This window comes from Artemia sp. Qi Xiang Cuo, chromosome 11 (assembly GCF_049724085.1).
Source record: "Artemia sp. Qi Xiang Cuo chromosome 11, ASM4972408v1, whole genome shotgun sequence".
Lineage (NCBI taxonomy): Eukaryota > Metazoa > Arthropoda > Branchiopoda > Anostraca > Artemiidae > Artemia > Artemia sp. Qi Xiang Cuo.
This window is the reverse complement of record NC_142804.1, coordinates 12,763,510-12,907,688: the sequence shown is the minus strand read 5'-3', so window position 1 is coordinate 12,907,688 and position 144,179 is coordinate 12,763,510. Positions and strand designations below refer to the sequence as shown.

The 144,179-nt window shown below is 35.3% G+C and overlaps 4 protein-coding genes across 4 annotated transcripts in view; 1 reads left to right on the top strand and 3 right to left on the bottom strand.

The window, feature by feature from the left end:
• LOC148946649 (zinc finger CCCH domain-containing protein 15 homolog) overlaps nucleotides 1–20,733 on the bottom strand; it is a 47,654-nt gene extending 26,921 nt beyond the window's left edge. The window contains exons 1-2 of the mRNA XM_089096297.1: nucleotides 20,582–20,733; nucleotides 2,075–2,282 (exon numbers count right to left, since the gene is read on the bottom strand). Coding sequence (XP_088952423.1) covers nucleotides 2,075–2,282; nucleotides 20,582–20,650 — 277 coding nt within the window. The 5' untranslated portion in view covers nucleotides 20,651–20,733. The remainder of the gene's footprint in view (nucleotides 1–2,074; nucleotides 2,283–20,581) is intronic.
• A 10,335-nt stretch (nucleotides 20,734–31,068) lies between these two features.
• Nucleotides 31,069–33,592, bottom strand: LOC148946648 (uncharacterized). Its single transcript, XM_089096377.1, has 2 exons — nucleotides 32,762–33,592; nucleotides 31,069–32,325 (listed from the first exon to the last, which is right to left on the bottom strand). Exons 1-2 carry the CDS (start codon nucleotides 33,590–33,592, stop codon nucleotides 31,069–31,071), a joined length of 2,088 nt encoding a protein of 695 aa, XP_088952503.1.
• Nucleotides 33,593–57,826: 24,234 nt separating this feature from the next.
• On the top strand, nucleotides 57,827–89,545 carry LOC148946647 (uncharacterized). Its single transcript, XM_089097073.1, has 4 exons — nucleotides 57,827–57,908; nucleotides 78,468–78,648; nucleotides 79,909–80,435; nucleotides 89,027–89,545. The coding sequence occupies exons 2-4, from the start codon at nucleotides 78,481–78,483 to the stop codon at nucleotides 89,292–89,294; spliced, it is 963 nt and encodes a 320-aa protein (XP_088953199.1). The 5' UTR covers nucleotides 57,827–57,908; nucleotides 78,468–78,480; the 3' UTR covers nucleotides 89,295–89,545.
• A 6,459-nt stretch (nucleotides 89,546–96,004) lies between these two features.
• Nucleotides 96,005–137,024, bottom strand: LOC148946646 (type I phosphatidylinositol 4,5-bisphosphate 4-phosphatase-A). The gene is made up of 7 exons (XM_089097072.1): nucleotides 136,928–137,024; nucleotides 125,662–125,831; nucleotides 118,737–118,958; nucleotides 116,010–116,059; nucleotides 113,314–113,404; nucleotides 100,705–100,759; nucleotides 96,005–96,444 (listed from the first exon to the last, which is right to left on the bottom strand). Exons 1-7 carry the CDS (start codon nucleotides 136,974–136,976, stop codon nucleotides 96,359–96,361), a joined length of 723 nt encoding a protein of 240 aa, XP_088953198.1. The 5' UTR covers nucleotides 136,977–137,024; the 3' UTR covers nucleotides 96,005–96,358.
• Between the last annotated feature and the right edge of the window lie 7,155 nt (nucleotides 137,025–144,179).

Sequence of the window (144,179 nt, the reverse complement as noted above, 5' to 3'; positions counted from 1 at the left end):
GAGAGGCGACTTGTTTCTCTCTGAGTCCACATGTACGTTAGCAAGAACGTGAGGAGCCTCTAGACAACCAAAACCTTTCTGAAAGTCAAGTTGATTATCACCAAAATTTCCAGTATCTAGCTCAGACAAGATCATATGCTCAAACACTTTGCTCAGGATGCAAGAGACTGTTATGGGTCTGTAAGATTTACAGTCATTGGGATCTTTTCCTTTCTTGGCGATAGATGTGATGACTCCTTTCAGGAAACTGTTTGGTACAAAACCCCTGGTGATACACATCTGGAAGATAAGCTGAAGGTGGGAATAGAAACTTTCAGGTAAGTGCTTGAGATGTTTTGTTGTGCCTTTTCAAGGATTGCCTTTCAAAGGATTTATTGAACATGCTATTGTTCTTGTAGCACTGAGAAATAAAAATCGAGAAATAAATAAATAAAATTTGCGTAAAAGGGGAGGGATGGCTGAAGAATATGACAGCCTCCCTCATTTAGGCCAATAAGATCATATCTGTATACTTTCAGTTTTATCATTTCAACTCAACTCAATCGGGTTTTACTAAAACAAATAGAAATAAATAAACATAAATAAACTTCTCTATGCAAAAAACGCACGTTGAGTCCCTTAAAAAAATAATAATTCCTCCTAATACGCTTTACGACTCTCGCTTTACTCTTAAACACAACCACATCCCTCATCCATACAATTCATTATCTAAGAGATTCGCCCTTCCTCCCCGAAAGCATAGCTACCTTAACCTTACAAAATAATAATAAATGAATAAAAAACAAAAATAAACCGATGTAATAATGACAATAATTTTTAAAACCAAAAAAAAAAAAATCTCAATTATTAATTAACTCTATTTTTTGAAATTCAATAAGATATTTTTTCAAATTATTTTTAAAATTATCTTCTTACTTTGCTCCTTACTTTGAGAATAAGGACTCATTTAGGTGTTTACTTTGCTGAACAAAATTTGACTTTTCAAAATATTAAGAAAGCTGCCCTCTCCCTAAAACCTCTACCATTTTCTCTAATATTACGTCTACCTCTACCTCTCTAAAACCTCTACCTAAAACCTCTGCCAAAGTTAAATGTTCAAACAACGTTTTTCAATAATTAAAAATTACCATTTTCCATCAAAATAGCATCTCTGTAATAGAAAAAGTTGTGTTTGGTCTAGAAATACACTTTTCAATTTTTAATCTATAGTTGTTTAAATTTATATATAGTTTTAAGTGCTTAACTTCTTGTAAGTTAATGTCTTTCAATGACTAATGATATATTTCTTTACAAGAAAGATAACAATTATTGTATGAAATGAGAAACTGATTTACTTTATTATTATGCATTCAATTTTCTACTGGAACAAAAATTAGCAAGCAAAAGAAGTAAAGAAGATGGCAATAGATTTCATAGTAAAGTGGTGCTGATCTCCATTTCATGGCCCTTAAGCCAGGAAGTGCAATGGAGGGGCAGCCATCTTATGCTTTTACACACTCTTCCTGTTGACTTTCCTGGACTTCTCCAGATACCCAGAGTAACATCAGTGGCGTGGGCTTACAGAGTCACAGCACTGACCCCCGTTCAAACCAAATACCCAGTGACACAAAAACCAATGTCCTCATGGACAAAAAGTCTCAGCTCTAGCAAGTTAACCATTCGGCTAGTGATAAATCGGGCAGTAATAAATAGGCGTAAGTATCAGCAGAAAAATGTGATCAGATGTGAAATTGCCTATTTTGCAACTTTTAAAAATTAGTGCTAATGCTTCAGTGGTGGTTCTCAGAACCATTTTGCTAATGTTTTTATGTTGTCACATGACGTCACACAAAGATATTTCACTAAATAAAATGACTTTTCTAGGAGTAATGTGCAAATATAGCAATAACGATCAGGCGGTGGTTCTCAGAGCCATTTTGCTAATGTTGTCATTAAAAGCAATGAAAGGGCAGCCATCTTATGCTTTGGCACACCCGTCCAGTTAACTTCCCTGGATTTTTCCAGATACTCATAAAGAGGTGGATCATCTTTAAAACAAAAATTAGCCAGGAAGAAGGGATAACCATTGACCAACCTTTTTCTAATTTCTGGACAGGTTTAAACAGTTCATTCATTTCCTTTTTCCTTTTCTCATCTTCTTCTTTTTTCAGCTTTTCCAGCCTTCTCTTCTCTTCAAGCTTCTTTGCTTCTGCACTTCCACCATGTTGAACTTGAGTTTGAACTTGTTGGATATATCTCTGATTCTTTGCACCTTTCTTATTTTTTAATCCAAACGTTTTGTCCTAGAATACATGCATTTTATGAATATATTTATATTACTTTAAGATCAAACTTGCTTGAGAGGAAAAACTGGAAAGCAAAAAACAACCTAGCTTAGCATATCAGTTAGACTAGCCTAGACTAGCAATTTTTTACAACGATTTTTATATACATTCAAAAAAAGCTTATTAACAAATTTATTGAGATTTACAATCCCTCCTCCCTAGTATACTCCCCTCCTCAGCACCTTAGTAAGCAAAAACTAAAGAATGTATTTTTTTTTAAAAAAGCATGACCAACAATTAAATTTTAAAAAAGTTTTTTTTAAAGCACTAAACTACAACATTACAAAACTACAACAATGAAATTCTTACTTTATGATATACAGCATATTTCTATTAATCAAAAATCATGTTTTCTCATTGTTACCCATATTTTTAGATCATATTTTATCTGATAATTGTATGAGGTCACTTAGGCAGACTAGAGTTCACCAAGTCAAGAACTACTTGACAAGACTATTGACAATAAAAGTAGTACTATTACATTTCTTTTCAGTATACCATGACAACACACCCCACCTCCTCCTAATGGTCCCATATATAGCCCTAAATAATATATTTCTTCACTATTTATTATTACATGATGTGTCGTGTCTTCTTTTCTTAAAACACGTTTGCTGAATTCTAGACACGTGAAAACCACTCAGTCTAAATAACCAACAGAACTGTTGGAATTAGGTTTCATCTTAGGATTCATTTAAAGGCTTTAAATTGGATTTGTATTTGAAACAATTATTATATTTGGAAGGAGCATAAAAAGTATCAAGTATTGTGTTCACCTTGTCTATGTAAATAAAGGAACTGTCTCCAAATTTGCCTAAATTTTCACAGTAAGTATTTAATCAGCTTTTAATATTTAAATGTAATATTCAATTTTTTAGTAAGCATGAGATTCACACTTTTAACCTAAGCCTAAACTTGGAAAACACAGCTGAATCTTGGACATTGGACCTTAAAGTTATAACAAAGTATCTAAATCATAGATAAACTCCACCATGGATACAATCAATCTAAGACAAGTATTATGAAGCAGAATAATAGTGTTTAAATAGGCTAGTATGTCAGGATAACTTTTGTTTAGGTTTAACTGTTAAAAGAAAAATATCCCATATGGTAGTTAGCTAATCCTCTGGCCAATTCCAAATTTATGATGGATACATCCTAATCGAAGTATTTGTCCAAGATTCGACATTGCAGAGGTATTACACTACTTTTATTTCATTTGCAAGTTCCCTGTGGATGTGGTCAATTTATACAAAAATTACCAGCTCTTTCCTATTGTTAAAACAATTTTTATTTTGTCTCTTAATTAATATTGGGAAACAGCATCAACTGGAAAATCGAATGGTACCACTTTTTCATAGAGTTTCCTTCAGAAGAGCTGCTATACTGTAACCTTGGTATTTTTCAGAAGTGTTAACAGGTCTCCTAGGATCTCCTCAAGAACTAATCATAAAAATTCTAGCTGACTTGGCCTCAAGACCAAAATCAAAATACATCCAGTAAAAGAAAGAGACTTTGATCTAGATCCACCAAAAACGGCCATCTCCCCTGATATATTGATTGGCAAAGTCTGTGAAATTACCAGATATCTTCTTTCCCGGTGATTTTGGTTTGATGCACAGTGCTTAGCCATTATGGTCCATGTAACATAGCAACACCAAATTGATTCAAACTTCCATGTAAATCACAGAGAAGGCAAAGAGCATAACGACAACTGATTATCCGAACTGCATAAAGTGCGGATATTCAACTTTTGAGCAGACTGTAGGGTTCATGTGCTTCAAAACCACAGTGGAAAACTTAGGATCAAGTGAGTAGGAAGTGTAGATGAGTAAAGGGCAAGCCAGTGAGGCTTTTAATTGACAAAAGCCAGTATACTAATCAAGCAAGTACACACAAGTACACAAACAAGTACATAGTTAAAATCGAGGCTATTTACAGCAACAAGAGAGGTATATGCTTGCCTTTGAAAATTAGCGTCTTTTGAGGATTCTGAACACTGACTGGCGGGATCACATCACAAACCAAATAGTTTGCTCTATCTTAGGGCAGCCCATAATTACATGCATCATTTGGCAACAAAGCTGGAAATACCTTGGGCATGCAATCTGTATGGAGGATGACAGGGTACCAAGACAGATCTTGGAATGGCAGCCTCATAGAATCTATAGAAGAGGTTGACCAAAGAACACCTTCCATCACACCTATTAACAGGACCTGTTCAACATTCAAACAACAATCCAACCCCAACAGGAACCAAGTCACAATCACAACTATCCATGGGGCACTATCCATGAAAATGCTAGCTGGCTAGGCCACAAGATTAACACAGAGAAGACAAAGAGTAAGAAAACAACTAATTTTCCCCATACACAAAGTTTGAAGATTCAACTATTGTGCAGGTTGTAGAGTTCAAATACTTCAACATTACAGCAGAAAACTCAGAATCAAGCAAGCTGGAAGTGCAGATAAGGATAGGGCTAGCCCCTGAAGCTTTTAGTTGACTAAAGCCAGTATGGCAATCTAAAAGTATTCTACAAAGTTGAAATTGAGGTTATTTAACAGCAACTTCCTTTCTGCACTTCTCAATGGCAGAGAGTGCTGGGAATTAAATCAGCTACAACAGAGAAAGATGCTTGCCTTTGAAAACAACTGCCTTTGGAAGATCCTGAATATTGACAGGAAAGATAACATCATAAACCAGATAGTCTGCTCTATCTAAGGCCAGCCCATGGTTACATGCACCATTTGTCAACGCCTTACGCATGCAATATGTGTGAAGGTTGATGGGGTTCTGAGACAAATCTTGGAATGGCAACCCCTGGGAGCATGCAGGTGATGTTGACCAAAGAACAACTTGCATCACACCTATTAACAGGACCTGTCCAACATTCACACAACAATACAGGCCTAATGGGAAGATGTTTGGGTGGTGGTACACATGCAGGGTAAGTAGCAGTTCTCTGTGGTTGCCATGGGTGACTGGAAGGACAGGAGGATAAGGTAAGATTGAAAGATAAATCAAATAAATGTTTATCCTTTAGCTATCAAGTGACATTAATATTTGCAAAATTAGACAACAAATAAGGTAATTAATAATAATAATAATAAAATTATTTTATTTTCAAACACCTTACACAGTCATGCTAATCGGCATGCGTGTAACTGAACCCCAAGCAACTGAACCCCCATGTAACTGAACCACCGTGTAACTGAACCCCTGTATAACCGAACCCCCGCGCAACTGAACCCCCGTGCAACTGAACCCTCGTGCTACTGAACTCTCATGCAACTGAACTCTCATGCAACTGAACCCTCGCGCAACTGAACCCCCGTGCAACTGAACCCCCGTGCAACTCAACCCCATTTAACTAAACCCCCGTGTAACTGAACCCCCATGTAACTGAACCCCCGTAGAACCGAACCCCCGTGCAACTCAACCCCAGTGCAACTGAACCCTCGTGCTACTGAACCCTTGTGCAACTCAACCACCATACTTACATTGGGTAGAACACAATAGGGTTATGAACCATACTTATTTAACTATGGTATAGTTATTTAACCTTTAAACTGTTTTAAATAAAATGACTGTCCCAAAATTTAGATCGGATGTATTTGGGGGAAAAATAGGGTGGGGTGGAAGCCCTCCGATCACTTAACTCTGAAAGAGTGCACTGGAAATTTTGATTTCCAATTGAATGAGCCCCCCCCCCCCCAAAGTTCATAAAAAAAATTTTCTACAAAAACTTTATGTGTTCGCAATGAGCAACAAGCTTAACTTACAGCCCTTGCCCCAGATGCTGCTAGTGGGGTTGCTAACCCCAAAGGCATGTTTATTTGATCTTCAGACTATTTTGAACAAAATGTTTATTTTTATTTTGATCGGATGTATTTGGAGGGGGGGGAGTCGGTTAAGAGGGAAAGGCTGATTGTCCTGTGATTACCTTTGATTCTTCGAAATTGAACTTGAACTTTCAATTTCCAATCAAATGAGCCTCCTTCAGAGTTTTTATGATCATCCCTTCTATAAAAAACCTTACATTTTAACAATTGGTAACTTGCAATAACATACAGATTGCTGATACAGGTGTATGAGCAATTTTTTTTTTGGAACAGCTTAGCGTATCAAGATGAAACTTCTGGGGCATCTACCTGCTACTACTGCTATTAATACTGCTACTACTACTACTAATTCAGCAGTATTATTACTTCTACTGCTCCTACTACGACCTCTGCTACTATTAAACTAGCACTATTAAGGCTACGCATTCAAGTTGAAAATTTGACAGAATGAGGTATTTGAGGTGGAACTGGAACTAAATCAAAAGACACTATGTGCATGCAGATTTTCAAAATGGCATATCTCAAAAACGGATTTGTGTATTAAGTTGGAACTTTCAGAGAGTGCTTAATGGGAAAGTCAATTCACCAAAAGGAAATGTGTGCACGCTCAGGCCTGGATTTACCCCCAGGTCCCTAGGCCTGGACCTAGAAGCGCATAATGCTAGCAGGAGCAATAAATTATCACTGAGTATTTTTTTTCCTGACAAAAACTGGACTGATGTGATTTATCGTCGCCAGGTGCACTCTGCCGCCACGTTGCCTATTCACAGAAAAGTGAATTTAAAACAACACAGGAATTTCATGGTCACTTATAAACTGTCAGATGTCTCCCAAGAATGGTAGTTGAGAGTTCGGTATTACCCCTCTCTTTCATTACTTTTTGCTCATCAGTTGTGTTCTGTTAACACACAGTTACATGGTTACACACAGTTACAGTTACATGAGGGTTTAGTTAAATGGGGTTGAGTTGCATGGGGGTTGAGTTGCACGAAGGTTCAGTTAAAGGGGGTTCAGTTGCATTAGGGTTCAGTAGCACGAGGGTTCAGTTGCACAGGGGTTCGGTTACACGGGAGTTCAGTTGCACGGGGGTTCAGTTGCATGGGGATTCAGTTATATGGGGGTTTAGTTAAATGGGGTTGAGTTGCACAGGGGTTGAGTTGCACGAGGGTTCAGTTAAAGGGGGTTCAGTTGCATGAGGGTTCAGAAGCACGAGGGTTCAGCTGCACGGGGGCTCGGTTATATGGGAGTTCAGTTGCATGGGGGTTCGGTTATACGGGGGTTCAGTTACAATGTTCCGTTGCTTGGGGTTCAGTTACACAGGGGTTCAGTTACAATAGAAGCATGCTAATCAGCAGAAGTTCTTGTCATAATAAGGCACTAAAAATATGAAACATGAAAATCACAGCCATAGCCATCGTCATACAAAATTATACATTGATTCGAAATATCACAGATTCAAACTAAACAGAGTCAAATAGAGTCAAATGAATACAAAGAATAAAAGAATAATGAACTAAAGAAAATAAAAATATACAACTATTGACAAGTGGGTGCAGAATTAAAAATCTTTACAACCAAGAGAACAAAACTACTTGCATACCACATACGCTATGCTGGTACTGGCTGGACTTTTGGTACCAGTTGAGCTACATGTTACAGAAACCTTTGATGCAAAGGGAGATAGTCAGGGGGGGGAGGATTTCTTGAAGCCACGGATTTTCCAAAATACCAACACCAAATTCAAAACACAATTCATCACGGCATGTCAAAAGAGTTGTAAGTGAAAATTGTTTTAAAAGGGAGTAATTAGGGACTTTGGGAGATTTAGACACTACCAGATGAGCTTGATCTTAGATCCTTTCCTGGTGGTCCTTCTGGTCCAAAGTCAGGCCATAATGCCAAATGGGACAAGCATATTCTACCAGCGGTCTGACGAATGTAAGTAAAATAAGCAATATGTTGGGGGTTGGAACACCATGACGACCAAGGAGTTTTAAAGAAACAAAACCCAGGTTTGACCGTTTGGTCATCTTCTGTGTCTGTTTTTCCCACTTCAGGTCATATGTTAGATATATTCCAAGAGTTTGATATCCATGATGCCTGAAACATTCTGTAAAGCAAGGGATGAACTGTCCCTCAGAAAAGAAAAAATTAATACAAGCAATTTTTCACAATTGACAATCCTTTTGCCCTCCTTAGCTTGGCGTGATAAACTCAACATTATTCTGTCTGCCTCACTTGAAAGACTCTTTTCACCTAGCTTCAGTACAGATAGATCATCAAAAAACTTAAAGCAATCGAACTCGTCATTTCCCAACTCATTTACTATAACCAAAAATAGTAGAGGGTCTAAAATTGTTCCCTGGGAAACTCCACAGTAAATTGGCAGGATATCCAAATAGGCTGATTTATACTTAATTTTTTTTTATTTCTACCTGAAAGAAAATTTGCAAATATTCCTACCAAAAATACATCAACATTAAAATTTGTTAATAGTCTACAGATAAGGGTTCTATGGCAGATCAGATCAAATGCTTTCTTTAGGGCAATCACAATGAGGTTGACCCAGCATTCCAGTTCATCTAGATGCTTTAAAATCTTATAAAGCAAACTAACTAAGTAATGGCTTGTTAAACTCTTGGGAACGTTACTGAATTGTTGAGGGTCAATTTTATGCAGAATAGAAGTTTTCAGCCACCCAGCGATGAAACTTTCATAGATCTTGCTAAAAATCAGCGTCAGCATAATAGGCTGTACACCAATAAAATCACAAGGGGCTCCTTTTTTGGGGATAGGGGTTATGAATCCCTTTTTCCAATTTTGTGGATATTGGCCTGACATTATAATCTTGTTGAGCATTAAAGTTAACAGAGCACTCAAAAATTCAGGAAAAGCCTTAATGAGGTCAATAGGAATATTGAGTGGTGTAACACTAGTCCTCTTCAATTTCATCAATTTGGGGCAAACTTGGGATCCTGTGATGATTGGAAAATCCATAAGATTTGGAGATAGATGCAGAAAATCCTCCAAGTTTAGTGGTGGAAGTGACTGAACAATGGCTGCCAGGTGAGTGTTTAGGCAATCTGCAGTTTCTTTGTCCAGCTCATCATAGCCAAAATCTAGTCCCGTCTGTATTTTACCTGTCATTTGCTTTATCCTTTTGTGCCACTGTCCCGGCTTAGAGTCTAATAAATGAGATTCTTCCTATTGGTAGTACAACACTGCTGCCTGGCAGGTCATTCGTCTGATTTTATTCTTCAGGGTAGTAGCTTCTTTATGTTTTTTTTTCTGAAAAGTTTTCTCATTTTCCTGCTTAGTTCTTTGATTTCTCTTGCAGTGTATGGACAATCTGCTGAAAAACGTTTGTAAACTTTTTCAGGAAAATCAAAATGGTACTTGCCAAAAAGTTTTTCTTGAGAAGTAGTGGCTTCTCAAGAAAATATCATCAGCATTAGTTGTAGAAATTATGCTATCCTATTTTTCAGTCATGAGCCAATTGCTGAAACCAAACAATCTGCTGTTTGTGAATTAGAAGGCATATGTAAGTCTTAGCTTGCTGGAAACCAGTCCTCATAGTAAATTTGGAGCAGTTTATATTACTGGACTATGAATAAAGTGAACATACCACTGTAGCATCCTGCTATGATTTGCTTGCCTTAGTGAATTAGTTATTGCTTTGCTTATTATTGCTTAAATTTGTTTGTTTGCTTTGCTTGCTTACTTGTTGATTATATTATGTTTACAGGTGCTTGGGTCATATTAAACAATTAAACATACCAGACTTCTACATGGTCTCAGATGTGGGATCTGCAATCAAAAAATCTAGATGAAGAGTCGTCAAAGTTTGAAGAGCATGCCAAACTATTAGTTCTTGGTCCTCTATCTGCTAAAACAGAGAAGGTACATTGTGCATACCTACTTATCTGGATTGGTGAAAAAGGGAGAGACATTTTAAAAATTTTAGAAATCGAAGAGGAAAAGAAGAATGAAATTGATCCACACCTTTTGAAGCTCTGACAATATGCTGCTCCAAAGAAGAACATAGTATTTGCTCAATATATTTTTCAAAGACGTGACCAGCATGAAGGAGAAACACTTGAGAAATATATTACTGAGTTGAAGTTGCTAGTTAAGCCTTGTGAATACCATGATCTTAAGGAGATGACTAGAGATAAAAATGTTTGTGGTATTAGAAATCCCAGAATACATGAAAAATCACTTGCAGAAGGAAACAGCCTAACACTAGAAAGAGCAGTAGAACTTTGTAGAGTGTGCAAGACGACCCAGGCGCAGCTCAGATCATTTGAAAATGAATATAATCTCTCCCCCATCAAACAAGAAGTAGACACAATCCACAGAAGACAGCAAAAACCAGGAGATTCAAGATTAACACAAAAAGGGACTGAATGTTATCTACATCCTCTTTGAGGGTCTGTAAAAGACATAAAATTTAATTTGCAGCAGAAACAAATGTCACATTTGGATTCAGGATGAAATTCTGATTACTGAGGTGAGTTTGTTTCTTCTAACTCAATACTCTGTTAATATAAATATTTACTCTTAACTTAACCTATCCTTTCTAACCTTACCTATACAGGAGCATAGATCCAGAATTTTTATTGGGGAGATAAGAGGGATCCACATCTGGAGAGTCAAAGGGTCCACATCTGGAGAGTCAAGGGACATGGGCTATATAAAATTTTTTTTGGTAAATATTTTGCTGTTCATATTATTGATTTACAAATAAAGTGAACATATCATTAGATGCTATTTTTCATGTTCTTTCTGAATATAATAATCATTTCTCTTACCAATTCTAATTTTAAGCCTTTTTAGGACCCTTATAAAAATATCATTTTATGTCTTTTGGATATAAGCCTAAAAATAGTTTATAAGATTTGTTTCAAACTTACTATTTCATTATAAATCCATTTTGTTAAAGTTGTATAACTCATAAACATTGATTTGTCACGATTAAGTTGAATAACAAAATTAAAAACAAATCTACCATATTTGTTTCTTATTCTATTAGGCAGCTTAAAAACTGTCATTTCACCTAAATCAGAGGCAACACTATAGCGTTGCCTATAGAAAAGGCCATATGGCTCAAATGTTTTTTTGTTTTTTTCCAGAGGCACTTCATATGCAAGGGGTCGTCGTAGAAACTTCAAAGGGGGCTCATTCGATTGGAAATTAGCAGTTCTAGTGCCCTTTTTTTATAGTCGAAAGTGATTGGAGGGAAACTAGCCCCCCCACGCCCATCATTCCCCCAAACACATCCAATCATAATTTCGAGATAGCCATTTTGTTCAGCATAGTTGATTTCCAGATAGAAAATATGTTTTTGGGGAGACACTCCCCCACAACCCTCAGGGTAAGGGTTTTAAGTTATACCTGGGGGCCATATAAGAATAATGTTGGCACAATGTATTATTTATAAAAAAAATTTCTTTAGAGCAGGGGATCAAAGAAGTTGTTGTAGAAACTTCGAAAAGGGCTCATTCAATTGGAAATTGGAGTGGCTTGTGCCCTTTTTAATAGTCAAAAGTGATTAGAAGGCAACTAACACCTCTTCCATGCCCACCATTTCCCAAAACACATCCAATCAAGATTTTGAGATATCCATTTTGTTCAGCATAGTTGATTTCCAGATAGAAATTATGTTTTTGAGGAGGACACTCCCCCACAGCCTTCAGGGCAAGGGTTGTAAGTTATGCCCTGGGGGGTATATAAGGTTTTTATAGAAGGCGTTGCCATAGAAATTTCAAAAAAGACTCGTTCAATTGGAAATTCAAAGGGCTAGTCCCCTTTTCAATAGTCAAAAGTGATTGGAGGGCAACCAACCCCCTCTCAAGCCTACCATTTACCCAAACACATCCAGTCAAAATTTTGAGATAGCCATTTTCTTCAACGTAGTTTTAAGTTCTGGAAATTAGGTCTTTGAGGATGACATCCCACAGCCCTTAGGGCAAGGGTTGTAAGTTATGCTTTGGGGGCATATAAGGTTTTTATAGAAGGCGTTGTCATAGAAACTTCAAAAAAGGCTTGTTCAATTGGAAGTTTAAATGGCTAGTTCTTTTTTAATAGTCAAAATTGATTCTAAGGCAACTGACACTCCTTCCACGCCCACCATTTCCTCAAACACATCCAATCAAAATTTTGATATAGCCATTTTGTTCAACATAGCTGAAAGTTCTGGAAATTATATGTTCGAACAGGACACTCTCCCCACGGTCTTCAGGGGAAAGGGTTATAGATTATGCACTGGGGGCATATATGGTTCTTATGGAAGGAATGCTCACATAAACTTCAGAGAGGGCTCATTTGATTGGAAATTGAAAGCTCTAGTTCACTTTTTAAGCGTCGAAAGATATTGGAGGGTAACCAGCTCCCCCCTCTATGCCCTTTTTTCCTCAAACCAATCCAATAAGAACTTTGAGATAGCTTTTTTTTTTTATTATATGTTTGAGCAGGACACTCTCCCCACAGTCTTCAGGGGAAAGGGTTATAGATTATGCCCTGGGGGCATATATGGTTCTCATGGAAGGAATGCTCACATAAACTTCAGAGAGGGCTCATTTGATTGGAAATTGAAAGTTCTAGTTCATTTTTTAAGCGTTGAAAGATATTGGAGGGTAACCAGCTCCCCCCCTCCATGCCCTTTTTTCCTCAAACCAATCCAATAAGAACTTTGAGATAGCTATATTTTAAATAGTTCAAAGACCATATAGCAGAAAGTCCAGGGTCAACACAGCCCCCCAGGGCCCATGGGCAGGTGTTGTAAGTTATGTCCTGGGGGGATATATGGTTCTTATCGAAGGGATACTTGTAGAAACTTCAGAGATGGCTCATTTGATTGGAAGTTGAAAGTTCTAGTTCAGTTTTTAGAGACAAAAGAGATTGGAGGGCAACTAGCCCCCCCCCACGCCCCTTCTTCCCCAAATGAATCTAATAAAAATTTTGAGATAGCCATTGAGTTAAAAATTGTTCAAAAGTCAGATAACAAAAACTCAGGTGTTGTCACAACCCCCCAGGGCCTGGGGGCAGGCGTTGGGGCATATATTATTTGTATGAACGTATACATTTCAGAGAGGGCTCATTTGATTGGAAATTGAAAGTTTGAGCTCACTTTTTAATAGTCAAAAGAGATCCGCGGGCAGCTAGCCCCTCCCCCCCACACACATTTTTTTTCCAAACCCATCTGATGAATATTTTTAGATAAACATTTTGTTAAAAATAGTTCAAAGGTCAGACAAGAAGAAATCTGGTGCAAATACAACCCCCCAGGGGAAGGCATTCTAAGTTATGTCCTATGGGCATGTATGGTTCTTATGAAAGGGATGCTTGTATAAACTTCATAGAGAGCTCATTTGATTGGAAATTGGAAGTTCTAATTCACTTTTTAAGAGTCAAGAGAGTTAAGGGCAACTAGCCCCCCCTATGCTCTTTTTTCTCCAAACCCATTAGCTACAAATTTTAAGATAGCCAGTTTTTTTGGAAATTTTTCTTAAATTAGATAACAAAAATGTCCCCCAGGGCCTGGGGGATAGGCGTTGTAAGTGTTGTCCTGAGAGCTAATGTGGTTCTTATGAAAGGGATGCTTGTATAAACTGCAGAGGGGGCTCATTTGATTGGAAATTGAAGGTTCTAGTTCAATTTTTAAGAGTCAAAAGATATCCAAGGGCAACTAGACCCACCCCCAAACACACCCTTTTCCCCCCAAGCCCAACCAATAAAATTTTATAAAAGTCATTTCATTAAAAATAGTTCAAAGGTCAGATAAAAAAAATTCCTGTGTTGACAGCACCCACCAGGGCCCGGAGGCAGGTGTTATGAGTAATGCTCTAGTGGCATATATAGTTCTTATGGAAGGGATGCTCATATAAACTTTGGAGAGGGCTCATTTGATTGGAAATTGAAAGTTCTTGTTCACTTTTTAAGAGTCAAAAGAGATCAGACTAGCCCCCCCCCCTCCTCCACGCCCTAAATCCATGAGATAAAAATTTTGAGATAGACATTTTGTTAAAAATAGTTCAAAGTTCCGATAACAAAAAACTCCGGTGTCAACAAATCCCCCCAGGGCCCGAGAATAGGCGTTTTAAGTTATACCCTGGGGGCATATTTTGTTATTATGGAAGGGCTACTCGTATAAACTTCCTAGAGAGCTCATTTGATTGGAAATTGAAAGTTGTAATTCACTTTTTAAGAGTCAAAAGTGATCGGAAAGCAGCTAGCCTCGCCCCACGCTCCATTTATTTTTTTCCCAGAGGCACTTTATATAGAAGGGTCGTCATATAAAATTCAAAAGGGGCTCATTCGATTAGAAATCGAGAGTTCTAGTGCCCTTTATAAGAGTCAGAAGTGATTGGAGGGCAACTGGCCAACTGGCCCAAACCCTTTTTCCCCAAATAAATCTGATAAAAAATTTGAGGTAGCCATTTTGTTAAAAATAGTTCAAAGAGCATATAACAAAAACCCCTTTATGTATGGCCATTTCGTTAAAAATCATTCAAAGGTCAGATAAGAAAAATTCCTGTGTCAACACAACCCCCCCCCCATAGGGCACTCAATGGAGTCACTCACTATCCCCTTGATTATCTTGGCCAACACAGAAGTAAGGCTAATAGGATGGTAGTTTTCAGGCCTGGATTTATCTTCTTTTTTGAAATTGGGTATAACATTTGCCATACACAAATCATCAGGTATTACTTTTAATTTCAGTGACATATTAAAAATATCAGGTAAAGGCACAGCAATTAAAGGGGTTATTTCTTTGAGAAGCCTAGGGTGAATAACATGAGGTCCTCTTGATTTGTTAGGATTTTGTTTAATCAGCTTATTTAGCACTAGTTGCTGATCTATTTCAACTTCAGGCATTTCTTTAGTAATAGATCTGGTCAGTAGGTAAGGGTGGCTTGAGGAAGTTGCACTTGAGAAGTTATTTGCAAAAGTAGAATTGAACAATTAGCAATGTCAAGAGGGTTATTCAATGTTAATCTGTTATCAGAAACAAGTTGATGAATTTCGTGCCTTCCAGGGTTTGACAACACATACCTCCAGACACTCAGGATTTTTTTTACTCCCAAAGCCAGTTTCTTTTCATGATCAGCTAGTAGCTTTTTGAGTAACAGTTGTAAGCTTGTTACAAAATTTGCTGAATGCTGTTAGATGACTCTCTTCCTGTGTCCTTTTATAAAGGTCCCAAAATTTATTTTTTGTCTAATGATTTTCATTGCATTAACCCTTTCAGCACTGAATATTTTTCCTGCACAGGAAAATTCTGATTTTCTAGTATAGGGCTCATTTTGACCTTAGAAAACTTATGGCTGTGTTAGAAACCGGTCGGGGCACATATTCTTAGAAATCTCAATCCCTATCAAATGACATTATTGGGAATAGAAGGGTATACCAGCAAGACAATTTTGTTTATATAAAAAAGGTGCAAAACATGTGCAAAAAGTCAAGTTTCAAACTCAGTGAACATGGTACATCTTGAAGCAATTCCTGTCTTTTTTCAAACACAGCACAACCTCACATTTCTCACAACAAATCTGTGAAACCCCCTTTTTTCCTTTTGGGCACTTTTCATAGAGGTACTAGGCTTCCTGATATTCTAAATGCACAGGGAAGTGATTTAATTGGTCATACCAGACACTTTTGATTGTATAAGTTGATTGTGCAGCAGGTCAGGATGGTGAAGGAGCTGGAGAATTCTTGGCATCTTGTTGCTGGTGAGGACAACCAGCTCTTTGTTTAGAGATCTGTTCCTCATATTCACACTTCAGCAGTGCTTCTGTAATTTTGTTCCAGAGCTCGAAAAGTGACACTGGTCCACTTTTTCATCTTTGTTTCAATTTGATACAAGGCAACAAGATGATCCAGCTTGTCTACTCCTCCCATGTTGTGGTTATAGTGACCAATAACGTCAGGTCTTTTCACATCAACCTTTTCCTTCTTTTCACTATTCCACCTGCACCTGCATGGTAATAATTCAATGCCATGTTTACTGCACTGTTGTCAAACCAACACACAAGGACAAGTCCCTTTTCAATGTTGCCAACTTTGTCCCATGACCATTGTCCTTTCTTTCTAAGATCCTTCTCATCTACAAGCTTTGCTTTAGCTATCCTACCCTTTCTGATAGTTTCTGCTGCCAAGAAGCCATCTACTTTCAAATTTTCAAGCAGTGACATTGTAAAGTAGTTGTTGAAATACACTTTGTGATAGACATGCTTGTCAATTTTCTCCAGCAGACTAAGAACAATGGCTCCTCCCAAACCTCTAGCTGTTTCTCTGTGCTCCTCCTCAATTGGGGTAATCTTTTCCTGATCAACTTCAAAGTCATACATGGTACCAGAAGAACCACAGAGAACTAAGTTTTTTAGCCCCTACGGTCTTGGCTTTGACTTTATGTATTGCTTCATCCTCGTCTGGCCTTTGAAGGGGATCACCTGCTCATCTACACATAGGTTTTCCTCCCTTTCAAGATCCAAAAACTGTGCTCTAACAAGGGATAACACAGGCCTGACTTTCCATAACGCATCATTTTTGTTCCTGTCCTCTTTGGAGGCAAAGTGGAGATGATTCTGTAATTTATTGTATTGATCTGTTGGAAGTGTTCTTGTAAATATGAGAAGAAAGTACTTTTTGTTCCATTAAATTTGTAGGCCAGATTATCTCTTGGGCAAGACTTTTGCCTATGACTGCTACAGTTTTACTGTGTTCCTTCATATGGTATAAGTCCATCTTTTCAGCCATAGTCTCAAAAAACTTAAGCAGAATATACTAGTAGAAGTATTTGACAGGAGTAATCCCCTCAGTCTGAGAGTCCCAGTCTTGTCATTTGACATACACTGACTTGTGAAAATTCTGACAGCCCATTAGATGGCACTAGTCACTAAATAGTACTCTCATTGATTAGTTTTGGCTATCTAGTTTTAATGATATTACAAAAGTGGAAAAATAAATGATATGCCTACTTGAATATCTAACTAGAAATTACCCACCTCTAACAGACTTTTCCCACTTTTTTCAAATTAAATTTTCATCCATTGTAATGTTCTGAACAACATGTGTGATACATCAATAGATTGGTAGATCTCTCAAGAATACAAAGAGCATGGTTTTAGTGACTACTTTTTGCACTAGATAGCATCTGGTGAGCAAAAATTAGCCACCCATCATTTGATGGGCTCCAGGGCAAAAGGGTTAATGTGTATTGATTTTCATTGCATTAATTGTGTTTTTAGATGAAACTTCCTAGAAGCCAAAAGGATTCTATTATTGATTCCATGTGGTGTTTTTCAAAAGAAGAAGAGGGTCTGCAAAGGGCTTAAAATTGAATTTCAAACTAAAGCAATTATTATATTTGGAAAGAGCATAAAAAAAGGCATTACCTTAAATTGCAGCTAGGAGCAATCTAAGGATTTCTACTTCTAGAGCTCCAGAATGATGACTTGAGTCATCATTCCAACGTTCTTTAGTGACCAGGTGCTGTTCCATCATCAGTAGCATCCCAATTAAGTTTATTGGGTGGGAACAGACATTGAGTGGTATGTTCTCTTATTCATAGGCTAGTAATATAAATTGCCACAAATTTACCATGCTCATATCCTATTAGCTAGGCATAGCCTACAAATAACCTTAAATTTAACTACAGTTGAAATAGTAGGCTATTCTGGTAATTACTACTATTTTTAAAGTGATGGCTGGAAAATTGAATGGTATGGGTTAATTTCTAATGGGCCTTATAATTTAGCTAAGATGAAAATGAAAACATTATTTGATACCTTTTTTATGCTCTTTCATAATTAAAGAATTGCTTCTGGGGCTAATTGCATCTTGAGCCCTTAAAGGGGCCCAGAAAGTATTCCATTTTTGTGACCACATAAAGAAATTTTCAATACTAGTTAAGTTATTAAAGTGGTTAAAAAATATCACTAGTTTATAAATAGGTTGATCAAGAGTAGTATATTCCAAAAATACTTATTTAAAACTATACAAACCTCATTTATTAGGCAACTCAAATATAAACCATTTTCTAACCATTTCAAGTTTTTTGAATGCTGTTGACAAAAATAGCACCTCAAAACTTTGCTGTCAACAATTCAGGATATATATTTGCACATTGGAGGGAGGGGGTAGGGGGGGGGTAAATCACATGGTAAATTTGCAGTGAACCATATACTTTAGCTAGGATGAAAGTGAAAACATCATTTGATGCTTTTTTATGCTCTTTCATTATTCATATAATACACCTTTGGGACCCCTTAAAGGGCTCAAGATGTAATTAGCCCCCAAAAAATTTCTTAAATTACAAAAAGGCATCAAATGACATTTTAACTTTTGTCTTAGATAAATTAAAAGGTCCACTAGAAACTTTCCATGGTATGTTTGTGTTCCTAATCATGGGCATAGGCAGCATTAGGCAGCATATTGTCTAGGGTGGGGGGCAGTTGATAGTGTGATGGAGTTTTATCAACTGCTTTTTCCAAACCATCTGCTTTTTCAGCCATATCTAATTTAAATTTGAAAGTCTAGGGGGGGCCGCTGCCCGCTCTGCCCCCCTCCCTACACCCATGTTCCTAATAGTAAACTAGCTGAATTTTCCAAAAATGTACCTATACTTTTAATCAGCCCTAGTTGGTAAATTTGCAGGTGGCACTATAATTTAGCTAGGATGAAAGTGAAAACATCATTTGATGCCTATTTTAGGGTAGCCTAACTAGGGGGTAAATTTGCAGGTGACACTGTAATTTAGTTTGGATTAAAGTGAAAACATAATTTGATGTCTTTTTTATACTCTTTCATAATTCAATAATTGCACCTGTTGCAAATTGCATCTAAAGCCCTTAAAGGGGCCCCAAAGGTATTTCATTTTTGTAACCAAAGAAGTTATGAACACTAGTCAAGTTATTAAATTTTTTTTAAAACATATCACTAGTTTATAAATAAGTTGTTCAAGAGTAATATATTCCAAAAATACTTTTACAACAATTCAAACCTCATTTATTAGGAAACTCAAATATAAACTGTTTCCTAATGTTTCAAGTTTTTCAAGTGCTGTAAAAAAAAAAAAAATAGTATTGAATTTTACAATTTGAAACTTTGCTGTTGACAATTCAGGGTATATATTTGCACATCAGGGGGATGGGTAAATTTCATGGCAACTTTGCAGTGGGCTATATAATTTAACTAGGATGAAAGTGTAAACATCATGTAATGCTTTTTTATGCTCTTTTATAGTTCATATAAAACACCTTGGTAAATATTTACCAAATCATATTATTGACTTATGCATAAAGTGAATATACTACTTGATGCCTTTTTTTATGTTGATTATGAATATAATAATCATTTCTATTGGAAATGAATTTCAGCCCCCCCTATATATGCCAATTCAGGGTATATATTTTGGTAAAGTTCTATGAAATCATATTTTTGAGTTAGGACAAAAGTGAATACACCATTTAATGCATTTTTATGCTGATTACAAATATAATAATCATTTCTATTGGAAATGAATTTCAGCCCCCCCCTATAAGCTGGAATTCAGGTTTAGGTTAGGTATAGCCTATATAGGGGTAAAGTTATACAAAATCATATTATTGAGTTTCAAATAGGCCTTAATTGAATACACCATTTGATCCCTTTTTTTTTGCTGATTATAAATATAATAAGCATTTCTATCGGAAATTAATTTCAGCCCCCCCCCCCTATATATGCCAATTCAGGGTTAGGTTGGGTTAGGTATAGCCTATACAGGGAGGGGGCTGAAATTCATTTCTGATAGAAATGCTTATTATATTTGTAATCAGCATACAAAAAGACATCAAATGGTGTATTCACTTTGGTCCTAACTCAATAATATGATTTTGTAGAACTTTACCTATATAGGGGGGGGGGCTGAAATTCATTTCCAATAGAAATGCTTATTATATTTGTAATCAGCATAAAAAAGGCATCAAATGGTGTATTCACTTTATTCCTAACTCAATAATATGATTTCGTAGAACTTTACCTATATTTCTACATTAGGGGGGGGGGCAAATTTTTTTCTGATGTAAATGGGAGGTAAGTTTCAACTTTACCCCCACCCCCACCCCCTAATGTAGAAATATACACCCTGAATTGGCATATATAGGGGGGGGGCTGAAATTCATTTCCAATAGAAATGATTAGGCTATTATATTTGTAATCAGCATAAAAAAGGCATCAAGTGGTATATTCACTTTATGCGTAAGTCAATAATATGATTTGGTAGATATTTACCAACACCTTTGGGGCCCCTTTAAGGGCTCAAGATACAATTTGCAACAGAAGTGATTATTGGAATATGAAGTAGGCCTACCCTAATAATTCATTTAATTAGCCTAGGCCTATTGTTAGACTTGCCTAGTCTGCAATGTACATACCTCAATAATCTTCTCCTTTTTCTTCTGTTCAACTTTTTTACTGGCTCCAGATGACCCTTTTGGAGGCATCTTGATCAAGAATTGGGTAACTGTTGGAAGGTAGGCCTATTCGTATTTTCTTCTTCTTCTTTTTTTTTTAGGAAAATTCAAGAATAAAACGTTACTTCTTCTAAGAAAATGATGTAAGGGAATAAATTAGAGGGCGTCTGCATTTGACGTTTTCTGAGTCACGTTTTCAGCCAACGTGTTTGAAATAGATTCCATGAAAATTGTTTCCGGGCTCTTCTTCTTTGACCTAGCAAAACCTTAAGGGGCTTTAATCATACGAACTTCAAAAGTGTTGGAAACATGTTCTTCAAATTTATAACGCGCCAGAATAGCATGTTTGAGCACCAAAACAAGTAGACCGCAACGGCGCGCAAATTTATCAGCTCCGGGCCGCTGATGAAAGACGCGCCGACGTGGAGAAGCATATCGACGGCGTGCCGCCGGTCTATTTGTATTAAACCTTATTATTTTGAATACATTTAGTGATTTCGGCATGCTAAGTAAACTAACGTGTAATACGTAAACTAACATTTCGGCATGCTAAGTAAACTAACGTGTAAAGTAACGTTGTAAAAGTCCGTCAATATTGAGTTTTAACTATAAAATGGAGCTAAAAGACAAAGTTAGCCTGGGCCCCAGAAATTTCTCACGTTTTTTTTTTTGAAGAGTTTATTCTCTCACTGATAGCAGTCTTTTTGATTGACTAAAATTGTAAAAAATTGAAGTTTGATGACAATAGATATATAAAAAATTTGGCTTCTTATCTTGACTCAAAATATACATAAAATTTTCACTTTCACGTTACTCATCAAAAGCTACGAGCCTGAGATAATTTCAGTGATTTTTGAAAAGCGTGGTAAACATCCTACTAAAATCAAAATATCTAATGAAAGTCGCACAATCAGAAACAACATATCAGAGAACCCTACTGTAGAGGTTTCAAGCTCCCATCGAAAAAAATCTGGATTTTTTTTTATTTTTTTTTTACAGAACGAAGATCACGAATGCGTGTTCATTCGTTTTTTTTTCAAGAGGTGGAAAAATCAATGTTTTTAATCAAATCAATGGTCTTAGAAGATTGGGAGAGAGCTTCAAATACATATTTAAAGCTATGTTGCCTTTTTTAAGTGACCAAAATAAAGCCCAATAAAGAATCGTGTAACTGCTGAATCATATTTTTATTTTTTTAAGGAAAATTCAAGTGCCAAACTTTACTTTTCCTAAGAAAACAACGTAAATAGATAAATAAAAGGACATCTGCATTTGGTGTTTTCGGAGTTGCGTTTTCAGCCAACGGGTTTGAATTGCGTTGCAGGTGGGTTCGACAAAATTGTTTCAGGCCCTCCTTCTTTGACTCAGCAAAACTTTACAGCCTTTTAATCATGCGGATTCCCAAAATGTTATAAACGGGCTCTTCTAAATTATTTTGAGCCAGAAAAATATGTTTGAGCACCCTAACAGGTAAACCCCAACGCCGTGCCGATTTATCTGTGGTGCGCAACTGATGAAAGATGGACCAGTGTGGAGAAAAATATTGGTGGCGTGCCGCTGGTCTGTCTATATTTAACCTTATTGTTTGCAACGATTTATTGATTTTGGAATGCTGAATAAGCTAACAAGCAAAGTAACCTTGTAAAAGCCCATTGATATAGAGTTCTAACCAGAAAATATAGCTAACTGAGTTAGCCTATGCCCCCTGAAATGTCTCACAATTTTTTTTTTTTTTTTTTTTTTTTTTTTTTTTTTTTTTTTTTAAGGAGCTTATTCTCTCACTGGCAGCAGTCCTCTTAATTTATTGCGGTATAGTTTGATAATTTATTTGAAGAGCCTCACAGCAAAAAAACTTCCCTTTACTGATCTTATTTTGCTTTTATACATCTATCAAGATTATCAATCAGTTTTCGGTACCGAAAACTGATTGATAAGAAAGAAGCAACTCTGCGTCACAGTAACCAAATTTTAACAAGTGGAAATCGGACAACAATAAATACATCAATAGACTTGAAGTTTTATCCTGACTCGAAATATATAAAATTTATTACGTTCAAGGTCACCCATCAAAAGCTACGAGCCTGAGAAAATTTCCGTAATTATTGAAAAAGGGGGTAAACACCTCGAAAAAGCCAAGATAACACAACGAAAATTTCACCATCGAGTTCAGCGTATCACTGAACCCTTTTGTAGAGGTTTTAAGCTCCAACCCAAAAATTTTTTGAAATTTTGTATTTTTTTTGTCAGAACTAAAGATCACAAGTGTGTGCTTATTATTTTTTTTTCCAAGAGGTGATCGTATCAAATCAATAGCCCTAAAGATTTCGAGAGGACTCATTTCAACGGATATTAAAAGTTCTAGTGCCATTTTAAGTGAACAAAAAAGAAAAGACGACAACTACTTCCCTCGCAAGCACTTTTCAGTCATCCGATTAAAATTTTGAGATAGCCACTATGTTCACCATAGTTGAGAGATCCAATATCTATGCCTCTGGGGATGACATGATCTCCTCAGGTTGTGGGAAATGAACAGTAGGCTATGGAATTTACCCATAGTTTACATGAAGTATTTTTTGTTAGGATGTATATGGACGTTTTACATGGGTGGGGTATTTCTGCAAGAGAAAATTTTCCACGGGGAGTATTATTTATTGGGGAGGGCAGTTTCTAGGCCTGGACTTTCAAGGGGAAATTTTACATGGGGGAATTTGCCAGAATTCCGATAGGAAATTCCTATTATTTGTCTTAATTTATTTTTGGCGACTCAATTTTAAATGCACAGATGTTGCCGGGGCTTCAACTTGGGAAAAGTTTCAGTGAAGTTAGAATTGTCTTGGCTGTTGTCTGTGATGGGAAAGGATTTTCCACGGGGTTAATTCTCTATGAGAGATCCTCCGCGGCAGAAATTCTCCATGGGGAAATTTTCCGCAGGCGAAAGTTTCTTTCAAAGAAAGAGCGGAGGGGCAATTTCTAGAAAAAATTTCCACGGAGGGTGGATTTTCGGTATGATTTCATAAATGATTAGAAAATTAATAAAAAAAGAAGTCTTTTTTTAGATGAAAGTAGGCTAAGGAGAATTTTCCAGGCGGAACTGTCCGAGGAAATTTCCCGTGGGTAATCTTTAGCGAGGATGGAATTATCCGGATGATTTTCCCAGGGGATTTTACACGGGAGAAGCTATCCATGGAGAAATTTTTCGCAGAGGGAAATATTCCATGCAGGGGGGAGGCGGAGTTCCCGGTCTTATTTGAAAAACACTTCGAAACTAAATTAGAATTTCTTTTCAACTGAAAGTAATAAGCAGCATTAAAACTTCAAACACACAAGTTATTCCGTAAATGAGGGGGCTGCCTCCTCCTCGATACCTTGCACTTTACTCTAAAGTTTGACTCCCCCCCCCCCAATTCCTTAAGAACAACTCCTGAAACACAAGAGTAATTTAATTTAATTAAGATGATTTTCCAAAGTACCACAAAACTTTAACTTGAAGAGCGAGTAAATGAGGAGGGCCCCCTTCATATATGGAATACCTTCTGTTTTTTAAGTTATAATGCTGCTCCTTTCTTTTGGTAAAAAAAAAATATATATATATATATATTCATTCACTTTTAAGATCTATCTCACATCATCAGCCGTAATTTGTCATTCCCTTGGTCATTGCATCCCTGTGCTCTAGTTTCCACCGTATTTCATTGTAAAATTTTCAACTCTTTATTTTATTATAATCTTGGATTAAAGATTATCCACTCCCGTCTTTCATGGTATTCAGTATGTTGCGAATCGGCAAGACACTGGGAATTTAGAAGTTTACAAAGTATTATTTTCCGTAAAATTTTTGCTCCTTTATAAAACGACCTCGCAATGTTACGACTGTATTAACAAAAGGTTTGAACTGCTTGAATCTGTGATAGTATTAAATAGAAAAAACAAGCTTTTTCAATTGAAAGTAAAGAGTAACATTTTAACTTAAAACGAACAGAAATTATTACGCATATGAGTGGAGGTTTCCCCCTCCTCAACACCTCGCTCTTTACACTAAAGTTTGAATTTTTTACCAATTCTTTGAGAACAACTCCTGAAACACAAGCTTCGTTTAATTAGAACAATCAGAAGTTTTTTTAAAAGTGCTAAAAAACTTGAGCATAAAGAGCAAGATGTTGAGGAGGGGGCAACCCCCCTGATATATGTAATAATTTCTGTTCGTTTTAGGTTTTAATGTTGTTCCTTACTTTCAGTTGAAAAAAAACCGTTTTTTATTTAATTGCTGATTGTTTTTTTTAATAATGCTGAGAAATCTGCCTTCCCCTCTGTGGAAAATTCCCTTCGCCTATGAAAAGTTCCTCCATAGAAAGGCCCTCTCACGTAACCTCCCGGGGGGGAAACAACAATAAAAAAGCTAACATATAAACAGGCATTCGTGATCTTCCTTCTGACAAAAAATGCAAAATTCCACATTTTTTAAGAGAAGAGCTTGAAACCTCTACAGGAGGATTCGCTGGTATCCTAAAGCTTAAGGTTTCAATTTTAATCCGATCATTTGATGTTGTGGGGGTGTTTTTTCCCTTTTTCAAAAATTTGGCAAATTTTATAAAGCTTGTGCCTTATGATAATTACCATTAAATTTGATGAAGTTTATACAATTGGAATAAACATCAAAATTTGATTCTTTTGATGCATCTATTGTCATTAAGACTCTTTTTCTTATAGTTTCGGTTACTACTGAACCGCATCGCTCCTTACTTACAGTTTGTTACCTCAAACTGTTTGATTGGAAAAGCATTAACAGGTTTAATTTTCTTGAGAATTGCATGCTAAAAACTTGGTTGAAAATAACTTCAATCATATTTTCTTTTTTTTTAACGTAGATGAAAACCTTAGCTTCGATCAACGATCCTAAGTTAAGAACCTTTCTAAGAAGCCATGAGTTGAAACTATTCTCTTAAACTTTGGCCACCAAGGCCATATTTTGCTTATTCTTTTTTATTACTCACTGTTGAACTTTGACGAAAAAAAAGATGAAAAATAAAATAAGTCAAACTGATACAAGCGCAGTAAATTACTATATCCGTTCAAGGAAATTCACTTTGACTTCGAAAAGAAGAGAGGAATAAGATTAAAATTTCGTGCAAAATTTACACAAATTTTCAACTTTTTTCAAATTTGCGGTGCGATTTTAGATTTCGATTTGGCTGTAATTAAATTTAGTAGCTAGAAATATGACTACGAGACATCCTTTGCAGAATTTATAAATTCTACTGCTGAATTTTGGACCCACACTACCGGATCATGGAATTGGTATCAAAATTGGGTAGAAATTTGGACTCCCTGAGATTTCGCTTTAGCTGTTACTTTTTTTTTCTTGGATTCAGTGTATTTTTGGACTGTTGGTCTGAATTTTCTGGAATTTTAAAAAGTTTTCGTTGCAAAAGCTGCTTCGCTATGGTTACGCACACTGGGTTTAAAGGCTATGGTACATTGGTTACTGGGTTTTACCAGAGGCAACGCTATAGAGTCGCCTACAGTTGGAAATTGGATATTGGAAGTTCTAGCGCTCATTCTAAGAGTCAAAAGTGACCAGAGGGTAACTAGTCTCACCCACCCACCCCCATTCAGTACAAGAAGCCCTTATACTCCGGGGGGGGGGAATCCATATATGGGGATTGACCTAATTTCAGGGGTGACGCAACACACTCAGTGAATACAACTGGTACAAGATGAAAGCCAATCGGATAAGGAAATTATAACATTGGAAAATTCTTATCAGAAAGTTAAAAATACTGACGGGACAAGATATCTGATTGACACATTTTCTCCATGAGACATGTTTATAAATTTGGAAGGTTTCACGGGAATTTAAAATGTATCGGTGCACAGTTACCAGAACACACAAAACGTCAGAGATTAGTTGACATTTTAGGGATTTGAAAGGAGAAACGAAAAAGGTAAGGCATCTCAGGGAATACTAACTCTATTAAGAGATACATATTATTTTTTATTTGGGTGGTTCTCAACTGTGTTGTGTATAATGCACAAGTACCATTTGAACAGTAATGTCATTATAAAATATGCTTTAACATTATAGTATACTAAAAAGTTGATAGTAATAGAGATGCAGATGCCAAAAAAGGAATTTTAATAAAGAAATTCAGAACAATCAATAGAAATCCCTAGAAATCAACTAGTGAGATGATTATGAGTATGAACCATCAAGAAGTTCAACCACCAAGGACCTCAACCTCCAGAAGTCCTCTAACCCAGCCTCCAAGGCCCTCACTCCCCCCAAATTTTTGGGTCCCTCCCTCCATTTTTTAATACTTTTTTTGCGGGCTTGAGACACAGAAATAAATTAACAAACAGAAAAAGTTTTTCAGCTAAAGCAGGGAACAAGTTTAAAACTTAAAATAAATAGAATTACTCTATATTTTTAAGAACTTCTGGCTGTTTTCCAACTAATACCAGACCTATCCAAGATATAATTTGAGGCTTTTACTAAGGACATTAAATCTCGTCCAGACTTTTATCCAGGACATTAAATCTTGTCCAGGCTTTTACCAAGGACATGAAATCTCGTCCAGGCTTTTACCAAGAACATTAAATCACATCCAGGCTTTTACCGAGGACATTAAATCTCGTCCAGGCTTTTACCAAGGATATTGAATCTCGTCCAGGCTTTTACCAAGGACATTAAAGCTTGTCCAGACTTTTAGTAAGGATATTAAATCTCGTCCAGGCTTAAAGCAAGGACATTAAACTTCGTCATTCCTTCTAAACTAGCTACAATAGCAAAATTTACCCTATATTATTAGTATTTTCAAGGGTTTTTTGGTAGCCTTGATGGAGCATTTTCCTTCTAAACTAGCTACAATAGCAACATTTTAGCCTATACCATTAGTATTTTCAAGGGTTTTGATAGCCTTGATGGAGCATTCTCCTTCTAAACTAGCTACAATAGCAACATTTTACCCTATATTATTAGTATTTTCAATGGTTTTGGTAAACTTGATGGAGCATTTTCCTTCTACACTAGGCAAAATAACAACATTTTATCCTATATTATTAGTATTTTCAAAGGTTTTGATAATCTTTTTTCACTCCCAACATTACTATACGACTTTTTGCATACCCCAACACAAAGAAATAACTTTCAAAAGGCTTTATTATATTATTTCAGAACAAGTTCTTTTCGTAATATTCCTCCTAAACCTGTTTTACAAGTTGAAGTAGTCATCTTTTTCACTCCCAACATTACTTTACGGCTGTTTGCATACCCCAATACCAAGCAATACTTTTCAAAAAGCTTTACTATATTTTTCAGAACAAGTTCTTTTCTTAATATTGCTCCTAAACCTGTTTTACAAGTTAAAGTACTCATCTTTTTTCACTCCCAACATTACTTTACGACTTATTTTTTCATAAAGTTGGGTTTTAGTTTTCGGAAATATGAACAACCATGTTTAAAATAAATCAGATTTTATTAATAATATTTGATTCTTTTTAAGAAAGTTGGGTTTTAATTTCCAGAAATAAGACCGTCCCCATTAAAAATACATCTGATTTTACTAATAATATTGGATTTATTTTAATAAAGTTGGGTTTTAGTTTTCAGAAATATGGACACGTTTAAAACACATGGGATTTTATTGATCTCTTCTGAGTTTTCACAATGAAAAGAAGAAAGTTACAGATCAATTCTTAATTTTCTCAAAGACATAAAAAATTTTAAGTTCTGTTCTAAATTTTTCCATAAAAGATGGAAAAAAGTTATTCTTTGATTTTGAATTGTTTTCGCCATGAAGATAAAAAGTTCCACTTTAATTCTAAGTTTTCTCAACGAAGTGAAGAAAAGTTCAAGTTCTATTCGGAATTTTGTCAACGCAAAGAAATAAGTTACAGATCAATTCTATTTTTTCCAGAGAAAACAAAAAGATTCCAATTCAGTTTTGATTTTTCTCAAAGAGATGAAAAAAATTAAAGTTCCGTTCTCAAATTCTTTATTAAAGATAGAAAAAAGTTATACTATGATTGAGAATATTCGCCATGAAGATAAAGAGTTCCACTTTAATTCTGAGTTTTCACAAAGAAGTGAAGAAAAGTTCAAGTTCTCTTCCGAAGATAAAAAGTTCCATTTAAATTCCGAGTTTCCTCAATAAAGTGAAGAAAATTTCAAGGTCTCTTCTGTTTTTTCTCAAAGAAAAAAGGAAAAAAGTTATGCTATGATTGTGAATATTCATCATGAAGATAAAGAGTTCCACTTTAATTCAATATTTCCTCAAAGAAGTTAAGGACACTTCATTATCTATTCTTCCCAAAGAAGAGGAGGAATTCAATGTTATCTACGGTTTTTCTCAATAAAGTGAAAAAAGTTCAAGTTCTGTTCTGAGGTTTCACAAAGAAAAAATCAGTTACAGGTCAATTCTAATTTCTTCTAGAGAAAATAAAAAGGTTCCACTTCAGTTCTGATTGTTCTCAAAGAGGTTAAAAAAATTTAAAATCCTGTTCTAAATTTCTCGTAAAAGATAGAAAAAAGTTATACTTTAATTAAGAATCTTCACCATGAAGATGAAGAGCTCCACTTTAATTCAGTTTTCTCAAAGAAGGGAAGAAAATTTCAAGTTCTCTTCTGAAAATTTGTCAATGAAAATAAAAAAGTTACAGTTCAATTTTAATTTTCTCCAAAGAAAATAAAAAGGGTTCCACTCAGTTCTTATTTTTCACAAAGACATAAAAAAATTGAAAGTTCCGTTCTAAATTTTTCTGTTGAAGATAGAAAAAAGTCATACTTTGATTGTGAATATTCTCCATCAATATAAAAAATTCCGCTTTAAATCTGATTTTTCTCAATGAAGGACAGAAAAGTTCAAGTTCTCTTCTGAAAAAATTCACAATGGAAAAAGTTACGGATCAATTCAATTTTTTCAAAAATAAAAGGATTCTTCTTTTCATTTCTAGATTTTCTCAAAAAAAAGTTACGGATCAATTTTATTTTTTCCAAAGAAAATAAAAAGATTCCACTTCAGTTCTGTTTTTTCTCAAAGAGGTGAAAACAATTAAAGTTCTGTTCTTAATTTCTTATTAAAGATAGAAAAAGTTATACTTGGATTGTGAATTTTCACCAGGAAGATAAAGGGTTTCACTTTAATTCTGAGCTTTCTCAAAGAAGTGAAGAAATGTTCAAGTTCTCTTCTGAAGATAAAAAGTTTTCTTTAATTCAGAGTTTTTTCGATAAAGGGAAGAAAAGTTCAAGTTCTCTTCTGAATTTTCTCAAAGAAAAAAAAAATAAGTTACAGATCAATTCCAATTTTTCTACGGAAAATAAAAAGGTTCAACTTCAGTTCTGATTTTTCTCAAAGAGGTGAAAAAATTTAAAGTTTTGTTCTAAATTTCTTATTAAAGATTGAAAAAGTTATACTATGATTTTGAATATTCTCCATTAAGATAAAGAGTTCCACTTTAATTCTGAGTTTTCTCAAAGAAGTGGAGAAAAGTTCGACTTCTCTTTTGAAGATAAAAAGTTCCACTTTAATTCTGATTTTTCTCAATACAGTGAAGAAAAGTTCAAGTTCTCTTCTGTTTTTTCTCGAAGAAAAAAAAGAAAAAAGTTATACTATGATTGTGAATATTCACCATGAAGATGACGAGTTCCACTTTAAGTCTAAATCCATTTCGGTTCTGATTTTTCTCAGTTCAGTTAATTTCGTTCAGGTTAAATTTCTTCAGTTCACGTTAATTTAGACTAGGTTGCTTGCGTGCACGCAACCTAGTCTAAATTAACCTTAGAAATAAAATAAAGCTATGTTGACTTTGCATGTCTCTCTCACTTTGTATTCTTGTGGCTGTACCAAACGTACTCTATGCTTGCTTTTACATCGGAACCGGCTTTCTCAGTGGTAGCCCATGGTAGGTTATGGAGGCTACTAAGTTTATTGCATGTATTAAATCAGTAATTTTCACCCATGGGAGGGATAAACGCGGGCATAATATTTAAAAAAATGAAGTGAAAATGAATTATTCTAGGAAATTGTGTAGACATGATAAAGTCACCGTTGCCTTGAATGCTGACAAAGAGATATATTTGAGCCATGAAACAAGTAGTAGGGGAAATCTTGCTGGGAATATATGCCTACGTTGCCGTGACAGAAAGGAGTTATAATTCCTTTGGAATACCCAAGAACTTCCATTATGCCAATGGTAGATATGTGAAAGTATCATTTCCATAAAAGTTAGTACTCAAAGAGAATGCAAACATAAAAATAATAGTTGATGAAGAGGGGCAACTTCTAGCTAATGGTTCTGGTAACATGTTGCCCGTTGATATTTCTTATCATCATATTTCCGGTGTTCGCATTCGAATGAAAGCAAAGGAAAATAGAAGACTTCTATACTGCAGCACCAAAATCAAAAATCATATCTTGTCTACGTACCAGAACTGTTGACTTACTTGACTTGACTTATTGCTCCTGCTGGGGGTCCAGCGTAGAGAGACACGTGACTCTGCGCCTCCATTCGAAACGGTCATGTGCAAGCGTGACTGCTTCTTGTATATCAGTACCGATCATTGACAGGTACTGGGTGAGGCTGTCCCTCCATCTGAACCGGGGCCTTCCGCGGGGGCGCTTCCAGCCATGCACAGGGGGATCAAAATTGAAGAGAGTGCTGGCGGGTGTTTCTGCTGGCATGCGGACCAAATGGCCGAACCACCGTAGGGTTTGTGCAGCGACCTGAAGAGAGTTGGGGTTCTGATCTGTTAGTGCCAGCAATTGGGTGTCCGAGACGAAGTCGTCCCATCTGATCCCTTCAATACGTCTCAAGAACTTTGTTTGAGCCACGTCTATGGCATCACGAGCAGAAGCAGCAGCCGGCCAGGTCTCAGCACCGTAGAGAAGGACTTGGGTTACGGTGGTGTTGTAGATCCGCATTTTTGTTTTTCGGCTGATGTTGGGCTTTGACCACACTGAACGGCATAGTCGTGCCATAATTGATGCGGCTTTTCCGATGCTCGACTGAATTTCAGTTTCGACTGAGCCGTTTTCCGTGATGACAGGTCCAAGGTAGGTGAAAGCCTTGACAACCTCGAGAGCGTGCCCTGATAAGTTGAATGCTGGTGAGTTGGCGGTGTTACCTGCGGAGTCAACGATCATTATTTTCGTTTTCTGCCAGCTAATATGTAGTCCCACTTTCAGGGATTCTTCCGACAGTGTGTTGAAGGCTTCTTCGAGTTCAGCTGCAGAAGTGCATATAAGGGCAATATCATCCGCGAAGTCGCAATCGGCTAAAACTCTGTCACCATACCTTAGTCCGATGGGGAGCCGAATCATGGTTCGATCCATGACATAATCAATCACCGCGTTGAACAGTTCAGGAGCAGCAGCACAACCTTGCCGTACACCGGTATTTATTTCGAACAGTGAGCTTCGACGGCCATTAACTTGGACAGAGCTTTTTGTACCAGTGTAGAGCACCTTGAACAGGCGACAGTATTTTTCCGGGAGACCTGTTCGTTCTAGTATCAGCCAAAGAGACTCACGGTTGACCGAGTCGAAGGCTGCTTGAAAGTCAACAAAGGCGAGGTATGCTGTACGCTTGAACTCACGAGCTTTTCTCGATGACCTGGCGTAAGGTGAAGATATGCTCGGTCGTGGATCTGTTCGGCATGAAACCTGCTTGCTGAATCCGGCGGCACTTACGGATGAACTGGGTACTTCTGTCTATCAAAGTCATAACAAATAATTTGCCGTGAACCGACAGGAGGGTGATTCCTCTGTAGTTGGAGCCATCACTTCGACTACCCTTACGCTTCCATAGAGGGAGGATTATCCCTTCCTTCCATTCTTGTGGAATCAGTTCTGTTGTCCAAACGAGGGAAAACAGCATGTGCAGCCATAGCAGCATCGTCGGTCCTGCGATTTTTAGCAGCTCTAAGGTGATCCCGCAGGTTCCTGGTGCTTTGTTGTTTTTCATCCTCCTCAGAGCATTCTGTATCTCTTCTACAGAAGGAGGCTCAGGCTCTGGGAGATTTTCACTTGTTGTTTGCTCAGCGGATGCGACTAGGTCGGGATCGACGTCGACTCTGTCGGCGTTCAGCAGCTTTGTGAAATGCTCCTTCCATCGATCAAGCTACGCGGTTTCATCTTCGAGCATTACGCCGGAGGTGGATTTAACTGCTCCTATCTTTGGAGGTTTCTCCTCGCTGAGGTCTCTGACATGCTTGAAAAGCAGCATGGTGTCACCTTTTCGTGCTGCATCTTCAGCTTTTTTGTCAACAAATTGTTGCTTGTCTCGGTGGATAAGTTTGTTCCTGACCCCGTTTAACCGTCTGTAGGAGAGCATATCTCCGGCCAGCCGCGCTTTTCTGTGTTGCTCAATGATTCGCAAAGCTTTCTGCGACAGCCAGGGCTTTTTTGAGTACATCTTTCGACCGACGGTCTCGATGGCGACCTCTAATATATTGTTTTTGTACGTCTGCCAAAACGTGTCCGGGTCAACAAGGGTATTCAGGCATTCAAATCTGTTCTGGACTTCAACTAAATACTTTTGGTGGAATTCCTCGGTTTTTAATTTCTGAGTGTCCGACTTTGGTTGGCGGCCTTCTGTAGGCTGGGCTTTGAGTCGTAGACGGAAGTTCGCAGCAACTAATCTATGGTCAGTTTTCCCGATCTCGGCGCAGCGATAGGTTCGGCAGTTTGTGACTGATGACCGCCATCTTTGGTTGACTATAATATAGTCGATCATCTTTCGCGTGCGCCCGTCATTGCTATACCATGTTGGCTTATGAATGTCTTTCCTGTGAAACAGGGTGTTTGTAATGACCAGTTCGTGCATGGCGCACAGCTGGAGGAGTCGGGTCCCATTTTCGTTCAAAGAATCAGGGGTAACTGGGCCAATTACAGATTTAAAAGCTCCACTGGGGTCAGATACAGTTGCATTGAAGTCGCCTACCACGGCCAAAACATCATGAAGGGAACAAGTGAACATTATTATTACCAATGACTATATGGTCAGTGAATCAAATAATACCAAGGATGAAACGTGTATTGAACCTGTATGTGACATCCCAGTAAAAATTGTATATGACTCAAAATGGAATAATGATTATTCTAGTGGTTATGAACTAAGAGAAGCGAGTAACTCTAGTATCAAGAGAGAACATGATGATTTATTGTATGGAACAGATTCAGTATGTCCAAAGTTGCTCAATAGTATTAACAATGTATAATAATGTATGTACCATATTTTCATGTTAATATTCAACTTGTTGTTGTTTCAATAAAAATAGTTTATGCAGTATATTGTTTTATTTCTATTATTTTAGGATGCATTAGCATGTCAAACACTTAGAATGTTTATTAAAAAGTCGGATAGTTTTTATTTACTTTGGAAAAAATTAGAATTGGACTAAAACTTTTTTTTTTTTTTGAGAACATTCAGAAGAGAACTTGAACTTTTCTTCACTTCGTTGTGAAAACTTAGAACTAAAGTGAAACCTTTTCTCTTCTCTGGAAAAACATTTAGAAGAGAACTTGAAATTTTCTTCACTTCTTTGAGAAAATATAGAATTAAAGCAGAACTTTTTCTCTTCTGGGGAGAAAAATTACGAATCGAAGTGTATCTTTTTTCTAACTTCTATGAAAAAATTTAGAATTGAACTGTAATTTTTTTTTATTTGAAAAAATTCAGAAGAGAACTTGAACTTTTCTTCACTTCTTCGAGAAAACTCAGAATTAAAAGTGGAACTATTTATCTTCAGAAGAGAGAACTTGTACTTTTCTTCACCTCTCTGATTAAATTCAGAATCAAAGTGGAACTATTTCTATCTTCATGGAGAATATACAGAATTCAGCTGTAACTTCTTTTCTATCTTCTACAGAGAAATTTAGAACAGAAATTTTAAATTTCTTAAATATCTGAGAAAATTCAGAACTGACGTGGAACTTTTTTTCTCTTTTTTGGTAAGATTCGGAATTGAGCTAACTTTTTTCTCTTCTTTAAGAAAATTCAGAAGAGAACTTGAATATTTTTTCACTTCTTTGAGAAAACTCAGAATTAAAGCGGAGCTCTTTATCTTCATGGTGAATATTCACAATCAAAGTAAAAGTTTTTTCTATCTTTTATAAGGAATTTAGAATAGAACTTTAAATTTTTTTCACCTCTTTCATAAAAACCAGAACTGAAGTGAAACCTTTTTATTTTCTCAAGAAATTAGAATTGATCTGTAACTTTTTTTTCTTTGAGAAAAATCAGAAGAGAACTTGAAACTTTCTTCACTTCTTTGAGAAAACTCAGAATTAAAGTGGAACTCTTTATATTCTTGGTGAATATTCACAATCATAGTATAACTTTTTTTTATCATTAATAAGAAATTAAGAAGAGAACTTTAAATTTTTTTTTACTTCTTTGAGAAAAATCAGAACTGAAGTGGAATCTTTTTATTTTCTTTGGAAAAAATAGAATTGATCAATAACTTTTTTTGAGAAAATTCAGAAATTAAAAGAGGAACCCTTTTATTTTTGAAAAAACTAGAATTGATCCGTAACTTTTTTCATTGAGAAAATTTTTCAGAGGAGAACTTGAACTTTTCTTTCTTTTATTGAGAAAACTCAGATTTAAACTGGAACTTTTTATCTTGATGGAGAATATTCACAATCAAAGTATGACTTTTCTATCTTCAACAGAAAAATTTAGAACGGAACTTTAAATTTTTTGTCTTTGAGAAAAATCAGAACCGACGTGGAACCTTTTTTATTTTCTTTGGAGAAAATTAGAATTGAACTGTAACTTTTTTCTTTTCATTGAGAAATTTTCAGAAGAGAACTTGAACTTTTCTTCACTTCTTTGAGAAAACTCTGAATTATAGAGGAACTCTTTATCTTCTTGGTGAATATTCGCAATCAAAGTATAACTTTTCTCTATCTTTTGTGAGAAATTTAGAACAGAACATTAAATTTTTTTAACCCCTTTGAAAAAGAAGAACTGAAGTGGAACCTTTTTATTTTCTCTAGAAAAAATTAGAATTGATCTGTAACTTATTTTTTCTTTGTGAAAATTCAGAAGAGAACTTGAATTTTTCTTCATTTTATTGAGAAAACTCAGAATTAAAATGGAATTTTTTATCTTCTGAAAAGAACTTGAACATTTCTTCATTTCTTTGAGAAAACTCAGAATTATAGTGGAACTCGTCATCTTCATGGTGAATATTCACAATCATAGTATAACTTTTTCTTTTTTTTCTTCGAGAAAATACAGAAGAGAACTTGAACTTTTCTTCACTTTATTGAGAAAAATCAGAATTAAAGTGGAACTTTTTATCTTCGGAAGAGAACTTGAACTTTTCTTCGCTTCTTTGAGAAAACTCTGAATTCAGGTGGAAATCTTTAACTACATGGAGAATATTCTCAATCATAGTGTAACTTTTTCTATCTGTAATAAGAAATTTAGAACAGAACTTAAAAAAATTCATATCTTTGAGAAAAATCAGAACTGAAGTGGAATCTTTTTATTTTCTCTGGAGAAAAATAGAATTGATCAGTAACTTATTTTTTTTCATTGAGAACATTCAGAAGAGAACTTGAACTTTTCTTCACTTCGTCTAGAAAAATTAGAATTAAAGTGGAAATTTTTATTTTTCTGGAAAAAATAGAATTGATCTGTAACTTACTTCTTTTCATTGAGGAAATTCAGAAGAGAACTTGAACTTTTCTTCACTTCGTTGAGAAAACTTAGAATTAAAGTGGAACTTTTATCTTCATGGCGAATATTCACAATCAAAGTATAACTTTTTTCTATCTTCTATGGAAAAATTTAGAACAGAACTATAAATTTCTTATGTCTTTGAAAAAATTGAGAATTGATCTGTAACTTATTTCTTTTCATTGAGAAAATGCAGAAGAGATTAATAAAATCAAATGTATTTTAAACGTGGTTGTTCATATTTCTGAAAACTAAAACCAGACTTTATTTAAAAAATCCAATATTATTAATAAAATCAGATGTATTTTAAACGGGGATGTTCGTATTTCTGGAAATTAAAATCCAACTTTATTAAAAAGAATCAAATATTGTTAATAAAAGCTGATGCCTTTTAAACATGGTTGTTTATAATTTCTGAAAAATAAAACCCAACTTTATCAGAAAATCAAATATTATCAAAAAAACAGATGTATTTTAAACGTGGACGTTCTCATTTCTGAAAACTAAAACCCAACTTTATTTAAAGAAAAAAGTCGTAAAGTAATGTTGGGAGCGAAAAAAGATGAGTCCTTTAACTTGTAAAACAGATTTAGGAGGAATATAAGAAATGAACTTGATCTGAATTAATATAATAAAGCCTTTTGGAAAGAATTTCTTGGTGTTGGGGTATGAAAAAAAGTCGTAAAGTAATGTTGGGGGTGAAAAAGGATGAGTACTTCAATTTGTAAAACAGATTTCGGAGGAATATTAAGAAAAGAGCTTGTTCTGAAATAATATAATAAAGCCTTATGAAAAGTATTGCTTGGTGTTGCGGTATGCAAAAAGTCGTAAAGTAATGTTGGGAGTGAAAAAGATGAGTACTTCAACTTGTAAAACACGTTTAGAACGAATATTACGAAAAGAACTTGTTCTAAAATAATATAATGAAGTCTTTTGAAAAGTGTTTCTTGGTGTTGGGGTATGCAAAAAGTCGTAAAGTGATGTTGGGAGTGAAAAAAGATTACTAAAACCCTTGAAAATACTAATAATATAGGGTATAATGTTGTTATTGTGCTTAGTGTAGAAGGAAAATGCTCCATCAAGGCTACCAAAAAACCCTTAAAAATACTAATAAGCAAAGTAGAACGTTCCAGCAACTATGTCTCATTCTGCTCTTACAATATGAATAAATCAATAGAGTTTAAGTGTATCCAGGTCGTCAAAGAGCATATATAGAACCTTTGGGGAAGGATATTAAGTTTTACATATAGGACAATACCAAGTTGATCCTAAGCGACGACTCATTTTTGTAAACAGTTCGTATTCGGGGTCTGACATATTCAAACATTCAGTATAGGGTAAATGTTGCTATTGTAGCTAGTTTAGAAGGAGAATGCTTCATCAAGGCTACCTAAAACCCTTGAAAATACTAATAATATAGGGTAAAATGTTGTTATTGTAGCTAGTTTAGAAGGAAAATGCTCCATCAATGCTACCAAAAACCTTTGAAAATACTATTAACATAGGGTAAAATGTTGGTATTGTAGCTACCTTAGAAGGAGAATGCTCCATCAAGGCTACCAAAACCCTTGAAAGTTCTAATAAAATAGGGTAAAATGTTGCTATTTTAGCTAGTTTAGAAGGGAAAATGTTCCATCAAGGCTACCAAAAAACCCTTGAAAATACTAATAATATTGGGTAAATGTTGCAATTGTAGCTAGTTCAGAAGGAAGGACGAGATTTAATGGCCTCGGTAAAAGCCTGGACGCGATTTAATGTCCTTGTTAAAAGCCTGGACGAGATTTAATGTCCATGATAAAAGCCTGGACGAGATTTAATGTCCTTGATAAAAGCCTGGACGAGATTTAATGTCCTTGGTAAAAGCCTGGACAAAATTTAATGTCCTCGGGAAAAACCTCGACGCGATTTGTCTTTGATAAAAGTTTCGACGAGATTTAATGTCCTTGGTAAAATCCTGGACGAGATTCGATGTCCTTGGTAAAAGCCTGGACGAGATTTAATGTCCCTGGTAAAAGTCTGGACGAGATTTAATGTCCTTGGTAAAAGCCTGGAAGAGATTTAATGTCCTTGGTAGAAGCCTGGGAAGGAGATTTAATTTTCTTGGTAAAAGCCTGGACGAGATTTAATGTCCTTGGTAAAAGTCTGGACGAGATTTAATGTACTTGGTAAAATCCTGGACGAGATTTAATGTCCTTGGTAAAAGTCTGGACAAGATTTAATGTCCTTGGTAAAAGTCTGGACGAGATTTAATGTACTTGGTAAAAGTCTGGACGAGATTTAATGTCCTTGGTAAAAGCTTCAAATTAAATCTTGGGTAGATCCGGGTATGATTTGTAAAACAGCCAGAAGTTTTTAAAAATAGAGAGTAATTATATTTGTTTTAAGTTTTAAACTTGTTCCCTGCTTTAGCTGAAAAACCTTTTCTGTTTGTTTATTTCTCTGTCTCAAGCGCGGAAAAAAAAAGTATTAAAAAATAGGGGGAGGGGCCCAAAAAGTTGAAGGGAGGGTATGTCTTGGAGGTTGGGGTAAGGGATTTTTGGAGGTTGAGGTCCTTGGTGGTTGCAGTCCTTGATGGTTCATAATCATAATGAAAATACTATTAACATAGGGTAAAATGTTGGTATTGTAGCTACCTTAGAAGGAGAATGCTCCATCAAGGCTACCAAAACCCTTGAAAGTTCTAATAAAATAGGGTAAAATGTTGCTATTTTAGCTAGTTTAGAAGGGAAAATTTTCCATCAAGGCTACCAAAAAACCCTTGAAAATACTAATAATATTGGGTAAATGTTGCAATTGTAGCTAGTTCAGAAGGAAGGACGAGAATTAAGGGCCTTGGTAAAAGCCTGGACGAGATTTAATGTCCATGGTAAAAGTCTGGACGAGATTTAATGTCCATGATAAAAGCCTGGACGAGATTTAATGTCCTTGATAAAAGCCTGGACGAGATATAATGTCCTTGGTAAAAGCCTGGACAAAATTTAATGTCCTCGGTAAAAACCTCGACGCGATTTGTCTTTGATAAAAGTTTCGACGAGATTTAATGTCCTTGGTAAAAGCCTGGACGAGATTTAATGTCCCTGGTAAAAGCCTGGACGAGATTTAATGTCCTTGGTAAAAGCCTGGATGAGATTTAATGTCCTTGGTAAAAGCCTGGGAAGGAGATTTAATATTCTTGGTTAAAGCCTGGACGAGATTTAATGTCCTTGGTAAAAGTCTGGACGAGATTTAATTTATTTGGTAAAAGACTGGACGAGATTTAATGTCCTTGGTAAAAGTCTGGACGATATTTAATGTCCTTGGTAAAAGCCTGGACGAGATTTGGAAGCCTGGAAGGGATTTAATGACCTTGGTAAAAGCCTGGACGAGATTTAATGTCCTTGTTAAAAGCCTGGACGAGATTTAATTTCCTTGGTAAAAGCCTGGACGAGATTTAACGTCCTTGGTAAAAGTCTGGACGAGATTTAATGTACTTGGTAAAAGTCTGGACGAGATTTAATGTCCTTGGTAAAAGCTTCAAATTAAATCTTGGGTAGATCCGGGTATGATTTGTAAAACAGCCAGAAGTTTTTAAAAATAGAGAGTAATTATATTTGTTTTAAGTTTTAAACTTGTTCCCTGCTTTAGCTGAAAAACCTTTTCTGTTTGTTTATTTCTCTGTCTCAAGCGGGAAAAAAAGTATTAAAAAATAGGGGGAGGGGCCCAAAAAGTTGAAGGGAGGGTAGGTCTTGGAGGTTGGGGTAAGGGATTTTTGGAGGTTGAGGTCCTTGGTGGTTGCAGTCCTTGATGGTTCATAATCATAATCGTCTCATTAGTTGATTTCTAAGGATTTCTATGCATTGTTCTGAATTTCTTTATTGAAATTCCTTTCTTATTATCTGCATCTCTATTAGTATCAACTTTTCAGAATACTTTAATGTTAGAGCATATTTTATATTGACAAAACTGTTAAAATGGTACTTGTGTATTATACAGAACACAGTCGAGAACCAACCAAATAAAAAATAATATGTGTCTCTTAATAGAGTTTGCATTACCAGAAATGTCTTACATTTTTCATTTCTATTTTGAAATCCCCTAAAATGTCAATTAATTTCTAACGTTTCCAATGTTCTGGCAACTTTGCACAGATACATTTGAAAATCCCATGAAACCTTCCAAATTCATAGAAATGTCTCATGGAGAAAATATGTCAATCAGATATCTTGTCCCGTCAGTAATTCTAACTCTCTGATAAGAATTTTCACGACGTGAAATTTCCTTATCCGATTGGCTGTCATCTTGCACTTGTTGTATTCACTGAGTGTGTTGCGTCACCCCTGAAATTGAGTCAATCCCCATATATGGACTCCCCCCCGGAGTATAAGGGCTTTTTCTACTCCCTTTTCCTCACATGCATCGAATAGAAATTATATAATAGTAACTTTGTTCAAAATATTCCAAAGAAAAAAAAACCATGCCACCGGAAATTTTAAGGAAACGTTGAGAGCGATGCCCAACACAATCAAAACAAACTATCGGCTTGCTAGTTGTGGAAAGGGATTATCAGCAACATCTAAGGAACGGCTGAAGGTATCAAGTTGAAACTTTTAAGGTATGTTGAGGGGATGTTGAAGAGAGACTGGAGAGCAGCCAGCTCCCCTCTCCCTTGACCTTTTTAGATGGTCCCTCTCCCTTCCAATGATCAGAATTTTGAAATTGTCAGTTTGTTCAAACTAGTCAAAAGGTCTAATAGCTACGCTTCCAGGGATGCCATGCCTCCCAAAGCCTCGAGGAAAGAATTGCTAATTATGCAATTTGCCCATTGTTTACATGCAATATTCATCAATAGGAAAAAGGAAAATGTTTGTTTCTGGGTGTATCCAAAAAGATTAAGAGTATTACGAAGAAACTTTGGAGAATGTTGAAGGATATGTTATAAGACATTAAATGGTGCTATGTGCATCCAGTTTATCAATACGAGGATCTGTAATTTTTAAGAACAGCTGAGGGTATTCAGCTGAATCTTTCAGGACATGTTCAGGGGGATGCTGAAAATTTGTTGACGGGCCCCCAGCCAACTTTCATGCCCCTTTAGTTGCCCTCTCTCCAAAAACAATCGATCAAAATTTTGGGATAGCTGATTTTTAAAATATTCCAAAAGTCAAATAACTATAACTCAGGGTTTGACAAAACCGGAAGAGCCCTCAGGCAAGGGTTGTAAGTTTTGTAAGTTGTAGGTAAGTTTTTTAATGTTGCTCTACGTATTTAGGTCATGATGTCTCAGATCAGCAATTTTAATTGAATTAAGATATTCTAGCGTAAATTCAATTCCTTCTTGTTGTTAATGCATCAAACAGTATCCCATCATAGGATTTGTTTTATCCTAGGGCTCGTTGGGATTCTGACTGTTGCTTCTCTTGCTAACCGAATTTTGTTTCCGATTCGATGTGATCATCCCTATTGTTTATCTTCTAACCTATTTAACCTTTATTTCTCACCTATTTTATTTTATTTTTCATTTATTATGTCTTTTCTTTTTTTGGTTTCATACGTCATGTAGAGCCAGTGTGGTCATGGAATGTATTTATATTTTCTAACCATAGATCTCTTTGTCCATTATTTTCATTTGGGATTCATTGTGATGCTCTTTTCGCATGCCTTCTAGCCAAAGATCTTGTTGCGGTTCATTTTTGTGTATAAGTATTTCAGGCATTTTTTCATGTCTTTTGCTTTAGCTGCTAAGATTCATTCAAAATCATGTGTACTTTCACATGACGTAACAAATACCAAAAACACTTCTTTCCAAGTTTTCTCCCAGTTGTTATATTTTTGCTTTAATTGTGTTGTTGTATAATTTAGCACCGATCAGGCATGTTCCAAATCCTATGTCCTCTGAAATATATAAATTATGCATTGTCTTAATTGTCTTTTTTTTAGTTTTAAGTCAAGTCAAATCAGCTAAAGCAGTTGAATTAAGAAATTCTGTCATGAATTCAATTCTTCTTTCCCATTTATCTTTACAGATGCTAGAATAGCACATTCCTTATTCGGTTGTAGTTTCTGAAGTATCTAAATAACGCAACCGCATGGTTATAATGTTATTCTTTAGTTTTAAATCACATATTCGTTTGCTATTCAATATGATTTTTGGCGTTTCTTGTTCCAAGCCTCTTTATTTAGCTGTACAGAGTTCATCTTATGAACATTTTGCACGTGTCATAGAAACTAAAAACCGATTCTTGCTTACTGTTTATCCTTCACAGACTCACACACTCTACACTAACACGTTCGATTGGAGTTTTACTTTGCAACTATTTCGTTTCCAGTTCAATGTGATTTTTGTTGTTTCTTGTTCTGTTCCAATTTCCTTAGTTCTTTGGAGTCATTTGTGTTCATTTGTAATTTTACATAGTCCATAGATACTAATAGCGATACAACCACCCATGGGGAAAAATGATGTAATTTTTGCTCTTTTAATGTATATAATTGTGACATCACTCACATGATCTTTTTTCTAGCATAAATTCAACTCCTTTTTCCTGTTTATCCTTCAAAGGCGCCACAATAACTTCATTGGATTCCAGTTTGGTTAAGAAAACTGTTGCGAATTAATGAAAGTGTGAGCAAAATGAATGAGCTTTTGGAGGCTTTGTGAGTTCAAGGTGCTAAAATAGGTTTGAAAAATAATTTTTAAGATGATTAAGTCGCTAAGGCTAGGAATAAGTGAAGATGAAAAGGTGATGTTGGGTAACGAAAAGATCGATCAAGTGGACAATTTCACTTAACTTAGTAGTATTGTTAGTAAAGACGGTGAGGGTCTTGAAGATGTTAAAAGTAGAATAGCCCAGGCTCAGCGTGTTTTTTCACAGTTGAAAAAGGTTTGGAAGAAAAGGAAGATAAGTCTGCAAACCAAGATTAGAATACCGGAAGCTACAGGGATGACAGTGATCAAATTTGGTTCTGAAGTATGGGCACTCCAAAAACGGAGGGAGATTTGCAGCCAACTGTCTAGGGCTAAAAAGAAAGCAGGTCGTCTGCGGTTGGGCTGGGAGGATGTCGTAAAGAAAGATTTAAGGGAAATAGGAACTTCCTGGTAGGGTGTAAAGAAGGGGGTTTTGAATAGACTGGGATGGAGGAAAAGCGTGCGTAGCTGTGTTGGCTTCAGGCAGCTTGGTGCTGCGGCGAGTCGTTAGTGGTAGTATTAGTCACAAGTTTAGGGAAGCAAAAACAAACTGATTGCTCTGACTGTCCATAGGACAGGGCTAGGTTCACGTAGGCAGAACTGTAAGCGGAAGGATTGGATCAGAAATTTATTTCTAGAGAAAGGGATTTCTGAAACAGGAAGGGTATTTTCAGACTGAATGCTCCTCATTCATTACGCCTATATTAGACGTATTTATGCTGATATACAATAATTTAAAGAGTGACGAAACGTAACTTTTTCCGGAAAGATCTCAAAAGCTAAAGAAAAAGAAACATTCCTTTTCAAGTTTGGCAAGGTTCAAAACTTGCATGCATACCATCATATTTGACTCCATGAACTCATTTAAAGAGCTCTGCTCAGAAGCGAAATTGATTATCTATTCTATGAACAGTGGAACAAAATTGGAAAATAAGATAGGTAACTTGTCTTTACAGAATTTTTCCATATATGGTTGTTTGACTAAGCAAGAAGAACGTGATAACTTTTGAAGGAAGCTAGTTAAACAGCCTCACAAGGAAATGGCACTAAGATGTAAATGTGTCTTATTATTTTGGGGCCCTAAACCTCATTTTAGGAAGTGTCCCTATGACCAGACAAAGTTAAGACGTAATCAAAACTGTGGAACTACACCAAAACTTGTAAAATTAGAGTTCATCAAAATGGCTTCTGGGCAGTCACAAATACCTTTACACAGGGGCATCCCAAAGGGGGGAGGCAGGAAGGGGTACCCCCCCCCAACTTTTTTGGAATTCGGTAAAAATTTTCCCAGGGGGAAAATTTCGGCATAAATTTTGCAAAATCGGCCGACATATAGAAAAATTCTTGATTTCTGCAGAAAATTCGGCATAAATCAGGTAGCAATTCGGTAAAATTTACGAAAATCACCCCCCCCCCCCCTCAATAAAATGAGCCTCGGGACGCCCTTGCCACTACAATATATCATTTTGAAATTGAAAGATAAAAAAATAACTATATCAGGCTCGGACTAAAGCAACAATATTGCAAGAGAAGATTAGTTGACTTCGCATCAAAATTCCGTGTGAGTAATCACAAGGGCTAGCTAAATTTTGGGTGATTCTTAATTTACAGACAGTCACTTTTGTGAGGGTCGAAGGTTAGTCTCTGGAGCAAAGCAGGTCCGAAGCACCTGAAGGTCAATTTGGAAAATGCACAGCTGTCTTCTGCCACTTTTTATGTGAAAGAAAGATTGCCTGTATAAAATTGGGCAATGCAAAATTTATAAAAACCAATTAGTTAAAGCAAGTCTTTTTTTTGTAAGCAAGCTTTTCCCAAAATAACGGAATGTGCTGACTGTTATTTCTATGATATCATATTAATAACCAGCACTATGATGTCATATCTTCCCCCCGAAATTCCAGAATTCCTGCGGTATTCCTGATTTTATCCTTCATAATGATGACTTGAGCTTTAAATCTGACAAAAATATTCATGAGATGCTGCTGAAACAGTGAAAAGTAAAATGATATGACGTTATAAAAGTTTCAGCTGTTAAGAGGCAACTCTCAAACCAGTAAAAAGTAAGAACAACAGTAATTTGGGGGAAAGTGAAAAAACATCTTCCTGTCGATGATCCTGAATTAAAATTATAGCGATCAGTCTACTAAAACAAAACAAAAAATAATGAAAGATAAACTGTCGTCTTTGTAGTCATTTTCGAATCGCTTAACGTCTTGATTGCACACCATCTTCATAGAGTTAATTGTTGAAGTTTTAAAAACATGAAGTCAAGCGTAATTAATCCTATTCCATGTGATTTAAGCAAAGCGATTCAGGCGAATCAAGTGTCTATAACGGCTGAAATACACAAAGAGCCTGTCTGTGATGAAATATCTACACAGTGGAGGGAAGCTCGGGATAAGGAAAATATAAGCCTAATTGAAGCACCCGTCCCCTTTCAATATGACGAAGAAACTGATACATGGAAATGCGTTCCCAGCCAAACGAAAATATCCGATATTTTTCACAAACATTCCGGGTTAAACAGAAATCAATGTGAAAAAAAACGAGACAGAGAATGGACTCAAATTCAGTTTCCATATGTTATCATGAGTGCGAATTCCATTGCAGCAAAAGGAGTTAAGTTTTCAGACATAGAAGCAATTGAAGTTGTCCAAGAACAAAACGTCAAAGATAAAGAAGAAAAAACAGAGAAGAAGAAAAGTTCTGTTTTTAGACGGATACAAGATAAATTCACAATGAAAAGCAAGGAAAAATCATCGGATATATCTCGTATTCTTGGATATATCATCGGATATATCTCGTATATCTCGTATTCGTATTCTAAATTTTGGAAAAACGAAATAAAAACCTTCGCACCGAAGTTGAAGAAACATTTGGCAACGAATCCATTTCAAAAAGTAAACTTAAAGGGAAGGAAACGCAAGTGTGATTTTTAGACTTCAGAGTCAATCTTACTTATTTGTAAGATTATAAGATTTGTAAGTATTAACATGACTTTTTACTTTTCTTTGAAAAACTTCTTTGTTGGAAAGTTTTTTTTTTAATTGAGCTAAACGACAGTAATAACGGAAACACAAACACAGAGGGAAGCGAACACTACCTTTTATTGGAAAGAAAAAGATTAAAAAGTCAGAAAAAAACTTTTTATCCTTCAAATTTTGAGAGTTTGAGTGTTGCGTGTGTCGTGTTTTCTTCGTATTTACGTGTGTCATTATGTAGTATGTGCCCTTGCAGTTCTAAAAGGCTTTAACAGACTTGTCTGTTTATTCGGATATAAACGATATATCGCTCAGTGTGTTTTGAACAGATTTGAAAACTATTGGTTTTGATGCACATGAAAATAAGGCTCCTCTTTTATAAAGTTAGATTGCATTGATGAAATTTGCCCTACTCTTTAGGCTACCAACTAGGCAGTCAATTAGTCAGTCCATTGCATCTTTGAATCCAATAAAGCTCCAAGATAACAAAACTTCTATGCCTCTCTGATGCTCTTGGCTGCCAATGACACAGTGAGAGGTTGAACATTTTTTCTATATGTCTTTGAAAATAGGATACTTACTGGTTTCTCTATTGAGAATGACCTAAAGTGTTCCATTGTCAAATTTTGCGAGTAATCCAAGGCTTTTCAATTATTGCCTTAATGCATCTTCTATGAATAAAGGAAACCGCAACTGCAATGTCTCCAGCATATAGGTATAACAGGACGGATACAAGTACAATCTCCAGATTTATATCTTGGCAATATACTAAGAACAATAAAGGACTTAGAAATCTTTTCGATGGAGGCCTGTATTTGTTGGACAACTAAAGAAAAAACCTTGGTAGTATTATTAGTAAAGACGGTGGGAGCAGTGAAGATATTAAAAGTAGAATAGCCAGGGCTCGGGGTGTTTTTTCACAATTCAAAAAGTTTGGAAGAATAGGAAGATAAGTTTGCAAACTATAATTAGAACATTGGAAGCTACAGTCAGGACAGTGGTCAAATATGGCTCTGAAGCATGGGCACTCCGAAAGCGGATGAAGATTTGCTCGATTTTTTCCAGAGAAATTGCCTACGGATTATTCTGAATACCCGGCTGACTGACCGTATTTCAAACAGTAGGCTGTGCAAAAAAATTTGGTTCAATCCCACTTTCTAGGGCTATAATGAAAGAAAGGTTGAGATGGCTAGGGTACGTTCTACGGAGAGGATGACCGATTTCCGAAGATAGTCCTTTTTGGCCAACCGTCTAGGGCTAAATGGAAAGTAGGTCGTCCGCGCCTGGGGTGGGAGGATGTCATAAAGAAACATTTATAGGAATGGGAACTTCCTGGGCGGGTGTAAAGACGGAGGCTTTGAATAGATTGGGATGGAGGAAGAGCTTGCGTAGCTGTGTGGTCCTCAGGTGGCTTGGTGCCGCGGTGAGTTGTTAGTAGTAGCAGTAGTAGTGGTAGTAAAGACGTATTTTCGACGTAACACCTTTAAATTAGGTGTTGTTTTCTTAGACCACACTGCCGTTAGAAGATGAACAAATAAACTTTCAAATGGGGATAAATCAATTTATTTAGACACTGAAAAAAACAGGTAAAAATATATAGACTCTTGTTCCTGTTTTTTTTCACTGTCTAAATAAATGGATTTATCCCCATTTGAAAGCTTATTTGTTCGTAGTAGTAAAGACAAAACAGATATATATTCCTAAAGTTATTTCTAATTCTCTTTCGCTCAGAATATTTTCAATCCATTCCACTACTTAACGGTTAGTATTTAAGCTCCTTAGTTTCAGAATCAGAAAAGGAATATTTACTCTATAAAATACTTCTACTACTACCACTAACAGGTCAATGCACCACCAAGCCGCCTGAGGTCAACAGAGCCACACACGCTCCTTTTCCATCCTAATCTATTTACAACCTTCTGTGGTAAAGCTTTCTAATTTAGTTAATTATTAATTTAGTAAAAATATATAAGACGTAAAAATGAAGTTTGAAATACCACTTTTTATTAAGATAAGGAACATATCTTGCTAAGTTCTGTTTAACGGAAAATTGAGAAATTACCACTTCCTAGCGATTACGTGGGAAGGTGTGGTTGATAAAAATGTATAAAAGATACATTTTATCGGAAGGGGGTATCGGATACTAACTTTATGCCGGACTGGCCTCTGGTCCGTTGTTTTTAGAAATACCTTGGAACTTTGTCTTGTCATTTTAAGTGTTTAAGTATCTATTTATACATTATTGTTGTTTTTGAGACTTGTGGTCTACTTGGGACAGCCAGTACCAGTAGACAGAATATATCTGATTTTATTATATGTTAAATGAATAGAAGTATTGTATTTTAGACAACCTTTCTACGATCTACTTTTAGTTTCTCGAACATACCCAGTCGGTACGCCTCATTAGTTCGGTCATAGCCTAAGGCACGCTACCAAAGTTAAATTACCTAAGGGCCAGAGTTTATCTCCCCTATAAAGGGAGAATAAAGGCATCTACGACCAAAACACCCAAATACAATAAATAACACCTTACAACAACTGGTGGCCGTTGGAAAAACTGGGTCGAGGAGAATAAATAAGGTTGCAAAATACAAAAAGAAAAACCAAATGACCGTATTAGAGGGGGAAAGTAAATGTACTTCGCTTTTAACGGCGCTCGAATTAGCAAAACTTCCAGCAGCTTTGCTCGAAATTTGGCTATTAGAAATAGATTTGTATCCCCTCAAAGAGTTGATTACAATAAAAAATGGAGAAAAGGCTCAATCAAGAATTGTAAAATGAAAAAAAATAGTATTCAGTATTTAGCAAGTAGAAATATGTGTATTGTTAGTAGTTTTATTAGTGTTAGTAATAACTGCAGCGTAGTAGTGCCGTATATCCCTAAATAATAAAATATTTGTACCGCGAATTAAAAGAATAAAATAAAAAAAAATAAATAAAAAAAAATATCTAGCTGGACTGATGAGACGCTGGTAGAAATAGAAGAATTTTAGACATAATAGTAGCAAATAGGGTCCTAATTCAGCCTAACTACAGGTACAGGCTATGGACTTATTGTTAAAGGATAACACTGCTACAATTTAGCAAAGGAAGCGCATAAATTGTGGTCCGAACAATTATAGGTTAGAAGCTGCCATTTCCGAGGTCTTTAGGAGTAGAGAGACTTCGAAAATATGGTATATTACGACTTAATAAGCAATAGATATACTTTTGTTAAAGCTAACAAATACTAGGTTAGTTATGTAGTTTCACAAGCAAAGGGAAGGAAAATATATATAAATATATATAATTAAAGTACTTGTGGAAAGGGATGGAAAAAAATGAGAAAAGTAATGTTATAAGTAAGAAAGCAAATGTGGAAGCTTAGCAAAATTTGCCGAAGGAAGCAAAAAAAAGAGTTGTTACCCAGCTCTGATGGGAACTCTGCATAAGGCGAGAAGTTCGGTGAAAGAAACCGTTAATCATAGAAAATAGAGGCATGGTGATAGGTCTTAAAAGGGTCTTCTTTACCTACACAGAGGACCTTCATCTGAATAATGGTGTTAGACAAAATTCAAATCGTGAATAGACAGCACAAAATGCGTCCAAAAAAAGTTCAAACTTGAATTTTAAACCATGGCTGCTTTTGAGCCATGTAGATGTAAAGCTACCAGTGTATGAAAACTGTTATGCTTGTTTACATAGAATATAAGCCACATTAGGACAAACAGAGAAGGCAATGCATCCTTTTGGGATAGCTAATATTGATAATTCTGGTCCGCTCTTACGGTTACTCAATGACGAACCATCCTCAAGTCTAGTCTAATTATAAATCAGTACAGTTTAGTCGAACAGACAAAATTGAAAAAAAAAGTGGAAAAAAAGCTATGAAATAACTTACAAAAAAGGATGAAAAGTCATTATTTCCTTAAAGATATAAAAATATCCAAAAAAAACTTCACTAATCCTCAGACAGAAGTTGACACAAAACGTATAATTTCACTAACAGCTCAAGACAGCTGCAATAAGGGCCAAGATTAAAGTATAATCTACCGCAAGTTTACACAGTAATCTTCGAAATTCATGAATTTAGTGTGAAAAAAATTCACTCATTTAATCAAAAAGTTATTAACTATTACATTACCATGGAAAGAAACGATTCAAAATGAGCAGACTGCTTCTCTTTTTTTACAAGTATTTATTATCAGAAGAGTAATTCCGCTTTAAATAGATAATTTACGTAGTGAAATATGGCTAGTCTATTATAATTTCATAGACGCAATAATTAAGATAGAAATAGAGTTAAAAATATTATACCTTGAAAAAAAATTTACAAACTGATCATTACCAGAATCCCATTTCAATATGACAAATTACTGTTTGAAATAAAATCTATTATACCAGAAAGACATTAAATTAAAAAAAAAGCTGCTAATTTAATACATTATTCTCAAATAAGGGTGTGATCTAATGGTAACATGTGTGCAAACTGTTCGTGACATGTATTGATTTTATATGTGATTATCAAAAAAAATGTAGCTTTCATTTGACTATTTCTAATGCTGATGAATTGAAGTAAATCCTGTCACGATTAAGGCAATTATGTCGCGCAAAGACCTAACTAAAAATGCTCTAAAAATCAACTGGAAAATACAGTGCGTTTAGAACACTAAATAAATACTTTTTGACGGAGAACCAAAAAAAAAACAACACAGGTTGTGATAATAGACAACTCTCCACCCCTTAAAACATGGGGGAAAGTTGGGAAAAGAAAGCAAACATAAGGAGCATATTTGCTTGAAAAATTTAATGAATATAACAGGAAACATATAAATATAGGTTTAGAAAAGGATTGTAGTACTGGAAAAGCTAAAAAAGACTTGAAAAAACCCTTAGGCTTCATTGAAGTAAATAATTAAAAAAGAAAAAAGAAAAAAAAGGTTCAATTTGAAAATATAGCCAGACGGAAGTGAAGTAAAAGAAATTGGGTGACAAAAGGACACAAGTTGAAGTTGAAATTTAAGGCAGGACGACTAAAAGATTTCGGAAGTTTAAGAGAAAACAGTTATGTTCGCTTATATGTCTTAAAAAAAAATACCGTACGTAAGAAAAAGAAATATGGAGATAAGGATATATTCCTTGGAAAAGAACCACCTTTTTACTAAAGGGAAGAGCCTATGGGAAGATTGTAGCTACAAATAAAGAGTCTAGATATACATAATATATTGTTGTGTTTCGTGTTCTTAATAAACCTATTAGATTGAACAGAATCACAAGGAAAACTGCTGTTGAACCTACCAGACGCTTTTTATGGTGATCAAGCACCAAATAGATATTACTGAGATAAGGGCAAAACAAAAGGTTAAAAAGTGAGAAAATTTCATCTCAATCTTTTTCAAACTGATTCTCATGCAACAAATTTAGCGATTTTTGCATATATTCTTGAAAAAAAAAGATATATATTATTTTATAAAAGTATAAATATTGAATATTTGAATTACTACAGTTAAACCTGGTATTATGCAAAAAAAACTTGTTTCAGGTTTTTGACAACCCTTTAGCACACGTAGCGCGTAGCGCATAGACGTAGTGTGAGTTTTTTTTGCGCATCATAGCGCATAAAACTGTAATTATATTTGCAGACTCGTGTTACTAAGAAATGAAGAATAAATCGCTCCCCGGAAAAAAAGACTTACCTAGATGGAAATAGGAAGAACCACTTATTATAAAGGCTTATTAGCCTCAACTTGGGGATATTTCATAACTGCTATCGTGATCATGGGATGCTATCGTGATATCGTGATTCTGTCTGCAAAACCCATAATCTATCGCAAAGAAACTAATTATTATTAAAAAAAAACAAGAAAAAAAAAACAAACTTATCTACAACCGCAGACAATTCGATTGGCACTATGATTTCATGAATATGAAAGTAAAAGAGAAATCTATGATTGATATTGAAGAGATTTTATTACTGTGTCAGCAATAATACTTGTTACTAATGTAAATAGATTCGCAATTCGAGTGTTTACGGATGAAAAAAAAAGAGTTATACCACTTTTTAAGTAGCTTTGCGAAAAATTGACGTTTAAAAAAATGCTTGATGCTTTAAAGTATATTTGTTACTTATCATAATTGTGTAAGTTATTAAACAATGCTTATTTAAATATGCACTTTTTGAATTTACTTTAAATTTTAACTAGTCACGTAATGTTATATGTAAATGTTTGACCTCGAGTCAAAGTATTAATATTTTTATTTTGAAAAGAATGATCCAGCAAGAAACATAACGTTTCAATTTAAGCGAGATATTATTTTTGGAGTAATTAAAAGGGAGAAAAGTAATGAAAAGAATTAAACTTTACATAATTGAGTTTTTCTTTCTACTATATATGTAAAATATTATGCTTTATATGTATACTAATGTGAATATTTATTTTAGATACAGCCTTAGCTAGTTTTTTTTTGGAAATCAAATTTTTCATAACATCTTTTTGGATCCATTTCTCAATCATTTCTTTGACGCATTTTTGGAAAGTAGCAAATTTCAAAGCCAGTTCAAATATATTCTGATACTATCATCGCACACTCAATCAACTAAAATTTTGGAAACTATAGCAGTAATACAGACTTTACTACAAGTTCGTCAGAAAAATGTGCTACATAGCCAAATGGCTTATGTTATTGAAATATCCGAAAAAAATATATGTGAAAATTTAAAAGTCAATAATGTTATATGTAATTTAACCAAGGCATTTCTAAAACAAAAAAAATAAACGGTATATCAACCACATCACACAGATAAATTAAATTATAACTGGAAATTAAATTTAAACTCAAAAATTCATAAAACTTTTCGAATATAAATCTAATTTAAGCAAAACCACTAATATTATGTTTAACCCGCTTGGGGTCAAGTACAACAGAAGATACATATGAAGAGGGTAAAAAAAAGTGTAATTGTCAGTCCTAGAGACAGAGAAAAAGAGAAACAAAGATGAATTTCAAATTGAAATCCTTCGACAAAAAAAAAAATGGTCTATATTTGACCAGAAACATGACCCTAGAGAAACCCATTGAGGGTATATGCACATAATGACCCAAAGATGGCAGCAAAATAGCTATAAACAAAATTAAGTTGTTTTAAAAATAAAATATTGAGAATTGGGAAAATTCTTCTTTAAATGGGGAGTATTGTGGTAAAGCTATCTAATTTAGTTAATTATTAATTTAGTAAAAATATATAAGACGTAAATATGAAGTTTGAAATACCACTTTTTATTAAGATAAGGAACACATCCTGCTAAGTTCTGTTTAACGGGAAATTGAGAAATTACCACTTCCTAGCGATTACGTGGGAAGGTGGGGTTGATAAAAATGTATAAAAGATACATTTTATCGGAAGGGGGAATCGGATACTAACTCTATGCCGGACTGGCCTCTGGTCCGTTGTTTTTAGAAATACCTTGGAACTTTTTCTTATCATTTTAAGTGTTTAAGTATCTGTTTATATATTATTGTTGTTTTTGAGACTTGTGGTCTACTTGGGACAGCCAGTCCCAGTAGACAGAATATATCCGATTTTATTGTATGTTAAATGAATAAAATTATTGTATTTTAGACAACCTTTCTACGATCTACTTTTAGCTTCTCGAACATATCCAGTCGGAAGGCCTCATTAGTTCGGTCATAGCCTAAGGCACGCTACCAAAGTTAAATTACCTTAGGGCCAGAGTTTATCTCCCCTATAAAGGGAGAATAAAGGCATCTACAACTACAACCCCCAAATACTATAGAATAACACTTCACAACACTTCCTTTTTAAGCTCTCCCAAGAGTTTCACGTTTTCTTTAAATATTTCATTATGACATTCTACCTCCATTCGAGGACGTCCTGCTTTTGTTTTGCCTTAGACAGCTGGCCAATAAGGACTATTTTTCGTAATATGTCATCCTTCATCTAAGGACGTGCCCTAGCTATCTCACCCTTTCTCTCTTTATAACCCTAGAAATTGGGATTGAACCACGTTTATCTATTAGCCTACTGTTTGAGATACGGTCATTCTATTCGGTGCTCAAAATAATTCGTGAACAATTTCTCTAGAAAATATCTATCAAATTCTCCTCCGTCTTTCGGTGAAACCATGGTTAGGAACCATACTTGACAAATGTCACAAGCAAAGTTTCACTTATTCTGATCTTAGTTCACAAACTTATATTCCTATAATTCCAAATATTTTCAACTGTGAAAAAAAACTCTGGGCCTTGACTATTCTACAACTAACATCATCACTGCATCTACCGTCTTCACTAACAATACTACGTAAGTAAGTTAAGCTGTCCGCTTCATCAATCTTCTTGTTACCCAACATAGCCTCTTTACCTTCACTCATTCCTAGTCTTAGTGGCTTAGTCTTCTTAATATTAATTTTCAGACCTATTATTGCACCCTTAACTCTCAAAACCTCTAAAAATTCATTCAGTTTGCGAATATTTTCATCTAGGACGCTTTAACCATCAGTATAATCTAATCTAGGAGAATTTTACTTCCCCAATTGATTCCGTGTTTTCCCATTGCCATTGCTGTGCTCTTTTAGACAACGTCCACAAGAATTATCCATACAAACGAGGGTAGAACACAACCCTGCTTAACTCACAATACGAAAGCAGCTACTAATGTCATTTCCTACTTTAACTGAAGCAACTTTATTCTCGTACATAGCAATAATCAGTTTAATGTATTTAGCAGGTGGTATACCTAACAAGGATATAACCTTCGCTAAAGATGTTCTATGTACTGAATCCAAAGCTTGTTCATAATTTATAAGACTGCGGACTAAATTGGGTTGATGATTCAGACACCTCAAGTATTAATCTCAGAGTAAAAATTTGGTCAATCCATCTCCTCCTATTCCTGAAACCACACTGTTATTTATTTATTTGTTTATTAATACCAAAATACGGTAAGCCTTAACAAGCTTGTTGCACTAAACAGTTATAAAAAAGTCTATAACAATGTTGGAGACATAACAAAAACATACAGTAACTGAAAACATTGAAAACATAATAACTGAAACATACAGTAGCATACCAAACTAACTGAAACATATCTATTAATAATTGAAACATACCAAAAAGTAAGCCTACAAAATAGCTGAAAACACACTGTCACAAATCAGCTAATACAAAAGTAAAAATATTCTCAAAATGGATTGTGATAGGACCTAGTATAGAAATTTGTAGAGGCTAAACTACTTTTGAAAGACTGGACCGTAGTTCTTGCAACTATTTCGATGGAAGTGAACTCCAAGTCTTCCACACTCGGCTAGACAAAAAGTTTTGGCCTATTCTTTTCTGTGAACATGGTGGGTAAATTTTGTGTTGGTGTTGACAGGTACTACTGTATTCTGTAAAAGTGAAAAATAGAGTTGTGATTGTATTATCAATATTCCTAACAATGTGGAATGTATTTATTAGGTCGGCTCTATCACGTCTGAACTGGAGAATAGGCAACTATAGTCTTTGCATTCTCTGGTGGTAAGGTAGATGACTAAGGTATGGTATAAGTTTGGTGACCCTATGTTGCACTCTTTCAACCCTCTCTCAATCTCTCTTATTAAGGGGATACCATACTGATGAGCAATTCTCTTAAAACTTAATCTAGAGCATCTATAAGTCTAAATAGTGTAACATCACACTATGTAATTTTCTTCCTACAGAAACCAAGATAATACCTCTATAATTAACACAGCCGATCTTATTTTCTTTCTTATGAGACCTTAGACCGTAGATCCTACAGAGCCAAGAATGGCGCAAAGGGTGTCTACGAAGCCTCGCCAGACATCTTGGAACTTAGCTGCAGCCGTGACATCCTCCCACTGTGGTTGAAGAGACAGCTCCGCACTTCTCAGGTTCGAGTCGTACTACCGTCGTACGGTGTATTTCCTTCATATAGAGGGGTTTAATTAGAGTTTCCTAAAGTTGCTAGATACGTCCTCTTTTCAAAAATCTTATTCATAATCTTCAGTAATGTATCTTAAACTTCATAACCAACGTATTTGAAGGTCCCATTTACTACACCATGGGATTTAAAAGCCAGGGGCTATTATTTTTTAATCATTTTTGCAGAGTCACTAGTTCTCCTTCATAAAATAGATCTTCCTTCATATCCAAACCGTCACAAACTTTTTCATTCTTTTATACATCTTTTCTTGTAGCTTTATCACGGTTTAGCATAATCTCAAATGTTCTGCCCATCTCTCTGGGATTTTTTCTTTATCACTAACTGTGGCCCCGCTCCTACCTTTAACTGGACATGTCCAGATCAACTATCCCCTCTCAATTTATTAGCATGATCGTAAAGCATTTTATTATTATGCTGTCTGGCTGCATCTTCCAGATCACCAAGCCCCTCCTTCCCTCTATTAAATCTAAGGCATTTTCACTAATATTTCTAGCTGTATTTCTAACTTTCTTCCCTTGGACATCATCTGCCACTTCATAAACTATTTTCCTAAATTAATTCCATCCATCTTCTACATTGTTAGATTTTTGACTTTCTAGTTTAGTTTTCAACTGCTCCTGAAAAGCTCCTCTCAAATTCTCATCCTCGATACCCAACGTCATAGCGTCCCAGAAGGTAGTTACTCCTCCTCAACTTCAACATTTGATCAACCCTAGAAGGTACTAGATGCTGCCCTTTACTTTTATCATCAATTACAGCATTTCTATATACCCAAGCATCTTGTATCGATCCTGCAAGTCGTCTATTTACGAAAATATAATCAGTAAGGTTAGCTGTCTTACCATCACGTAAATACTATGTTAACTTATGGGTAATTTTATGTAATGTCAAGAAAAAGGGACCAGGGAAGGGCTACCGGGTGGATGCCCCAAACACCTTGGCTGGGGCGTGGCTGAGGAGTTGACACCTTTAATAAAATTGTTCACTTTAATTTGGATTTTTTGTTTAGCCGGGAGGGGAGCGGTGTAATTAATTGATTCTGGGCACCACCAACCCTAAGAATGGCTCTACATAGACATGTGTTTTTTGTCTATGGAGATGAAGCTGTCTTAAGATTAGTTTTGTATACGCCTTTGAATGTAAGTGTACCTCAGGGGCGGATCCAGGATTTTTATAGGGGGGGTGGGGTGCAAAATAGGTTGATCCGAAAAAAAAAAATTAGGGGAGCGCAAAATAGATTGATCCGATAAACTTGCGTTAGCAGCAAGTTTATTTAACGCAAAATTGACTTAATTAAGTAAATTATACAACTTTAGACTACGCTAGGGGGCGTGCGCCCCCCGTACCCCCTGGATCCGCCTCTGGCGTACCTTATGTAAACGTGCCTTACATGTTTCAAGCTCAGCAAAAAAAAAAATTAATTTAAGTTCAAGAATAGGTAAAACCCAATTTTTTTCTAAATTTTTTAGCTGACTGAGGCTTTGAGCCAAAACCAAGGTAAAAAACAAATTGAAAAATCTGAAGCCAAAAAGCAAATCTTTAAGAGATCCAAAGTGCTGCTTCTGGAAAGGAAGAGGGCTTGGTCCAGTCAACATACTTATAATAAAAACAGTGGAAAAACTTACTTTATTTTCTTTCAAGATCATATGCAAGATAGTACTTTATTTAGATTCCCCTTTCTTACATAAAAAATATGAATAAATTTATTTACACAATTTTGTCGGAGTACTTAATGCTTATACCTAAATGTAGAACTTACACTTTAATGTTATTCAGAGTAGTTAGCCGAAAAATTTATCATTGGCTAAGAATCACAACTTTATCTTCTTGTTTCACTGCTAGGTTATTTCTTCAAAGGAAAGCAATTTGTAGTTTGGCTCATTCTTTACTTGCAAATTTCTACTAGGACCTCAGAAAGATGCTTATTAACACCGACGGGGCTGTGTACGTTTGACATTCTTACTTCTATAGAAAAATACCATCAAATAGTCCCGCTTCAGACAAAAATCAATTGTTCATGTAAGAATTGTGACTAAATAGTTTTATTTCCTAATAAGTCTTAACCTTTACTACATTTTTTAGAATTGTATATCTTATCTTAGAAATATCCTCAACTCAAAAATTTTATAGGCCATCCAAGCAAAAGGCACCTGCTACATTAGGCTAGCTTAGTTGAATCTAATTAGGTCTAGGATAAGCCAACTACTTTATAATAATGATAAAATTCTAGTTTAGGGACTTATAGCTATCTTAGAAAGTAGTTGGGTAAAATTCTACTTTTGGCTATCTTGGAAAGGGGTTAGGTTATGAAAATGAAACTTTCAGGGATAGGTCTACAGGCTGAAGTATGTTTTTGAAAGTGTTTTGAAGGGCCCATCTCCATTCCCATCTCTAGAAGGTCCTGACCTTTGATGACCTATAAAAATCTGTGTGTTTTAAAAGTGAAACCTTGCCAAACAGATATTCTGCTTAAATGAAGTACAATAAAATTGTTTTCAGCTTCACAACTTTGCTCAATTTCAATTTATAATGTTTTAAAGATATGCAATTATATTTCCTAAATAAAAAAAAAAAAAAATATTGATTTGCTTAAAATTCTACTCATATGACAGCAATTGCATTTTCAGAACTAAAGTTAGAGAAAAAGAAACTGATAATTAAAAATAAAGGTAAAATGTTGTTTTGTCAAAATTCCAATAGATATGGACCTGTCATGTAGCCTCTGCAAATTTCAGGACCCTCTAGAGAGAGAAGGAGTGGAGGCAGGTATTTCAAAATACTACCTTCCCAGGACATACTTTAGCCTATAGATCCACCCCTGAAATTTTCAGTTTCCTCACTTAACCCCTTTCCAATATAGCTAAAGTAGAATTTTACTGAGTTAGGTGAATAGGTATCTCAAGAAGGATATCCACTGTTTGACTATTGGAAAAAAATTAGTTTATAAGCTTAGCCTATATAGAATGGTACTATCCAATATATAGAATGGTATATATATATGTATATACATAAATATATATATATATATATATATATATATATATATATATATATATATATATATATATATATATATATATATATATATATATATATATATATATATATATATATATATATATATATATATATATTTATATGTATATATATATATATATATATATATATATATATATATATATATATATATATATATATATATATATATATATATATATATATATATATATATATATACATATATATATATATATATATATATATATATATATATATATATATATATATATATATATATATATATATATATATATATATATATATATATATATATATATATATATATATATATATATATGTATATATATATATATATATATATATATATATATATATATATATATATATATATATATATATATATATATATATATATATATATATATATATATATATATATATTTATATATATATTTATATATATATTTATATATATAAAGATATATTTTTTATATACCATATATATAAATATATATAATTCTAGTTTAGGGACTTATAGCTATCTTAGAAAGTAGTTGGGTAAAATTCTACTTTTGGCTATCTTGGAAAGGGGTTAGGTTATGAAAATGAAACTTTCAGGGATAGGTCTACAGGCTGAAGTATGTTTTTGAAAGTGTTTTGAAGGGCCCATCTCCATTCCTATCTCTAGAAGGTCCTGACCTTTGATGACCTATAAAAATCTGTGTGTTTTAAAAGTGAAACCTTGCAAAACAGATATTCTGCTTAAATGAAGTACAATAAAATTGTTTTCAGCTTCACAACTTTGCTCAATTTCAATTTATAAGGTTTTAAAGATATGCAATTATATTTCCTAAATTAAAAAAAAAAAATATTGATTTGCTTAAAATTCTACTCATATGACAGCAATTGCATTTTCAGAACTAAAGTTAGAGAAAAAGAAACTGATAATTAAAAATAAAGGTAAAATGTTGTTTTGTCAAAATTCCAATAGATATGGACCTGTCATGTAGCCTCTGCAAATTTCAGGACCCTCTAGAGAGAGAAGGAGTGGAGGCAGGTATTTCAAAATACTACCTTCCCAGGACATACTTTAGCCTATAGATCCACCCCTGAAATTTTCAGTTTCCTCACCAGTGAAATTTTCAGTTTCATTTCAGTTTCCTAGAATTTTACTGAGTTAGGTGAATAGGTATCTCAAGAAGGACATCCAATCTTTGACTATTGGAAAAAATTAGTTTATAAGCTTATATAGAATGGTACTATCCAATCTCCTTATAATTAAAAACATTTTAGTCATCTAGTTGGAAAATTTGGCCCATCTGTATAGGAAAAATCTAAATTTGCCAACTAGGTGACAATAAATGTTGCCCAAGCTAAACTTTCATTTTCCAACTAGTTTACTAATACCTTCTCCCCAGCAAAACTTAATTTTTACAACTAGTTGACTAATAACTTCTCCCCAGCAAACATAATTTTGCCAACTAGCTGAATCAAACATTGCCCCAGAAAACAATATTTTCCAACTAGTTGACTAATAATAGTTAGAATTTATTCTGAATAGCATAAAATATGTTAATAATATAGTTTTTTTTCAAATTTAATTATCCCTATTGTTACTGTTGTTTTACAACTTCCATCTCTCTCATTGTCTCCCTCTTAATGGGAGATATATTTTGAGTTATATATTGGTCTTTGAAGCCAGGGATTTTTTGTTTTAAATCCCAGGATAATTAGTCTTATACCTGGTCCTAAAAGTGAGATTGAATTTGTCTAAGCTTGGAGGGTTATTCCTCATGTCTGTTTAAGGAAAACAGATGCATATTTGAAGTTTTGTTCATTTCTATCTTATGCATGTTCCTTCATTTATCTGTCTTTGTTTCTTTTCTGGAGGAATATTTTTGTCTCATTTTTAGAATTTGTAATTAATTTTTCCAACTAGTTGACTACTAACTTTTCCCCAGCAAAACTTAATTTTTCCAACTAGTTGACTAATAACTTCTCCCCAGCAACACTTAAATTTGCCAATTAGTTGACTAATAACATCTCCCCAGCAAAACTTAATTTTGCCAACTAGCTGGAAAGAAACATTGCCCCAGAAAACAATTCATTTTCCAACTAGTTGACTAGTAAATTCTCCCCAACAACACTTAATTTTGCCAACTAGCTGGAAACAAACATTGCCCCAGAAAACAATTTATTTTCCAACTAGTTGACTAGCAACTTTTCCCCAGCAATACTTTCTTTATCCAACTAGCTAGAAACAAACTTACCCATTATAATCACTTTTGTTAGCCATCTATTTGGCTAGTAACTTTTCCTCAGAATAATTTCTTAGCTAATGATGTGACATAAAGAGAAAACAAAAAACTTATTATTCCAGGTCCAACAAAAATTGGCAGTATGTGCTTTTAACAAATGTACTACAGCTATGGTAAATCAAACAAACTGAATTCAGGAGTAAAAAGTCTTGAAGCCACAGAACTAAGTCTTCTCCTTCTATAAGTGAATATATATATATATATATATATATATATATATATATATATATATATATATATATATATATATATATATATATATATATATATATATATATATATATATATATATATATATATATATATATATATATATATATATATATATATATATATATATATATATATATATATATATATATATATATATATATATATATATATATATATATATATATATATATATATATATATATATATATATATATATATATATATATATATATATATATATATATATATATATATATATATATATATATATATATATATATATATATATATATATATATATATATATACATAAATATATATATGTATACATATATATATGTATATATATATATATATATGTGTATGTGATGTATATATGTATATATATTTATATTGATTGATATATATATATATAATATATATATATTGATTTACCTTAGCTTTAGTGCATTTGTTAAAAGCACATACTGCCAATTTTTGTTGGACTGGGAATAGTATGTTTTTTTATTTCTCTTTACATCATGTTGTTAGCTAAGAAATTATTCTGAGGAAAAGTTACTTGCCAACTAGATGGCTAACAAAAGTATTTATAAGGTAAGTTTGGTTCTAGCTAGTTGGATAAAGAAAGTATTGTTGGGGAAAAGTTGCTAGTCAACTAGTTGGAAAATAAATTGTTTTCTGGGGCAATGATTGTTTCCAGCTAGTTGGCAAAATTAAGTGTTGCTGGGGAGAAGTTATCAGTCAATTAGTTGGAAAAATAAAGTTTTGCCAGGGGAGAAGTGACTAGTCTACTAGTTGGAAAATAAATTTTTTTCTGGGGCAATGTTTGTTTCCAGCTAGTTGGCAAAAATAAGTGTTGCTGGGGAGAAGTTATTAGTCAACTAGCTGGAAAATGAAAGTTTTGCTGGAGCAACATTTATTGTCAACTAGTTGGCAAATTTAAGTGTTGCTGTGGAGAAGTTATTAGTCAACTAGTTGGACAAATTATGTTTTGCTGGGGAGAAGTTATTAGTCAACTAGTTGGAAAAATTAATTAAAAATTCGAAAAATGAGACAAAAATATTCCTCCAGAAAAGAAACAGACAGATAAATGAAGGAACATATACAATTCATGCCCATTAAAGGCAAGATAGAAATGAACAAAACTTCAAATATGCATCCGTTTTCTTTAAACAGACAGGAGGAATAACCCTCTAAGCTTTGACAAATTCAATCTCACTTTTGGGACCAGGTATAAGACTAATTGTCCTAGAAATTAAAACAAAAAATCCCTGGCTTCAAAGCCCAATATATAACTCAAAATATATCTCCCATTAAATGGGAGACAAGGAGAGAGACAGAAGTTGTAACACAACAGTAACAATAGGGACATCCACCACATGGCTAATATGGGAGTAAATGTCATTTGTGATTCAAATGAATGTTATATTTAGATTGAGGATGCAATTCTAGGTATATATTTGCACATTAGGGGGGTGGGATATACTGTGAATATATAGGTTCTAGAAAATCCATGAATTTCTTAGAAAAACTTGAAAAACAAGGAAAGAAGTGAAGATAAAGGCTCTCCCCCTGCAAAATGTGTCAACTAGGATTTTTCTGCATATTATGGAGTAGGAATTGTTTTTTTAATATGTTTCCTTATGTCCAGCTTGACTTCTAGGCTTAAGATACTGGTTGGTTGGTTGGCTAATTCAAAGATTTGTATATATATACACTGTCAAATTAGCCATCTGGTGGTATCCCATAACAATAGTGATAATTAAATTTAAAAAACTCTATATTATTAACATATTTTATGCTATTCAGAATAAATTCTAACTATTATTAGTCAACTAGTTGGAAAAGGAAAGTTGGTAAATATCTACCAAATCATATTATTGACTTACATATAAAGTGAATATACCACTCAATGCCTTTTTTTATGCTGATTACAAATATAATAATCATTTCTATCGGAAATTAATATCAGCCCCCCCCCCCTATATATGCTGATTCAGGGTATGTATTTGTACATTAGGGGGGGGGGGCAAATTTTGTTTCTGATGTAAATGGGAGGTAAGTTTAAACTTCACCCCCACCCCCCTAATGCGGAAATATATACCCTGAATTGGCATATATGGGGGGCTGAAATTCATTTCCAATAGAAATGGTTATTATATTTGTAATCAGCATAAAAAAAGGCATCAAGTGGTATATTCACTTTATATGTAAGTCAATAATATGATTTGGTAGACATTTACCAGAAAATGAATTGTTTTCTGGGGCAATGTTTCTTTCCAGCTAGTTGGCAAAATTAAGTTTTGCTGGGGAGAAGTTAGGCCTATTTGTCAACTAGTTGGAAAAATTAAGTTTTGCTGGGGAGAAGTTATTAGTCAACTAGTTGGAAAAGCAAAGTTTTGCTGGGGCAACATTTAATGTCAACTAGTTGGCAAATTTAAGTGTTGCTGGGGAGAAGTTATTAGTCAACTAGTTGGGAAAATTAATTAAAAATGAGATAAAAATATTCCTCCAGAAAAGAAACAAAGACAGATAAATGAAGGAACATACACAATTTATGTCCAATAAGTGCAAGATAGAAATGAACAATAACTTCAAATATGCATCTGTTTTCTTTAAACAGACAGGAGGAATAACCCTCCAAGCTTTGACAAATTCAATCTCACTTTTGGGACCAGGTATAAGACTAATTATCCTGGGAATTAAAACAAAAAATCCCTGGCTTCAAAGCTGAGTCTATAACTCAAAATAAATCTCCCATTAAGAGGGAGACAGGGAGAGAGATGGAAGTTGTAACACAATACTAATAATTAAATTTGAAAGAACCCTATAATATTAACATATTTTATGCTATTCATAATAAATTCTAACTATTTTTAGTCAACCAATTTGGACAATTAATTATTTTCTGGGACAATGTTTCTTTCTAGCTAGTTGGCAAAATTAATTTTTGCTGGGGAGAAGTTATTTGTCAAATAGTTGGAAAAATTAAGTTTTGCTGGGGAAAAGTTATTAGTCAACTTGTTGGAAAAATTAATTTTTGCTGGGGAGAAGGCCTATTAGTCAACTAGTTGACAACTTTAGATTTTACCTATATATATATGCCAAATTTTCCAACTAGATGACTACAATGTTTTTAATTATAAGTATATTAGATAGTACCATTCCATATAAGCTTATAAACTATTATTTTCAAATTGTCAAAGGCTGGAGTCCCTCTCAAGAATACATCCACAGCCTTAGTGTTCTCTTGGAAGGTAGCCTAGCTTACCATATTTTGAACTAGCTACCTTCCCTCCTTCCTCCAGAGGGCACTAACCATTAAAAATATTTGTTTTATAAAAGATAAACCTTGCAAAACAGATCCTCTGCATAAATGAATTAGAATAAAAGAATTTGGTAAATTTCTAGGTGGCACTACAATTTAGCTAGGATGAAAAATGAAAAATCATTTCATCCCTTTTTTATGATCTTTCATAGTACAATAATCACTTCTGTCAAAAATTGCATCTTGAGCCCTTAAAGGGCCCCAAAGGTGTTTCATTTTTTCTAACCACACAAAGAAGTTATAACATAACCTACAAAATACAGTAAATTTTATATTTAGAAAGAGCTTAAAAAAAGGCATAGAGTAGTATGTTTACTTTATTTGTAAGTTAATAATATGACCTGCAAAAAATTTACTCAAAATACTTGATTTTCAATTCAACCATTTTCCACTTTCCATGACTTAGGTAGGTATAAATTGAATGCACCAGTTGATGTGTCTTTTTGTGCTCCTTCCAAATATGCTAAATGTATCCTTTACTGACTGGGTAAATTTCTAGAGGCTTTTATCTATCTTGGCAAATAGTTGAGTTATGTGAATGAAACTTAGGAATTAATCTAGAGCCATTGATGACTCTCCAAAAGGCCATTTTGAAGTACTTTACTCTGCCCCTTCTTCCTTCAAAGGACACTGAACTTTAACAATCTTTGTCTTGTAAAATTCAAACCTTTAGAAATAGATCTACAGCTTAAACAAGGCAAAAGGAAAGTGTTTCAAGCCTCATACACTTGCTCAACCCTTATTTATAAGGTTTTAAAGGTTTGTAAAACCATTGTTTAATTTATTAATAAACTCTTGATAGCGATTAGTATCCTGCTTAGTTTTTAGTTCTTTTATACCTCAAACCAATGGAAAAGATGAGACTAATAACTCAAAATTTAAGGCAAAGCATTTTTTGTTAAAATTTTAATATGTAATCTAGGCAAACTTTTAAGCCCTAAAATAAGGAAAGGGTTGAGACTAGCTTGATAATTTCTAACCAGGATATATTTTAGGCCATGAATTCATTTCTGAAACTTTTACTAACTTAACTTCACCACTTTCCAAAATAGCAAAAAGCCCCTCAAAAAGAACTTGGCCACAATTTTTATTTTCAGCCCTTGAAGTGAAACCTTGTCCCCTCTTATTTGCCAGTAGAAAATGGTTACAAAAGTTCTGATAACTGCTCTAAAATAATCCTAAATATTTAGTTGCCTCATTCCTAAAATTTACTGCTTCACTTATCCCCTCCCCCCTTTTTGATAAATATACAGCCCACATTAAATTAAAGACCATTTTCTAATAAGGAGAAAGGTGTTACTTCAAGGGCTTGAAATAAAATTGTAAAAGAAGCAATCAGTATATTTAGAAGGAACAGAAAAAGACAAATTGTTCACCTCTTACCTAGCTAAGAAACAAAACTCCATCTTTAGCCCATAAAAATTTTCTGATACTCATTTTCAAGTATTCTTTGAAACTACTGTCAATAGGCACAAATGTCAGTATAAGCTATTCAGTTCAAGTGAAAACAACAATATTTTTTACCTCATTGAATATGGTAAATTTTCTACAGAATAATGAGTTTTTACAGGGGGATTTACTTCATCAATTCAGTATAAAGAAAAATGCATGCAAAAGCATTTGTATCTTAGTGAAAGAATATATGACCATATATGCTTTAGCTGAACAAATATTTTGGAAGTTGTTTGCACTGTTTAAAAGAGGCAATTTTGACCTGGAAGACAAGGAGCATGCAGGAGAACCAACATAGTTTGAAGATGAATAATTGGAGTCATTGCTTGGTGAAGACACATCAAAACGCAAGGAGACGCCATAAAAACACTTAAAGTCATTCATCAAGAAATTTTCTATGATTTAAAAGCAATGGGAATAATCCAAAAGGTAGAAAGTTTGGTGCCATATATATTGAAGCCAAGATAGATCAAACATCATTTTTCACATTCAAACAACTGCACCAATGGCAAAAAAAGAATTTTTTTTTGCATTAAATTGTGACAGCCAATAAAAGTCAGGCAATGTATTGATACCCCAGCCAAGTCAAATATACATGTCAAGAAAGTCATGCTCTGTATTTGGTGGGGCCAACTTTGTATAGTTTATTATGGACCTGATGAATCCAAATAAAGTAATCATGTGAGAGGTCTACTGATAATAATTGATGTGTTTGAACCACAGCAAAGTTATTTTGTAACATAGCAATGCTTGGCGACATGTTGGAACACCCATCCCTTGAATCAAAATAAGTGCAGTGCTTATTAAAACATACTTAGAAATGTTCAAATGAGAAGTCCTACCCTACCCACCATATAGCCCAGACAAGGTATGCAAAAAGTTCCAAAGCTACCAGTAATAGAACTCAACAAAATTTCAAATCTGTTGACATATTTGGGGATAGTGAAAGCACTGGTATTTTCTGACAAAATCAGTCAACAAATTTCACTAGGCCATGAAAACTGCCAAGTAGCAAGGCTATTATGCTACCCCACTGTTTGCACTCTAGGCCTATACATTGTTCCTTCTGATTACAATCTCATCTTATCAATGCAGCATGTTCTGGCTGACCAGCACTTCTCTAATTATGATGAAGTCAAAAATTAGATTACTTCATAGATAGTGACCAAACCAGTAAAATTTTTTAGAGGCATTATCCACAAATTGCTTAAAAGATGGGAAACAGTTTTGGCTTGTAATGGTGGATATTTGAACATTGATTTTGTAACCAACATTACACAATAAAGTTTTAATTAAAACAAAAAAATCTCAAACTTATTTGCACACCTTGAATTTTAAGTGGGTTTGTATGTAGTTAATAATGCAGCCTAATCAAAATATAAATTCTAGAGCCTAATCTTTGAAAAGACTGGCCAATTTTGGACATAGGAAATAAAACGACAGTCTTTCATTAGATCTTGACCTGTCAAGACATCTAGTTTTGAAATAAATGATGCTTGTGATTTTTAAGTGAAGACACAAGATTAGCCTTGTGTACTTTTCTCTAGCAAGTACCAGTGCTAATCCTGGCTTAGGCAACTAGGTTTTAGTTGGAGATATAGCTCCCAATTCATGGTCTGTCTCGTTTTTATTCTTGAGCCTAGAATGTCTCATCCTTGTAATGAATGCTACAGAAAATATGGAACTGGGTCTTTCTAGTGTTCTAAGTGCAATGCTTGGTTGCACCCTGCTTGTGCTGGCATAACAAAAAGAAATCGCCTCAAAAATCCTAATTGGTTATGCATTCAATGCCAAGTGTTGATGGTTGAAAATGATGTGATTAATACCATTGATAATCAACCAGAAGTGGTCCAAGCAATTGAGGCTGTAAATTCCCTGTTATTTCTGATGAAGAAAATTCAACTCTCTCCAATGTAAATCAGCTTGAAGTGGTATTACAAATTCCCCTAGTATACTTTGTGTTTCGAGTAATGTCAACAATAGTTCTGATGGATCGATTGATTCTGCAAAAATAACCACAACCCATCAATCCCAAATTACTCCCAAAATCTATTGTTCCAGTAAAGGTGAAATGACAAGCATTGCATAAACGGCTAGTGTCTTCAAGCCCCATACCTGTGAAGATTGTCTAAAAAAGACACAGCAATTGTCAATCTCGGGAAACAGATTATTAATCTTGAATTTCTTTATGATAGTTTATCTGATCTTTACAAACATCAGAAAAGTGATCTTTTCAAGGACAATGAAATCAAAATGTTAAAAGTTGGTTTTCAGCTAGCAATTTTTGATCCTATACATGCATTAAAATCCCCTACACTGCCCAGCGTTTCTCCTTTAGCTGATACTTCTACTCCAAATTTGAATTATCCAAATTCTTCAAGTTGCATAAAAACTGTAAGACCCTTTGAACCTGAAAACGTCACTATATGCAATCAAGCAAGTGCTAGTGAACTTCCTTTGTCAGAATTTTCTTAGGGGATTAAAAAGGTTACGCAAACTAATCCTACTGACCTTTTTTTAACTGAAGATAATTTATTCTTGAAATCCAGTGGTAATGACACATCTTTAAAAATTGACAATGATGTTGAACTTAAAAGCAGAAATTCTCACCCAATGCAATCATATATTCATAAAAATGAGTTCAGTGATCTTAAGTGTAATCAACCTAAGGTTTGCTTTAGATTTTTAGACAGTAGATGTATGTCTAGTAATCGTAAATATCTACACATTTGTAAGTTTCATGTTTTTAGCCATTGTATAAATAATCTGTGTAAATACCCCCATGTTGATATCTGTAATAATTTTTAGTTGGTTCAGCATAAAAATTTGCTGAATTTAATACAATTACATATAAAAACCATTTCCAAATTTTTGTTGATGGGTCAAAATTGAATGAGAAGGTAGCAAGGGGTGCTTTCCTTCCTCACCTGAATATTGCAATGGGTGAGAGAATATATAATAATAATGTATCTATAATGTCTGCAGAGCTAAATGCCATAATCATGGCATTGGAGCACCTTATGAATAACCAACCTTTGATTGCTAATTCACATAATATTATAGTTTATTCTGACTCTTTGTCAAGCCTTTAGTTGCTGTCTTCAGCTCCTCAGTATAAGTTGGATATTGACACTTATCATTTTCTTAGTATTATTGATAATATTGCTTCAAGAGGCATAAGAACTTATCTTCAGTATGTTCCTAGCCACTCTGGTATAAGTGGTAATCATAAGGCAGATGAAATAGCAAAAAATGCTATAAATATTGACCAGCCAAGTGGGAGACCAATACCCCTTAGATATATTTACCGATGGAGACTATCAGATATTATGTTTAATAAGAATAATCCCATTATATCTCCCTTTCCCAACAAGGATTTTTCTAAAATTTATCATAGAATTCACTCTGGATCAAATGGGCTAAATATTCTGGCTTTCCCACATCAGTTCCCTAATTCAAGTGGTTCAGTTCCCTTGTCCCCTCTTTACAGGTATTGTAATATGAATAATGAAACAATTCACCTCTGCCTATTTGAATGTAATATGCTGACGTCTGCACAGTATACCTTGCATTGTAAACTGTTAAATTGCTTCAAACACCACAAAATCTCACTATCAGCTAAGAGCCTAGCCGACTATACCTGTACACAGAGCACAGAAATCGATATCTATCATCTTATATTTGAACTCCTTGAGTCAAAAGATTTACTGAAAGATATCTGAGGATATCTAACAAATAACAGGCAACCAAGCCAGTAGCTCTGTTTAGCCCACAGAGAAGCAAAAGAAAAAGGGCTGAATAGCCCACCTGCAGAAGAAGAAGAAGAATTGGAAGATGCTTTGGCTGTGCAAAACCTCATATCAAATTGCCCATTAAGAGTTGTAGTAGATTACACAAAACTGGGCTACCCAGAGGCCACCTAAATTCTGCTAATCCTACTAAATATTTTTTAGACCATTGTTCACATGCAAGAAAACCCACAAACCATCCAGTCTTGTCCAATTGAGTACCTATCAAAGGGATATCCCCGGCTCCATATCCACTTCCATACCCCCTTCCTTCTTTTTCAAAGATATACCCACCCACCCCTCCAGCTGCTTTCCAACATTTTCCTAAACTTCCATCTAACATTCCTCACCTTGTGTACCCATTCAAAGTGGACTCTTTGTACCATTCCCCTGCAAAATAACCTCATCTCTCTTGATTCCTCTAGTTCACCCCAAACTCAGCCACTACTTAGTTACTGCTGTTTAGAGTCTCTGCTAGTACCTGCTCAATTAAATGCCCTTGCATTTGAAAAAGATGGATTTGATCCCCTTGTCCCTTGTTCTGACTACCCGAGCTTAGCCCTCGTCAAGAATTCCCCTAGAACCCCCGACCCCATCTGTGAAATAAAAAAAGTTAAGTGTAAAAACGGTACCTTCACAAGTCGCTTCCAATTCCCCACACTTTTGTTGAGCCATGCTGAAAATCTTAACTTTGAAAAAATTAATGAATTAGACACCCTCTCTAATATATATATAATATAGATGTAATCGCTATTACTGAAGTTCAAGCTCAAAATTTGCACATGTTAAAGATTAACAATTTTTCTCAATTTATTAAACTCAGACCAGAAAACCACCCTCTGGGTAAGAAAGGTGGTGGAATTCTGTTCTTTGTCTGTAATGACTTGTACCCAAGTGAAATCTCAATTCTGTGTCTTGCTCACTTTGATGAGATTATGTGGGTGTGTGATTGACCTAAAGTCTTGCCGCGTTCTTTCAATTTAATTGTCCTGTGTTGTTTTTATTGCTCCCCTAATCAGTAATCTGCTGAAAAAATAAATTTTATCGAAAAATTACATGCAAGTGCTGACTTTGTACTATCAAAGTACCCAAATGCAGGAATTTTCCTGCATTTGGACTTGATTAATATAAGACTTGATTCTACATGTAATGTTTTTAATTTAAAACAGGTCATTAAGGTCCCAACTACAAAAGGCAATACTACTCTTGATTTAATTTGCACTAATCTTTTGAAGTTTTACAAACCTGTCTCCACTCTGCCCCCTCTAAGGGGTAGTTACCACTTCAGCCTTCTCCTATTTCCGCTGGCTAAAGTTAAAGAGTTGTTTTCTATAACTGAAACCGCTTATAGACCTCTTATTGACCCAGGACTTATCAATTTTGGCTCCTGGATTACTTCTGAAAATTGGTCCACTGGGTATCAAACAAATGACGTTGACTACATTGCTTTGTCCCTCCATAATTTATTGAGGAGTAATTATGAATCCCACTTCCCTGAGAAAAAATTTAAAATGTGTTCTACAGATAAGCCTTATGTTACTGAGTCTTTTGAAAAACTTATAAGAAAAAAAAATCAATTTTTTCCAGGCAGGTCGTATTACTGAGGCTAATAGTCTAAGGAAGTTCCTAAAGAAAAAATTAAGAAAAGCAGTTTCTAATTATTATAATAGTAAAATCAAAGATCTATATTCTAACGAGCCCAAGCAATGGTACAGAAAAATTAAAGAAATATGCAGAAAAAGTCTTTCCAAAGTTAATTTTCATCTCCCTGAACCCCCAATACGACTGCCAACGATTTGAACTTGTATCTTGCTTCCACCATCCAAAGTCTCCCCCCTTTCATTGGCTCAAGTCCAATAATTCCTCCTAATACTTCCTTCCCCCTTATTTCTCCCTCTGATGTTATAAATAAAATCCTAAAGCTTAGAAAATCAAGTATTTGTCCCTTGGACATCCCAGTTGACTCAATTAAAGCTTTTTCAAAGAGAATTGCTGAGCCTTTATCAATTATTTTCAACCACATCACAAAATTTGGTAAATTCCCAAGTTGCTGGAAACAAGATTTTATTACAACTGTCCCAAAAAAATGCACCAGTCTGACTGTGTCTTCAGTCTTTTCCAAACTTTATGAAGGTTTCCTCTGTGACTGGCTTAAGGATAAAATTTGTCTGCGTATTGACACCTGGCAGTTTGATAACTTAAGGAAAACTTTCACCACCCATTACCTTGTGCACTTAATGCATACCATTGTAAGTAACCTTGATAAGCCAAATGTTTGGCTGAACCTTGTCTTAGTTGATTTCCAAAAAGCTTTCGACCTGGTTGACCACACCACCCTAATTTGTTCACTACTGGTTAAGTTTGAACTTGATCCTCTGCTAGTAAATATTGTTATATTGTTTCTTTCAAATAGATCTCAAGTTGTTAAATACAAAAATATTTTCTCTAACCCCCTCCCATATATTGCAGAATTCATCAAGGAACCTTATTGGGACCACTTTTATTTCTAGTCATGATTAATGATATTGGTAAGGATTTCCCCCAAACAAACAACAAAAGTATGAAGAACAATAGGGAAATCTTTTTGCAAGACAGTGGAGATAATTTGAATGAATATTTCGGCCCTATCTCCAAGGGCCGTACTCAGCAAGACAAAAATATATGAAAGAAAAAGACTCACAACAAAATGCGACCAATAAAACCAAAAAGTAAAAGTTTTTCAAAGCAGTCTTAGCATCCTTACTTAAGCGAAGTTCAACCAGGACTGATAAAAAGTAAGTTAAAACAAGACGATTCAATGAGATGAAAGAAAAATATTTTAAAAACACTTTCTTATTGCTAATTCAGCCTTTTTGGCAGCTAACCTCAAAGGTCTTTTTGCGAGCGGTTCTGTGTGAATATCTTTCGGTTTTTTAAAATAATTTGTAAGATCATTTTTAATTAAATTTGTGTATAGAGCATTTAGTGTATATTCCCCCAAGTCCCTATTTAAGGAAATATTATTATTAATGTTAATTCTGATTTCAATTGATTCTCGGACTACCTGCTTTATGCCTAGGTCATTGCTAATAAGGGCAGATTCATCAAAAAGTATATTGTGGCTAGGTTTTTCAAAAATATGGCTGCCTAATGCAGAATAAGATGAAACAACGGAAATATTAGAATTTAGAGCTTTGACTATATCATCTTTATGCTGTTGTATGCGCTTTTCTAAATTCTGGTGTGTTCTATCTACATAATATTTGCCACAATCACATGGTATTTGATAGACCCCTCTTTGGCGAGTAACTGAGGTTTTATCTATACCAGAATTTAGAAAATTTATGATTCTAAAATTATTTCTGAATACTACATACAGATTATTTTTTGTACAAACTTTTTTAAGATTTGTAGTGATTTTTGGGATGTAGGGGAGGTAAATTATATTTAAGGGCTTTTCAGAAATATCACATGATAAACTATCATTAATTTTACGGGAATGTCTCTTTAGTATACAATTCATTACAATATTTATAAACAAAATAGGATACCCATTCGTGAAAGGTATGTCCTTGATAAATTTTATTCTGTTGTTTAGCGGGAATTGGAATAAATTTTCCGGGCTTGATCGATGAGGGGAAATACGTGGACGACTTGTCGATCCTTGAAGTGTGTCCCAGGAATATTAAAAGTGACCCCCTTGAAATTCTAACCCATATTTCGGATGAAGCTAAGAACCTAAATATGAAAGTAAATTCCACTAAATCAAACAAAATGACAATAAATTTCTTGAAATCTACTCCTGCTTTCCTTGACCCTATCCCCCTAGATATTTCTTTGTCTTCCTTTAAATTACTTGGGGTTTCAATTTCCTCTAATTTAAAGTTCGATATCCACGGGAAAGACATTGCCCATAGAGCTAATGCGTCCGTGTCTCTTCTTAAGCTCTTGAATAAATTTAACGTCCCCCTTTTGCATTCTTTAAGGATCTACTCTTCCTTTGTCCGCCCACATCTTGAATACATTTAACGTCCCCCCATTGCATTCTTTAAGGATCTACACTTCCTTTGTCCGCCCACATCTTGAATATGCTTGTCCAGTTTTGCATCCTGGCATATCCTGTGATGAATCAGAAAAAATTTAATCTATTCAAAAAAGAGCCCTAAGAATAATTTTTAAAGAAGCATTGGTGCCATATTCACTCCTTCTAAAAAAGGCCAAGCTGGAAACTCTTGAGCACAGGAGAGGAACGATGTGCCTCCGTTTTGCAAAAATAAACCCTCGCACGGAGAACATTTCCCCCAAAAGACACTCCCTATCGACACCACCTGCCACGTACCGTTTCTGAACCCGTTCCTATCTTGTCTCCCATGTGTTGCTTAACCTCCAGGTACGAAAAAACCTTTGTCCCCTTCATTACTGACCAAATAAACCACTAGTTTTTTTTTTCGTTTTTTTTTTTGGTACTTGTGATACCCATGCTTGTGTCCATTTTGTTCTTCCGTTCCCTCCCCCTTGTTTATATGCTCTCTTTTAAACCTTTTTAACACTACTTTTATCTCAATCTTTTTTTTTGTTTTGTTTTAGTTTTTGCCTTTTTAACTTTCTTACATTTGACACTTTTTTCTCTTTTTTTAGACTAATGAATGGCTTTGCCTTTCTGATATTATTGTTTTTTGCATTAATTAGCCAGTTTTTTAGTTGTTGTGCTATTTTTATGTTTTTTTGTATTATATGACCCCGAAATGTGAATTCGGCCCTTCAGGGCTTGTGATAGTCATCTTTTTAAAATAAATATCTTATCTTATCTAAAAGTTGAAAAAAAAACATCTCAATCACAGACATAATCTCTTACAGACAAATCCAACCCAAACAAGTGTCATAAGGAAGAATAATCACTTTAAATAGACTAGGCTATAAGGGTAAATTTTGCTCAAACTCAAATGTAAAAAAAAGAAGTTTTATTAGGTTCTAGTCAGCCAATCCCCACTAGTCTTATCCTAGGCCTACTGTACTGTTACATCTGTCTCCCAGACAACCCCACCCTTGAATGTCTAGATATAGATAGCCCTAGGATATATACCAAAATTTGCTCATGTTCTTAGTTTAGATACTCTGCTTTCAACACTTGAAGACCTAGCACTGTATCTCATTTTAGTCAGTCTGAGTTACTGACTGTGCCTCTGACTGTAGATGTAATTCTGTTAGCTGCTCTATCAGATATAATTTGTCTTTGGCTTGTCCGTTTTAACAAGTGCAGAATAACTATTGGCTAGTGTTAATTCCAAAAGCTTTGCACAAGTATTGTGAGAACACTTGCTTTATTTACCATATGTTTGAAATAAGCAAAGCTATTATTCCTGTGCTATTATGCCTGAGAGGATGCAAAGACGGAGACTTTGAATAGATTGGGACGGAGGAGAAGCGTGCGTAGCTGTTTTGGCGTCAGGTGGTTTGGTGTTACAGTGAATTGTTGGCAATAGGAGTAGTATTTGTGAAATGATGCCTCTTAAAAAAGAGCCTCAGAAACATTACCCAAGTTTGCTTTATTTTACATCAGTTTTTGCTATTGAAAGACCAGTACTTTGGGTTCAGGCTTTACTCTTTTACATCCATTTATTAAACCATAAATATAATGGTAATATTTTTGTATGAAATTTACTGGAAAGTATCATCTGACTTTAATTTTGTCAGCATTGAATATTTAGTTTGCATAAGGTATGTGTAGGTGGACGCAGATCTAATCGTTAGAGGGGACAGGGGTGTTATATAACAAAAATGTGGGGGTGGAGAGCAAGATTTATTTATCAAACTCAGGGGGGAGGGGCAAATTTCTTTTTTTTTTCAATGAAAGAACATAAGGGTATTTTTCAATTTAAATACACAAAGTTACATCAGCCTTCCTTTTAAGGACTTGCTTAAATTTTTCAGGCTCTAGTCTCACCTTCCTGCTGCTGCAACTATTGTTTAGGTCACATTTCAGGCCAGAGTTTACTTTTAATGTTTGCAAATAAGTTATTGAACTCAGATCTATTTGCATGTCAGTCTTAATCTCTCTTTAGAATACTGAAAAGACACCTTGCTATATCATTCAAGAATGGCAGTGAAGAAAACTATTGGATTATCTCCAAAATGTTTGGAAACATGACTCCTCCCACAGAGACTTCAACAAAAGAAGAGTGTGCCAATTGACCATTATATCCATCTTTTCTAAACTTTTAAGAGCGACACCTCCAGGCAAAGTTACACATGACATCAACCACCTCTCCTGTCTTAGCTTTGGCTTATTCTAAGTATCAAAGTCTTTGTACCTAAAAAGTTAATGATGATTAGGAAGTTTTTACTTGTAACTAGAGGTTTGAGTCAAGAAATAAACAAACTTGTTCATCTTTTAAGAGAAAGAAAAACAGTCAAGAATTCGATTAATCACCTTCCCTTGTTTCCAGCCCCATAAGGATCTCATACCCTTATATTCAATGTAGACACTTGCCAGGAAAGTAGTTCATGTTATCACGTGGGTTCATGATAAAAAAAAATTAGTTATTTGAATGTACAAAGGCATCATGGGACTCATTCTATTCTCCCTGCAAGCTGTGCAACATATGCTGAGATTGCATGACCATCTCCTCTACGATGCAGATTCCATTCTCTCTGCAAGTTGTGTAACGCATGCTGAGATGGCACAACTTGGCAACCCCCTTTCACACTGCCTAGGATTTCAACCCCATGGCTGCCAGGTGAAAACGACCACTTGGTCATCCTAGAACAATATGGTCTGATAGTCCGCATCAGCTCCTAAGCAAGGCAGGAATAAGACCTGAAGGTGCACCTGCGTTTGCTCCAGACTGGGTGTGCTGGAGGAGGATGATGGGTGCTAGTCCGCATCAGCTCCTAAGCAAGGTAGGAATAAGACCTGAAGGTGCACCTGCATTTGCTCCAGACTGGGTGTCCTGGAGGAGGATGATGGGTGCTCTCTTGACACTAGTGCCAAGTTGGTGGGAAAGTTAAGTCAAGTAAGTAAGTGTTTGTACATAGTCATTCACGTGTGGGGGATTTTCAATCAAAAGAGTCCCAGTATAAAGCAAGAATATCTTACTGCTTGTGAGTATGTTTTGCACAGTTTTTGACTGAAAGCCAATGCAAGAAATCTGGCAATGATAAAGCCCCCCAGCCCCATAGCAATTTATCCCCTTTTGCACTTATAGACTTTTATCACTTGACACTGGCAAGACCCCAATAGCCCCTGGGGAAAGGGCTGTATTTTTCCGCTGTAGGGAAAGGTAGAATTTTCTGTTGGAGAAGAGTGTCTGGGGGGGGGGGCTGTCCAAGGAAATGTTACCCAAGGGAGAGCAAGAGGATTTCCTGATATGACTTGAGAAATAGTCAGAAATTAAAAAAGAAAAGCAAGTTTTTTTCAACTAAAAATAAGGAGCAATGATAAAATTGTAATTTTTGTTACAATCCTTTAAGAAACACTACTCTTTATGCTGAAGTTTGACTTTTTGCCACAATCCTTTAAGAAAGATTGCTCTTTACAATAAGGTTACAATTTTTGTCAAAATTCTTTAAGAATAGCTGTTTAAACACAAGTGCTGTTGATGCAACAAGAAGATTTTTTTTTAAGCACTAAAATTTTTTTGCATAATGAACGAAGATTGAGGAAGGGGTAACCCCCCTCATATACGGAATAATTTCTGTTCGTTTTAAGGTTTATTGTTGCTCTTTACTTGCAGTTATTATTTTTAATGATACCTTAAGCTCAATTCGATTTTATTATTCTTCTTTATTATTTTTCTCTTGTACATTATTAGATGTGTTGCACTTTGTTTTTTATCAGTGATTTTGTGTATGGAAAGCTTCTGCCACGTGGGTATGCAAGAACTGGTTTTGAGGGAGGGATCTACACATTGAAATGTCACTAAAACTAGGCGAATTGTTTGAACAAATTATGAAAATGTTGAAATTTGAAAAAAAAAACACAGATTGAAAGAGTGTTTGCTGTGTACATATCCAATTCTTGCTGTGAAACCGTCAGTATAAATGATAACCTGTTCAGACGCATGGGGTAACGCTAAAAAATCGGTTGGTGCCAAACGGTTTTGGGGCTAGGAATTTTTTCTAGTTTTCCTGTGGTACCTGTCGTTTTTTTTGTATTGTTGAGCAAAAATGAGCAAGCATTTTTGAAAGTGGAAAGCATGTCAACTGTTAAACACGTGAAAGGTAGACATCTGGGGGTTCTTATCCAGAACCATCAATTTTTATCCAACACAATTAATGCTTTGCATTAAAATAGCAAGAATGATGGAAATACTTGGCAAGGTATGAACTTGGCTTAGAGACTTGCTGCGTGTAAGTGTATGTTATCTGTGCTTTTTAGGAAAAATTTTGCACCTATCGTTTGAACACTTTTCCCCTCATACCAATCGGTTTTCTCATGCGTCTGAACAAACCATAAATAAAGAAGAATTGCCTCTTTCAGAACGTATGAAGATATGAAAGAAGAAAAACCAAGCCCCAAGTCAGATTCCGACACAAAAGAAACCGAAAAGGGATCAGCAACAAATACAGATGAAGAAGAGGACAAATCTTTGCTTCTTTCATTGCTTACTGATATTTGTTTAGAATTAGCATACTCGACCTCGGGTGATGATAAACATGTCGTAAGTACTCAATTTGATTGTGATTTTTTCCAAAATTGAACTGACAAATGTATTTTTTTTATCTTGCTAATGTTGCCTTTAACTTCTTTTTTTTTTTTGCACTATGGAAAGTTGTCAAGCTTAATCTGACACTTTTTCATTTCTATTTTCTGCTATGCACTTTTTTCTGCCTTCAATCATTAAATTAAAGAAAAAACAACAAGTAAAAAGGATTAAAATGGGGAAATTTGTGTCAAGACACTAAGGGGAAAAAGAATGGTTTATGTAGTACACACAATGTACACAATATGTACCCTAAGGAGATGGCATAACTTAAAAGAGCAAAAAAGAAGTAAACCACGAACTATTATGGGATTGTCACAGTTAATCTGGAATAAACCATCAAGGAAATCTAACCAGGCAATACACAGGATTTTTATTCGGGGGGGGGAGGGGGAAAAACAGAAAAAATTTGTTTATGTGCACTTTTGTCACTTTTTTTATGATTTCGACAAAAACTTCGGGGGGAGGGTCAAAAACCTTAAACCCCCTGGATATGAACTTGCAATCTAATTTTTTCCTGTCCGCTGTGGCAGCTTGAGGTCTTTTGGGAATTTTGTTTTTCTGTTTTTCTGGAACTTTGTGACTACAAAAAGTTTTTATTTCTGTAAAAAATGTAGGTTTAACTGCTTAAGTGGCTAGTCCTCATTTATGAAAATTAGCATTACCATATATTAACAACAAATATTTTTAAATTAGATTTTACGGGGGGGGGGGTGCATTTGATTAATTTACTCCAAGAAACATGGGCTAAAATTGCAACATGGCCATCCTTAAACAAAACACATCATTTAGCCTACGTGTTAAAAAAATCAGATTACCAATACGGTTTTTATGAACAGATTCCTATTTCATTGAAATTTCATTCTGTATAATTATAAAGCCCAAAGCAGACCTCAAAATTCCCATATTTCCATGCCCCCCACTCCATGTTACATTCGAATTCCTTTCAAATATTTATCCTATTGTTTCCAAATAATAATGTTATGAATGGTGGTTTTGGATTCAAATATATTTAGACTCGAATAAAATAAAATTAAAAAATGGCAAACTAGTCTGCTCCAGGAAGCTTAATGTGATTTCGAAATCAATTTTTTTTACTGTTCTGATGTTTCATGTTCACTAGTTATCTTTTAGGTTCTCTCTCATTACATTTTTCTTTAATCCTTTCGTTTATTTTTTCTTCCTTTCAATGTTTTTATTTCGTTTGTTTTCTTTTAGTCAGAGAAGGAAGTTTTTAGTGCTGTAGTATATTCAGAACTAAGACGTGGTATGCAAGCCCTAGATTTAGACAGAATCAATGTGGCTGACTTGAAACCAGAATCATTGGCTGCACATGGTGGAAACATTCTCACCCCTCGAGTGCAAGAAATGGTGATTAATCTAGCTAAAAAGCTAATGGATTGCAAAGCGACAGATGTTAAAAAAACAGTGTTGTCAAGCCCTGCTTCAGAGCCTATGCAAGAAATAAGTGGGAAAATTCAAAATAAAACAATTGCAGAAATGGAAAATGTATTTAAAGAAATAAGTACAATTTCTGAGTGGAATAAAGATTTGGATAAAAGAATAAGAGAGACAATAGTAGAATCAACACGACTTTACTGGCACTTTTTATCTGTAGAATTGAAAAGTTTAGAAATCTTACTAGAGTTAGTTGAAGATCTAGTGTTAATGGCTGATCCCTCACATATTCAAGTGAAGACAGAATTTTTGCTGAATAAGTGTGAAGCATTGTTCCTCAAATTAAAGTAAGCCATCTAGTTTCATTTCTTTTGATCTTACCCAAAATGTATAAAGAATGTTATCATTGAAATTAATTGAATCAACACAATAACTAAAATACAAACTTATAACAAAGGTAAAGATTACTATTTTTAATTTGAAAATAAATATGTATAAAACAAAAAAGACAGAGCAGAGGGGAAAAAAAGTAAAACGTACATGGTAATCAACAATACACACTAATGAAAGCAATGACAACAGTGGAGATAAATAAATCCCTTCAAGGAAAGAAGAAAAAAAACTTACTCAACGGGTAGGGGGATATTTCCACCCATGGATTGACCATTAGAACCTCGTAAGGAAATTTTTTGGTCAAAATTTTATTTTTTGGAAATTTGAAGTTTTGAACAACTAGTGATTTTCGAGTTCCCTGCCCTTTCGTGTGATCTAGGATGTCTGTGAGCTGTAAGTGATGATAATAGATTTGCCATCTTTTTAGTTTTTAATAAAAAAAAAGGCTGCATTAAATTTGATCAAGGTTCTTTGGGTTGAAGAAAAAGTGAAATGGAGTCACGTTTATTTTATTTGTTTAGTCTTACGTTACTTGTTGTTAGTTTCAACTTTTTCTAATTAACCACCTAATTTACTTAGCAAATAATACCAAGCAGAAAATAAATAATAATAATAAAAAAAAGATCTTAAAAGATAATTCTTAAAAGTGTGTGCCAAAAATTATACCTGAACACACGACAGGGCAGGAATCCCTCCCTCTAGATGGGTCTGAAGCACCCCTGCCCATATAAAAATCACAACTGTGTTCCACCACGTCGAAGCCCACAGTTCCAACTATATTGACACAGGTCCAACAATGGCAAAAAAAATATTTATCCTGGGGGGAAGGGTTGCAAACTTTTATCACCTGAATTTATACTAAGTAGCGTCACCGTACGGGAAAAGGGACAAATATTTGCTCTCTACTTCCAATGACATATTGCTGTATAGGTTATTGCGGAACTTGTGAAAATTCAAACTAGTAATTAACGTGCTTCCAAGGGCAAATATTTTACATATCAGTCAGGTGCCTGAATGAAAGTAATTTTCAGCAATGAATATAATATAGGTGTACAGACACTGCAAAGCAGAGCGAATACTTTACTAGAATTGAGTATATAAGTAGTCTTGGGCTATCCTATCTTGCTTCTTTTGGTCATTACCTTTCCACTTTTACAGCCCAATAGACTGAATACAGTAGAAGAAGCTCTTTTAAATATACGTGTAATTCGGAAGGCAGAACGTTGGTTAAGAAATAAAAATTTTTTTTCGTTTAAAGCATAATACTTTATTCGAATATAGAATAACACTCACTCCCTGTCGAACATATACTCCAGAGGTTCGAAAATTATCCATTTTTTAATTTTTACTTTATTCTTATTGCATATCAATCATTGAAAATAAATGTGAATGCAAAGTTACAGAGTTGCTGTCCAGAGAAAGTAGGTTACAAACCACTTATTCCTTCTTGTAGCCTAGGCTGTTTCATTGGTTCCATTGGGCAGCCCATCTGTAACCTTTTATTGTCAGTGGTTAATGAAAATACATGGATTGCTTCGTCTTCTCAGACTCTGCCAGTTGTTCGTCACTTTTTTTCAGGCGAAAAGGAGACCACTATTGAAGCAAGGCTTGTTTCATTTTTCGCTAAATAGGATACATCATATTCGGTCAACGAAAACGTGCTAAAGTCCTTAAATCGAATTCCCCGGCCAGTTTTGCAAAGTTATAGTAGTCTTATTAGAAAAAAAGCAGCGAGCATTTCTCAACAGGTTATTGCTTTTGATTTTCATGAAAAGCTTCTTGTCAACTTAAAAACTAACCTTTTCTCAGTGGATATTGACTAGACAATAGATCAGTCTGTAGCCAAACAACTCTGTTTGTGTCCCTTCAAGGAAAGAAAAAAAGCCTTACTCAAGGGGGAGGGGGATATTTCCACCCATAGATTGACCATTGGAACCTTATAAGGAAATTTGTTGGTCAAAATTTTATTTTTTGGGAATTTGAAGTTTTGATTAACTAGTGATTTTACGAGTTCCCTGCCCTTTTGTGTGGTTTAGCATGCCTGTGAGCTGTAAAAGGTGAAGATTACTATGATTAATTTGAAAATAAATATGTTTAAAACAAAAAAGACAGAGCAGAGGGAAAAAAAAAGTAAAACGTACATGGCAATCAACAAAAGATACTAATGAAAGCAAAGACAACAGTGGAGATAAATAAATCCCTTCAAGGAAAGAAGAAAAAAAAACCTTACTCAAGGGGGAGGGGGATATTTCCACCCATAGATTGACCATTAGAACCTTGTAAGGAAATTTTTTGGTCAACATTTTATTCTTTGGGAATTTGAAGTTTTGATTAACTAGTGATTTTCGAGTTCCCTGCCCTTTTGTGTGGTTTAGCATGCCTGTGAGCTGTAAAAGGTAAAGATTACCATGATTAATTTGAAAATCAATATGTTTAAAACAAAAAAGACAGAGCAGAGGGGAAAAAAAGTAAAACGTACATGGCAATCAACAAAAAATACTAATGAAAGCAAAGACAACAGTGGAGATAAATAAATCCCTTCAAGGAAAGAAGAAGAAAAAACTTACTCAAGGGGTAGGGGGATATTTCCACCCATGGATTGACCATTAGAACCTCATAAGGAAATTTTTATCTAAAAATTTTATTTTTTTGGAAATTTGAAGTTTTGAATAACTAGTGATTTTCGGGTTCCCTGCCCTTTCGAGTGATTTAGAATCCCTTTGAGCTGTAAATAATGCTAAAAGATTTGCTATCTTTTTAGTTTTTAATAAAATAAAGGCTGCATTAAGTTTGATCACGGTTCTTTGGGTTGAAGAAAAAGTGAAACGGAGTCACGTTTATTTTATTTGTTTAGTCTTAAGTTACTTGTTGTTGGTTTCAACTGTTTCTAATTAACCACCTAATTTACTTAGCAAATAGTACCAAGCAGAAAATAAATAATAATGATGAAAAATAGATCTTAAAAGACAATTCTTAAAAGTGTGTGCCAAAAATCATACCTGGACACACGACAGGGCAGGAATCTCTCCCTCTAGATTGGTCTGAAGTACCCCCTGCCCATATAAAAATCACAACTGTGTTCAACCACGTCGAAGCCCACAGGTCCAACTATATTGACGCAGGTCCAACTATGGCAACAAAAATATTTATTCTGGGGGAAAGGGTTGCAAAATCTATAAAACAAGATGGTACTTCACTCCCAATCAGCCTACACGCCACTACTGCTACTAACAACTCACTGCAGCATCAAGCAGCCTGAGGCCAATACAGCTACGCACGCTCATCCTTCATCCCAGTCAATTCAAAGCCTCACTATTTACATCCCTCCAAGAAGCTCCCGATTCTCTTAAATCTTCCCTTACGACATTCTCTCAACCCATTTGGGGACGACCTGCTTTTCGTTTGGCCCTAGCCGGTTGGCCGACAAGGACGATCTTTTGCAATCCGTCATTCTTCATCTGCTGGACGTACCCTAGCCATCTCAACCTTTCTTTGATTATACCACAAGAAAGCATGATTGAACCATTTTTTCGTACAACCTACTGTTTGATTTATGGTCAGTCAGTTGGGTATCCAAAACAATCCGTAGGCAATTTCTCTTGAAACGTCTAGCGAATCCTCCTCTGTTTTTTGGAGCATTTACGCTTCAGAACCATAGTTAACCGCTGCCAACACTGTAGCTTCCAGTATTCCAATCTTGGTTTGCAGACTTATCTTCCTATTCTTCCAAACTTTTTTCAACTGTGAAAAAACACCTTTGGTCTTGGCTATTCTGCTTTTAACATCTTCACTGTACTTTACTACCACTGTCTTTACTAATAATACTACCTAGGTTAGTGAAAATCTGTCCACTTGATTAATCTTCCTGTTACCCAACATCGCCTTTTCATCTTCAGTTATTCCTATTCTTAGCGATTTAATCTTCTAACCTATTCTTGTACACTGAACTCGCAAAACCTCTAAAAATCGATGTATTTTGCTAAAATATTGATTTAAAATGTTTAAATCATCAGTGTAATCTAAGTATAGGAGAGTTTTACTTCTCCAATTGATTGCGTGGTTTCCCTTTGCCTTTGCTGTACTCTTAAGGACAAAATCAATCGAAATGATTGATGTAAATGGGGATAGGGCGCAACCCTGCTCAACTCCTGGTTTAATACGAAACTAGTTGCTAACCTCATTTCCTACCTTAACTGCAGCAATGTTATTATCATATATAGCACTAATCACTTTTATGTATTTATTTGGTATACTATATAAAGATAGGACCATCTCTAAAGTTCTTGTATCAGCTGAATCAAACGCTTGCTCATAATCTGTAAAACTGAGGAATAAAGGGGTTAGGTGACTCAGGCATTTTTCTAGTATTGTTCTAAGTGTCGGTATTGTTCTAAGAAAATTTGGTCGACACATCCTCTCTGTTTCTAAAACCTCACTGTTCTTCTATCAAAACTGTATCTACAGCATATCTAAGTCTAAAAAGCATCATCATACTAAGTAATTTTCTTTCTAATATTACCTCTATAATTAGAGGTAATAAACACTCACTCTTACCACCTTTCTTATAGAGTGGTTTAGCTAGAGTTTTCCTAAAATCGCCAGGTACTTCCCCTTTTCAAAAATCTTATTTATAATCTTGAATAACTTACATCTAACTTCATAACCGCCTTATTTAAAAAACTCATCAACCACACTATTAGCATCTGGGACCTTATTATTTTTTAATCTTTTTAGTATTGTCACTAATTCTTCCTCACAAAATAAATCCTCCTTCACATCCAAAGTTTTACAATTTGTTTATTCTTTTCTATATCTTTTATAGTCAATCTATCACCGTTTAGCTTACAGTTTGTTATCATGAACTGTTTGATTCCAAATGCGTACAATTCATTAGGAATAAAGATAATTATCAAAAGTTTTGAGCCTGAGAACATTTGTAAAGTATGTGAAAAGGGGGAAAGCACCCCCTAGAAAGTAGAGTAATCTTAATGAAACTGTACGGTCCAATGTCAGAGAAAGGTATAGCAAAGGTCTCAAGCCCCTACCTGAAAAATTACGAAATTTCTTTTTTGGAAAAGAATGGTCACGGTTCCCTTTTTTTCGTGGGTCATACTTTCGAACCAGTGGTCGTAGAATATATAGAGGAGGGCCTTTTTTATGATTTTGAAGGCTCTAAAGCCCTCTTTCAGTACCATAAGAGGCATTGCCACAACAAAGGGGTATTTTCTGCTATTTCGTAGCCAAAGACTGCAATTTTGGCCCAAAGAGAGTGAATTTTTAGAAGATTTTTCGTCAAAGAAGAAAGAAGATTTAATTTTTGAAGAACGTGAAGATAAAATTTTAAGACAGCCAATACGTTTACAACTATCAAAACGCTACTTTCTCCACCTCCCAGGTCGTCCAGCTCTGTCTCTAAAAATAATCAATGAATAAAAAATAAGTTTCTCTTTTTCAAATGGAAGCAAACAGCAATACTAAACTTAAAACTGACGGAATTTATCCAGTATATGAGGGGGCTGTGTGCATCCCTCTCCACTCCCCGCTCTTTATATATAAGTTTCACTAGTGACTTACTGAGAATATTTTGAGTATAGCAACCATAGCTGCACATATATTTCAATGAAATATTTTAACTACAATTCTTGAGGTATTGTGAAAAGTACCTTTTATCCCTTTCCCATGGCCGTTCTTGAAGTATTGGGGAACGAAGTCAAACTTAAACGCGAAGTCTAATTTTATTCTGTGGTTGTTGGACTTCCCTTGGAAAAACCTTGAGAGGGGCCCCCCCCCCTCTCCTGCCTTTAGAACAAAAGGCTATTTTTAAATCTTGTCACTACAAAAACAGCTTCTTCGTATAAATTCATTATAGCTAATTATTCATTATAGCTTATTCGAATTATAGATAATTCGTAAAACATTTGGCCCTGTTAGCGCGGAGTCCCGATAGGTGCAGGACCAAGTGCGGTCGCGCCACTTGGGACCCTCAAACTAGACCTTCGAAAACTTACCTTCAACAGACTCGGATTTGCTACATCCCGAGGAACATTTTTGGTGGTCAACAAATACTTGAAAATGTACATTCTATATTAGACATTTTAGTTTTTCAATATTTCCACCATCGTCACGGTTTTTTTTTTTTTTTAAAGTGAGGCCCCGCAAAGATTTTTAGTGAGGCTTGAGATGCACCTTTTGGTGAGAATTGCGAAAAATAGCTTGCATTACGTCCAGGTATAAAATTAAGACACGTATGTCCAACGAATTTTTTAATTGTTACGATTTTTTCGCATCGTTTACCTATTTTCGTTGTTTTTTTTCTCTTTTCGTTGTTTTTTCTCTAGTTAAGAAAAATGAAAGTTGAATGGATGGTTATTTTAGCTGGCAGATCGATCGCCTAACACCTGAAATGGCCTTAACTCTTCGATTTCACAGCCCTTTGGAACATTTGCAAAAAAGGGAACAAAATTCTTGTTTGAAAATAACCCTATGCTTGTACCTGAAAACTATGTAATTTTTTTTTAAAGGCTAGAAAAAAAGAGGTAAAAGGATAATTGTTTTCACTGGTAAATTGCTCTTTCTAACAGCTGAAACCACTTTGTCTGTACCCTCTCAGAAGCTTTCCGTACATTTGTGGAAAAAATATTATTTTTGTTTGAAAACAAAGAAAAAAAGACACCATACCTGAAAACTGTGTACAAAATTATGCAATCAAATTTTTAAAAGTAAAGTAGGAAGAATAATCATTTTCACCAGACACTATCTGCATCCAGGTTTCAAAAGGGCGTATCTGCAATATCTAAGGAACGGCCAAGCTCATTAAGTTGAAACTTTCAGGGAATGTTGAATTAAATTAAAACTCACTTTGTGCATCCCAGTGTTGTCAAAGGCGTATCTACAACATTTAAGATACGGCTTAAGGGGTCCAGATGAAAGTTTGAGGGAGTATTGGACAGGGAGATCGAGTCGATTATGGCTCGAGAGGACCATGGGCAGGTTATCAAGGACAAAAAAAAATTGAGAACAGTGTGATAGTATTTGTTCTTAGTGCTAAATATTATTTTATCTTTTTAATGTTGACCCACTAAAACATTTCCGGTCATGATGACACCTTATTGAAGTTCAAGAATCAGGGAACCTTATTCAGAAAAAAATCGGGTTGCATTGATTCTTGACGCCCAATTTTTAATTTTTAGACCATGACTTGTTGGCAAAATGCTGTCAGACACGACTCTTTTTGGAAAATGAGTTTAAAATGCAGTTACAAAAAAAAAATAAACACAAACAGTTAAAACAAAATAAATTACAAAAAGATGATTATATTGAAATAGTCAATCAATATTCGTTTATTTCCAAGGATGTAACATGATGGGATTTGTGGGGCTTCAGTCCTATAGAAAGAAGAAAATTATGCAGATTTTCAATCCATTTATTTGAATAATATGAATTTTTTGCTAAGTTTTTCCTTTTATAACCTTAATAAATTCAAAATTGCTGAGACTCCCAAGAATATATGTCATTATATATTGAAACATTAAGTGTACTTTCATCAGTTCCTTTCAGTAATCTTTGTTAAGATGGTAATTTTCTTTCTTTTTTGTTGTTGCTGTTGTGACAAATAATAACACACCAGTCGAAATAAGAACTGCTTTCAGTAAAGCGCAGATGACGCTTTAGTCTCTAGAAGGCTTGGGTTAGTTTATGATAATTTCTGTTGCTTTAATTTTCACTTAGCTGTTCTTTGTAATTTCGATTTGTTTTGGGTTTCGTTTAGTCCATTGACAGTGATTTGTATTCGTTTTCTTTACTTTCCTTTATTCGTCTTTGGTTTGGTGCAGCTCTTTACTTTTCTTTGAAAATCTGCTTTCTTGGAAAACTTTTTTCAATAACAGTTGAAAGGATAACTATTTTTGCTTCCAAATTGATCTTTCTAGCAACTAAAACGACCTTATCTCTTCCATTTCAGAGACTTTCGCTATATCTGCAAAAAAAAAAAGTAATAATTATTTTTGTTAAAAAAAAGATTTGCCTCAAAATTATGTGTAAAATTCTGCAGTAACATTTGGAAAAAGGTGAGGATTAATTATTTTCACTGGCAGATCAATTTTTCTAACAACCAGTCTTATCTCTTCCATTTAAGAGCCTTAGAGCCATCTTAGAGAGATAGTTTTATCTCTTCCATCTTAGAGCCTTTATATCTTGACTTGAGAAACAAAAACAATTATTCTTGTTTCAAATCTTCAAGTAAAGGAAAGATTCATTTGTTTGTTATCTGTACGTGAAATTTGTAATACAATTTGAAAAACAAAGTGGAAGATTTTCAGTGAAAAATCGATTGTTCATTTAGCAGAATTGACCTTGTATCTTCCATTTCTGACCCTTGTAATATACTAGTGAAAAAAAAACTATTATGTATTCTTGCTTGAAAAAAAACAGCTGGAAACTATGTTTAAACGTTTTCAATAAAATTTGAAAAATAAATTTTTAGTTTTTTTTCACAGGCAAATCATCCCTTCTAACAGCTGAAATGACTTTTACTCTTTCATTTCAGGGCCTTTCATTACATGGTACTCCGTGATACATATCCACGTAAAACGAACGAAGCTCTACGCACTATCAACTCTGATCTGGGAGACTCAATTGGACGAATAAAACAAGAGCTTGAGGTCAGGCGAACTGCTCTGAATCAACTACAAGGGGTGGGCGCAGAATTTCAAGTTCTTGTAAACGAATACAAATCCATTAGAGAAGAAATTGTGAAAGCTCAGTGGAGTTTGAATAAGTTAGAAGCTTTGAAAGCTCAAAATACTGAAACTTAGTTTTAGAAAGTGTCCAACAAGTGTCAGCTCTAAAATAAGGGCGAAAATGTTGATGTGATATTAAACTTTGAATAAAAACAAGTTAGCATGACTTATTAACTGCTCTTGGCTGGTTGTGACGTTGTCTTAAAGTTTCTGGCTATTGCGATTTTTTTACTATCTCCATCAGGCATGCTTGAAAGTCCATCCAAGTCAGTGAGTCATCTTAGCTCATGGCTGTAAATTTATTAATAAATAAATTCGAAAAAATATGTTGTTTTAGAGTTGTTATTTTTAATTTTATGGATAGGCAAGTATCATGGGGGGGGGGGATGATCTCATTATTAATGACAATTGTCATGTATCAACAAACAACTACTCTACTGTCTATTGGCTGTAGCATTTCAGAATTTATTCGAAAATTATTGGTAGTTGTAGCAACAAAGAATAAATTATAATGCTAAAAATAAAGAGAAATATGCAAGGTCAGAAACACGTAATTGAATTACAAACTGATTATGATAAAGCCCAGAGTTGTCCCTAGAGAGGGTAACTGGGACAGGTGCCGTGGCTCGGGGGAGGGGAGGCTGGGTATTGCCCAATTTGATCCAATTTTTCACTTTGATTCGGCTTTTATTTGAGTTGGGAGGGGGCGCTGTAATCAATTCTGCCCCAGGCACCACCAGCCCTAGGAATGGCTCCACTAAAGCCGATAGAATATATTAATTACTTAAATATCCAACTTCCATCTAACCTTTGTGTTCAGGTAGGCTGTTCTTGAATTCTATTTTCTTTGCAGGAAATAAACAAATACTAGAGTGTCCTTGGTAAGACCTAATCTCTTTTTTACGAGAGGGTAGGAAGAATAAAAGCAACAACGACACCAAATTAAACTGTTTGTGGGAACAAACTATAATCAAGGATTGATCTCGGCTAAAATAATCAAAATAAAAAAAAAATGGGGTCGCAGCACGTGCATCGAAAGATTCAAATTTGTTTGGTGAAATCAAATATATAAAATTCATCAAGTTCAACGTCACCCTCAAATGCTACAAGCTTTAGAAGAATTATCTTATTTTTGAAAAATGGGAAAAACCCTCCAAAGGTCAACTGATCTTAATGAAAATTGAACTTCAAAATTTTTGCATCAGAGAACCCTACTCGAGAGGTTTCAAGCTTCGATCTGCAAAAATGGGAAAACTTACTTTTTTGGAAAGGAAGATCATGGATGCGTGTTAGTTTTTTTCTTTTCCCAGGGGACGATCATGTCCAACTAAAGTCCTAGAAAATCAGGAGGCGGCTAATTCGAACAGAAATTAGAAGTTCTAGTGCCCTTTTTAGGCAGCCAAAAAGATTATCCCACAACAAAATGGCGTTTTATACCATTTTTGGTAATCAAATAGATAATTCTAAAATAGACAATTGATTTAGAATTATCAAGAAACTGTATACTGAGCTTACCAGATTAAGAGAGAATAATGCCGGCGGGGGGGGGGGGGAACATTCGTTCCCAATAGTCAGTACAAAATAAACGGCTAATGTAGATATTTATTTTAGAGCTAAATTTAACTAAGTTGACTCACTTGATATTTGATAAGATTATATACAGTGACGTATAATTGCGCATCAGCTATTATCAACGAGTACTGCTGAGTCAGTACAAAGAGAATGGGCAAGAATGGAAACTGGCGCTAGTTTCGACAAAGAACTATCAATGCCATCTCGAGTGTGGCGACACTTCATATTTTGTAAATTTTTCTGTCAGGAACTGAGATCAAATACTTATTACTGCCCTAATGCGTCGCCAAACGCTAGGTGGCGTTGATATTTTTTGGCAACAGTAGCGTCAGTTTCCACTCGAATAAGTTATTCATACTCCTTGAGTCAGTGTTTAAGTGGAAGGAGAAGTGATTCTGGTCCTTTAAAAGTGCATTTTTATTCCCAGATTTTTCAATTTTCCACAAGGTTTTAAAAAAAATAAAAAAGTGTGTAAGGGGGGGGGGGATTAATCTTTGATCTCCCTTTATTTGGACTAAGCTTGAATATGGGTGCTATGGGCTATGGCTCCCTACTTATTACAGAAAGAGTATTTTCTCTATAGCACAAAAGATTGCATTTAGATGCTTATCAGTTTGAGAGATTCAAAGGGGAGGAGGGAGGACATCAAGGCACTGTGGGAGGGAATTCTCTAGGAGGAAGCAGGCAGGTATTATCTGTAAAATGAGGTTTATCAGTGTTTAAATCATAATATTGCGGTATTTATTTTTATATAGTAAATAGTTTATGGTAACGAAAAGTAAGTAAGGAGTGACTCGTGGTAATAGCAACCAAAACCCCAGAAAAGGACTTTTAATAACAAAACAAACTAGGAAAGGAAGTTTTGATACAATACATCAAGAACTTTGGTTTGCCACGATCGCCCCAGGGAAACGAAAAAAAAACGTATCCATGATCTTCTTTTTCGAACAAAAAAAAGAAGAAATTTCATATTAGAAACTAATCTCCTCTCACTTCATTTGGACTAGGCTTGAATATGGGTGCTGTGAGTTTGGTAGCCGCTCTCCCCTTGTTGAAGAAGAATAGTTTTTGTTTCGCATAACAAATTATATTTAGATGTTTACCGACACGTTTGAGAGGTTTAGGGATGCATCATGACGCAATCAGAGAAATTACCTAGGAGGGAAGTGGCAGGTGCTACAAGGCACTTATGTTGTTTTTTTTTTTATCAGGATTTTAACAAAAATATTGGATTTTTCGGTTACTTTTTGCTCATGGTAACGAACTGTAAGTAAGGAGCGACTCGTGGTGATAGCAATCAAAACTCTAACAAGATATTAGAGTTATATATATATATATATATATATATATATATATATATATATATATATATATATATATATATATATACATATATATATATACATATACATATACGTATATATATATATATATATATATATATATATATATATATATATATATATATATATATATATATATATATATATATATATATATATATATATATACATATATACGTATATATATATACGTATATATATATATATATATATATATATATATATATATATATATATATATATATATACGTATATATGTATATATTTATTTATATATATATATATATATATATATATATATATATATATATATATATATATATATATATATATATATATATATATATATTTATATATATATTTATATATATATAGTTTATATATATAGTTCCGTCAAAGAACAAGATACTTATTTTTTTCTTTTTTTTAATACAAAGAATAAATCGAATATATTTCAGAAAAAAAAAGAAAGAAAAAAACAAGATCAACCAGCTCTAGAAAGTACAGTTATTCGCAAATTCGGATTTATTCTTTAACCAGTAAATACAGTGGTAAATAAAAGCACACGAAAAAAAACTCAATACAATACTAATTAATAACAATATATAACCCCCTCCCCCCGAAAAACTAAGCAAACATTTAATAAAAAAAAAACTATTTCTAAATTCAAGAAAAGATCACAGAGAACTTTCAAAGAAACCATACACATGGCAAAAAAACTTCCTGAAGAGTACACATTTCTTGTTGGTTTGTTTTCACAAAATCAACGAGGAACCAAAAATCCCAACGAAACTATGCAAAGAAATGTGTTCAGATCCCCCCCCCCCAAGGCCGTACCCAAGATTTATTTTCGGAGGGGATTTTAAATTTTTTTTTTTTTGGGGGGGGGGTTACACGAAAAAAAACCTAAAAAAACACATATAAAAATTTGTTTATATCCATTTCTGTTACGTTTTTATGAGTCAGACAAACATTTCGGGGGGGGGGGGGGGTCAAAACCCTACCCCCCCCCCCCCTCTGGGTACGGCCTTGCCCTCCCCCCCCCCCTTTTTATGAATCTAGACACTTGACAGTAAGAGAAAAAAAATAGACATTTCCAGGAACTGATTTCATAGATTTCCTTTTATACGGGTCCTTTTGTATTAAAAAAAAACCTATATATTTCCCCAAATTAAATATAAATGACACTTCATGACAAAAATCAAATTTGGGCCAAACCAATGTAATCAAATTTGAATTGTTTTCAGTCACTCATTTTTATTATTGCTGTTCAAAACAATCTAGTTTCAATTTGTTTCACATTAAAATATCGTCGTTTGTTTTATATGATTACATTTTTTGAAGTAGGATAAATCTGTTTTTAACTAAATTTGAGGTTTGGTTACAGTCCAAACCTACTGTAACCAGGTTTGGTTACAGTTTATTCAGACCAATCTCAACAGATCCATCCCTCCCGACTTCTTTTTTATGACAAATGAACTTCTTACCTAAAGTCAGGAGCGTATATCTTATGATGCAACTAAAACATGTAAAAAAGGGGAGATTTTTGTATTTTCGGAGATTATTTGCAACTAAAACATGCTGCTTTATTGTTTGTATTTATTTAATTGAAATAGTGATGTTATAGCAACTAATTGTCACATCACGCGGTAACACGTGCTCCACTTTTTATATTATTTGTTCCTAAACCATTTCAGCCAAAAGTTGACCAGGATATTGATCGAAACTTGTTATTTGGAATTTATTCTGGAGTTAGAAATTAGAATAAGCGGGGATACTTAATAAAGCCTTGTTACAAATCACAATTACTTTAAAGACTGTTATGCTGCCAAAATCATACTTTTAACATAATTTACAATTTCCACCTTATTATATATACTTCCTTTACTTTGATTGAATAAATTTACCATTAAGAACATTTTCGGTGGGGTCACCAGTGGCTCATAAACGTACACTATGGTTAAATACTTTGAAAGGCTTGCCCGACTATTCAACATAACGAAAACAGGAACTTAATCTTTTTAATCTAAACAAGGCTGAAGATGACGTGGCACAAAATCCTGTCGATATTACTGCAATCAAATCATACAGTAAATCCAGAATTTCCATAGCTAAATTGACATTGCACCATTTTACTCTCTCTACTATGATATATGTGCTATGTAATATATGCAAGTAAATACACGCACTGAAATTATCATTGAGGAGTAAAAGCCTAGTAAGACTTTAAAATAAGGACTTAGATTTGTCTATCAAGTTTTTATTGCTAACTTTTATCACCTGAAATTGTCCATAGTTTGAAGCCTTGAGCAATTTTATTACTTGGCTATAATTATTTAACATTAGTGAATTTGTTTACAAGTAAAATGACACTTCCTGTAGAGAACTTCCACAATAGGCACTGGCTGGAGAACTGCATCAGCAGAACTAGCCTGCTTGATCTTTTACAAGTTTTCTGGAAATATATGGACAAATGGGTCATTGAATAGAATCTCACAATGATAAATGAAAGATGGCACTGCCATCTATGATGATACGAATTTGTATCATCAAATACTTTTATGAATCCTAGATTGGGATATTTAATCAGTCCTTTTAAAAATGTACAGACTTCCCTGTTTTCCGAAGAAGGATAGTCAAAGATACGTGTTTCACGGATCAGTTTCTCTTGTGCCGATACCGAATATGTAGATCTCAAGTATTTAATTAAAAAAAAAAAATTCAAAAGCAAAGGATGAATGCAGGTGGCCAAGTTCTATACTCTTGATTGGTCAAAAATAAATTTTATAGACTCCATATTCCTAAAATGCAGGAACGTAAATTTAAAGAAGGCCAGGAATATTTTACTCCCAACCCCCACTTAAGTAAAAACAAAAATAAAATTTGAGTAAAAAAACAAAAATTAAAATAAAATTGAGTAAAAATACTTTTTTTTTCAATTTGTCCTCATCCCCAGAGAAAACTGAAACATCACTGCTCAGGTGATCCTTCAATTTCAAAAGTCAATCAAGTGTAAATCAATCGGGAATGACAGACCATGCATAAATGCAGGTAGAAACAAGAAAAAAATGTCATTTTTCTTTTTTGACTAGCCACTCCCAACAGAAAGCCCTTAGATACTCCCTGGGCCGACTTGAATTAATATATGGAAGCGGAGACTGATAAAAAAAAAATCTTCCTTCTAGAAATCGGCCAATAGTTACGGTGCAAAGTACTTCTTCAATTTAGTAAATGGCGAATATCGAAGTTCCACGCAGAATTATAAAAAAGGAATGCAACGTTATAAAATACTGTGTGTGAATACATAATTTTATCTTAAAGGTGTTAGAGAATAATCTATAGACGATTGCTAAATGCATTTCAATCTCCCATTGGTTCCTGGTATTAGCTGAGGAAAAATTAGGCACGAGTATAAGAAAATGACAAAATGATATTAAAACTCGCTCGTCTGAATGACTCATATTGGAGAATCCTTTTAAACTATTACATGCCAAAATAAATGCACAAATCATAAAAGCCGTATCAATTCAACAACTTCAATCTTCTCGCGTTAAGGCCGGGCTTAGGTGTTGGCCAGAAGCAGATGTTAAGATGTTAACAAGCAAAGAGAATTCTAATCTGTATGCTTATTCTATCTTCTTCAAAATTGGCTCGCAATTTCCACTTTGTATAGTTATTAAAAATATGAGGAATAAAATCATGGAGGTTCCAAATAATAACTGAGAAGAAACTTGATAACATCAATAATATATATATATATATACATACATATATATATAAATATATATATATATATATATATATATATATATATATATATATATATATATATATATATATATATATATATATATATATATATATATATATATAAAATCAGATTCAAAAGAAAAATTAGAGCATTTACTCAAAATTATAAAAATTATTTAATTTGAAAGAACGAATTTATTGCATCTAAACTACGTTTTATTGGGGCACATAGAGCCCACTGATGCTAGATTGAAGTAATTCCCATCAATTCGAGAGGTTTAAAATCCAAATTGGCTATTTAATTTTTCAAAAATAAGCCCAGCTAAAACATCAGTTCTTACGTCCATGAGTTCAGTCAGGCAGATTTGTAAGAAATTAGACAGCCAAATCATTACATGACCAATAAGCGACAAATAGCCCAAGGCACACATATCTTATAACACTCCTCCGAGCCCGGCCCAACCTGTTTTCGCCTCACATTGGGCCTTCATTTTGGCTTATCCTCATTGTAAGATAGTAGATACTTCTTATAAACAGAACGAGGGCAATTAAAAACGCACCTAAAAAAAGAATGTATAAATTAGACGGACGACGGCATATCTAAAAAATACGCTGAGATTACTGGTAACGTCAGATAGTATAATTATTAGATGTATAATCAGATAGTCAGATAGTATAATCATATTATAATACCATATTATGTATATCATTTTATTATATTATATCATAATAATCACATTATAATACAATGATATTATAATATTATAATTATTATCATTTGAGATTATATAAAATTACACTGGTAATTTTTTTTTCACATCTTTATTAATAATTATTTTCCAGTCTTCTAACCAATATAAGCACCAACATTATGAACGTTAGTGACTGCTGACTGTTGTGACGTTTTTTACAGCCCGCAGTTCTTTTTTTTCCTTTCATTCTTATTTTTTTATTTTCTCAATAATTTTTTTCCTGTAATACATTAGATGAACTGCCCAGTGTCTAATTTGAACAAGTCAACAGATCGAACAGCATCCTCTGTAGAGACGTGTTTGACAATCCGTGGTTCATTATTTTTCCTTTCGCGTTTTTTTCCCATTATATACGAGTTCAATCACGTATCTTCTTATTTATTCATACTTTCAATAATTTTTATTTTATTGAACTTGAGGTTACACGAACTGTTCAGCGCCCCAATATGACTCGGTCAAAAGAAAAACAGCGTTGTCTGTCAAGACGCGTTCGCAAATCCGTGGTTCTCCGTTTTCATTTTTGCTATTTGTTCAATACTGGATTATTTTATTTTTTAGGGGGAGGGAATAATAAAAATGAATTTTATTTGATGATTTAAATAAGAAATGCCCCGAAATTGGACAAAATTTAGGATTTATGTAGAGGAGGGCCTGGCCCTAAATTCCTCTGCCCTGAGCAAGTCTCTGTATCTATCATCTACGTTCTTATTTAAGGATACCTTCAATTATTTATTTCTTGTTGTACTTGATTGTTAGATGAACCGCTCGGTTTCAATAGAATAGACAGCGTTCTCTGCTGAGACGAGTCTTGACAATCCATGGTTCTCTATTTTTCTTTTTGCCATTTTTGCCATTATAAATGCTTATTTATTGATTTTTTCGAAAAATTCTTCCTTGCTGTACTTGGCCTTAGATGAACCGTCCAATGCCATAATTTGACTCAGCTAACAGAGCGAACAGCAATCTCGGTCGAGACATCTTTGCCAGTCTTTGGCTCTCGATTTTTCTTTTATTCTATTTATTCCATCCAGGCACATAAACAGCTTTTTTATTTTATTTTTTTGGAGTGAGGGACAGAGATATAATAATAACAAATTAAATTTTGATAATTTGAGTAAGAAGTGCCCATAAATTCGGTAGAATTTAAGATTTGGGGGAGGGGCAAATCTTCCCACCGCGAGTATGTCTCTGTTTTCATCATATACATTCTTATTTGATTTTTCAATAGTTTCTTTCTTGTTGTACTTGGTATTAGATGGAGAGTCCACTATCAACAGAACGAACATTGATATTTATCGAGACGAGTTTGACATTCCGTTGTTGTCTAATTTTCTTTTTGTCATTTGTTCCATTACATATATTTTTATTTTTTTATTCTTGAAATAATTTCTTTTCTTTCAACCGTGTAGTACCCAGCTTGACCTGACTAGGTCAACAGAACAAGCAACATTCATAGTCAAGACGTGAGAAAGAGATAGAGAATGAGAATATAATTTAAAAATTTCTTTCACAGCATGGTTGCCGAATTTGAATTTTACGTCACAAATAGCACTAGTATATGTATATATATATATATATATATATATATATATATATATATATATATATATATATATATATATATATATATATATATATATATATATATATATATATATATATATATATATATTGAAAGAATTTGACCTTCACGTCAAGCATAATCCACTGTACAAAATACATAAAAAAGATGAGTAAAAACTTAATAAAAAAGTCAAAAATAAAAATAAATAGATAATAATAAAATTAATGATTAGTTTTCCTGGCTATTACACAACTCGACAAAACGTGTCAGTCTTATTATTCTATTCTCATTTTTTCTTTAACGTTTGTTCCTTTATAAAGTAGCATACCAGTTACCAACACCTACAAACATGATTTTAATTTGAAAGATAATTTGACTTACGTTCTACCAAAAGTCAAGAAGAATATACCATTGTTAGGCCATTTTATAAAATTATTGTTAAGCACACAAACTGAAAATTATAAAATTTAAAACTTCTCCATGAATAATATCGCCATCTAATTTTTAATTGCTCCAAAATTGGATCATCTACCGGGAGCCCCAAAAACTGCTAAAAACTTGGTGCTTTGCAAAGAAAAATGATAGTAGCTAGTAAACATAGCACCGCAGAAAAGTTAGCAAAAAAAAAAGTTAGCAGAAAAGTCGGCAAACCACAATGTAAAAGTAAGATAAAAAAAAGAATAATAAAGAAATCAAAATTTAGTTTCTACAAAAAGTCTAAAATGTTTTCCTAAACAAATGGGTATCATCAATAGTCTCAACCTCACTTTTTAAACTATTCCATTTTCGGGTACCGAAACACAAACACAACACACACACACACACACAAAAGAGAATAAACACATCAACGTAAACGAAGATCAACAAAAAGAGGAATAGAAGAATAAATAGAGAATATAAAAGAAAATAAACTTAGAATAATTATAACACTTAATTTACGTCTTTTGTCGTAATATAAATATCTGCGAGTTAGACACGTCCGAGTCAGGTTTAGTCCTGTAATCCCCAAAAATGCACCACGCTTGGGTTTAAACAAAATCGAAAAATTAAACCCGAGGTTTACACAACCCTTATTTTCAAACTCGATTTTAGTGCACGGTAGCGTTTGCTCAAGAGACACTGAAAATTCCTGACCGACATTTTATCTCCCAGCATCTTGGAATAATGTATTATCAACCATCTCGAATTTTATCACACAAACACCTTGGGTGATATTTATCTTTAGAACAGTTGTTAATGTTTAGTTACGCATAAACAATGTCTGACTATCAATATTTATTAAATAGAGTAAAAAAAAGTTTACATTATATTTACTAACACCTTAAAATCTTAATAAGCGTTTAAATTCAGAAGTAATAAACTTCTGAACAGAAGTTGATTCCCAGCATTTGAAATCACTTGTTGTTATTTGTTTTTTGAAGATTTTTAATATTTTTTTGATATTTTGATAAATTACTTTGATGTTTTTGATTTATTTGTGGTTGTTACTACATGCTTTCGGTTAGAAAGAAACATTTCTATGTATAAGATTGAATAGTGTAAAGACGTTAGGATTAATTTTGCTAATGCTTTACAATATTAGCAAGCATTTTAATTTTTATTCCGAAGAAAAAGATCGAGTTTTGGAGTTGCCTAGAATCGAGGTTGAATTTGTAGAATCATTTTAAAACTCGAGCTTCTATACTTGAGTTTAAGCTCTATTTTAGGCATACACTACCAGGTGCCTATGATCAGTTACCAAAAGCCGTAATAATTACCAATAAAATTGTCATTACCGAAAAAAAAAAAAAAACAATAACATAACAATACACAAGGTGATTGTATGTTATTTAAATGTAAGTCTTCTTTCCTATTCATATATATTTTTACATAATGTTTGCGTGTTTTCTCATGTTTCATTTAAGCTATTTTTGGTTTATACTTTTACCCCGTTGGTTCCGTACGTAAAGCAAAATATTCACACTTTTATTATCAATTTTTATTAGAAAGGTTTATTTTCTTGGGTCGTACAATTTTTACCATTATTAAAAAATCTTCGTTTCAATTGTAAATATAAAGGCAGTGTGGTCTAGGAAATTCTTTTAGTACCTGCCCCCATCGTCAGGCTTAGCAATACTCATCTCGAAGCTGTTCAATGGCTCAAAAATATGCTGCTTTTCCGATTAGAAGTTTCCCGACTTAAAGATCTTGGTTTGACTAATAGCCCAATCCCATTTCCCAATTAATAGCCAAATATTTTATTGGGTTGTTTTGAGTAAAATTGTACCAATATAAGAAGCTTTACAGTATTCAGAGAGCTATAGGCCCACTATTATGGAATACTTAGGGGGTCTCATGCTTTCTTTTCAGCCCCATGTGGAAAAAGTGAGAATAATGAAGTTCATTCAAAGCGGAAGAGACTAATCGCAATATTGTCAAATTATAATTATAATTAAACTGTAAACGTTTGTCTTAAATTCTGTTTCTTGGAATTTATTTCATTAGTATAATGTTGGTTAACTTACCGACATAAACTACATAGATACCACCATGAGTCGAGGCATAGGTATAAGTTCCAGCCTAGAAAAGTAAGCCTTCGTTAAATGATTTCCCCTTTTAACGAACTTCCACAATGAAAATAGAAATAATATTTATCTGAACAATTGCAACAGAAAACTAAGGTTCAAAATCTGTGACAAATTGATAATTATACGAGATTTTCTGTAAGCTAACTGAGAAGTTACAAACTCATGATAAAAGCTGTAAAACTGTCCAGTGGTAAGACTTTGTACACGGGAGACTTTGTCACTTACTGAATTTTAACGTCATCACATTCAAAGGAATTAGTCAAGGCCAATGAACAAGGACGTATCCAGGATTTTTTTTTGGGGGGAGGGGGGTCAGGAGGTGTTTTATAAGAAAATATAACTTGAAAAAATACCTGAAAGTTTTTAAATATGCATTTTTGTTTCCTTTTTTACGAGTCGCACAAAATTTCAGGGGAGGGATTCAAAGCCTGTAACCCCCCCCCTAGATATGGTCTTTCCAATGAAATATCCAAAAATAAAACAGTGGTAGTTGGCTATAAAGACCTGTCTCCTTGAACTTGGCTTCTGCCGTCGTTGACTATCGTTCTGTCGTTTTTCTTGTAGAAACTACGCCAAAACCCCACTAACAGACTCCTCATAACAAACTTCTTTTTAATGTAACTTGGCTCATGATAAATTTACCATGCAAGAGATTTTAGTGACAAAGGGACAACTGCGCACAAATATATCAAAACCCAGTGTTGTAAAACCGGTAAGAAAGTGTTGTAAAACCTGAATATATTTAAAACATACTATTCGACCCAAAACCTCCGGGGCAATAATGAAAGTTTTGAAAAAAAAGTATGCCACCGGTAGGACTTGATTACAGGACTCGTGATATACTTGCATACACTTTTCTGCAACCGCTAAGAAACCCTTATTTGCTGTTATAAAAAAAGTTAAAACCTAATAAACAACAGAAATAAATAACAGCTAGAGTATGGACTTTGTAAATTTGTGGGGTCTGCTAAGAAGAAAAACATGTTAATGACCGTGACAAATGTAGCACAATTTCTAGCCTAATTAAAATCGGTTTCTATATTAAATAAACTTCTAGAGTAAGCAAGCCTCCTGTTCCACCATAAATCATACTTAAGCCCCAAACCGCAAAATCGACTTTTAATCGTGCCTTCTCAAATAATGATATATGAATACGTACTTTTAAGTAGTGACGACTGCGTATCTTAGCCCCATTTGATACTCTTAGTTGCACAGTTTATGTTTAAGTTCTTTTACTATGCAAAACTCAGAAAGCCTCACAGAGATGTATTTTTGTTGTTCTATGCTGATTCCCCCACCCCTGCTGACAACACCCTCTGTTGGAAACCTCCTGCTGACAATTCTCAGAAAATTCCCCCATCCCCCACATGTAAAATTGAGCAACTAAAGGGAAAGTAGAACAAATAAAAAGAATGAAGAAAAGAAGGGACTTGGAATATTCTAAAACTGAGGGCTGGTGGCAGACTTACTATAGTAGAGTACGATAAAGGTTAACGACAATAACCTGGAAATACGAAATAAGCGGCAGTTGAGGAAGGGCCGTCCTGTGATGGGAGTGCACAGAGATACAGTCTGGGACTAATGCGGGGCTCCCACGGTCTCAATAAAGTTAATCAAATTCGCCATGAAAGTGCCAACCATAAAGTTTGTCATACTCACACAACCATTCCTTCTTTTTGACTTAACAGCAATTTTTCATAACAATAATGGAAATAGTGAGACATGGAGCTCAAAAAGAAATCTGTTAACACATTTTTTCCTTTTAATAATAAATGAAAATATTTTTTGTTTCTTTTACCAAGCTAAATATTTAAACAAGTAGCCTATACACGATTATATTTGTAGAAACTAATCTGTAAGTTGTTTATTTGAAATTTTTCACACGTCTTCTGCTATTGGTTGAACTTTGCGGACTTTCTTGGGACGATCTGCTTTTTGCTTGGGCCCTTGACGGTTCGCCGATAAGAACGATCTTTGGCAATCTGTCATCCTTCATCCGCAGAACGAATCCTAGCCACTTCAAGCTTCTCCCATTATATCATAAGAAAGCAGGATAGAAGGACATTTCTCGTAAAGTTTATTGTAGGAAATACGGTCAGTCAGACGGATACCCAAAAGAATCCGTTGACAATAGCTCTGGTAAACGTCTCACAGATCGTGCTCTGCCTTTTGGAGCCTCCATGCTTCAGAACCATACTTGACCACTCTCGTCACTGTGGCTTCCAATAATCTAATATTGGTTTGTGTATTTGTCGTGATATCTTCCAAACTTTTTTCAACTGTGAAAAAACACCCTCGGTCTTTGCTATTCTACTTTAGCATCTTCATCTTCACTGCATCCAGCATCTTTACTAATAATACTAGTTAGGTAAGCGAACATATCCACTTCATCTATCTTCTCGTTACCCAAATTCACCTTCATTTATTCCTAGTTGAAGCGACTTAGTCTTCTTAACATTAATTTTCATAACTATTCTTGCGTCCTCAACTCTCAAAACCTCCAAAAATCATTCATTTTGCTAACTTTTTCGTTTCAGACACTCAAACCATCGGCATAATCTAATTCTAGGAGTTTCACTCAACCATTTGATTCCATGCTCTCTCATAGTCTTTGTCGTGCTTCTTAGGACAACATCTATCAAAACGAACCATATAAAAGAGGATAAAAGAAAACCATGCGTAACTCCTAATACACACTAATCAGTTTAATGAATTAATCTGGCATCAAACAGTTCGTGGTAACGAACTGTAAGTAAGGAGCAACCCGGCTCCATAGTAACCGAAACTCTAAAAAACGGAGCTCTTTACGATAAAGTTTGACTCTTTCTATCAACTCAATTTTTTTTTTAATAAAAAACTTTAGCAAAAAGAGCGAGGCGTTGAGGAGGGTACAGCCCCTTTCATATACGATATAATTTCTGTTGGTTTTAAGTTTTAACTTCTCCCCTTACTTTCAGTTAAAAAAGAAACTTGTTTTTTTTTAATATTATATAAGAATAGGACCTTCTCTAGAGCTCTTTTATCAACTGAGTGAAACGCTTGCTCATAATCTATAGAAATACGGACTAAAGCGGTCTGACTCAGGCACTTCTCAATTATTAATCTAATAGTTATAACCTGGTCTGGTCAACGCATCCTCTTCCCTTCCTAAAACCACACTGTTCTTCTCTTAAAACTTTATCTACAGTGTATCCAAGTCTAAAAAATATCATCATATTATGTAATTTGCTTCCTACAGAAACGACCTAATGCCTCTAGCAATTACTACACTTCCCCCTATCACTTTTCTCACAGAGGGGTAATAAAAAAATAAAAATAAAAATAATAAAAAAAAAAAAAAAATCCTAAAATTGTTAGGTAATTAATCTCTATCTGCACGACCATCAAATTGAAGAAACAATTTCTCTTGACAAGAATGGACGATCGAGAACCTGGGGAGTAACGCCCACACTAAGGTGAGGAATATTGGTAAGAATATGCAGATCAGTACGCAGTATGGAGAGCACTTTCCTAAGTAATCTGAAAAGGTATTTTATTTCATTGGTCATCTACTCTTTTTCTAATGATTCTAAATTTAATTTTGCCAATGTTTTCTCTCTATCTGCTTATTATTTTTTGAACTATTTCTCATGCAGATTCCATATAGAATACATAAATACAGAGATAGACAGGTCAGCACTAGATAATGAAATACATAAACACACAGATAGACAGGCCAGCACTAGACAATGGAATACATAAATACACAGATAGACAAGCCAGCACTAGACAATGGAATACATAAATACACAGATAGACAGGCCAGCACTAGACAATGGAATACATAAATACACAGATAGACAGGCCAGCACTAGATAATGGAATACATAAATACACAGATAGACAGGCCAGCACTAGACTATGGGAGGTAGAAGAAATTAGGCATTCAGTAAGTTTTGTTTTTAACATCTTGCAGTTTCACCTCATTTGTCCTTTTTTAGAGCATTCCAAGTTTCCAACATTCTTGAGTTTTTCTTCCTTTGTGGTATTAGGATCAATAATAATTATACGTATATAGATAATACATATAGTAGTATAATATAATTAGATATGTCATATAATATAATTAATATAATATATTAATTATATCAATATATGAATAAAACAATACGTGTGTCTTCTCCCACTATAAAAAAAAATATATAAAAATGAAAGAGATGTTAAAAAAAGCTGAAGATTGGATATATGAAAATTGTAGCCTAACAAACCATAAAAAATATACACGCCGAGCTTCAGCTGGTATGCATTCCGCATATTGTGACCATTTCTGTCTTGTGTTTAAGTGGTATGTATTCATTATTGAATGAGATTAAATAAAAAAAAAAACAAGTTTCTTCAACTAAAGGTAAGGAGCAACATTAAAACTTAAAACGAACAGAAATTATTACGTATGAGGGGGTTTTCTCCCTCGGCAAGAACTCGCTCTTTACGCCTATAGTTCGAATTTTATTCCAATTCTTTAAGAATGATCCATGAGTCACAAAGGCCGTTTAATTAGAATAAAAAGCTCTTTTGAAAGTGCTAAAAAAAACCTTTAGCGTAAAGAGCGAGGTATTGACGATGGGGAGATCCTCCTCATATACATAATAATTTCTGTTCGTTTTAAGTTTTAATGTTGCTCCTTACTGTCAGGTGAAAGAACTTTTTTTTTTAATTCAATTTCTGATCGTTTTTGAGTAATGCTGGAAAATCCGGCGTCCCCTTCATGAAAAATTCCATTCCCCCATGGAAAGATCATCCCACGTAACCCCCTCCCCACCAGAAAAAATCCCCCCTGAATACGTCCGTATACTTCCCAATAACCAATAACTTTCAGCCCTTCCCCCTGGAGACTTTGGGGGACCAAGTCATCCTCAAAGACATAATTATTAGATCTTTCGACAATGCTTAACAAAATGGTTATCTTCAAACTTTGATCGGGTGACTTTGGGAAACAAATGAGCGTAGGAGGGGGCCTAGTTACCTTCCATTTTTTTTGTCGCTTAAAATGGCACTAGAACTTTTAATCTTCGTTTGAATGAGCCCTCAGGCTCGTAACTTTTCACGCGTAAGACTAACTTGATGAACTCATGAACTCGTTTTTCTTTCTTTACGAAACTTGATGAAACTTACAAAGTTGAAAACAGCATAAAAATTTGATTCTTTTGATGTATATATCGGTGTCAAAATTCTGTTTTTTATAGTTTCGGTTACAATTGAGCCGGGTCGCTCCTTACTTACAGTTCGTTACCCCGAACTATTTGAAAGATTTGCACCAGACCCGTATTCCTTATTTTTGATGTTACAAATTTTGATGTACTTTCCTGCTTCATATCGTAATACACGTATTACAGATAAGTATAGTGCTGCCGACATTATTTAATCGTCTGAGTTGCTTACTGCTATTTAACAAGACATGCCTTTGAGTCCCTAGACCCAAACCATAATATCATTCGTGTGTTTTAGTCTGAAATACAGGTTTAAGTTTATGTATTTTCGCTGTTTTGTTTTTTTTTAGTGTGTTTTACTCCGTTTATTTTGTTTTAAAATGTGTTACAAATAAATTATTAGTACGTAGTACGTACATATAATACGTACACGTAGTACGTACACATAATGCGCAAAAGTACACAAACCACACACACATGCATATATGTCATATGTCTCAAAATAAAGAAATCTAAAAAGGAATTTGGTGCTCAAGTGGTTAACAAGCTTTGGAAGTCTAACCCCTCTAGATTCCACCAAATGGTCCAGGAGATTATGGGACGGACTCGAAAGCAGCTGACAATCTACGGCTCTGATGGTGAACCTCTGAGCGCTGATATGATCAACACACATTTTTCGTATTTGTCGCACACACCCACCTCTTGACGAGCTACCTGAAAATGGACCCATTGAACAAATTCCGATCATTCGCCCCCATGAAGTATGCGAGAAGCTCAAACGCCTGACCTCAGGAAGAGTAATTACCCTCTAGAAATTCCTATTGAGTTGATAGCTCATTGCTCTGAGGAGGTTAGTCCTATTTTGGCTGCCTGTTTCAATCAATGTCTAATAAATAGGTGTATATATATATATATATATATATATATATATATATATATATATATATATATATATATATATATATATATATATATATATATATATATATATATATATATATATATATATATCGAGCTTAAATAATCTATTAAATACTAGTTAGCATACTTGTATTTAGAAGGAACAGCTCTTTTAGGAAAATAGAGAACAACCCATTAAACACAAATAAATAAATAATAAATAACTCTTTATTTCCATAATAGCTTATAGCTAGCAGCGGACGTCAAACAACAAGAAAATATAACACATGAAATCAGATAAATAAATATAAAAATAAATAAACTTTTTCACAACTTTTTACAGATTTCCTTTTCAACTAGTTCCTCATTATAGTGTTGCATGAAGTATGGAACAAACGATAATAGGTACCTCTTTGATGCGTTTCGGGGTGGGGGACAAAGGAGTTGGAACGACGAAGTGGGGGCTCTTCTACGTGTTTTTGGCCGACTGATCTGAGATTCCTGGAAATCCGGTAATATTTTGCGATGGACATCAGAGATTAGGCATTTTTTTCCGAAACGCATCGTGAGATCGTGGCGCCTGTCAAATAGTTTCTGAAGCCTCAGTTTCTGCAGGCTGTCATCATAGGATGTATAATTTGCCCCAAGCATTATTTGGCACGCCCGCTTCTGAATATTTTCAAGCTTTTCGGTTTGGATAGCCGTTAGACCTGGGTGCCAAACGGGACAAGCATACTCGGTTTGCGATCGGACATACATACAGTATAGACTGCGCATAATGGAAATTTGGATAGTGAACCGCGTTAGGCAAGCAAAGGATTTTAGACATAGGGAAGCCTTTTGGAGGATAGACTGTATATGTGGATCCCATTCAGGTTGCTTTTGAAAATTACTCCTAGGATTCTTATTTCATCTTTAGTTGTAAGTTCAGTGTCTTCTTGGGATGGAATTGCAGATTTTAAAAAGCTAACACGTAGAATATGGCTCTTGGTTTCACTAACTGTAAGCATTACATCTTCAAGATTATGCTTTAGCTGGGAATATATTGATGAGGTGGTGATTTCCTCTGCTAGGCTCGCTAAGGTGCGGAATGATATGCTTGACAGGTCGTCAGCAAAGTTGTAGCGACTTTGTATATGTACTAGGACAGGGTTAAAAACAATCAAAAAGATCAGTGGTCCTAATTTTGTCCCTTGGGGTGCTCCGCACCATATTTCTTGGAATTCGGATGCTTCATCCTGCGTGAGTGAAACACATTGGTTTCGATTGTGCAGGAAGCTTGCAGTCATTCTCACAAGAAACTGTCGAGCACCCATTTCTTTAGCTCGGTTAATAGCTATCAGGTGTTGGATGCTGTCAAACGCCTTTACTATATCGCTGAGAAGGATTTCTGCGTATGTCTCTTCCTTCTCGAGATGTTTCATCAGATCGTCAAGAAGACATACAAGATAGTGGGTGGTAGTGGGCATAGAGGGTCTAAATTAGCTTCAATATCTCTATATAAATATTCACAAATAAAGCTTTCAAACACTTTGGAAAGGCACGGGGTTTTTGAAATCGGGCGCAAATCGTTAGGTGAGAGGAGTTTTTTTATTTTAGGAATGGGAGTTATATAGGCTGTCTTGAAGCAATCCGGGAATGTACCATCTATTAGACACTGATTGAAACAGGCAGCCAAAACAGGACTAAGCTATTCAGAGCAATGAGCTATCAACTCAATAGGAATTTCTAGAGGGTAATTACTCTTCCTGAGGTCTAGGCGTTTGAGCTTCTCGCATACTTCATGGGGGCGAATGATCGGAATTTGTTCAATGGGTCCATTTTCAGGTAGCTCGTCAAGAGGTGGGTGTGTGCGACAAATATTCGAAAAATGTGTGTTGATTATATCAGCGCTCAGAGGTTCACCATCAGAGCCGTAGATTGTCAGCTGCTTTCGAGTCCGTCCCATAATCTCCTGGACCTTTTGGTGGAATCTAGAGGGGTTAGACTTCCAAAGCTTGTTAACCACTTGAACACCAAATTCCTTTTTAGATTTCTTTATTTTGAGACATATGACATTGCGCATTTTTTTAGCCTCATCTTGATATCCCAACTTATAGAGCTCATTTCTAGATTTGATTAGATCCTTAATCTCTTAAGTCACCTACAGCCCATATTGTGACTTGACTAGGATTGTCTTTTCGGGAAATATTACATTATATTCACGTAAAAGCTGAGCAGTGAACTCTTGCATCATATTGGTGCCGTTCCTCATAGTAAGGACTTTCGACCAGTTTTTCCGAGCTAGCCACTCTCGTTAAATCTGGAGTTGTTCTTGAGTTTGCGGGCAGTACTTCACCCCTGACTGGGATCTGTCAGGGGGTTCTCTGCTAGGCTTCCATATTACAGTAAGGTCGTCACTCATACCAATAGCGGGGAGAGTGTAGGGGGGATTATAGAACTCCTCAATATTGGTAAAGATAAGGTCTAGTACTTTTTCCTCGCGTGTTGGGACTTCAACAACTAGCGTAAGTGAGAGTGAACTTGAGAGTCAACTAGCCTTTAAATCATTAAAGTCGCCCAGGATCTGAATGGCAGCGTATGGGTATTGGGATCTTATGTAGTCAACCGAATACCGTAGGTAGAGTACGAGTTCCTTTCGGAACGATGCTCTTGGCGGGTAGTAGACTATACCAAAAATGATTGACGATACTTCTTTTGGTAAGTATCGGGGCCTTGTCCAAAGCCACAGAACTTCGTGCTCAGGTTTCCTAGGGATAGGTATATTTAGGGCTCGATTCGGAATCGCAGACTTGCAAAGAAAACCAACTCCGCCACCATGACTCACAATGGCCCCGTCCTTATTTAATGTTGGGAGTAGATACACATCGTACCCGGAAATAACCGTGCATGTGTCAGACGCGGACCAAGTTTAGCACAAGCAAGCCACTTCAATGTCATTTTGTATGAGGGTGGTTTCCAGCTCTTCAACTTTATTCAAAAGAGAGCGGACGTTTGCGAGCAGGATTTTGGGAAATGAATACTTCTGCTTTGTGTGATTACAATCCTTTGTCGTACCGTGTAGAGTTCGGTGTCTTTGAGCATCCATTTGAGCTGAACGCTGAGTATACTTGGGGTTATATTTTAAGGTTGCAACAGGTGTTTTCACTTGTTGAAGGTGACCTTTTTGTTGATTGTAAGGTAGTGGGAGTTGTTCATGGATGGCGGCATAACACCAGATGGCGGAGCTGAAAGGGATATCTCGGCCCGCATAGCAAAAGTCTGGAGAGTCTTTAATAGTCTGAATAAAGCATTATGGGCCAGACGAGAAATCTCAACCAACACAACCGACAGAATCTATAGTTCAGCTGTTCAAGTAGTACTTCTGTATGCTTGCGAGACATGGCTCATCAAGACTGAGATTGCGAGAACTTAGGACGTGTTCGACCACCACTGCCTTCGCTACATCCTCCGCATTAAGAGATGGGACAGGATTTCCAATAGTGAAGTAAGGAGCCGCTGTGGCCAATCAGAAGAGCTATCGCTTATCATTAAAAGACGTCACCTGAAGCTCCTCGGCCACACATTGCGCCGCCCCGAAGGCACGATATGTCGAGACGTCCTTGTCTGCGAACCAGCCCCCTCCAGGAAACGTAAACCAGGAGGACAAAAGAAGAGCCTGTGGCAAAAATTCAAGGAGGACCTGGAACCGTGGGGAGGATTCAGGAGACACGGTCGGAGATGGGACAAATACTGGCTGAAGATCGCCAGAGAAGCTGCAGCCGACAGGTCCAAGTGGTCGTCGGAAGTCATCCCAAGATCCTTTGGTGCCGGTCAGGACAGTTCATCGTCTGGTTCCCGCCGAAAGTAAAGTAAGTAAAGTAGTGGGAGTTGTTCATGGAGTAAAGCTTGATTTATTGGTGGTGGGATTGAGCGGTGGAAATCAAGAATGGGCTGTGTTAGACTAGCGACTCGATGAGCTGTGGAAATCTGTTCCTCATTGGAAAATGGGGAGTAATAATTTGGTGTGCTGGCGGGATAGTTAGTATAATATCTGGTACGGGCTCGTATGGTATAGCTTGCCATCTTATTGGGGGTGCTGGTGGCCACGGTCTTCGGTCGGGGGGCGGGGGAGCTATAGGATGTATGCTGTTGTCTTTCCTCGGAGGTGTGAGTTTCAACTGCATTAAGGGACAATTCTCAGTAAACGATCTCCTGTTCTGATATCTTGTTTCCCAACTTCAGATTTTGCAGGGAACCCGTTTTTTGACTGCTTCAGGTGCGTTTTTATTGCCCCATGCAGGCGAAGTTTAGCTGGCAGGTGCACTTTTGGACAGTCATTCACGAAGCAAAGACCACAGAAGAACTTTCGGCAAGGTTCTCTGTGTACCAATATACACTGATCGTTGCCACATTTTCCCCTATAGAAATCTGTGCAGATGTGTAGAAAGGGACAATCCACACTGTTTCGGCAAATTCCCCGGAGGTGGAAACGGCATACTAAGGGTTCTTTGATTTGTTCCTTTGGATTTTGGCTTGGGACCCAATCCTTTGGATTGGGACAATCCACACTGTTTCGGCAAATTCTCCGGAGGTGGAAACAGCATACTAAGGGTTCTTTGATTTGTTTCTTTGGATTTTGGCTCAATTCATCTTGATCAGGAGAGATTTAGGTACTTTTGTTTAGCTGTTTAGGCATATGGCAGGGACGTTGATAGCAGTTAGTACACGTGAACGAAAAGTACCGGCCCGACAGCTTCTGCAGAGCCAGTACTAGGTCTGCATCTATTGCGGCGCATGCACCGTGCCGCCATCTTTTGCATGAATGGCATTCAAAGGAGGGGCTTCCCCCAGCTGGTATGTCACAGGTGATGCACCTAGAGAGATCAGGGATTAGCAACGATTCGGATGGAGGCAAGCTTAAGCCTAAGGCAGGTAAGTCATTACTGTTCTGCGTTTTTCTAGCCTTATTTACTTCTTCTGCTATTACTTCAGGAGCGGGTGTTATTGGTGGTTGTGAAACTGGTTCAAGTTCGGGTTTTTCACTATCACCGCGGTTCATAATGGCAAGAGTAAAATACGAGGGCATAGTGATTACAATAGGACTTTCGGCCGACTTGGAGAGAATACTACCTGCTTGGGGGCGGAGAAGCCCACTAGATCCCGCTGAATTGGGAATGGAAGTAGTCATCTTAGTCGGTTTTCCGGTCACTTTCGGAGACGCAACGGCAGCAGCATTTTTTGGTTTGCATAGAGGGCAAAGGTATGTTTTCTTTAGTTCTGGAGAGTATTTAACTTTACCGCATGTGAAATGAAACCACTTGTTGCACTTAGTGCATGTTACGCCACCGGTCTTGCTGGTTACATTGGCGGAGCAGATTCCACATGTATCTTTAGTCATGGCCAATTCTGGCACAATACACAGGAACAGGGGAAGTGTCGGGACCCGCTCACCTATTCCCCTAATTCAAAGGTAATTTAATACCGGCGGGTACGTACGGCGCTTGCGGCGGGTACCCTCCCCTCTTCTGCCTATTGCCTGGTATATCCCGCCAGAAAGCTGCACAAACAACTGCTCTTAATATATGTATTTCGTGTTAAGCGCGGCCAAATAAAACGCGGCTCTCAGGAAGAGTCCGGCTTGATTCGACTTCGTAATCCGTGGTCGGCTAATAACAAAATACAGCTCACAGAGAAAACGCAGCACGAAGAAATCGCCGTTCTCAATGTTTATCTAATATGAAGGAAAGGATACCTGATGTAGATTTGTCAAGACGTGAATTGGTTGAATTTATTTCAATAGGAATTATTTGTGACGTCACTAGTGAATTTCTTCAAGTAATCTTCACTCCTGGTTATATATATCACTTATATGGATTAAAATACAAAGTCTAAGAGTTTTTTTTTTTTTTTTTTTTTTTTTTTAATTACCTTAAATTACCTTAAATCGCACTTGCTAGCGATAGGACGAATCCTGTGTCAGGTAGGATAATTTTTACTTCCAACTTTCTGCAACTTCTATCCACTTAAAACTCTTATTAAAGAAGGGAGATCCACTGAAGCAACTTCACTTGCTTAGCTTGATGGCTTTTCTCCAATATTGTCACTCTTGAATGCTTACTCAAATTATAATCCTTTGTTCACTGAATTAATGATTTTCAAAATAATGGCTGAAGGTCAAGATGCGACTATAATCCTTTACCATTTATTAGCGATCGGTTCAATCAAAATACCTTAACTTATCTTAACTCTAAGATAGATAGTATTCTACCTGCCATCCATGAGGAACAGATAAAATGGAAATTCCTTAAAATAGCGTTATTTGATGTCTGATTTACTATCATCTAATTGCGGGATAGATAATAGTTAAAATAAGTAGCTCTAAACTAAGGAAAAACAACTACAATTCAGTGCTAACCTGCCTTGCAACAACGGATAAAAATGAAAATAAACCGAGGAAAAATAGTTTTTTTCACTTTACCGTAACTCCAATTCCAATAGCCAAGAATGTGGCAGTAAGAATCAAGAAGATTATTCCACGACTTCTAGCAAACTCTCTTCCAACAGAAGAACTAGAAAAAAGAGGATAAACAGAATATAAGTACTATAGATAAAAAACCAAAAACGTATAAACTGAAAAAAAAAAAAATGTTGAACCCAAATCATAGATGAATTCTTCAACGAAAAATATTGATTGTTAAGTAAGACCCGGTACGAATAAAAAACTATCGGTACAATTGTTTTATGTTACGGAAACTGTAGGAACATTTGTTCGAAGAAGGCCGCAGCCACACAGGTCATTTACATATTAAATGGGAAAAAATTGAAGGACATCACAAAACCCCCAATAATTTCGGGAGGGAGAAGGGTCATGGGTTCAGGAAGCCCCAGCTTCCACAAAAAAATCAAATAAATGAAAAGAGTAAGTTAAAATTACCTCAAGTAAAACCTCTGGAAGAACATATGTCGTCATGAGCCTGGATGCGGCTTGAACATGCAACAACTACAACTGAGATAGTAATTTTTACATATTTACGTTTTTGGAGATCCATTTAAATAATTTTACGTTTATAATAATAAACGTAAATATAACGTATTATAATAATAATAAACGTAAATAAACGTATTATAATAATAATTTTACGTTAAATAATAAACGTAATTTTACGTTTTTGGAAATCCGTTTAAATAATTGAATTCTAAAATGCATTATGCCAACTTATTTTCGAACATCCAAAATGGTATTGTATGTCATTTGAAATTTTGAGCAACAAAAACGACAAGAAAAGTTTTGCTACATACTATTTTTGTGTCTTCCAGAATTTTGGACATGCATTTGACTAATCCCGCGTTCAATATGTAATTAATTTTAATTACAAATCGAATAAGCGCAATTATTATACTCAACGTTGAACGTTGTTTGGACAGCAAAATCAATTTTACGAGAGTAAATTGAGTTGAAAGAAACGGTCAAAGTCTAATGGTCTAAAAAAACTTTCACTTAAATATCTTTCAGCTCCATAGCACCTTTCAGAGAAAAGTTCTACCAGCTTATTCAGCTCTGACGCAAAAGAAGCAAATAATTAATTTAAAAGGTTTAATAGCCACTATTGAAATCAATTTAATAATCTTAATTGTGTATTAAACGCCAAAATTGACAGAAATCAATTGAAATAAACCTATTGAACGAGGGCAAAGGGCATTCTAAAATGGGCTACTACAAATAAATATCTGGAAACTCAATGTGGTATTATATATATTTAATTTTAAGATACTTGATAATAATTAAAATTACTTTTGTTTAAATTGGCCTAGAGGACTCATTTGTTTTAGGTTCAAGGGAACTTTTTTTCTTTTTTCAACAGGTAACACACACTACACATAACATAAAAAGGTCAAATATTTTAAATTATACTAGAGCTGGCACTTACAATTTTAAAGTTGCAAGAAAAAGAGTTTAGCGGGATGCTATTATAAATTCTACATTTGACAGAAATTCATTTGAACAAGTGAAATCTAACATGCACTACTATTCCTATACACAATTTTTCTTTCACTCTTTTAGTTATCCGCTCGTATGCTTTTTTAATCACTCCTCATATATAAAAAAAATGTTAAAGATAAGATAAGAAAACGACAAAATAAGGAAAATAATTAGGTAAAGATTTTTCTATTGGTCATCAATTTAAGATAATTCATCCAGGTTATCAAAAGGGAGTATCTGCAAGCATGGAAAAATGAAAAGAAAATCTTCTCAAATACACCAAATTAGAGGCTAATTGAAAAAGTATATGTTTTGTGAGCAATTCCGAACAACATCTACAAGTATTTCTTGGATTTCAACTGAAATAGGGGTTTTAGACGATATCTTTGTAACTGAATTTTTCGGATTTCACTATTTTACACAGCTTGAAATGGAAGAAACCTTAACTAAAATTGTCTCAAAATATTCCAGGCGAGGTGCGTATGCGTGGACTACGATATAAAAAAAGAAAAACAAAGGCTTCCTAGTGTACTTAGTCATATCAATCTACAAAGGAAGCCATACAACTCTAAGACTTCAGACATACTTCAAATATTATAATACCTAGTATTTCAGACAGCTTTTACGATTAAGATGTTTTAATTATAGCGTATCTTTCACTTTGTTTCTGAATATTTATTGATTCCTGCCATTGTTTTTTTTTTTTTTTTTTTTTTTTTTTTGTAATGCACTCTATCAAATTTTCTTCTACAAGTCCATTAAAGTTCCATGATTCATCAGCTTCTTTAGTTACACCAAGTATCTTCCAGAGACAATTTAAAGAAAAAAACAACATTCGTCATGCTCCAAAAGCAAATCTTCCTAAATAAAAGAGTACGATATACATATACATACTATCCATATATATACATATATATATATACATATATATATATATATATATATATATATATATATATATATATATATATATATATATATATATATATATATATATATATATATATATATATATATATATATATATATACATATATATATATATATATATATATATATATATATATATATATTATCGGAAAACATCGTTTTTCATCCAGTCCTTTGCCAAATAACTTGAATTTCTAGATAAGAATACAGATAGAGCGAACATATCTTAAATAAATTAGAGAATGTAACTATAGGAAACTTACACCTTTTTGCAATGTGGACATCTAGCAAGCGAATTGTTCAGTGTATTGAACTAAAACAGAAACAAAATAAGTCAGAATAGATTGCAATGGCACCAAAAAATTATAAATAATAAACTAAGGAAAAAACACAATACACACACACATATATATATATAAAAACCATACCAGAGGACAGAGTTTGGCTCTGGGAAGCAAATTTTTAGACATAAAAACGGCGTCCAGTGTCTCCTCCCCCTCTCCGGTTGAAAATTCCTCCCGCGGAAATGCAATCCACCCACACTGATTAACACAGTAAAAATCTTTTTGCACAACTTTTTAGATTTCATTATATTGACATTCACTGAATGTTTTCCAAGTAAATTGGTGAACTGGTCCGCCCGAATTACACATTATCTTGCTATGATCACTCTCAAAGTTCAATTGACCTGTTCTGTCAGACTAGAAGTACCAAGTTCAATTGACTCCAAAGGTTAATAAAACTGCAGAATGTATTCTCACGTTTAAGAAACAACAATAGTAATAACAATCGATGTAGTTAAGATTTTGATTGAAATCATTCGGGAAACAAAATATACGAGCAGTTGGACATTCAAACGCTAACAAGCTTTGTAAAAACAGTAATATAGTCTTTCGAGAATTGTTATCTATAGCACCCTCTATTCAATGTACCAGCAACCAAGGCCGTATACGAGGGAATGTGGGGGGGGGAAGAGATTTGAACCCCCCCCCCGCCCAAAAAAAAGAATATTTCTCTGACTCGTAAAAACGTAACCAAAATGAATATAAAATTTTTTAAGGCATTTTTTGAAATTTTCTTGTAAGCCCTTCCCCCGGATAATATCCTTTTACACCCCCACTGAAAAAAATCCTGCATACGGCCCTTCTAGCAACTAAGATAATAAAATAAAATAATTGGGTTAAGGGGTTCGAACCTCCCCCCCAAAAAAAAATATTTGTTTTAAGCATCTTAAGAAGTTTTTCTTGTAAACCCTTCCCCTTGAAAAAATCCTTTTGTAACCCCCCAGCCCACCCCACCCCCCGAAAAAAATCCTGTATACGGCCCTGCTAGCAACCAAAATAATTGGAAAGCATCTTGGAGTCACCAAATAAGGGTTAGAGGAGTAAACCATAAATACATTATGGATCACTGAACAGAAAGATCACTCAACGGACAAATATTTGAGTATAAAGGATATTTCAAAGGTAAAGGGATACACACAAAGTCACAATTCTCAGTGGTTCCAGTTGTATATTTCTTTACTGTTAAGAGTATCCCGTGTTTCCAAACATTAATTCAATTCATTAATTCGCTTGGTTTGAATAATATTGTCTTTATTAAAAGCAATAAAAAAAAACTTCTTAGCAGCTATCATGGTCTATGGGTAAAATCATCTATTAATTACCGAAGGCTCTTATGTTCAAATCCCCCCAAAGACAAGGTTTTCTTACATTGCCCTCTTCTTACAACTATGACAATTTATGTAAGTCATTACACAATTGTTTTTGGGGAGGCTGGGGGAAAACTAATTCCAAAATATAGTGAGAAACAGGTCACTTACATAATGTTGCTGGACTTGCGCTGGTATGTGACTATATCAGCTTTATGTTAGGGGCTGATGGGTGATAAATGCTTGTTTAAGGTTATCAAATAGTATCTATGTTGCAACAATAGTCTATTGTACAATATTTTTAGGTAATTTGATTCAAACCAAGGGAAATAATCCCCAGATACTCACTTCCAGATAGAACTAAGACGTAGCCCATTAGTGTGTCAAGCATGTGTTTATCGCACATCTAATAACTATATACAACCATTGTGGCCATTTTTAACCATAACGGCCAGAACAATCCTTTTACTTCCCCCGTACTCGTCAGATTTGGCCCCCTGTAAATTTTATTTATTCTAAAATAAAATAAAAATGAATGGGCACCATTTTCAAACTTTAAAGAGGTCATTAAAGAATAATTTTTGCAAATTCTTTTAAGGCTGGAAAAGGCGAAAGAAGAAGCGCATTATGGCTCAAGGTGTAATATTCAAGCATATGATTATATTTTTTCCGATAAATAATTTTCAAGTCTTAGTTCACAAAATTTATTATCTCACCTAAATTAAAAATAAAGTACCAAAAAAATACAACATTTAAGCGCATATAACTCTATTATCATCTATTGAGCTTCGTATAGCTTAAACTCAAACTCTTGTGTAAAAACACACATAAAGCGCATATATATATATATATATATATATATATATATATATATATATATATATATATATATATATATATATATATATATATATATATATATATATATATATATATATATATATTTTCCTCAAGGACGTATGTTCTATTTTTCTCACCCCTCCATCAACCAAGATGTTTGGTCTCTCGTCGGCCTTATTTTTGCTATTGTCATTTTTTTTTAAATATTGTGTGTTTTAAAATATAATACATGAGGGGCGAGGAGGTTGTCAAGAAGCCAATTATCATGCGTTCAATTATTGTTCCTTCTCGTTTAGAACCCTAGTAATCAAGAGAATGTAACCCCTTCTCCACTAAAAAAAAATTCATGGCTAAAGTACCGACCCATTTTATACTTATAAAACGATTAGGATATTACCAGCTATCCAAGGACAGAAATAACAACAATTAAACAATGATCATTATTTATTATTAACTTCTTGAACCAAACAAAACTTAAGTAAAACGAAAGATTACAAACCAGAAATGTTTGCATGCAGTGGCCACACGAGACGCGGCACATGCCAGGCATCGATGGCAAACTATTTGAACCACTGGGTCCAGCAGGAGTTGGGGCAAGGTTAATAATTCTTTTGCAATTAGGCCGGGGACAAGCAATCCTTAAAGAAGATGCCTTACATATCAGGAGACAGTTGCAGGGACAACGCACATATTTTCTACCGGGTGGTGCATTTCTGATTGGCTAAAAAATAACAAACGATTTGTTACACTAGGCTGAATATATTCATCACCAATAACACATAAAGAAATGCGACAATAACACACATAAACACTTTAAATAAAATTAAATCAAAACGCTTATAATAAAATTAAATCAAGTTCAATACGAGGATGGTATATTAGAATCCATTAACTCTTTAGGCATAGTCAGGCACGGTCAAAACTTTTGGGTAGGGATTATCTAAGAAGATGTCTTCTAATGAGAATACTGAGGAAACTTCCAACGAGAATATTTTTAATAACATCAATTCTCGGTGTTGGCATTCCCATAGTCCCTATGGCAAGGCCGTACTAAGCGGAGAAATTTTGAATCATAAATTGTAAGGTATTGAAGAGGGGGGGAGCCCCCTCATACCATAAATGACGTAATCGAAGAAATATCGGTTCTTTGAACAACTTATCAGAGACGACATTATTTTCCAAATATGGGTTCTGGTGGTACCAATTTTAATCGTAAAGAGTAAGATATTGAGGAGGGGGCTTCCCCTTTCCCCATATACGTAATAATTTTTGTTCGTTATAAGTTTTGATATTGCTCTGATTTTTTTTTTCTGTTCGTTTGTAAAATAATGCCGGGAAATCCGTGTCAAGGATTTAAGCAGTTTAGTAGCACCAATCCTACACCAAGTCCAAAGCAAAGAACCCAAAAGTATATGGCTATATTAAAGCATGTGCTCACGGGCCAAAGGCCCATACACATACTTAAGCCAAGCGAAAATACGAAGTCAACCAAGGGCGCTAAAGGGCAAATTCCTGGAAAACACATCTCTTTCGCTTGTATATATTTGTCTACGCCTTTATCGTCCAAGTTAAATTATTTTGAAGAGAAAAAAAATAAGAAGTTTGTATTTCTTAGTGACCCTGAAGTCAAAAGGAGCCTCCTAGAGAGATCATATATGTATAGAGGTAACTATTAAAAAATGAATGGATGGGGCTGTGTTCGATTGGCAACTACAACCTGTCCCATAGATTTATAAAATACCATTTGTTGTACTTCTATTTACAAATAAAATAATAAGAAGAAGTGCCCCTCTAGTTTTCGAAAAATATATTTGCCCCCATCCCCTCTATATTTCCATGAATTGGCGCTCCTGCATGCGTTCACTTTATGAAGAAGATGAATTTAAAATAAACTAGTATTAATATTTGGGTCTCAGCTACGATTCCCTAAAGTAGTGGTTCTCAAACTGATTTAGACACTGTACCCCTTTTTACCCACAAAATATTTTAGGTACCCGTTCTCAGTTGCCGGTATTAAGTAAACTATAGCTAAAACATAAACAGAAGTGCCAGTTCTAGAGTTAAAGGGTTGTTTTATTTTCTAGTTGGCCGGCCACGTACCCCCTACAAATTTGTTCGGACCCCCAAGGGGTACGCTTACCACAGTTTGAGAACCACTGTCCTAAGGTATCAAAGTAACTATTTATTTCAAGAAGTTTTTGATTTATAAAATAAAGAAAAACAGTGAAATGTACAAGTTGTTTTAGCGCTGTGTTTAGATAAAACTTCAAATGGCAGAAAGTGCAAAAAAAAAAAAAAAAAGCAGAAGAAATTGCTCTTTGTTTTGGAGTCAAAATGCTTGGAGTACAGCTGCATGCTTTCTTGCTATTTTTATTGAGATTGACCTTTTTGGTCAACCATCTAGTGCTAAACGGAAAGCAGGTCGTCCTCGGTTGGGTTGGGAGGATGTCGTAAGGACAGATTGATGGGAAATGGTAACTTTCAGGGAGGGTGTGAAGAGGGAGGCTTTGAATAGATTGGGATGGAGGTGGAGTGTGCGCAGCTTTGTTGGCCTTATGTGGATTGGTGCTATGGTGAGTTGTTTATAGTGGTAGCTTTCTGTTTATTTTTTTCTTTTTATTCATTATTAGTGAAATACTGAGACCAAAAACTGAGAATAGCTGAAAAAGCCTAAAACACTTAAACAATTAGTTTTTGCACACTTCAAATTTGGGAGGAGCCATTAACCAGTGTGCAAGATTTACCGGTAAGTTTCGAAACTTATTCTTACCAAATAAGTTACTGGTAACTTGTAAGTTATCGCAAGTTACCGCATAAGTAGTAAGTTTCAAATACTCATGAATTTAAAAGAAAATATTCTCTATTCTCTGACAGATTGATAGGAAAAAATATTATTTTTGCATCATTTTATTTGTTTATTTCCTACTCATTTACATCATTTTATTTGTTCAATTGCTATGTCTGACAGATCATCTTCCAACAGACTATCTCCACTATCACGTGGCAGTGAACTATTGAGAGAAAGACATGATGGCAGTGTGAACATCCCTTCCAACCTTTCTTTTCGATTTCCAGGTATTTTTGAAGCTGCACGGCGATGCTCATTTTTTTTTTTTGTATTGAGTGAGTGACGGACCATTAGAATTTTGTTCGCTGTTTCATGCTTGATGTGGTTTCTGCGGTGGGTCTGTGCCCATCCATAACCTAACCAGAGTCTGTCGCACGAAGCTACAGTAACACAAGTTGTTGAGATTTTTACAGCCACTCCCGTAAGCACCAACTCCACAAATAACCAGCCCACCAACAAGCTACCGATTCGACAGCTTTTGCATTCTCAAAGTACAATGATTTGGAAAACGGGCCACTTTTGAAGATGTAGCAACAGAGTTCTGTGTTTAAGAACCCAACAAAGTCAGCTTCAGATCTTTAGTTAAATGAATCACCATTCTTCCGAAATTGGTAGGAAAATTTGGCAAGCTCATTGATGCGACTTACTGCATCCGTTAACTCATCCTGTGTCAGTGAGTTTACACCAAAAAGCAGATCAAGTAGAGTAGTGCAGCCTGGGCGGGATCATATGCAAATATCCTCCTATTTTCTAGGTACTTGCGGATTTTCCTTTCCTCGGCCTTTGAGACTGACAAAAAACCCACGACTCTTTCCTGAATGGCATAGATCGGTAGAACGGGAGTATTTTTTTATTAATAGGCCTTACTATCCGCATTATAGCCGGATATATAATTCACTGATTATTTATTCTATAGTTCAAGATAGCCAGTCAGAAAATTCGAGTCAAAAGTCAAAAACTCTCCAAATTAAATTGACCTCTGCTATGAATGTCTTATTTATTCAGACTGACTGACTCATCGTGTATCCCCCCCCCCATTTTTTTTTTGCTCAAGCAGATAATGACAAAGAGATAGTCCGACTGAGGAATATCAGCACAAGCTCAAAGGGGTATGACTCATGCATTGAATCTTATGAATAAAATTTTTTACAATAGATTTTTGTGAAGTGGTAGCTCTCTTAGGGATAGATTTGTTTTAATTGAGAACATTTTTGTTCATCAAAAACTTTAACTTGCCACTTATGAACCAAGAATGATATTTGCATAAGCTCAAAGGGTATGACTCATGCATTGAATCTGATGAATGAAATTTTTTTTATGATAGATTTTAGTGAAGTGGCAGCTCTCTTAGGGATGGATGTGTTTCAATTGAGAACAATTTTGTTCATTAAAAACTTAAACTTACCATTACAGGGTAAGTTGCCCAGTAGCTTACCGTGAGGTAACTTACGTCTTGCACACTACCATTAACTAAAGTGATGGCTATGACAACTCGTAGGGACAATAAAGAAATTTTTAGCCGAACTGTTAGCACTGTAAATTTTTAAACAAATATATTTCAGGCATGGACATAAGGAGGAGGAGAAAAGGCACCACCCTAAAAAACACAATACTACTACTACTACTAACAACTCATCGCAGCATCAAGCCGCCTGAAGCCAACAAAGATACGCACGTTCCTCCTTCACTCCAATCTATTCAAAGCCTCCCTTTTTACAACCTCTCAGGAAGTTCCAATTTCCTTTAAATCTTTCTTTATGACGTCCTCCCCCCCCAGACGGGGATGACCTGCTTTCCGTTTAGCCCTAAATGGTTGGCCGAAAAGAACAATCTTCGGCAATCTGTCATCCTTCATCCGCACAACATGTCCTAACCACCTCAACCTTTCTTTCATTATAGACCTAGAAAGCGGTATTGAACCATATTTTTCGTATAGCCTATTGTTTGAAATACGGTCAGTCAGACGGGTACCCAGAACAATCCTTAAGCAATTTCTCTGGAAAACATCTAGCAAATCTTCATCCGCTTTTCGAAGCGTCCATGCTTCAGAGCCATATTTTACCACTGTCATCACTGTAGCTTCTAAGATTCTAATCTTGGTTTGCAGAACCATCTTCCTATTCTTCCAGACTTTTTTTAACTGTAAAAAAACACTCTGAGCCTTGGCTATTCTATTTTTAACATCTTCACTGCTCCCACCATCTTTACTAATAATACTTCTAAGGTAAGTGAAACTGCTCACCTGATCAATTTTTTTATTACCCAGCGTCACCTCTTCATCTTCACTTATTCCTAGCCTTAGTGACTTAGTCTTCCTAACATTAATTTTCAAACCAATACTAGCACCCTGAACTCGCAAAACCTCTAAAACTTCGTTCGTTTTGCTCACACTTTCATCTAGGATGCTTAAATCATCAGCATAATTTAAGTCCAGGAGACTTTTCCCACTCCATTTGATTCTATGGTCTCCCATTGCCTTTCCTGTGCTCCTTAAGACAAAGTCTATTAAAATAATCCATATAAAGGGGGATAGAACACAACCCTGCTTAACTCCTGATTTAATACAAAACCAGCTGCTAACCTCATTTCCTACCTTAATCGCAGCAGTGTTATTCTCGTACATAGCACTAATCGCTTTAATGTATTTGTCTGGTATACCATACAAGGATAAAACCTTTAGTAAAGCTCTTCTATCAACAGAATCAAACGCTTGCTCATAATCTATAAAACTGAGGACCAAAGGTGTTTGAAAACTTAGGCACTTCTCAATTATTAACCTAAGAGTGAAAATTTGGTCAAAACATCCTCTACCTTTTCTAAAACCGCACTGCTCTTCTCTTAAAACTTTGTCTACGGCATCTCTCAGTCTAAAAAGTATCATATTACTAAGCAATTTGCTACCTACAGAGACCAGACTAATGCCTCGATAATTACCACACTCACTTTTATCACTTTTCTTATAAAATGGCTTAATTAAGGTTTTCCTAAAATCGTTAGGCACTTCCCCTTTTTCAAAAATCATATTCATAATCTCCAGTAACTTATTTCTAACCTCAGAGCCACCATATTTAAGAAACTCATTTACCACCCTATCAGCACCTGGAGCCTTATTATTTTTTAATCCTTTTAGTAATGTTGCTAATTCCTCCTCACAAAACAAATCTTCCTTCACATCCAAGGTATCACAAACTTTTTCATTTTCCTCTATATTTTTTCCTGCAACTCTATCTCGGTTAAGCAAGTTCTCAAAATGTTTGGCCCATCTCGCTTTAGCTTTTTCCTTATCGCTAATTGCCACCCCATTCCTATCTTTAACTGGGACAAGTCCGGATTGACTACTACCTCTCAATTTGTTAATGCGCCAGTACAATATTTTACTATTATGCCATCTAGCTGCATCCTCTAAATCCTCGGCAATTTTATCCATGGCCTCCCCTTCACACCTCCTTAGTTCATATTTCAATGCTTTCTCCACTTTCCTTACATTTTTTTTGTTTTCATGCGATCTATCACTCAGATAATTCTTGTACGAATCATTTCTCCTTTCTATTAAAGATAAATCTTTTTCACTAGTATTCTTAGCTGCACTCCTATCTTTTTTCCCTAGGACACCTTTCGCAATTTAAAAAATTTATTTTTCTAAAATTATTTTAACCATCTTCCACATTATCAAGTTTTAAACTCTCAAGTTTAGTATTAAACTGTTCCAGGAAATTCTCTCTCAAATTCTCATCCTGGAGTCTACTAACATCATAACTTCCCGGGAGATAGTTACCCTTCTGATATTTCAGCTTTAAATTAACCCTGGACACTATTAGATGGTGATCTGTACTTTTAGCATCAATAACGGCATTTCTATATACCCTAGTATCTTGTATTGATCCTGCCAGTCTTGGGTTTACTATAACATGATCAATAAGGTTTGCTGTCTTACCATCACGTGAATACCATGTTAGCTTATAAAAAAATCATAACACTCTGAAAAAATCCAAGAACAGTTTTAGAGCAGGTTAAGCAGCAAATATTATAACCTATTAGGGAACGCAAAAAGTGGCTTCAGCCTGAAGGAGAATCCTCCCTCTTCTTGTGAACATGTATACCAGTTTTTATCTTTTACAGCACAAAAAAAAGGCAAAAACGTGAAAATTTACAGGGGCCATAAAACCAACACTAAAGAAGGCACAAAAACAAAAGCACATGGTTGCTTTAATCAATGAAAGGAATAAACCAACCAAGAATTGTCAGTATCTGCAACCATTGATTTCAAAATGTCATCAATTTCAACTTGTAGAATGATGCCATGGAAGATTTTTTTTTCTTTTTTTATTTATGATGTTTTTAAAATTGGATTCAAAAGAAATAATGTTTATTTTTCTTTATAGCTGTTTATAGGGGAAGACGGACCCCCCCCCCCCAAAAAAAAAGAAAGAAAAAAAAATATACAATTAAAGCAGAACAAGTCTATCATCAGTCACAAAATAACTAAAAAAAAAAAACAAAAAAAAAACACACCAAATGCAGAAAAAAATAAAAAAAAAAATTAGCAGCACATATTCTAAGAGGAGTGAATACATACAGTAGCTTCATTGCACTGACTGCATTTGACAACATGTTGTTCCTTTTTCCCACTTATATCAATCATAGATTGGCATACTCGGCATGTGACCAATGGAATACCATCAACATTTCCATTGCCCAAACCAGGATATACTGGAGATTCATCTTGGCTGACAACTCTTTGTCTTCCTAGAATAGTCAAAGGAAAGTTGCAATTAATCACAATTACATCTTTCATTCTATTTTCATCTTTGTTTTCAAATCATTTTTTATAATATAATTTCATTTCCCAAGGATCTCCTTTACTCATGCGTGGTTCTGACCTCTCTCATGTCAGGGGCAAAATTTTGTTCAGCACATGAACCCCCTGTCACCCAAAATTAGCTGGCCAAATTTTAACGAAATTTGGACAGGCCTAAACAAACCCCCATCCAATCTAGCAAACAATCACACAACAACTTCTTTACACTAGATGATATATGTAGAAGTTTCAAATCCAAAGTCACCATTTTATGAGGTTCTAAATCTCGCCCTATTCCTACCTGCACTGTGATTTTGCCCTGTGATTTTGCAGCCATTGTGAAATAGGATAGTCACACCTGAACAAGTACAACCACATCCCAGCAGCACCAAGAAAACGAAATGCTTCAAGGAAGAAAGGAGGATACAACAAAAGTGATACATCTGTGAAGGCCAAGATTGGAGCTGCCTTTGCTACAAGGGGGGCAAAGAAAAGGTGGAAAAGCAATAAAAGCAAGAAAAACAAAGAAGCAGGCTGTGAAGAGATTTGGTGAGAAGACAGCACTGAGGGTGAAAACAATACTGAATAGGTTCAGACTGTGATTGTTGATGACAAATCAGACAGTGAAAAGGAATGTGAGCTTAGTTTTGATTTGGGTTGCAGTTGACAACTTTGTAAAAGTCATCTATGAGGGCTATTAGGAGACGGTAGAACCTACTGTAGAGGTTAGCGCGATGACTATGAGTGGTAGGAGAGGTAATGTGTGAAAGTGGCTGGGGCAGCTAGATCATATCCACTACATGAAAGAGGATTTAGGGTAAAAACTACCAGTACTTGGACAGTGTGGGATCTTGGAAAAATATTTTGACTAAAATGCATCTTCCCTAAACAAGGACAGCAGGTTCTTAATCTTACACCTGATGAAGATAGTTGTGATTGGCAGACTACAATCTTATAGCCAAGCCTATTTAAATATGATTACTCTTTTTCACAACACATGTCATTGACTGGATCTGTCCATGATTGAGATACTTCAGTTTTAAGATCCTTTGTCCAAGATTGGGCAGTAGCCTATTTCCTAAGATTAATTTAAAAACTTTTTCCACAAAACAAGCTTTGCAAAGAAAAGTATAAGCTCAGCTAAGCCAAAAACGAGCAGAAAAAAAAAATCAAATGACCTTCCAAGTATAAAACTACCACACACCACTATGAATAAATAAGTGAAACTCAAAATGAACAGATTTTACAATAATTAGCCAAGTCAAACTCAAAGTAGGCAAAAATTAATCTGAGTAGGGCTGATAATCCCCATGCCCTCTCAAGACCAGAATACAATTTACACTACTAAAAAATAAATGACTGTGGATTGTCAGTTTAATTGACATATAATAATGTTTATTCTTCATCGTTTGAGAATTTTTTATTTATTAAACTAAAAACAGTGTAAACATTTAGAAGTATTTTATAATTTATCAGCAAATTATATCTGTATTTTATTGGTAAACTTCTAATATATCAATATTGCCCAGAAAATCCATATTGGTTGGGCCCTAGTTTTGACCACTACAATTTTAGCATCTTCTCTAAGCTATGTAGTTTTATGACCAGGTGGGCTTTCTCTCCCCAAAGTATATGGAATATGGATGGATAACAGCAGAGATGCAGAAAACATCCCTATGAGCCTGCAGAACTGTTTGGAATGCTCTCCTTAGTGGTCATCTGGAATACTAGTCATACTGGTCAAACTTTTCAAGAAGGGCAATGTCCTAATCTGTGACAACTGGAGGGGCATCAACTTAACAACTATGTCTAGTAAAATATAACACCCAAGAATAGCCCTAGACTTACCTCAGAAAAGAGTAGCACAGCTTTCAACCTGGTAGGTCTTACTCTGATCTTACTTTCATTCTTAGACTAATGGTTGAGGAGTCTAAGGAATGTGGCAAAAAAAAATTAATGCTTCATTGATTTTAAAAAGGCATTAAATTCTGTTGATTGAAAGATTTTGAAATATTATTGAGTACCTGATTAACTAGTAAAAATGATAATCACACTCTATGAAGATAGTGAATGTTGTGTGTCCTCAAGATGATGTCTTGTTTCAAACCGGGATATGTCCTATCCCCATTCATATTTATTATTATTATAGACACATTCTAAGGCAGTCTTCAGACTCAGGAGTGAAGATTTACAGCCAACAGATCTCTGACCTGGACTTCACTGACAATGTTGTTCTTCTTGAAGAAGCAAAGCAGCAACTTCAGCTGCTATTCCACTCCACAGATGAAAAGGCTGAAAAAGTGGGGCTTACAGTGAATGTCCGTAAGACGAAGAGTATGGCTATATCTAACAATCCACTGACACTGAAATGCAAAAATAAAGTAATTGAACAGGTCAATGAATCTAAGTACCTCGGGAGTTGAATTGACAATAATGGTGAAACAAGCAACAAAATCAAGAGGAGGACAAGCTACATCAGCATTTAATAAGGCGAAACCAATCTGGTGCAGTAGGAAATACTCCATGTGCTTGCAGGTCTGCTTCATGAATAGCAATGTGATGTCCACTCTCCTTTATGCAAGAGAATGATGAAAACTAAATGTCCAACTGGAGAAATGCATCCTAGCCTTTGAAAATATGAGCCTTGGAAGAATACTGAACATAGCATGGCAGGAAAAGGTCATGAACATAGGAGTTTGCCAGCAAACCAATCAATCATTAGTTACTGACCTTCTTTAAAGTAGGAGACAGACATACCTTGACCATGTCCTTTGTACACCAGACAGTGTTGTAAAATTACTGTATAATAAAAATTGGTAATATAAGGTACTCCCTAGGAAATAAAGGATAAAATTGGTGTTTTAGAGTTGCCCTGTAGCTACAAGACCAGTTGAGCATTTCTTTTCAATCATCAATTTCAACTTTTAGTGAAATGTCTTAATGATTCTGGTTTTCCTGGGCTTGAAAAAGGTAATGCCCCTTTATCTAGAGTTTCATCAATTTAATTAACAGTCTATTTTGTCCCTTCTCTAGTCTTGTGCCTAGGGTAATACCACAGCAGTTGGACAGTGCCTGTTTTTGGACATCCATTTTGCAAGAAAAATTACCTTTATTTGGGAGTAAAATCATATTAGCAACTTTTATCTACATTTGAACCTAAAAAATGTTACCCTAACAGCCTTGCATATTTAAATAGTCATATTCAGCCACATTTCCCATATAATAGACATTTTAGTTTTTAATTTATTTGTAAAAGCACCAAATACAAGTAAAAAAGTTGCTTGCAACACTTTGATTAACTTAGCAATGGATCATAATAGAGGAATATTCAGTCACTTATGCAGTCATTAAGACCATCTTCCAACCATCATTAAGACCATCTGCCAGTAAATGTAGCTCCTCTCCTTCAGATTCTGATTCAGCTGACTGCCTTTCAGGGTTGTTACTAGCCAAAATGTTTGGGGGGGGAGAGCAAGAGATTTTACCAACTGGCTGGTCATTTCTACTGACTGTTTTTGTCAAAATTCAGCATTATGTCCATTTTGAATTAAATATGTAAAATCACTGCACAAGTCAGTAAAACAACTGCATTTACCAACCGAGATTCAGATTTTGGTACATATCATGTCACTATTTGAATGCTGTGTATTTAACAAAATGGAAAATTGTGGCACCATCTGTAAAATCACAACAGGAGTTGGTAGAACTGAACAGGTTCAAAATTTCTGTAGATGATATAACAGTATCTTTGTGGTCTGAGCCAAACAAACAATTTTACCAACTTCACTTTCTACCAAGTGACCAAAAACATTGGGGGGGGGGGGAGGGTGTCCCTCCACAACACGAAGGCCCTGCTGCCTGTTCAAAAGCCCCTCCCCCCAAACAAAAGTCCTGGATACAGCCCTGAGGATTATATATATATATATATATATATATATATATATTTCTACCTCCACCCTCCCCTCATCTCTCCCTTAGAACTAATTCTGTATTTACCTGGATTCTTTCAAAACAACTACTGAATCACAAGGCCCATTAAACTAGAATTTCTTAAAGACACTGTAGTCAGTAACAACTCATTTGAAAGTAATTGGTTTAAAAGCAGGTAGTCTTAGAAAAGGGCAATAGAAATTTCAATTCCCAATTGACTGAGCCCCCTCCAAAGTTTATTTGACCACCCTTCCCACATGAAGTGCCTCTGGGAAAGATATATATTAATACACTGAACCCTTATGTGTCATTACTATAGGCAACCCTATATGATTGTGTCTGACTTATACATGATCTCAAACTATCCAGGGGGAAAATTAGGGGGGGGGGAGTTTTTCTGCAAGTTTATTTACCTGGGGGAGGGCTAAACGCCAGCTCCTGGGGGAACAAAGGCATCAACACAAGATATCTCTGAGATCTGAAATTTCAAACAAAAATTTGGATATTGATTCTGCTTTGTACCTCCACATTGTTGAAAATCCAGATTATTCAGTTCTTTTTGATGAGGTAACTTTAATATCTGAAACAAGTGGCTTCCTATATTTGGTAAAATTCTACTTTGGCTACTTTTGGCTAACTTGGAAAGGGGTTACATTAGGAAAATGAAACTTTCAGGGATGGGTCTACAGGCTAAAGTATGTCTGAGGAAGGTATTTTGAAGTACATGCCTCTACTCCTACTCCCTCTAGAGGGTCCTGACCTTTAAAAATATGTGATATAAAAGTGAAACCATGCAAAATAGATTTTCTGTTTAAATGAAGTACAACAAAATTGTTTTCAGCTTCACAACTTTCCTCAATCCTAATTTATAAGGTTTTAAAGATATGCAAATACATTTCCTAAATTAAAAAAAAAACATTGAAATGACTTTGAATTTTACTCAAATGACAGGAATTGTATTTTCAGAACTAAAGCCAGAGAAAAAGAAACTGATAACTGAAAATTAAGGTAAAATGTTGTTTTGTCAAAATTTCAATAGACCTGTCATGTAGACAAATTTCAGGACCCTTTAGATGGAGAAGGACTGGAGGTAGGTACTTCAAAGTGTCTTCCTGGGACATATTTTAGCCTGTAGACTCATACCTGACAGTTTTATTTTCCTAAGCTACATTGGCACCGGCAGGGGGGCAAAGGTGGCCCTGTCCCCCCCCCCATTGAATTTTGACCAGAGTAGGAAGAAAATAGAAGTGTAACAACTAATCAAAGAAAAAGAATTTCTTATTTCTGTTTTGTCTTTAAGAACTACTATGAAACTGGTAGAACAGAATCAATTCAGAATTGAATTCAATTCTTAGATAACTACCATGTGGAGACAAAAGCTGAGAACTCTTCCTTTTATGACCAGAGAAATGAAAACTGCAAGGAACAAGAAGAAGAAACTGTCCAAGCTCATAAATCAGGACCCCAACAGAACAGATTATCTGGTAAAGTTCAAAGCCACAAGGAATAAAGTTCGAGCCCTCTCCAGAGAACAACTACTACTACTAACAACTCACCACAGCACCAAGCCGCCTGAGGCCAACACAGCTACGCACGCTCCTCCACCACCCCAATCTATTCATAGCCTCCCTTTTTACACCCGCTCACGAAGTTCCCATTTCCTTTAACTCTTTCTTTATGACGTCCTCCCACCCCAGGTAGGGAAAACCTGCTTTCCAGTTAGCCCTAGATGGTTGGCCAAAAAGAACAATCTTTGGCAATCTGTCATCCTTCATTTGCACAACGTGTCCTACCAACCTCAACCTTTCTTTCATTATAGCCATAGAGAGCGGTATTGAACCATATTTTTTGTATAGTCTATTGTTTGAAATACGGTCAGTCAGCCGGGTACCCAGAACAATCCTTAAGCAATTTCTCTGGAAAACATCTAGTAAATCTTCATCTGCTTTTTGGAGCGTCCATGCTTCAGAGCTATATTTGACCACTGTCATCACTCTAGCTTCTAATTGTCTAATCTTGGTTTGCAGACTTACCTTCTTATTCTTCCAAACTTTTTTTAACTGTAAAAAAAAAACACACTGAGCCTTGGCTCTTCTACTTTTAACATCTTCACTGCTCCCACCATCTTTACTAATAATACTACCAAGGTAAGTGAAGCTGCCCACCTGATCAATCTTTTCATTACCCAACGTCACCTTTTTATCTTCACTTATTCCTAGCCTTAGTGACTTAGTCTTCCTAACATTAATTTTCAAACCAATTCTAGCACCCTGAACTTGCAAAACCTCTAAAACTTCATTCATTTTGCTCACACTTTCATCTAGGATGCTTAAATCATCAGCATAATCCAAGTCCAGGAGGCTTTTTCCTCCCCATTTGATTCCGTGGTCTCCCATTGCCTTTCCTGTGCTCCTTAAAACAAAGTACAAAAATATAATCCATATAAAGGGGGATAGAACACAACCCTGCTTAACTCCTGATTGAATACAAAACCAGCTGCTAACCTCATTTCCCACCTTAACTGCAGCAGTGTTATTCTTGTACATAGCACTAATCACTTTAATATGTTTGTCTGGTATACCATACAAGGATAAAACCTTTGTTAAAGCTCTTGTATCAACAGAATTGAATGCTTGCTCATAATCTATGAAACTGAGGACCAAAGGTGTTTGAAAACTCAGGCACTTCTCAATTATTAGCCTAAGAGTGAAAATTTGGTCAACACATCCTCTACCTTTTCTAAAACCACACTGTTCTTCTCTTAGAACTTTGTCTACAGCATCTCTCAGTCTAAAAAGTATCATATTACTATGTAATTTACTACCTACAGAGACCAGACTAATGCCTTGATAATTACCACACTCACTTTTATCACCTTTCTTATAAAGTGGTTTAATTAAGGTTTTCCTAAAATCGTTAGGTACTTCCCCTTCTTCAAAAATCATATTCATAATCTTCAGTAACTTATTTCTAACCTTGGAGCCACCACCATATTTAAGAAACTCATTTACCACACTATCAGCACCTGGAGCCTTATTATTTTTTAATCCTTTTAGAACTGTCGCTAACTCTTCCTCCCAAAACAAATCCTCCTTCACATCCAAGGTATCATAAACTTTTCCATTTTCCTCTATACATGTTCCTGTAACTCTATCTCGGTTAAGTAAATTCTCAAAATGTTCGTCCCATCTCTCTTTAGTTTTTTCCTTATTGCTAATTGCAGCCCCATTCCTATCTTTAACTGGGCCAAGTCTGGATTGACTACTCCCTCTCAATTTATTAACAAGTCAGCACAATATTTTATTATTATGCTGTCTAGCTGCATCTTCCAGATCCTCAGCAATTTTCACTTCACACCTCCTTAGTTCATATTTTAATGCTTTCTCCACTTTCGTTACATTCCTTTTGTTTTCATATGATCTATCACTCAGATAATTCTTGTACAAGTCCTTTCTCATTTCTATTAAATATAAAGCTTTTTCACTAATATTCTTAGCTGCAGTTCTAGCTTTCTTCCCTAATACACCTTCAGCAACTTCACAAATTATTTTTCTAAAATTATTCCAACCATCTTCCAAATTATCGAATTTTAAACTCTCAAGTCAACTGTTCCTGGAAAGTTTCTCTCAAGTTCTCATCCTGGAGTCAACCAACATCATAACTTCCTGGGAGGTAGTTACCATTCTGAAATTTCAGCTTAAAATTAACCCTTGACGCTACTAGATGGCTTGACACTCTAGAGAACTGACAGACAAAATACAAGGAGGTCATTGCAGCAACCTTAAAAACTAATCCCAAGAAGTTCTGGAGATATGCCTCAGCACATAAGCCTGGTAGACACATGCTTACAGAGTTGGTTTGAAATGAAACCCAGTCAAACAACCCTCAAAAAATTGCTGATACCTTGAACCACCAGTTTACATCAGTCTTCACACCCCCAGACAATGCCCTTCTGCCAACTTCCAGCCATGCTACAAAATCATCACTCAAATGTCAGTAATAACAGTGGATCATGCTGAGCTCAAATCTTGGCTTAAAAAGCTTAATCCAAATAAGTCTGTTGGGCTAGAGGGCATACATCCACAACTCTTAAAAAAAGCTCATTCCCAACTGGCAATGCCACTCTCAAGACTCTTCCAGAAATCTATTGGTCTCCTGGTAGACATGGTTTTGCTAGACTTTGTGAAAGCCTTTGATAAAGTCTGCAGTGAAGGCTTCATTTGAAAATGAAGGAAACTGGAATTGAAGTGGGTGTGGTAGACAGGATCAAGTCTTTCCTAAAGGGAAGAAAGCAGCAGGTCAGAGTTTTTGGCAAAGTTGGCAGAGCTTACTGCTCAGAAATAGAGGAGGTCTTAAGTGGGGTTCCTCAAGGAACAGTTTTAGGACCTACACTCTTCAATGTATTCATTAATGATGCTCCAAGAACCATTACAGGCAAACTTAGCCTGTACACTGATGACTCAAAGCTCATTGGTCCTGTAGGAACTCAGCCAGGTGTGACCTCAATAAATTCAGATCTTGACAGCTTTGGCAAATGGGCCAAGATATGGAGGCTTGAGTTTAATGTAGATAAGTGCAAGGTTTTCCATTTTGGAAAAAACAACCCATGATGGCAATACTTTATGTCAGCAAATGCTGGTGTGAGACAACCACTTTCTGAGAGTACCTCTGAAAGAGATCTGGGGGTTGTTGTAGACAAAGACCTTAATTTCAACTGCCACACCCAAGCTGCAGCAGCAAAGGCAATCCAAACTCTCAGTCTCATCAAACACACAATGACAAGCAGATTCCCAGCAATAATCACAAAATTCTACAAGAGGCTGGTGAGACCAAGATTAGAAATTGGAATGTGTGTTCCCACACCAATTAATAAAACAGATCAGAGGGCCCTCAAGTTTGTCCAAAGACAGGCATCTAAATGTGTAAAGGGGCTCAAAGACAAAGAGCATGCATGCAGACTGCAGTGCCTCAACTCTAACATACCACTCTAACATACCTTCAACTCTAGCTACCAACTCTAATATACCATCAGCAAAGAAGTGATATTATAATGACTTACAAACTGCACCAGTCTGATGTCAAAGACTTATTCCAGCCTGCCCAGTCATCAAGAACCAGGGGTCATTCAGCAAAGTTTTTATGGAAGCATGCTAATACAAGGAGGAGGAACCATTTCTTCTCCAACTGCATCAAAAGCCTTTGGATTGATCTGAGCAAAACAACAGTGAGTTCACCATCCATTGACAGTTTCAAAGCAAATCTCAATAAGGAATGGGAGACCAAACTATGGCTCATGCAATGGGATGAAGCTGATGTCCTGCAGCCTATCATCACTAACTGGCATACACTAGACCCATCCATATCACTAGCAAGTGTAATTTAAGGTAATTTAAGGTTTTAAGGTAGATTAACTCAATATAGGTAATTATTTATCCATCTAAAGGAGACCAGGACCCAATTTAGGGTGTAGAGTAAATACTCTCAAGGGCATTCTTATGCCCTAGTAATAGTGCAAGAAGCCTGATAAAGCTTACTGCCTTTTGGTAAGAATAAACAAAGAAAACTTTATATATATATATATATATATATATATATATATATATATATATATATATATATATATATATATATATATATGTATAGCCTACAGTGTTGTGCCCTACCACCAGTCAATTTGGTCTTGGTTTTTGATCATATTTTGTCAAGCTAAAAACATGAGTTTAATTTTTTTATTCTTTTCCTTAATTTTTAAAATATAATCCTAGTTAAGGGGTCAGATTCTAATTTTGCTTAAGTCTATAAGGATCATATTGTGTCTATTTGATTGGCTGTATCCTATAAGGTTTTATTGTATTAGGAATCTTGCTTGCTTTTCTTTCATAATAATGAAACTTAACTTTTAGCTTAAACCTGAACAAGAATTTAGTGAAGACACCAAAATTTGTGAATTAAAATTATTGAACTTTCAATTCTAAACAAATTGACAAATAATTAATAATTAATCAACAAATATAATATATATATATATATATATATATATATATATATATATATATAGTTTATTAACCCATCAAAAACAAAAGCAGAAGGAGCAAAACAACAAGAAAACAAAAGAAAACACCACTTCAAAATAAATAAAACAGAATATAAAAAGCCATACAAAGTCAACAAGACAAAACTTTACAGTCCATTGACTAGACTTATGTCCCATCCATCCTTGGAGGTCATTTTGGGGCCTCTTTTTTAACCAGTTCATTGATGTGCCTCCTGTAGGTACTTATGTTGTCGGCCAGGCGGCAGAGTTGTGGCAGGTTGTAAGGTGAAAAGTTTTCTTTCCATCTCTTCAGAGGGCGACCTCTGGGATGAGAACCGTGTACTTGTCCATTGAAGGTTATGTTTGGGAGACAAGTGCTAGCCATGCATTGTGTATGTCAAAGCCATTTGAGTTGTTGTAGTTTTATTTTGTCCAGTATTGTAAATTTGCCTTTCAGATTATGGAGAAGCTTGGAGTTGGAGATTCTGTCATGGAAGGTGATACCAGCAATGCGTCGTAGGGATTTGGTTTCAAAGGCAGCTAGGCGGCGTTGATCGTCTGTTTTAAGCATCCAAGATTCACAGGCATAAATGGCAATCGGAATAATGAGTAGAAGAGTCTCATTTTGAGAGTTGTTGTTAAGTTCTTATTCCTCTAGATGGGCATCAGAGCTTTAAAACTGGAGTTTGCATGTCTTAGGCATCTCTTGATGTCTTTGAGTTGGTTTTTATCATAAGTAAGTAAGCTCCCAAGGTAGGCGAAGCCTTCCACCCACTCAATGGTACCTTCACCAAGCTGAAGGCTGAGATTTACATGTGAATCGAACCCTGCCTGGAAAATTTTCTGCTGGTGCCCTTGCCAGCCTAACCCCTTTCCAAGATAGCCAAAGTAGAATTTTACCCTCACCTAATTTAATTCATTTATTCAGGTTTGTTTTCTTAACATCTTCCCTTTTCAGTCAACCCAATTGTTCCAGTACCACTCTTTTTGTTTTAGTGTTTCCTTCAGATTAGCCAGACTTGTACCATGATGTCAAATATTTTTCAATAGAATGAACATACACGACTATTTTACAGTTACCTTTTATATCTTTTTCCGCCAAGAGAGGCTGACTTTCTTCGTCTCCCATTTTTCACAAAAGCCCTTGAACAGTTTCCATCATTAATGTGCTTCTTCCTACATCAGTTGAACATGTCCTTAAAGCAGTGTTGCCACTCGACCGGAACTGCTCCGCGGCACCGGCTTCGTCAAAAAGCGGCATTTCCGCGGCATCCTTGAACCAAAATGCGGTAAAAACCGCGGCATGTCCGAAATTCTCGGAAAAGCTGTATTTTGTATTTTTGAGAGAGAATGGGTGAAAAATCTCGCTTTAATATGAAGGTTGATTCAGTGTCAAGTGAAGTGTGGTGAAGATCTGTCATAAATTTGAGAAAACACGTGCTGTCTATCCTTCTTTTTTTAGCGGTCAAAGGTAAGCATGGTCAGCTCTGTCCGTGAACACACATTTGTCGTTCATCGTTTTCGTCAAGCACGCAACAGAAGTAAAAGTGCAGAGGTACCACAGCAGGGAAAGTCCACGGTGGGAAAACCGTATAAATGTGAAGTGAATAGTGAAGAAATTAAAAGTGATTTTCCCTTGGGCCTTCAACCCTATCCAATAGAATAATTGATGGGTAACTAGATTCTCGTATCTCAACCTTTTTCGATTAATGTTTAATGAAAATCAATATCAAAAGCTTTAAGTAGGAACATTCAGATAAATAATACAAGACAAACAAATAAGATTAATTTCAGATAAATAGTACAAGACGAACAGACAACTTTAATCAGAATCAGACTGTTAACATGTGTCACAAACAATATCTTTGGCCAGACTATACACAATGCTTTGGTTCAAAACGTTACAGTCACGAGCAGAGGGACTAGCCTTTTCTTTGAGTACACGCTTGACTAGTCCGGGTTCTAGCTCTAGCACTGACTTGCCCGAGTCACGCCCTCCTTTAAGATTGCGCTTAAGGCCACACTTGGTTTTCAGTGTTGCCGAAAGAGTCACTGCACTCAATCGGTTTCGCTTATCAGTTTTCACTTCCTTGAGCAAACTGAAGAGACGCTCAGCAATAACGTTTGAGAAAGGAAGTGAGAAAAAGTACTGAACCATTTTCCCGACATTTGGGAACATCCGACTACCATTTGGTGACTTCGTTTGCAAGATGTGGCGCCAGTAAACGACAATGTCCATGTCATCTACGTCAGAGAGAGCGACAGTACTAGATAGAGCTACACTCGGTATAGACCGCCATTCCTGCTGTAGCTTTGCTTTATTCCAAAGCGCAGAATCGTAGTAGTCGAAGAACTGACGAAGACTGGGAACTTTCAGTTCATAGCTAGAGCTTAGGGTAAGCAAGTGTACCAGGTCGTAGATCTTTTCAGAGAATGGAAAACGGTCAAGAATTTGTTGAACAGCTTTGACGTAGAAATCTCTCGCGGAGCGACAAATTTGGAGACTTTCCGCTACAAAACGGCCACTGGTAACCTCTCTCATTTCGAGCCCCACAAGGAAATCAAACCCTTTGTAGCCTATATAGACATTTTCGTCCGGAAGATAGTTCACTTCGTCATGCGGATTGATGTTAAAGGGGTTGACTGTTCTAACATATGAAGGCTTCATAAAGTTCATGGCTAATGTCCGAAGAAGTTTTTCCTCCTGGGTTTTAGTGAGGTGAAATAGGGTATTTTTCAGACTGGAGGTTGGTGTTGAACTCATTCCGCTCTCCCAGCACTTACTCGACAAAAAACATCATAGCCCTCGAGTATGGGTTGTTTAGTGTCATTCTTACATTATTATTAGTATGCGAGGGATTATTAGCTACCAACGAGTCCCAGTAAAACGTAAGCGTATCCCATCGTTCGAGAATACGGCGTGCACAGTTTTGAAATGACAACCAGTGTGTTGGAGCCAAAGAAAGGAATTTGTGCTGTTCCACTTTAGTAAAGACTTGAAATTCTTTCCTATATGCATCTTGGCGTTTTGCACTGTGCCTGAAGGGATTGCACACAGTCCGACATAAATCATCGAGGCTGTTGGACAGTTTTTTGCAAGCCTGACTTGCAACTCGGGTAAACAGATGGCAGCTACATTTCACAACTGTAACCCAGGGATATTTCTCTTCAACAACTGTTTCGACTGAGTGGTTTATCCCCATCATAGCATTCGTTGTGTCAGAGCAGAATCCAACCCAGTTTTGTAGAGGAACACCCGCCTTCTTGACATCATCCATCACCTTCACAAGATGGTTGAATAGACCAGACGCTGATCCGTCGCTGCATTCGAAAAGAGCGAGCAAATCTACCTGCACATTGATTGCTTCGTCACAAAGCTGACACAAACAGCAAGTTGTTTGGCAACAGAGGAATCTGTGGTCTCGTCAATTACTAAGGAGAAAAGACTCGTTTTCAGGTTTCCAAGAAGCTTTTCATGAAAAAGAGGGGCCAACGCTTGTTGAGCAATATTAGTTGCTTTAGTTCTACCAAAAGTGGCCTGGCTTAGAAGATCTGGGCCTTGCATGCTTTTCACAAGTTTCAGCAAGTCTTCAGAAAGCGAATAGGGTATATCGTGCTCAACGAGAAATGTCACTAGCTTCACTTCAACAGTGGCCAATCTTTCGATTTTTGAATCACCAGAAAAATGAAGACTCAATGGCATGGTTTTAGAAGACGAAGTTATCCACGCTTTTTTATTTTCTTCGTGAGCTTAGGTCTGTTTGTGACTTTTTGCGTCGTCTTTCCCTTTTTTACAAACGAAATCCTTTTTGCAGTAAAGACAGTGAGCTAAATATCCTCTGTTTTGACCAGTCTACACCTTTCCTTTTCGTAGCCATTCATTAAAGTCAGATTCTCTTTCCCACTGAGACTTGTATCTTTGGTCTGGTCTTTTCTTTGTGATCCTCGGCTTTTTTGGAGGGTTCACTATCGTCCGAGTCTTTATCACTGTCCTCATATTCCTGATCGATATCTATCACTTCTGGCATTATGTTGTAATACGTTTGGTCTATAAACAAGAGAAATACTTAGCTAGTATTGATCATGCTAGTCTTTGATTTACAATAATATAAATATGGGTCTTGATATTATCATAATACCATGTTATAACATAATACTATGTCAACTTATGGGCCATTTTAGGAAGAACTATCGTATCGGTTATAACTAGATAAATAAAAAAAAACAAGTTTTTTTTAAAACTGATAATAAGGAGAAAAATTGAAGTTCCAGACAAACAGATATTATTCAGTAAATGAAGGGCTGCCCTCCTCAATACCTTGCTCTTTAGGTTAAAGTTTGAATGTATATCCCAATTTCTTAAGAACGGCTACTGAAATACAGTTTAGTTAGAACAGGAAGCGTTTTTGTAAGGGCTAACAGCCTTAGCGTAAGGAGCAATGCACTGAAGAGGGGGCAACCCTTCACATACGGAATAGTTTCTGATCGTTTTAAGTTTAAATGTTTGTCTCCTTACTTTCAGTTAAAAAAAAATAGTTTTTTTAAAATTTCTGATCGTTTTTCAAATAATGCCAGTAAATCCGACTCATTTTTCATGAAATATACCCCCTCCCTTGAAATTGCATTTGACGTAAAGTGCACCCCCCTCCGTCAAATTCTCTCCAGGCTGTTCCATCCTTGCTGAGAATCCCCCACCCTGTATAATTTCTTGCGGACAATTCAGTCTGAAAAATTCTCCTTGGCATACTTTCATTTGAAAACAAACTTTAATCTCTAATCAGTTTCTCGCTTATTCCAGAAATGTCACCTTCCGTGGAAATTTTTCCCCGAAAATCAAAACACGTAGAAAAAAGCCCCTGGATAATTCCCGTGGAACATATCCACACGCAAAATGGAGTTGGATAAGAGAATGTAAGACAGTTAAAAAGAATTTCGTATAAGAATTTTGTCAAATCCACCAGTGTAAAATTTCCCCTGGAAATTTTAACCCCCCCCCCAAAAAAATAAATATATTCTCCCCAAGAACGATTCTCCCTATTGAAATCAACCCCATGATTTGAAAATAGCTTCTTAGCAAATCTAAAAGTACACCCTTTAAATTGCAAGTGTCGAAACCTTATACAAGAAAATTATAACCCACCTCTTTGAACAAAAACAAATAATAATTTTTTCCACGGGCAGCAGCGATATGTCCTCTTTATTTCTTCGTTGCTATCGGGCACTGAAACATGGCTAATTCTAATATATTTCTTATAAATTAGACTCGATAAAGCTGACATAAATTATCATATGGTACTCAAGAGCGGATCCAGAATTTTTTTTTAGGGGTGGGGCACAAAAAAGGTTGATCCAATAAACTTGCGTCAAGAGGAAGTTTAATTAACGCAAACTTACCTGAATTAGGTAAATTACGCCACTTTAGACTACGTTAGGGGGGGGTACTTTAAAAGTGCAATTCGGGTGACATTTTTGGAATAGAAAAGCCGGGCCAGACTCATGAACATCATAGAGAGCTAATTATGAGCTCATTTATAAACAAATCTTCTTATAAATTCAACTTAATAAGGCAATCATAAAGTGCCATATGACACCCACAACGTGTACTGCTAAGAAAAACCCTTCTTTTTTGTTTAATAATCATCTTTAATATCTTTTTTATTTAATTTCACGGGTTGAAACAAGAGTGACGCATGGAAAAATACACGGGAAACGTATAATTTGGGTTATATATTTTTATACTATGGGGGAGGGATGTGTGGGTAAACTACAGTGCAGCTGCAGTAAAAATCAGTCAATTCTAATTATTCTACACATTATGAAGCAGGTCTAAGAATTGTTTTTTAACACATTTCCTTCTCAACCGCCTCAATTCTATACTAAAAAAAAAATTAAGGAGGGGGCAATTTTTTTTTTCTTCTTTTTTCCATGAAAATACCAAATACAAATCTATTTTTGAGATCAAGGATTGGGGGGAAATCCAGGAGGCAGATACCCCCCCCCCCCCTGTGATTGGCACCACTGGAACTAGTTTCAATAGAAACAAAATCGTAGCACCATTCAATACTCTGGATTTTAGGTTCTTTGACCTCTGTAAACCGGAATTCCTTCGGCACTTGCCTATGGGATAGCCTAGATCAAGTATCAAATAATTGCCTAATGTAGCTTAAAACGCAAAATTAACATACCATAGTATAATTCAGGTATTAAAAACAGTCAATTTTTTACTTGGAAACAGTAGATTTTTCTTAGAAACAGTCGATTTCTTCTTGAAAATAGTTGTTTTTCTTAAAATCAGCCGAATTTTTGTCCGCACAGTCGTTTTTTATCAATAATATTGGTTTTGTCTGGATAAAACATTCGGTAAAAATGACCAGCCCGTCGATAAATACCTCCCTACTCCCCACATTTTGGCTAATAACAGTTCTTACGACACCTAGGCTACTTAAATATAGTTACTACTTACCATCAATACCATCAGACAATCCTGTGAAATAAGACAAGTCTGTCTGGTCCTTATTGCTAACTTGAAAACACTTGGGCTGAGCTGACATAGGTCATGAAGTCATGAGATGAACTGAGAAACTCAAACGTCAAAGTTTCGTCAAACCCGCAAAAATAACTCAACCCCCTTCGAACACACTGGCCTCCCAGGGGACAAGCTACTGACCGCAAATGGGTCATTAATTAAGGCCCGTAGTTGACTTCCGCGAAACGAGTCGGATGTGTCTTTGAAATCCCCATTTTATGCAACAAAGACATTTGCGAAAGATAAGAAACTTAAAGTTGGACAAATTTGACATACGGAAACAAATGTGGTATAAAAAGCCATTTCGTGGCATAATCGCGGCGTGCGGCATGATCAAAATTTTATGCGGCATTTCTCTCAGAATCGCTGCGTAATGCCGCAAAATGCGGCATAAGTGGCAACACAGTCCCGAAGCCCCATAAAAAATTATTTCGGTGACAGCGTGGGCAATCTCAGTGGGTGCTACAAATTCAGTTGGGGGTGCAACATGTACTTTTGGCGCTTGGTCTTTTGTAATGCATTTCTCCAGAGGCATCATTGGGGGGGGGGCAGTTTCTCCGCCCTCCCAGCAATTTGGAAAAAACTGTAATCTATTAAGCAGCTAAAAAACTGTTGCTCGTTTAAAAAATAAGGAAATGTGAAAAATAGGGGTCAATTACACTTCATAATATGCTCCACGCTAACTAATATTTTTGCAAATATACTGTCTTTAAAACCTTATCGTCAAGTAAAAATTTGAGCTTAGTTAATTGTAAAATTGAAAAATGTTCCAAGCTTCCAGTTTCGCCACAATTGCTCAGGTCAATTATTTTCCCTGATATTTAACGTGCTTTTACTTCTTAAAATATATCAGTTCAGCGTTAGATTCTCCTGCTTTAAAACTTTTAAAGGGGGAAATGAATAAACTCTCTACATCTGAAAATATGACGGAAATGGAATTGTCGAAGAATAAAAAGGTTGAGTGAATATATTTTTCTTGAATGAAAAAAAAATCTTTGAAAAAGAAAATGCTTTTTGTAATGATATTTGTACTATAACTAGATAGGTCAAATCTATTATAGTTTGGTCATGGAATTTGATAAAGGGGGATTCGCGCCAGAGATCTTTTAATTTTTTTCATTTTTATTTCCACTATTTAATTGAAACTCCGACTATCTTATTTGTCATTCAAATGCCTAATAAGCGCTAATAACGTCCTATTCCTAACGTTTTGGATACACATACTAACTCACACATGAAAGACTGCCTCTAAGTACAATACTATGCTGACTTCTCCCTATTCTTGCTTTTTTATATACTTCTTTTAACCAGTTCCAAAAAAAATTGAGACAAATGTGCTAATAACTATGACTTAAATTAGTCGCATTTGACACAATGCCAGGGCTACTTGTACTATATTTATTTCTGCATGACCTTGCTGTACGAAATGTAGCCCCCCTCTGGAAATGTATACCCCCCATACCCTGATTTATGCAAGAAAATCTTTTGTATAATTTTTATAAAAATCTTTTTTTTAAACAAAGATGCAAAGGGGAAGGTAATTTTCAAACTCTAGGAGTCAATGTTCCCTTCCGATTGGTATCCCTGGCAATTATTAATCAATTGAAGGTATCTGCTGCAATGATGCCAAGAATGGTTCAGGTTTTCTGGATATTTTTGATCAAACAATGCCCATCGGATAAGTTAATAATTCTAACTTTAAATTTAACTTTTTCGATACTTTCAAATTTTAAATGTGGGAAAAATCTCACTATATAATGTTACATAATTTGTGAGTAATATTTTAACTTATCCGGTATCTTTATT

Coding starts and splice junctions, on each gene's coding strand:
- LOC148946646 (XM_089097072.1), bottom strand. CDS start 136,976: ATGGGAGACGAAGAAAGTCAGCCTCTCTTGGCGGAAAAAGATATAAAA. Junction 118,959..125,661: donor GTCAGTGCAATGAAGCTACT/GTATGTATTCAC, acceptor GTTATTTTTTAG/CCAATCAGAAATGCACCACC. Junction 96,445..100,704: donor TATCTATGTAGTTTATGTCG/GTAAGTTAACCA, acceptor TTCTTTTTTTAG/GTGCGTTTTTAATTGCCCTC.
- LOC148946647 (XM_089097073.1), top strand. CDS start 78,481: ATGAAAGAAGAAAAACCAAGCCCCAAGTCAGATTCCGACACAAAAGAA. Junction 78,649..79,908: donor CGGGTGATGATAAACATGTC/GTAAGTACTCAA, acceptor GTTTTCTTTTAG/TCAGAGAAGGAAGTTTTTAG. Junction 80,436..89,026: donor GCATTGTTCCTCAAATTAAA/GTAAGCCATCTA, acceptor CTTTCATTTCAG/GGCCTTTCATTACATGGTAC.
- LOC148946648 (XM_089096377.1), bottom strand. CDS start 33,592: ATGTTCACTTGTTCCCTTCATGATGTTTTGGCCGTGGTAGGCGACTTC. Junction 32,326..32,761: donor CAGTTAAATCCACCTCCGGC/GTAATGCTCGAA, acceptor TGACTTTGATAG/ACAGAAGTACCCAGTTCATC.